Below are 134,306 nucleotides of genomic sequence, written 5' to 3' on the forward strand. Positions count from 1 at the left end.
GACTGAGCAGGGGCAGGAGGGCTCTGGTTTGGCATCACTTTGGGCTTCATTACCACTAGTGTCCACTGATGACCCCTCCAGGGAGGGAGATACCTTTGCTGGAGAATCACCAGCCCTGGCATGTTGCTTGCCATGCTCTGGGAGGGCCATGGCATGGAGGTGGCCTTCCACCATCCCCCTGCCAGTGCTCAGGGACCAACGTCCCCTTTCCTGTCCCCCAGCAACGCCACCTCCACTGGACCAGGGATGACACCAGCTCAGTGGCTCCACAGCCAGCCCTCAGCTCCAGTGCTCATGGCCTCAGCCCCCTTGGGAAGGGGACAGGTCTCCCCTCACCTTCTGGGCAGCCCCCAGCTCCTGGCACCGGCAGGCACAAACACAGCTGGTGTTTTGGCATCACCAGGCCCCAGCGCAGCAGGTCCAGACAACAGCGATAGCAATCTCTGCCGACGGGCGTCCCGGCTGAGCGCGCTGCTGAGCCCTGGCAAGCTGCAGCCTGCAGAGAGCTCCTGCACCAGGCCCAGCACCTCCACCGTGCCCCATGGCTGCCAAACCTCTGCATGACAGCCCAGTCTGGAGCTGCCTGTGGCACCACAAGCTCCACTCTGTGCTATAGCACCTACTGCTGTCACCGCCAGTGACAGTGTGACAGTGGCATGGATGGCTTTGTGTCACATCTGCTCTGCTCCACCAGAACACCCCCCTGTGTTCCCAGGATCACTGGTGCTCTCATTCCATGGTGCTCTCATTCATTGCTGGGGGTATGTTGGGCCCCTGGTCCCACTGGCCCAGCACACACAAGCCTGTCCTGATCTGGGAGAAGCCTCGGCACTGCCAGCACATCCTGGTCCTGAATCCAGCTGCGATGGCCACGCCATGTGCCAGATGAAGGTCCCTGGTGGTGGTGGCACCCAGGACCCAACCAGCACGAGGGGCTCCTCCCAGTGCAAACAGCCCCGAAACAGCTCAGAGCCGTGTGCTTGGCACCCCGTGGCCACCGTGTGCCACCGGCCCGGCTGGAGACACCCGGGTCCCACCCCGGGGTGGGATGGAGGAGGTGACAGGGGCACAGGGGCAGGACCTGGGGGCTTCTCTCCGCTGTCCTGCGGCACAGCCGCCCCCAGTGCTGACTGCTGTGCTGAGGACCCTCCGGCTCTCCCGGTCCCACCAGACTCGCTCGGGCGGCAGGGCTGGTTCCTCTGGTTTTGGGGTGATTTGGGACAATTCCTGGGCTCGGAGGATCGGGGTGGGGGGAGGGGAGGAACAACACATACACATTGCTACGGGGCAGGAGCAACGCGTGGTGTGGGGGTGTCCCCTCACAGAGTCGGAGTCGTGCCGGGCCCTCCCCGGAGGCGTACGATGCTGCTGGTCCTCGCTCCGCCGCCCCCCGCCCTCCCCGGGCGGAGCCGCCGCAAGGCCGGGGTGACGGGCGCGGGCGGGCGCCGGTGCGTCAGCTAGGCGGGAGGGGCCGGGCGGGGCCGGCGGGACGCGGCGCGGCAGCGGCTCGGGCAGGTCAGCGCCAGGGGGCCACGCTGCGGGCAAGGGGGGACCGGGGAGCCCCAGGGAGGGGAGGGAGAAGCGGGGCCAGGGACACCCTCTGCGTCCTGGAAGGGACCGGCCCCGCGGCGGCCCCGGCCCAGCCTCACTGGTGCAGGAACCATCACGGACACACGCGGGACCCGCCAGGTCAGGATGCGCCGGGGGAGACGAGGGCCGGGGCTGGGACCGGGACCGGGACCGCAACCAACTGCCGGGGCGGGCCCACCGCAGGGATGGGCGGCTCGGGCGGGTTCGGCGGCGCTCGGCTGGGCTGGGTTCGGCCGGGTTCGGCTGCACTCGGCTCAGCTCGGCCGGGTTCGGCTCTGCTCGGCCCGGCTCGGGCGAGTTCGGCTGATTTCGGCTCGGCCCGGCCCGGCCCGGCCGGCGCACTGCGGCGGCTCCTGGTCGGTTCGCGGCCCCTGTCTCCCCGGTGCCGGGTTTGAAGCGCCCGCCCCCTCCAGCCGGGTCCGGCCCCTCCAGTCAAAGCCCTCCGGCCCCCGGAGAGCTGCCTCAGCCTGCCGCAGGGCTCGGCCTACCCCGCGGTCCCGCTCCAGCCGAGGCCGGGCCCTGTCACCTTCTTCCTCAGGGCTCCTCACACCGGGCTGCCACAGCCCCGCACCGGGGCATTAGGGCCAGCGGCCGGAGCTGCAGCCCTCCCTGTCTGCACTCTCCAGGGCAGCGGGTGCCCATGACGGATCTGGCGTCGCCGGCGGGTGAGAAGCCCTTCGCCTTCCCGGGGGGCGAGGAGGGCCTGGGCGACGAGAAGGCGCTGGTGATCCACAGCCAAGCGGAGGAGGAGGTGGAGAAGGAGTTCAAGTGCATCCTCTGCGGGGAATGCTTCGGCCAGCAGCCCAGCCTCGCCCGGCACCAGAAGCACCACGCCGGGGAGCGCGCCTTCATCTGTGCCGAGTGCGGCAAAGCCTTCAGCCTCAAGCACAACCTCATCATCCACCAGCGCATCCACACTGGGGAGCGTCCCTACCAGTGCGGCGTGTGCCAGAAGAGCTTCAGCCTCAAGCAGAACCTGCTCACCCACCAGCGCATCCACAGCGGCGAGAAGCCCTTCTCCTGCCAGCGCTGCGGGAAGTGCTTCCGTGAGCAGCGCTTCCTCCTCAACCATCAGCGCACCCACGCTGAAGACCGGCCTGGCACCACTGCCGCCGAGGTCCAGCCCGGCAGCAGCCGCTCGCCGCAGCCATATGAGGCAGCCACCGGTGGCCCGTTTGCCTGTGCCCGCTGCGGGAAGGGCTTCAGCTGCAGGAGCAGCCTGGCCACGCACCAGCGCAGCCACGGTGCCGAGCGGCCCTTCGCCTGCCCCGACTGTGGCAAGGCCTTCAGCCAGAAGGGCTCCCTGAGGATCCACCGGCGCACCCACGCTGCCAGGACACCCTTCTCCTGCACCCAGTGCGGCCAGAGCTTTGCCCAGGAGGTTGACCTCACCGCGCACCAGTGTGCCCCTAGGGCTGAGGCCGCCCTCACGTGAGCCCCCTCCCTCCCGGCGTGTCCCCCTGCAGCCGATTCCCCTCCTGAGGCCTGTGGGAGCACTGGCACTCCGCTCACACTCCCTTCTGCAGCAGGGAATTCTGTCCCAGTGGGAGTTGGGGGGCACTAGACTCTCCCCAGGGTTTGGGGGCCTGTGACGGTCCTGTCAGCAGACACAGGAGCCGCTGGCACGCCTGCTTGGGGCTGCACATGCAGCCCTGCCTGGTGTGTCAGTGGGTCAGCAGCCGCAGGTTGGCCGTGGAACCACCCGGCCATGCTCCTTGCCCATTTCCCACCCCTTGTCCTTCTGCTGGGGTTTTCCTGCTGACAGGCACAAGGCTGGTGCTGTCAGCACCCGGAGCCTCAGCCCTCCTGTCCTTGAGCAGTCCACGTGGTTCACCAGAAGCCCTTCCTCCCTTCCCCATTGCCACAGCTTAACTTCCCCCAGCCATGGAGGAGGAGGAGGGAGGTTTCCACAGGGCATTCCCCAGGGTCCCCCTGCCCTACCCTGCCTGGCGTGGCTGGTGGTGACCCCGCTCACCACCCACAGCACAGGTGTGCCAGGTGCCGGCGCGGGGTAACCTCTGCTGTGCTTGCTCGCCCAGGGAATGACGGCGGCGAGTGCCAGCGCGGAGCCGGATCTCAGCAGCCGCCAGCTGCATCCCTGTGCCGTGCTATGCCGGGAAGGAGCTGCAGCACCGCGTTGCTGCGGGTGTGAAAAAGAGGAGGAGGAGGAGGAGGAAGAGGAGGCTCGTCCCGGCTGCGCCGAGAGCCTCCAGTGAGGCAGAAAGCACGCAAAATAAAAATGAAATCAAACACAAAGCCCGAGGGTGGAGGCTGCTTCCCCACTGGCAGCAGCGCAGCACGAAGGAGGGGCTGCACCGAGGCAGGGCCCCGGCCCCAGCAGCGCTGAGGCCCCGGTGTGGTGCTGGTGGTGAGGAGCTGAAGGATGACCTGGAAGCATCTGGGAGCACCAGGCCAGGAAGGTGCGGGGCTGGGGCACTGGGAGAACCGCGGGCATGCGGATGGTGGGAAGGCTCCTCTCTGGAGATGTGCTGACACCAAACAGCATCGGAGTTTGACTGGGAGCCTGGCTGGGAGATGGGAAAATTGCACTTCACTGCTGTGCTGGGCACAGGTGGCTGCAGGTGGGGATCGGTGCATGGCACAGCTCCGGCTCCCCGTGGTAGCAGTGTCCCAGTCCTGCTAGTGATGCCATCGCCGGCGGGATGCTCCATGTGGGTCACAACCAGCTGGAGCAGCAGAACTGCCTTTTCCAAACCCAAGGATGTTTCCCCCCAGGATGTGTCACCCTCCACAGGGACATCTCGGCGCCGGCCGGGCTCAGCCGCGGTGGCTGTGGGTTGCCGGCCGGCGCCGTGCTGCCCATGAGCTTCCCCTCGGCTCCAGCACCTCCACCATGAAGCAAAGCCCCGTGAGGTGCCTGCACAGGCCCCCCCTGCGCTGCCCCGTCCCCCCGCTGCTTCCTGTGCTGCTGCCAGTACTTTGATATGTATCATGACATGAATTAAAGCCTGGAACCCCCGTCTCCATCTCACTGGGAGCCCAATGGGTCCACGTGCCCCAGTCAGCCCGGCCCCAGGGTGGGCATGAGGAGGAAGCTCCTTGATGAGGGCACCGGTGTGCCCAGATCTGCACCACTGTGCATGGCACTGGTTCCACAGAGCTCCTTCCTTTCTGGCACAGGTTTGGGGGGGTTCTCTCTCTTGGGTGGAAATTTGCACCATGTGGGGCCCCAGCAGGGTTTGTTCCCCTGTGTCCCCAAGTCCCAATGTCCCCACGTCCCAGGTCCTGATGTCCCTGACACCCGTGATGTCCCAGTGTACTGTGTCCCAGTGGCTTCAGGTTCCTAATGCTCTGTGTCCTGATACTCCCAACACACAGTGTCCCCATGTCCCCATTGCCCCGGCCCTTCTGCTCCGTGTGCTGACACTGTGTGTTGCAGCTGTGCTCCAGGAAGTTGGTAGCCGGTACTGGGGCTGTTGGGTACCAGAATCAAGCAGGGATGGGGTCAGCATGTCTTGGCACCTTGGAGCAGCTGGACACAGCCTCATCCCAGCAACCGGTGGGGGGAGGGGAGGCACAGAGAAGTGGGATGTGAGCTGTGGATGGGAATGGGGAACGTCCCCAGCAGCAGAAGTCACAAACACCTGAGACCCAGGGAGGTTTCAGGGAAAACACCAGTGTCACAGGACAAACACCTCCCCTGGCAGTGGGTGGCGTGGGTAAGGTTTCCTTTCCCCCGCTTCAATTCCAGTAACAGGGTGAAGCTCAGCCTCTTCCCCATTCTGGTGCTGTTCGGTGCTTTTGGTGCAGCTGGCCGAGGCAACCCCATCCTGACAGGCTCCTGTCACAGGTGGCTGGAAGTCCCTGGAGGCAGGGAAAGCCCAGGACATGTGAGAGCTGGTTATCCCGGCGCACCAGTGCTGCTGGAGGGGAACTGGGTCCCCTGAGGAGATACCAGCCTGGCAGAGCTGCACTGGAGTACCACAGCCCCAAGGGGCTGCAGAGCTCCCACAGCAGCACTGCTCATACCAGGGATGTTCCAGACCCCCTTCCCATGGGGAAGTTGGGCCAGGCAGACCCATGGGAGCACTATCATGGGCTGCTGGTTCCAGCCATCCTGCTTTGTGTGGACCCAAATGGCTCCCAAAGCAAAGGTGGGGGCCTGGGAGCAGCAGCTCACCCATGCAGGCTCCAGGGCATGGTGCAGAGCATCCCTCAGGGCAGCATCCCAGAGCAGCCCCACTGGGATAAGGCTCAGATGACAGCGCGGCTGTGGTGGATTCAGCCTGGGAGCTGCTGCAGCCTGTGCTGGGCCACGGTTGTGGCTGTAGCTGCAGCATGACACAGGCACCAACAGCAGCATGCACAGGTAACGGGAGTGATCCAGGGCTCCAGAACATAGAATCCCAGACTGGTTTGGGTTGGAAGGGACCTTAAAGCTCATCCAGTTCCAACCCCCTGCCACAGGCAGGGACACCTTCCACTAGACCAGGTTGCTCCAAGCCCTGTCCAACCTGGCCTTGAACACTGCCAGGGATGGGGCAGCCACAGCTTCTCTGGGCAACCTGTGCCAGGGCCTCACCACCCTCACAGGGAAGAACTTCTTCCTCAGATCTCATCTCAATCTCCCTTCTGTCAGTTTAAAGCCATTCCCCCTTGTCCTGTCCCTTCCTGCCCTTGTCAAAAGCCCCTCTCCAGCTTTCTTGTTGGCCCTTTTAGGCACTGGAAGCTGCTCTAAGGTGTCCCCAGAACCTTCTCTTCTCCAGGCTGAACAAGCCCAGCTCTCTCAGCCTGTCCCCATAACAGAGGTGCTTCAGTCCTCAGAGCATCTTTGTGGCCTCCTCTGGACTCGCTCCAACAGCTCCACATCCCTCGTGTGCTGGAGCCCCAGAGCTAGATGCAGGACTGTGGGGGGGGGGGGTCTCACCAGAGTGGAGCAGAGTAGAAGGGGAGAATCCCCTCCCTCAGCCTGCTGGTCACACTGCTGGTGATGCAGCCCAGGACATGGTTGGTTTCTGGGCTGCAAGCGCACACTGTTGAGTCATGGGGAGCTTCTCATGGAGCAACACCCCCAGGTCCTTCTCCTCAGGGCTGCTCTCCTCAATCCAGTCTCCCCCAGCCTGTATTTGAGTTTGGGATTGCCCCGACCCATGTTCAGGACCTTGCACATGGCCTTGTTGAACCTCATGAGGTTGGCACTGTCCCACCTCTGCAGCCTGTCCAGGTTCCTCTGGATCCCATCCCTTCCCTCCAGTTTGTTGACTGCACCACACAGCTCAGTGCCGTCAGCAAACTTGCTGAGGGTGCTCAGTCCCAGGGTCCATGTCAGTGACACAGCTGTTGAACAGTGCCAGCCCCATGGCACAGGGTATGTGGCAACCACCAGCTCCCTGTCTGCTTGTGCAGGAAGGCACCGGAGCTGGGGAGGGTCTCCTGGGGGACACTCCAGGGACATGGTGCAGGCAGCACTGTGGCACCAACAGGAGTCATGTACGTCTGCTTGTGTCCGTTGCAGCCATGGATGTCCAGCATGGAGGGGGCTGGGGATGAGCCTCCTCCTGGTTGGGAAGAGTGGGGCAGGGAAAGGCACCACTGAGACCAACCTCATCAGGGAACACCTGTTCAAGTCCAAGCTTGCAATCAAGCCAGTGATAATGGGCTGGTGGCAGAGACATCATGGTCATTGACATGGCCAGTATTTCTGACCTGTGGCTGCCCCATCCCTGGCAGTGTTCAAGACCAGGTTGGATGGGGCTTGGAGCAACCTGGTCTAGTGGAAGGTGTCCCTGCCCCTGGCTGGGGGTTGGAACTGGATGGGCTTTAAGGTCCCTTCCAACCCAACCAGTCTGGGATCCTGTGCAGATTAATTTCTCATGTTACTGGTGTGCACATCCCCTCTCGGCCTGGCAGTGGGCAGCATTTAGTCTCCATCAGGTGAGGAGAGGATCTCCTGCAGCCTCGTCTTCTCAATCTTGAATAGCCCCAACTCTCCCAGCTTTTCCCCATGTAGGAATGAGGCCTGAGGCCATGAGATATGTGATGAAGAGATTAACAGCAACAACCTGACAGGGGTGATCGGGTGAAGGCTGGGCGGCCCTTCATGCTGCCTTAGCCAGGTGGAAGGTGCTAAGGATATTTCATGGCTCTCTTCCAGCCTTGTGCAAGACCCACAGCCCTTGAGCAGCCTTATCTACTCTCTTATCCCTCATCTACAGATAATAAATACACCAAAGGGAGAAAATGGCTGCCACCCACACCACCTATGAGGGCAGCAAAGGTAAATTGAGTCTCACCTCCATGTCTCTCAAAGTATAAATCAGGCATTTGAGCTCTCCCATGGCAGAGGATGAGAACATGATCCCACTCTGCAGGCAGCTCCATGGGTTGCTCCTCTCTCCTCCCCAAAGCACTGATGCCTCTTGGGTACAGCTTGAGCCTCTGACTATGTCGGATGACACCTGGGTGGAACCGAGCTTCATGAAACACCAGCTGGTTTGTTTTTCCATAGGAGCTCAATTACTCATTGCCCAGCTCTGGATTTGAGTGCTAATGCAGGAAGTGGATTTATCAACAGCAATTCCCAACCCGTGTTTTTGTCCCTTCAACAGACCCGTTATCCCTGAATCCGTAACCATGGAAGTTCCTGTTAAACATGACTGGATGTAGAGTGTTGGATTGGTTATAACCAAGAATGAAGCTGAGCTGCCCCCAGCCCCTGTCACCTCTGAGGATGGGCTGGAACACAACAGGGGCAACTTGCTGGCAAATTTCTACACTCTTAATGTGACACCCCATCTGTCAGACACTTAGATTTCCTGATTGGATTTGCTGGACCCACTCTAGTGTTTCCATGCCTGCTGGGCACACGGAGCACTCTGCTCCAGGGCCATGTGCTGCCCTCCAGCCCAGGGGGTCCTCATGTACTTACAACATATTTCCAAGACAAACTGTAAACTAAACCACCCCAAACCCAGCACACCTGACCTGGTACGATCCCACTGTGGTGCCAAGTGCAGCCCAGGCACCATGATTAATCGCAGCTGCCAGCACTCCTCGAGAAGCGACCCAATGCTTATCCTGTGTGATGAGACAAGAGGGATGGTTTGGAAGGAACCAAGATGGGAAAAGCCCTCCTCTGCCAGGCCACCAGGTTCAGGCCAGAGCAGGACCTGCCCTGGGCATGGTGTCAGGACCAGTCACCCTTCCCCTGCTGCTGGTGTCCATGAGGAAGCTGCCGCTGGTCTCAGGGGCAGGGGACTTTTGTGTCACCCTGATGAAAGTTCCCAGTGGCTCAGCAGGAAACCAGCCCAGGGGCTGATGCCTCTGACAGAGGTCCCGCAGACTGGGTACCCCATGGAGGTACATAGCTCCAGGCGCCACAAGTGCCGAAGCTCAGGGCAGGCAAAGAGAAAGACCTCAACCTTGGCTTCTGCACAAAGGGCAGCTCCATTTAGACTGGAACTACTCTACCCTCTCCTCCCCTGCCCTCCCCTACGCTGTCCTACGCTACCCGACCCTACTCTATCCTACCCTACTCTATCCTACCCTACCCTACCCTAATCTACCCTACCCTAGTCTATCCTACCCTGCTCTACCCTACCCTATCCTACTCTACCCTACCTGGATCTATCCTACTCTACCCTGCCCTACTCTACCCTGCCCTACTCTATCCTACTGTGCTCTATCCTACACTACCCTGCCCTACCCTACTGTACCCCAGCCTACCCTACTCTATCCAGACCTACCCTACCCTGCCCTACCATACCCTACCCTACTGTACCCTAGCCTACCCAACCCTACCCTACTCTACCCTGACCTACCCTACCATACCCTGCCCTACTGTACTCTACCCTACCCCAATCTACTGTACACTACTCTACTCTACCTACCCTACCATACTCTACCCTACCCTGCTGTACCCTACACTACCCTGCCCTACCCTACCCTACCCTATCCTACTTACCCTACCTTGCTCTACCTTACACTACCCTGCCCTACACTACTCTAGGCTACCCTACTCTGCCCTACTCTACCCTACACTTCCCTACCCTACCCTACTCTACCCTACTCCAGTCTACCCTACCCAACCCTACTCTCCCCTACCCTACCCGGTCTTAACCTACGCTGCCCTACCATACTCTACCCTACCATACTCCACCCTAGCCTACTCTACCCTACCCTACCCTATCCTACTCTACCCTGACCTACCCTACCCTACTCTACTGCACTCTACACTACCCTACCCTACTCTACCCCACCCTACCCTACTCTACTGCACTCTACACTACCCTACCCTACTCTACCCCACCCTACCCTGCCCTACCGAACCGTACCCTGCCTTAACCTACCTTGCCTTACCCTACCCTACCCTGCCCTACCCTACATTTCCTTACCCTACACTACTCTACCCTACCTACCCTGCCCTACCCTGCCTTAACCTACCTTGCCGTACCCTACCCTACCCTGCTCTACCTACCCTGCCCTACCCTACACTTACTTACCCTACACTACCCTACTCTAACCTACTCTGCCCTACCCTACTCTACCCAACCCTGCCCTACCCTACCCTGTCCTACTCTACCCTACTCCACTCTATCCTACCCTGCTCTACCCTACACTACCCTGCCCTACTCTACCCTACCCTATCCTATTCTACCCTACCCAGATCTACCCTACCCCACCCTGTCCTACCCTACCCTACTCTAACCTACCCTACTCTATCCTACCCTGGTCTACCCTACACTACCCTGCCCTACCCTACCCTATCCTACTCTACCCTACCCGGATCTATCCTAGCCTACCCTGCCCTACTCTACCCTACCCCACCCTATCCTACTCTACCCTACCCGGATCTATCCTAGCCTACCCTGCCCTACTCTACCCTACCCCACCCTGTCCTACCCTACCCTACTCTAACCTACCCTACACTACCCTGCACTACCCTACTGTACCCTACTCTACCCTACCCTACCCTGCCCTACCCTACTGTATCCTAGCCTACCCTACCCTACTCTAACCTACCCTATCCTATCCTGCCCTACCCTACTCTATCCTACTCTGCTCTACCCTACACTACCCTGCCCTACCCTACTGTACCCTACCCTACCCTACTGTACCCTACCCTACTGTACCCTACCCTACTATACCCTGCCCTACCCTACCCTGCCCTACCATACCCTGCCCTACAATACTCTACCCTACTCTACCCTATCCTACCCTACACTACTCTACCCTGACCTACCATACCCTGGCCTACCATAGTCTACCTACCCAACCCTACTCTACCCTACCCCAGTCTAGCCTACCCAACCCTACTCTACCCTACCCTACCCTGAGTTAACCTACGCTGCTCTACCATACTCTACCCTACCCTATCCTACTCTACCTTGACCTACCCTACCTTACCCTACTGTACTCTACACTACCCTACCCTACCCTGCCCTACCCTACTGTACTCTACACTACCCTACCCTACCCTGCCCTACCCAACCCTACTCTACCCCACCCTGCCCTACCCAACCCTACTCTACCCCACCCTACCCTACCCTGCCTTAACCTACCTTGCCGTACCCTACCCTACCCTGCCCTACCCCACCCTATACTTCCTTACCCTACACTACTCTACCCTACCCTTCCCTACTCTACCCTACACTTCCTTACCCTACCCTACTCTACCCTGCCCTACCCTACACTAACCTGCCCTACCCTATTCTACCCTACCCTACCCTGCCCTACTCTACCCTACCTTACCCTACTGTACTCTACACTACCCTACCCTGCCCTACCCAACCCTACTCTACCCTACCTTACCCTACTGTACTCTACACTACCCTACCCCACCCTACCCAACCCTACTCGACCCTACCCTACCCTACCCTGCCTTAACCTATCTTGCTGTACCCTACCCTACCCTGCCCTACCCTGCCTTAACCTACCCAGCCCTACCCTACTCTACCCTACCCTACCCTGCCTTAACCTACCCAGCCCTACCCTACTCTACCCTACCCTGCCTACCCTACTCTACCCTGCTCTACCCACCCTGCCTACCCTACTCTACCCTACCCTAATCTACCCTATCCTACTCTACCCTATACTACCCTACCCTGCTCTAACCTACCCTACCCTAACCTACTCTACCCTAACCTGCCCTACCCTACTCTACCCTACCCTAATCTACCCTACCCTACTCTACCCTACCCTACCCTACTCTACCCTAACCTGCCCTACCCTACTCTACCCTACCCTAATCTACCCTACCCTACACTACCCTACCCTACTCTACTCTACCCTACCCTAATCTACCCTACCCTACTCTACCGTACACTACCCTACCCTACCCTAACCTACCCTAACCTGCCCTACCCTACTCTACCCTACCCTAATCTACCCTACCCTACACTACTCTACCCTACCCTAATCTACCCTACCCTACTCTACCCTACACTACCCTACCCTACTCTACCCTAACCTGCCCTACCCTACTCTTCACTGGAGTTAAAATTAAGCAGGGAACTGCCTTTTCCTTTCTTCAATCCACATATTTGTAGGGCACAGACAACCATGAGACAATAACGTTCCGTAAGGACCTGGCTTGTGATAGCAGTACAAGCAAACATGAAAACAAAGGGTTGTTAAACTGCTGCTGTGGAAATGCAGCTGGAATGTCCATCTCTGTTGACTTTCAGTTCTTATTTGGAGAGAAATCTTGTCCAACATGGTATTCCTGATCCATGAGAATCACAAAAAGCAGGTGTAACCATCTCTTCTTTTTTTCCTGTGGAATTGCAGAAGCAGGGTTTAAAACACTTCACCAAAGAACCTGTGCTCTTTGTCCTGGGCTTTGAGTTCAGTTCCTTCTGCAGGGTGTGGGTTTCCTTCTCTGGACATATGGCTGGGGTTAAACCAGCGCTACTATGTGTTGGAGAGGATGTGCGTGGGGAGGGAAATCTCTGCACTGCACATCCCCTGAGCTGAGCCCACAGCCCTGAACCAGCCATCACTGAGGGGCTGGTGCTGCCCCACAACAGCAGAAACCGCCCCATCACCATGGAAACAGGCAGGTATGGTAAAATCATTCACAGAGTGGCTTGGGTTGGAAGGAACCTTAAAGCCCACCCCGCTCCAACCCCCTGCCATGGAGCAACCTTCCACAGACCAGGTTGCTCCAAGCCCCGTCCAACCTGGCCTTGAACACTGCCAGGGATGGGGCAGCCACAGCTTCTCTGGGCAACCTGTGCCAGGGCCTCACCACCCTCACGAGAGCTCCTCCGCACCCCCCAGCCCACACCAATCACTGCTGCTGCTGACAACCGACTCAATGGCGGAGGTCGCCCCGCACCACCACCACACACCCCCCCCCCCACCGTCGGACCAATGGCGGCGCCCCTTCCTATCATGTGACCGCGACGGGGGTCGACGAGCAGTTCTCAAAATGGCGGCGGCGGCGCTGACATCCTCTCGCGATCATCCCCCTCCCCACAGCGGCGGATCACGTGCTCGCAGGCTACTTCCGGGAGTGGGAGTGGCTCCGGGCCGGAAACACGTGAGGGCGTGACTGCAGGAGAAGATGTCATGCGGCCTACTTCCGGCTCGCAGCCTGCGGGTGTGGGGGGCTCTGGGGCCTAGCGGGGACCGGAGCCCCCCCTGCAGGGCCCTCACATCCCCCGCTATGGCAGGGTGGACACAGGTAGGAGCCAGGCCTAGGGGCAGGGGGAGCCCACACTGCCTCCCTCGATGCCCTGTGCCACACTCCCCTCTCTAGGGTGGTTCTTGCTGTCCCCCCTGCTGGCAGCCACTGTGATGGCGCTTCCAACCGTGGGGGTTCTCCATGGGGATGAGCTATGAGGCCACCCTGAACACATCCCTGGGGCTCTGGGCAGTGTCTTGAAGTTGGTCCCCAATGACGCATAGCCCCGCATGGCACACAAGCAGCCCTGGGTGTGTGCGCTCTGTTGGCATTCCCAATAGTGGGAGGCTTCCTAGGGGTGAGAATGGCACCTGGAAGAGAAAACCTATCCGAAACCCTCCCCCCGCCCTGTGGGAATGGGCCCCAGCACGTGAGGGACGAGGGTGCCAAGAGTGTGTGTGACAGGAACCACTGACCTTCGAGGACATCGCTGTCTACCTGAGCCGCACGGAGTGGGACACCATCACGGCAGGGCAGAGGGAGCTCTACCGCAGCGTCATGATGGACAACTACGGGCTCCTGACATCCCTGGGTAACTCCACTTGGAACATCTGGGGTTGGGGGGTCCTGCATGCTAGACCGCATCAGGACCATGCTGCTTCCAGCAACTTGAGGCACTGATGGGCGCGTGTGGAACTACATCTAGGATAACTATTCTGAGCACTGGAGCGCTGGGGGGGTTATTGCTGGAAAATGTGGATGTAGATCTGTTGGGGTGAGTCCAGAGGGGGCCATGAAGATGCTCCGAGGGCTGGAGCACCTCTGCTATGGGGACAGGCTGAGAGCGCTGGGCTTGTTCAACCTGGAGAAGAGAAGGTTCTGGGGACACCTTAAGAGCAGCTTCCAGTGCCTAAAGGGGCCAACAAGAAACGTGGAGAGGGGCTTTTGACAAGGGCAGGAAGGGATAGGACAAGGGGAATGGCTTTAAACTGACAGAGGGGAGATTGAGATGAGATCTGAGGAAGAAGTTCTTCTTTGTGAGGGTGGTGAGGCCCTGGTACAGGTTGTCCAGAGAAGCTGTGGCTGCCACATCTCTTGCAGCGTTCAGCACCAGGTTGGATAGGGCTTGGAGCAACCTGGTCTAGTGGAAGGTATTCCAGGGGCTTGGAACTAGACAAGCTTTAAGGTCCCTTCCAACTCCAACCAGTCTGGGAGTCTGTGAAATGTGCAGGGTTTGGGGCCCTTTGAGCTACCAGCCCTGGGGTTGGGTGGTTCTTGCCCAGTGACTCTGTCCCCTCCCATGGGCGCTCAGGATGCAGCAGGGCAGGGGTAGCACCCACCAGGCATGGTACAGGGGAGCCAACACCTCATTGCACAGCAAGGTCCTTTTGGATAACGTGCCTGCTGTCACTCACTGGCAGCAGCTCTGACATCCCTCTTGCTGTTTCTCCCCCTTTTCATGGTGTTTCTGCTTGGGCTCTTCCTGTCACAGTGAAGCACAGTGTCCCAGGGAACATCTTTATTTTCTCATGGTAACATTTTATTCTGACAGTCTGTGTTGGAACAACACACTCTGTTCCACCCCACAGGTTACACAGGCCCCAAACCTGATATTTTATACCGGATGGAGCGTGGGGAAGAGCCATGGGTCTGCTCGCTGCAGAGCCCGTCGAGGTGGAAAGGCCCTGACTGCCCCTCTCCAGGTGAGCAGGAACAACCCAGGTCCTGTAGGACCACTCCTGGGTGCTGGCAGTGGACAGGGCTTCCTCCTTTGCCTGACAGCTGCTGCGTGAAGGGGCACTTTCCCTGCCAGGAAAGTGACATCCATCCGTCTGCTTTCTCTGCAGGATGTGCTGGGGCCATGAGGTTGCTGAAGGCACCTCCATGGGGCTGGTGGCCTGGGGCTGGTGCGCCAGAGGAGAGGGCACAGTCACCCTGCCAAGGTGAGTCCTGGTCCCTCTTTTTCCTTGCTACTGGGCTGTGGAGCAGGAAGCTGGCAGCAGGATCTGGCTGTGCCTGGTCAGTGCCACTGGTGCTTCTCCAGACCCATGGCCAGACTGGCCATGCAGAGTCTGGAGAAGCAGAGCCCTGGTGGCCCCAAACTGGGGAGGATGGAGGTTTCTTACCTCCCCATCCCCTCAGCATGGCCCCTTTCTCTAGAGCCCCAGCCAGCCAGAAGTGAAACTCCCACCAGCACATGCTCAGAAGGAGGGCAGAGCCTGCAGTGCCATCTCCAGCCTGGAACACTCCTGAACAAGCTAAGATGTCTCATGGGTCACAGCAAGGCGCAGGTGGAGGTGCCCAGTAGAGGACTGGCACCAGCGCAAAGCGAAAACCATGCACAGACTGTTGTCTGGCCCAAGAAGGAAGAAGCAGCAGAAAATAAACACGGGGTGACAGCAAACATAGCACAGGGCAGAGAACTCGCACTTAATTCCTGGATGGAACAGCAGAACCATAAGTCAAATCCTCAGGAGCACCTTTACAGTGACCCAAAGGAGCAGTGTCAGAGGAGCACCTATGAAAGCTTCTGCCCCTCAGGAGAAGCTCCATTCCTCCTGAGACCCAGGGAACTGTGTGCCAAGGATGTGAAGGAGGCTATTTGGAAGGACCACTGCTACTGTAGGGAGAGCATGATGCAGATCTGGCACTGTGGCACCGGGCCCTGTCCTCCCACAGACCACAGCTACTGCCAGCTGCAAGCGTCAAGCAGCACCGTGCTCAAGGACCACGCGTACTGCTGCCCGCAGAGGACTTGTTTCAGGGCCAGGGTTGGTAACATGGCTCGTCTGGGTGGCAAAGCTCGGTCCGTGCTGCACAGGCTGGCCACACAGAGAGCCCAGATCAGGCAGATCATCAGGAAAGCCAAGCGGATTATGTGGCGCTGCAATTCCCACATCAGCAGGAGTCTGAGGGTTCCTCGGTGTGCCTCCAGCACCGGCAGTCCTGTGCCTGCTGTCCCTGATAGCAAGGTGGAGTCAGTCCCCATGGAGGGAAGGTGTGAAGCACTTGTTTCTCCTGCAGAGCGTGAGGCCACTCTGCCCCTGTCTGAGAGCAGAGTCAGCTCCCAAGAAGCAATTTGCACCCCTGTGGCATCCCCTGCACCGCTGCCTGTGCCCCCACCCTCCGAGGCGGCTGTGGTGGGGAGTAGCAAAGTGCTGCACCCTGGGGTGTCTGCATGTAGCAAGGAGCAGCCCATCTGCAGCTCTCATGTTAACCAGAGCACCAAAGGACAGGAACCTCCTCACTCAGATCAGATACCACTGCACACTGCCTATAAAACATTGATGTGGACGGTGGACCATGTATTTGGATCCGTGTGCCACAAGCTCGAGCTCAACAGCTATGGCTGGCATGCAGATACCCAGCCCTTCATTATCCGCATGGACAGCTGACAGCACCCTGCAGCCAAACTGCCCCACAAGTGGTGTGGGAAAGGAAATGCCGTGAGACACATGCAGAGGAGGGATCAGTGGGAGAAGAACTGTGCAGTGCCTGTGGCAGAAACAGGGATTGTTCAGAGGAAAAGGCCCAGGGAAGGATGAGTGGGACAGAGAGAATGGAGACGGGCAGTGTGGGTGGGCCAGCTGCAGGGGCAGGAGGTTTTCTGACCACGGGGATCTTTGCTGTCTTCTCATTAAAGTATCTGAAGTTACTGTCCACTGGTCTGTCTATCCGTGTGCAGGAACAATTCCCCGTTGTGTTCATGGCGCTGAGCTTGGCTGCTCTGCTCTGCTCTGCCCGGCTCTCTTGAGCTTCCCGTGTTTAACTGAAGTGAATGAGTGCTGGCACTGCCAAGCCACAGGCACACTTTCACTTTAACAGGCTCCATTGACTGTGATCCCAAACTTGTCATCACAGAATGGTACAGGTTGGAAAAGACCGGCACTGCAAAGTCCACCACTAAACCATGTTCCTCAGTGCCATGTCTACATGTTTTCAGTCCCTCCAGGGATGGTGCCTCCACCATGTCCCTTGGCAGCCTGTTCCTCAGTGCCATGTCTACATGTTTTCAGTCCCTCCAGGGATGGTGCCTCCACCATGTCCCTTGACAGCCCCTTTGGTGAAGAAATCTTTCCTAAACGTCCCTTGGTGCAGCTTGAGGCCGTTTCATCTTGTCCTACAACTTGTTACTTGGGAGAAGAGACCAACTCCCACCTCACTATAACCTCCTGTCACGCAGGGAGCAATCAAGTCCCCCCTGAGCCCCCTTTTCCTCAGGCCAAAGCACCCATCTCCTGCAGCCGCTCCTCACGTTGCCGGGACGCGGTGGTTTTGCTGCCCTGTCCATCGAGAGCAGGAGCTCAGAGCAAACACGTGCCCTGCGGCACCACACGGGAGGAGGTTACCTCTCACCCTGATGCTGTGCCGGCCGTGGGGGGGAGCCCCCATTGGGCTCCTCACCGGAGCCGCCCAATGGCAGAGCTCCGCGTGGGTCACATGCGGCGCTGAGCCAATCACAGCAGTCCTCTCGGGTAGGCCCAGGCCTGGGGCCCACGGCCGGGAGCGGCGGGCAGCAGCCACAAGATGGTGCCGCCGGTGGGAACAGCCAATGGAGGAGCCGGTGGCTGTCACGTGGGAGGCGGGGTGGCGCGGGGGGTTCTGGGACATCGTAAGAACGTCCGGGTCAGGAGATCGGCACGTGTTGCAAGGAGGAGGAAAGGCGGGCTCCTTGCCGGAAGGGCGTCAGCGGATGTTTACATGTGCGGGCGCGCCCCTGTGCCGCGGTTGCCGTGGTAACGAGGGACGCGGCTGTCGGAAGCCCCGGGCGCCTCTCGAGGCCGGGGTTCGAGTCGTCCCGTGCCCCTCCCCTCCTCCACCCTGCCCCACCGGGGCCGAGCAGAGACCGGGCCGGGCGGGCAGCAGTGCCCGCTGCGGAGCAGCCAGCGCCCGCCTTACCCGGTGCCTCTCAACCGGAGCCCCAAGCGCGGGTCAGCCCCAAACACGTTCCCGCCGCTGCCCCGCCCCGCTGCTTGCTGCCCGTGCTGCGGCTCCCTCACAGAACCCTTTGGGTGCGGGCCGGGCAACCTCGGGGGTCCCGGCGGTGCACCGGGGCGGTGCTGTTACAGGGGGAGCGGCGACCCCCCCCCGCCCCGAGGAGGTTCGTGCAGGGAAACTGCGGGTCTGGGGTGCGTGGAGCTGCCGCCAGAGCTGAAAACGTGGCTGGGGCTCGATGGGGCCTGGCGGGGGCCTGGATGTCCCCTCCCGGGCACCCGTGTTCCAGGGCTGGGGGGGTCTTCTCCTCCACCTGAGTTAGGAATGTAAGGAGTGAATGAGTTTCGGTACAGGGGAGCCACCCATGGGGAAATGGGAAGAAACGGGTAGAAGCATCAGCGTAAATCCTGTGGTTCTCTGCACATGCAACAAACAGGCACGCACCGGGGTGTCGACCTGAGCTGTTCACGCTTCACCTGCCTGGTCTGTGGTCTTTATTCACTTGTGATTCCCTCTTTTTCCCATCCTGCTTCCTCTCACGTGCAATGGAACCTCTTTCAGACAACATCTCCACTTGTAACTGTATCTCAAGCTGCAGGAGCCTCCCAGAGTTAAAAACTAACACTGACCCTTTATTTCCTGTGTACATTGTGGAGTTTCGAGCCCTCGTGGCGCCTGTTGCTCCTGCTTTTGGACTTTTTAGCATGAAGTCTTATAGGTTTTTATGTTTTTAGCCAGGTGTTGCATGAAAAGCATGGAAATTTGTCAGGAGATTCCCCCCCCCCTTGTGTTCCAGCCAGTCCTTGGACATGAGAGGGGCTGGGGGCAGCTCTGCTTCCTTCCTGGTTATAACCAATCCAACACTTATGTTCAGCCACGTTCAACTTCCATGGTTACGGATTCAGGGATAACGGGTCTGTTGAAGGGACAGAAACATGGGTTGGGAATTGCTGTTGATAAATCCACTTCCTGCATTAGCACTCAAATCCAGAACTGGGCAATGAGTAATTGAGCTCCTATGGAAAAACAAACCAACTGGTGTTTCATGAAGCTCGGTTCCACCCAGGTGTCATCCGACATAGTCAGAGGCTCAAGCTGTACCCAAGAGGCATCAGTGCTTTGGGGAGGAGAGAGGAGCAACCCATGGAGCTGCCTGCAGAGCGGGGTCATGGTCAGAGTGGGGAGAGATGTTTTCTGCATCCTAATTTTCATGGTAGTGGATCTGCCCCATCTTTGCCCCGCAGTGACAGCACTGCCCACGTCTTCCCCTCCCCAGCGGGTTCCTTCCCTTCCCCTCCCCAGTGTCCTGCAGGGGCAGCTCACTCCCATCACCCGCAGTGGGCAGCCAGGGGCCGGCCCAGGCGCTGCACTGACATCAGGGGCCAAGGTCCAGCTTGGAGACTGCACGGCAGGAGCGGGACAGCTGGAGCCGGGCCCCCGCAGCACCATGAGGCTGGGGCTGCTCTGTGGTCTCACTGCCGCCGCAGCCCTCATGGTGGTGGGCAGAGCTGACCATGGAGACACAAAGGTCACACAGCGGAGAGAGGTTGGTTGTGTACGAAGGGGGAGGTTAAAGCCAGGGAATAATGGGGGAAACTGCAGGGAGAGGAATGCTGTGCACAGCACCCCAGAGGACACCGGCTGCTCCGGCACCAGCGCCCTGTGCCAAAACCCCATATGGGGCAGCCCAAATGCCAGGCCAGCAGCTTTGCCAGACTCCCTGTGCAGCTCCAGGTGCTGGTGGGGCTGAGGATGGGCTTGGCACGCTGAGGGTTGATGCCACAGGGCTCCTCATGCAGCCCCAGGGCTTGCGCAACCAGCAAACGTTTGGTATGGGGAGGTAGTGGGGGGGGAACAGGGCCTTCATTGCACCAAGGGAGAGCAGGGAAAGGGTTTGGAATAGGGCTGGGACTGGGAGCACATCACCTCCAAACACCCAAAGCGTGGTCAGGGGATGGGTGTCTGATGGGAGGGACCAGGAGGAACTGGGGAGGGCCTGGGCACCACGGTCCTTCCCCATTCCAGCTCTAGCCGCCATTCCCGCTTGTGCTCCCTGCCTGCACCTCCCTGCCTGTGCTCCCATTGCCCAGCACAGGCTCAGGCTGTTTATGGAAAGGCCAAAGTGACCCCGAGCAGCATCAGGCTCCAGCAGAGCTGGTAAACAGCCCTTCCCTCACAGGGGATGAGCGGCGTTGGCCGGCGCCGGCCCCACAGACCCTGCTCCGGGTGCTTCTCCGTCCTGAGCGAGGTGAGCCGGGCTGTGGTTGTGCCACGCCACACCATGGGGCTGCGGGACGTGGCTGTGATTTGTCACTGTCACCCCAATGGTGCCTGTCTCTCCCATAGGAGTCGCGGTCAATGTCATGGCGTGCCAGCGAGGATGATGAGGGTCAGCCGCGCAGGCGGGTGCGTATGGAGCCAGTGGAGGAGGATGGTGAAAGGTCCGGAGGTGCCACAGGCAGCCCCCAGCCATGTCCCCCCCCCACCCTATCAGTCTGGCCCCAGAGCTGGTGTGACACTGTGCTTGCTCCCACAGGAGAGGGACAGGAGGGAGGACAAGGAACCGCCACAGCCTGAGACACCTCAGCACCGTCCTGCTGCCGCGACAGGTAACACCAGAGCTGCGTCAGGGCCCCCGACAGGACCCGTTGGTGAGCCTGTGGATGGGGACACAGGGGTCACGGGTACCCCTGGCAGCCCCCACTGTGTCTTGCAGGAGGTACTGAGTGCCCAGACGGCCTGGCAAATAGCAAAGATGGTGCCTTGGCACAGCCCCACGCCAGGAGAGAACCGAGGGCCCAACCAACCCCAGGCCATGCCCTGAGGCAGTCTGGGGGCGCACCCCCACCATCCACAGGGTATAAGTGAGCCTGTGCCTGGGGAAGACCAGCCCCACTGACCACCCTGTGCACCCCCAAAGTGCTTCTGGGGTCAGCCCCCAGGCCCTGCATTGCCAAGACGCTGAATAAAGCCAGCGAGCCAGAGCATGAGGGTGCATCTGTCCCTGTGTCCTGTCTGTGTACGTCTGGAACATGACCTTAGCTTGGCTGAACCCGCATGGTGAAGGCAGCAGCTGTGTCCTCCAGCCAGGGCAGACACCCTGGGCACCAGGCTGGGCTCCAGCGGGCTGGGATTGAGGGTCCTGGGCAGGGACTGCAACTGCTGACTCCTCCTCTGCTCTGGTGAGACCTCCCCTGCAGTTCTGCATCCAGATCTGGGGCAAAAACATAAGAAGGCACATGGAGCTGCTGGAGCAAGTCCAGAGTAGGCCACAAAGATGCTCCAAGGGCTGGAGCACCTCTGCTCTGGAGACAGGCTGAGAGAGCTGGGCTTGTTCAGACTGGAGAAGAGAAGGCTCCAGGGACACCTTAGAGCAGCTTCCAGTGCCTAAAGGGGCCAACAAGATAGCTGGAGAGGGGCTTTTGACAAGGACAAGTAGGGACAGGACAAGGGGGAATGGCTTTAAACTGACAGAGGGGAGATTGAGATGAGATGCGAGGAAGAAGTTCTTCCCTGTGAGGGTGGTGAGGCCCTGGCACAGGTTGCCCAGAGAAGCTGTGGGTGCCCCATCCCTGGCAATGTTCAAGGCCAGGTTGGGCAGGGCTTGGAGCAGCCTGGTCTGGTGGAAGGTGTCCCTGCCCATGGCAGTGGGTTGGAACTGGATGGGCTTCAAGGTCCCTTCCCACCCAAATGGTGCCATGATTCTGTGATTAATGGCAACCACAGGACGGTTGGCTCTGACTGGTCCATGCCCAGGAGCTGTTGCTGGAGCCGTGGGGTGTAGCACAGTGGTGACAGTGACAGGGACACACGCACACACGCCACCGTCAGCCCCAGGGGACACACACAAAGGTCACCACGTCACTGAGCAGAGAGGGCTTGGCGCTGATGTGCCAGGCGGTGACGCAGCCCTTCGGTGGGCTCGGCGTTGGCACAGGGGCAGAAGCAGCTCTGCAGCTCTTGCAGCCCCTCTCCTGCCTGGGCACCCAGGTCAAGAAACTGCCTGGCACGGGAGGTGGGACACGTTGCGGTCCCTCAGCTCCAATGAGCGCCATGTGCCAGGGGGAGCACAGCATGGGCAGAGACACTGGAATCAGGGGGGCCGAGCTGCAGGACCCCCATGGTCGCAGGCAGCAGCGTGCCCCTGCCTGTCCCCTGCACCCCAGGGGATGAGACGTGCAACACTTCCCAGTCCTCCCCAGCACCCTCCAGGGCCGCTGGACACAGGAGCTGCAGAGGAGCCGGCGGCTCATTGTTCAATCACTGTTTAATTCAGGGAGCGGGGGGGACGACGACACGGACGGACCACAGACACCCACGGGGGTAGCAGAATGGCAGGGCCAAGCCCCACAGCAGTGAGTACCAGGTGCAGGAGGAGCCTGCCTGGAATCCAAGTGTCTGGGAGTGGGGCTACCCCTCTGGTGTGGCCCAGATACCCCATCCTGACTCAGGGCTGGGTCTGCCATGAGCAGCCCCTGGGCTGCAGGACAGTGCCACAGGGGCTCAGCACCGCTGCAGCGGGGGAGGATCTGGCACCCCCCAGAACTCACTCACAGCCCCACAGGGCCTTGGCCATGGCCGGCAGGCGCCCTCCAGGCAAACCGGCCGGCAGCAGGGCAGGCCCGGCATGGTGGGGACCGGCAATGGAAACAATGGCGAGATGGGCACTGGCCCAGCTGCAGGGCTGGGGCCACCCATGGGCTGCCCGCATTAGCATCATCGTGTCGGCGAAGCGGAGCAGGCCGTGGAGCTGCGGCTGTGCCAGGGCTGGCAGCAGCTCGGTCTGCAGGGAGCTGATGGCGATGGCACCCCCTGCTCCATGAGGGAGCCGGGAGCTGGTCTCCAGTGCCCAGCACCAGCTCTGCAGGCCCCGGGCGGCACGGTGGAGGTGCCGGTGGCCGCGGGTGAGAGCAGGCAGCTCCCGCGCCTGGCCCCGTTCCAGCCGCGCCAGGCGGCTCCGCACACCGCAGAGCTCCCGGCGCACTGAGCCCAGCTCCCGGTGCAGCTGCTCCAGCTCCTCCACCACCATGGGCGCGTGGACACTGCCAACCGCAGCCTCACCGAGGGGCTGCCGTGGGGCTGGGGGGCTCCCTCTGGGGTCACTCTTCTTGGGCGAGCTCACCCTGGTGCAGGCGCTGGGACATGTGCTGGAGCTGTGTCACCCATGCCACCCCCAGCATGGCCTCAGCCCCCCGTTACCTTTGGCCAAGGGTCTCTTGGTCACTGTCCCCATGGTGGCAGGTGGCCGTGTGCCGCTGGCGTGGTTGGGGTCCCTGCGCATGGTGGTGCTGGATGCACGCAATGCTTGGGTCTCAGTGGGGCTCTGGGGGGACACTGCTGGTGCTGTCACCTCTGGGAGGTGGCACAGCCCCCAAAACCTGCCCATCCTGTCAGGCTGCCTGTTCCCAGCGCTGGCACAAGGCCCCATGTGTGTCCCAGCCCCAGGGGATAAGGGGCCACCAGGTCAGGGCAATGCTGAGACCTGGCCATTGCCTTGCTCTGCACCACGGGGCACACAGTAGAGGGGACATGGGGCCATGGCGTCATCCCTGCATGGCACCACAGCCCTGAACCACCATCACCATGTACCCAGCACGGCTGTTCCGTCCCCCCCGGTGTTCCAGCCCCTTCTCCCACCGGGGCCCTGGCCCCTCAAACCAGCAAGCACCACTGAGACCCTGCCACTGCCCCCTGCCACTGACCTGCTGCGGTGGGGCTGTGGCCCCTGGTGCCTGTCCCCACAGCCCCTCTGGTGCCACTGGAAGCCGCTGGCCAGGCTCGGATGGGGTCGGGGATGCCGATGCCCCACAGGCACTCCTGAAGCTGTCACAGGGGGCTCTGCCCCACACTCCCAGCTGGTGAGCCCCCTGCGGCATCACCCCAAGGTGAGAAGGGTGGAGGGGCCCTCAAGCATCCCCCTCCCAGCACAAGGGGATCCCCAGGGAACAGACACCAAGGGGATGCAGGGGTGCTCCTTGGGGACCTGACCCCCCGTGTGCTCTCCCAAAGCTCAGACCCCACATGGGTGTCCCTCTCCTGGGAGGACCCCACCAGGGATCAGCCCCCCAGAGCCCAGACTCACAGGGAAGCCCCTGCTCCCCAGGGGCAGCATTCCTCACCCAGGACACTGGGACTCAGCACTCCCCTCCCCATCCTTACATGCCCCACAGGGACTGAATCCTGCCCCACGTCCCACTGTGGGACCCCAGCCCCAGCACTGCCTCCTCCAGGGCTGCCCAGGACCCACTGGGACTCCTTGAGACCCTCTAGGACCTAACTGAGACCTCCCAGGACACCTGAGATGCCCCAAGATTCCCTCCAGACCCCTTTGAGAGGGTCCCCCCTTGACCCACAGGGCCGCCCCCCCCAAGCCCTCACCAGCCATCAGCACGGGGCTGCGGCAGAGCCCCCTGTTCCAGCCCATGTCGCAGGGAGCTGCCTCCCCAGAAGTGGTGCTGGTAGAGGAGATGCTGGACGCGGTGACGGGGCACCCGGCACCATCCCCAGCCTGCGGACAGCAGCGGGCAGCAGCTGCCGGTGCCAGGGCTCATGAGGGGCCTGCGGGACACGCTCAGGGCAGGACCTATGGGACTGGCTGACCATGGCTGAGCCCTCCCTGCAGCCCAAGGCATGCCATCACTCCCGGGCGCAGAGCACATCCCTGCCGCTCACCCATGAGGGACACCCAGTGGTACCTGAACCCCCGAGCACGGGGTCCAGGCAGCTCCATCCCACTGCCACTGCAGATGCTGGAAACCAGCACCGAGCCCTGTCACGCCATGCTGTGCCACGCTGTGCCATGCCAGGCCATACCGCAAAGTGCCGTGCCATGCTATGCCACATACCATGCTGTGCACATTGTACCGTGCCATGCTGTGCTGTGGTGTGCGCTCAGTGCCATGCCATGCTGCATGGTACAACACCATGCCATGCCAAAGCATGGGCACAATGCCATGTCGTGCCACACCTCTGAGTGAGCGCCTCTCACACAGAGGCTGGTGGCCGCCGGGCTCTTCCTGATGCCTCTCAGTGGGGCCATAGAGGCTGCTTGCTGGGGGAACAGAGGGGCCAGACCCTCTCCCCAGCAGCTCCTCCAGGCACCTCTCCAGGCTGCGGAGCGGGCAGCTCTCAGATGGCATCTCCATTGTAACTGTGAAAGCAAATTCCAGCCCCTGGCATCCCCAGCAGTGGGAGGACAGCCCTGGACACACCACACTGGGGCTTGTAGGATGCCCAGACCCTCAGTACCAGACGTCTGCAGCCCCTCATCCCCATGCTGGCGTCCTTGGTTCCACCACACGGCCCAGCTGTGGTGATCGGGCCTGGTGAGGGGCTACTCCAAGGGAGACGCCTGCTCTGCAGCAATGCCAGTGCCAGCATCAGGAGAAAGCCCTGCTCAGGGCTGGATGCTCCTGGGAATCCAATGCCAGGACCTTCCGCCCAGGGCACAGCCAGGGGTGCAGCTTAGCACTTGGCTCCCTGGAACCCCAGTGGTGGAGCCAGCGCTGGTGGGGTCTGTGAGGTAGCTTCACCTCCAGCACCCTCACACCTTCACCCTCACACCCTGCCAGGCACCAGGGCAGAGCCCCTGTGTCCCTGGTACCCACTGGGGCAGGACTAGCCTGTCACCCACCTGCACAGCCCCAGTGCTCACCATTGACGCCCATCCGCTCAGTGGCCCCGCTGGTGGTGGCACCCGGCTCCACATCAGCCCTGGGGCCACCGAAGAGAAACTCGGGGATCTCCTTCAGCAGCCGCACCAGGGCAGCGAGGGCCGGGCTGCTGGGGGGCCCTGGGGACAGGGCAGGGGGGGGTCAAGCAAGGCAGCCCCCACACTGAGCTCTCCTTGGCCAGATGAGTGGGACCCGCACACTGTCCCTGCTCTGGCTGGGACCAGCGCTGGGCAGGGCCCTACCGAGGGATGCCAGCAGCTGGGATGTCCCCTCTGTCACCTCCCGGTGCAGCTCCCGCTGCCATTCCTCCAGCAGCTCCCACTCCTCTGCTGAGAGCCGCACTGCCACGTCCTCGAATGTCACCGGTGCCTGCGCGGATGCGACTGGGGGGTCCCAGCCCTCTTCCTGCCAGGGGGGCAGAGCAGGGAATAAACCACAGAGCCACACCGAGCAGCAGCAGGACCCCAAATGTGTCTGGGTGTGCAGGGATGGTGAGTGCGAGCAGCCACACTGCGCTCCGGGGCTGGCATATGCCTGGGAAAGGGCTCTTGCACCCATCCCACTTGGGCACGGAGGCAAGGGCTTCCCAGCACGCTCCTGGCACGTTCCCAGCACACTTCCCATCATGCTGGCTGACAGGTCCCTGCGCGCTTTCCACTTGTCAGGGAGCCCATGGGATAACCTGCCCTGACACCCTGGTATTTGCAGCAGGGATCACTTTGTCCAACCTTTCCCTCCCTGCACCGGCTGGGCAGGGGCCCAACACATGCAATGGTTGTTGCCAGCTCCGTGTCACTGTACCTGTCCCGCTGGAACCAGATGTGTGAGGATTTGCCAAGACAAGGATCCCCTGGAGCTCCATGGATGTGTGGGGAGCAGCCTTGGCACTGACCAGCCCCTGAATCCCACCCGGCATCACCAAGCCCACAGATTAGCCCCATTTGCCCACAACAGCAGCCAGACCAGCAGTACCCCATGACCCTTGGCCCTACTTCTGCTGTGCCTGCAACCACCTTGGTGGGACAGTGACCTCCAGGATGGGATGGGACAGGACACGGCAGGGCAGGACAGGGCAGGACAGGCAGCACCCCAGCCCTGTGCTGCCAGCTGGATCCTCTCCAAAAACTGTTCCAGTGGTGTTCCCACATCCCGCTGCTCCTCATCCCAGTGCTCCTCCCCATCCCACTGCTCCCCATCCCACTGCTCCCCACCCTGTTGCTCCCTGCATAGTGCTGCTACCCATCCCGCTGCTCCCCATTCCTGTGCTCTCCACCATCCTGCTGCTCCTCATCCTGTTACTACCCCCATCCCACTACTCCCACATCCTGCTGCTGCCCATTCAGCTCCTCCCCATCCCACTGTTCCCCATCCTGTTGCTCCCCTCATTGCGCTGCTCCCCATCCAGCTCCTCCCCATTCCACTGCTCCCCATCCCTCTGCTCTTCACTATCCTCCTGCTCCCCATCCCCCTGCTCCTCATCCTGTTGCTCCCCATCCCCCTGCTCCTCATCCTGTTGCTCCCCATCCCTACTGCTCCCACATCCTGCTGCTCCCCACCCAGCTCCTCCTCATCCCTCTGCTCTTCACTGTCCCCTTGCTTCCCATCCCCCTGCTCCTCATCCTGTTGCTCCCCCTCCCACTGCTCCCCATCTTGCTGCTCCACACCATCTTGTTGCTCCCCACCATCCTGCTGCTCCCCACCATCCCACTGCTCCCCAGCTGGAGCTCTCCCCATCCTCTTGCTCCCCATCCTGGTGCTCCCCTTATACCGGTGTTACCCTTATACCAGTGCTCTTCCCATCCCAGTGATCTCCCAGTCCTGATCTCCCAATTTTCCAGTGATCTCCCCGTCTCCCAGTGCTCCCCTCCCTAGTGCTCCCTATGTAGGATCCTCTGCCAATCCCAGTGTTCCCCCATCCTGCTGTTCTCCCCATGTCAGTGCCCTCCCCTTCCCGGTGCTGTCCTCTCCCTGGTGCTCTCCCCATCCCTATTCTCCCCATCCCGATGCTCCCCGCACGGTGCTCTCCCGGTCCTACCTGCCGAGGCGCGGCCATGGCTCGGGGGGCTGCTCCGGTGCCCGCTCCCGGACGGCAACCAGCGGCGGAGCAGCCCCGCTTCCCACTCCCCGCTCCCGGCTTTCCCCTCCCGGCTCCTCCCCCGGCCCGGCTCGGAGCGGGACCGCGGTGCAGAAGCCCCGGGCAGGTGCCTCCGCTCCCTCCCTCCCCCTCCAACCCCCCCCCCAGGTGGGGCAGCGCCGGTGCCGGTGCCGGGGCTCATCCTGTCCCCGGAGCAGGGGGTGCGGTGGCACCGAGGGACCGGCTTGGCACGGGACGTCCGGAGGGAGGTGTGGGGCTGGGCTCGGTGACACTGGGACAGCTAATGGGGTCCGGGGCTCGGTGGCACCGGCGGGTGCGGGGCAGACCGTGGCGTGTGGGATGGGTGGCACCGGGGGACCGGGAGAGTCTATAGGGTCCTGGGGCCGGTGATACCGGGCGTGCCGGGGGAGCCTGTGGAGTGCGGGGCGTCGGTGGCACCGGCGGTCCATGGCACCGGGACAGTCAATGAGGTGCGGGGTTCGGTGGCACCGAGAGTTTCGGGGTTCAGGGGCACCGGGGGATTGGCACAGCCTGTGGGGTCGACGGTGCTGGGGGTCCTGAACATCCTATAGGGTGCGTGAGGTCTGTTGCACCGGGTCCCGGTGGCACGGGGAGTGCCGGGGAGCCCGTGGAGCGCAGGGGACCGGTGGCACCGGGGCACAGGGACAGTGAGTGCGGTCCGTGCCTCGGTGGCACTGGGGTCGCCCCCTTCGTCCCACCGCCCCCCGGAGTCACAGCCCGCCCCCTCCATCCCTCCGCCTCCTTCTCCTCCCGGCCGCAAGGGGGCGCTCTCACGCCGCGGGGCCCCGCCCCTTCAGGCGGTGCTTCCTGGCGGCCAGCCGCTGCCGCAGGGCGCGCGGGTCCGGTCCGGAGCGCCATGTCCCGCCGGGGCTCCGCTCAGGTGAGGGCCGCGCCGCGCCGGGCCGGGCCGGGCCGGGCCGGGCCGGGCCGGGCCGGGGTCGGGCGCCGGGAACGCGGGGTACCGCGGGACGGGTCTGCCCGGGCCCAGCGCCAGGCCGGACCCGCGGCCACACAGCGTGGGGCCAGGGGCCGGTCCCAGGGGAGGGGGGCTGGAAGGGTGGTCCCTCAGGGATGCTGGTCCTGGGATGAGGGAGGGGTCCCAGGGGAGGCAGTTCATGGGGAGGTGGGGCTGGGGATCCCCCAGGGGTGCCAGTACTGCGGGATTTGGGGCTGGGGAGGTCCTGTTGGGGTTGTCCCTCAGGGGTACTGGGCCTGGGAGTGTGTGGGGGCGCAGTCAGGGGATGACAGGTCCCCCGGGGGAGGTGGGGATGAGGGAGTCCCTTGAGGGGGGTCACCACCGGTGGGTTTCCAGGCCCTCACTGCCCTTTGGCCAGGGCAGGGCCTCCCCTTTCAGTTCCCATTTCTCCCTTGGGACCTGGGTGCCCAGCAGCAGAAGGCAGTGCAGGCCATGGGGCCACGGGCTGCGGCAGGGCAGGCGGGGGCCCAGCAGCTGCAGGAGCTGTGGAGCCGGACGGAGAGGGCAGAACGGAGGCTGCTGGCCTGCGAGAACCTGGTCGGGGAGATGCGCAGCAACCTGGCAGCCCTGGGCAGCCTCCTGCAGGACTATGGGCAGCTCCAGCAGCGGCTCGACAATGTGGAGAACCTCCTTAAGAACAGGAACTTCTGGATCCTGCGGCTGCCCCCCGGTTCCCGGGGTGAGATCCCAAAGGTAACAGCGTCCAGCCTGGCCCCTGGGAGTACCTGCTGAGCTTGCGCAGGGGGGTTAGGAAACACTGGAGTGATCCAGGCTGAGCGCCTGGGAGTCCTGGACTCGGGGAGCAGCAGCCCTGATGTGGTTGGGCACGCTGAGCTCCAGCAGCCAAAGCCAAGCCAGCCACACAGGGGTTTCCAGTGCGGTTGTGGGTTTCCAGTTATTTAACGACATTGGAAGTCACTGAGTGTGTGATCCTTGTGATTCCAGGTGCCACTGACGTTCGATGACATTTCAGTGTACTTCAACGAGCAGGAGTGGGAGCGACTGGACTGTTGGCAGAAGGATCTGTACAGGGCTGTGATGAGGGGCAACTACGAGACACTGATCTCCTTGGGTAAGGTACACGGGATGGGCTGGATGTTGCTTGCCACAGCCTGTAGGGAGCAGAGCTTGTCCTGAGCTGTCAAACCCACCTGTTTCCCCTCCCTCCTGCTTTTCAAGAATGGACGGGGTCCAGAGTCTTGGGCGACATGGCCTCGTGTGAGACATTCTTGCAGATGGCATGGGGTTTGGAACTGAATGATCTTAACATCCTTTCAAACCCAAACCATTCTATCAGGAATTGTCTGTCAGAAATAATAGTAGCAATAATAATACAAACAATATCTACTGAAAAAAAATAATCTATGTGAGATGATGTTTCCAATGGAAACCCAATGCAAATGGGTTTCCAGGGTCAAGGAAGCATTGTGAGCTTCCAGCACAGTGCAGGAATTATTTGGGTGAAATCTCATAATTGCATCTTGAACCAGTTCGTGTGTTCAGTGTGTTCAGCCCCGCTGTAAAGTGGCAGGGAGGTTTCCATCTGCCTTCGTGAAGAACCAGCCTAACGGTGCTCGGTCTTTGTAAGGACATCCAGCATGTTCTTGGATGACTTGGGCTGAGAGATTTTCTGTCCTGACACCAGATGGGTAGCTCAAGAATTGCTCTTGAAGTCACTGTTAAGAGTTGGAATGGGAGGAAATGTTCAAGACAAAGCCTTTCCCACTACTTGAGATTTTAGTTCATGTTCTGTACTTAAGAGCTTCTCTGTAGCTGAGCTCCAGCTGTGCTCAAAGGTGGGTCCTGCCACAGGGCAAGAACACAGCACTTCCTTTCTGCATCATCTGGTGTTAGGGAGAGAAGGATTGCCTGGAAATGGTTGGGAGCTTGATGGAATAGAGGTGCAGGCAGTTCCCAACAAAACACACTATCCTCTGCCCCTTGAGCAGACTATGCCGTGTCCAAGCCTGACATCCTCTGCCGGATCGAGAGGGGTGAAGAGCTCTGCACCAAAGACAGCCAGGAGTCCCCACAGACATGTATCAGAGAGGATCAGGAGCCCCCACAGGCACCAGAGGAGGATGACCAGGTGGAAGAGGCTTTGGAAGAAGATGAAGTTCCCATGGAAGCTAACAAAAGTGAGTGAGGTGGTGCCAGGAAGACATGGAGCTTCCTGTCTCAGCTTTATGAGGAATATTTATGCTCAGTCAGATGAATCCCATGAGAAAAACAGACAAAGCCTGTTGGGAGAGGCTGGGATGGAGCTTGGAGTGGAGGGACCTGGGTCTTGTGATCCCTTCCAGTCCTGTTTTCGTGCAGTTCAGAAATCCTCCTTCACATGATTGCACGCATGAACCTTAGGCTTCCAAAAATGCTCCTCCTTGCCTCGGTGAGGGAGGAGACACAATTGGAAGGGAGGAGTCTGGGAACCTGCAGTGTCCTGGGTTCAGCAGTAGCAGTCATTTTTCTCCTTAGTAGCTGGTGCAGTGCTGCGTTTTTGACTTTCAGCCTGGGAACAGCGCTGATAACACTGATGTTTTTAGCTGTTGCTCAGTAATGTTTACTCTGACCAAGGACTTTCTGATTCTCATGCTCTGCCAGGGAGGAGGGGAAGCCGGGAGGAAGCAGAGACAGGGCACCTGACCCAAACTAGCCAAAGAGGTATTCCATACCACATCACGTCATGCCCAGGATGTAGAACTGGGGGCAGTTACCCGGAAGGGACAGAACACTGCTCAGTCAGGCTGGGTATTGGTCGGTGGGTGGTGAGCGGTTGTATTCTCTTCCCTTGTTATTTCCCGTATCATTATTATTATTGGTGGCAGCAGCAGTGGTTTGTGTTATACCTTAGTTACTGGACTGCTCTTATCTCAACCCATGGGAGTTACATTCTTTCGATTCTCCTCCCCATCCCTTCAGGAACAGGGAGAGGAAGAATGTTGGGGAGGGGGAGGGGGGGGAGTGAGCGAGCGGTTGTGTGGTTCTGAGTTACCAGCTGGGCTTAAACCACGACAGAGGAAGAGGCTGGAGCAGCCCTGCTAGTGCTGTTGGGGAGCAGAAGTGAGGAGAGCTGGGTGGCATGGCATGGGAGAGCCGGAAAATCAATTGTTCAGTGTGAAGGCTGGAAAGGGATGGGCAGGCTCTGGCAGAGCCAGAAGAGGAGACGTGGGTAGAGCTGTGATTGATGGAGAGCTCATTCCTGCAGGACTGATGAGCTGGGAGTGAAAGAAGCCCCAGGAGAGGCCAGGTGAGTGCTGATGAGGGACAAAGGGCAGGCTCCATCCTTTGGAGAGCACTACCAGAAGCGATACGAGCCCCAGGTGTGTCTTTGGGGGTTGGTTTGTCAAGTGCTCCCAGGAAGAGAGAAAAAAGATGTTGCCTAGAGAGAGGCTTCCCCTCTCCTTGGAGATTTTCATGTTCTCTTACTGAAGATCTTCTCAGTAACTCTGCTCAGTCACCTGCACTTCCTGCCAGCTCCAGGGGTAGGGAGAGAAGCATTGCTTCTGGAATTTGACAGGATAAAAGTGCAGCCAGTTCCTAATAAGACACACTGTCCTTTGCCCCCTGAGCAGAGAATATGGTGTCCAAGCCTGACGTCCCCTCCCAGATCGAGAGGAATGAAGAGGTCCCTGCCAAAGATGTCCCAAAGCTCCCACGTAGACGTGCCAAGGTGGGTGATGAGCCCCGACAGACACGCAGTAAAGCCAGGCAGAAGGCTCCTCAGACAGGCATTACAGATGGTCAGAAGCCCCGGCAGACACCAGAAGAGATGAACCAGGTGAAAAAGGCTTTGGGAAAAGATAAAGACCCCGTGGAAGGTAACAGAGGTGAGTTTGGTGGGTGCCAGTGGGATGTGTTTCCCTGGGCTGTTCCTGTCCCAGCTTTCAGGAGGGCTCCCAGCAGGTCTGTTGGAGAGGACACATCAGGTCATTGTGCTTAAAAAGAGCATCAGCAGGGAAAGCGAGAAGCCTTGGGGTGTGTTGTCAAGGTGCTGCCATGGAAAGCAGAAAGGATTCAAGGCACTGAACCCAAGGGAATGTGGGAATGCTGCCCGTGGAATTGATGAGGAAGGGTTTAGGAGGGATGAAGCTGCCCTCCAGAGGTGACAGCACATAGCGCCTCGGTTTCCCTCCTCCCAGTCCTCCCTCTGCTTCTGGTCCTTGTGTGTGGCTTCACTCCTGTTCCTTCCAACACCTCACGTGCTTTCCATAGAATCACAGAATTGTTTGGATTGGAAAAGCCCTTTAAGATCATTGAGTCCAACCGTTAACCCAGCACTGCTGAGTCTACTGCAAACCCATGTCCCTAAAGCACTATGTTTACAAGTCCTGTAAATACCACCAGGGATGTTGATTCCCCCACATCCTTGGCAGTTTGTTCCAATGCTAGATAAACCTTTGATGAAGAAAATGTTCCTAATATCCAACCTAAACCTCCCCTGCTAAAACGTGTCATGGCTTCTCGAGCTGCAGCTTTCTGTCTCTTCTCCATGCTCCCAACACAGTGTCCCACCAAAGCAGAAAGATGGGAGCTCTCCATGGGTCTTTACAATTTCTCTTTTCTGCAGCAGAACTCCCCATCCTGGTGATGAACGTTATGTCCCTGAGTGCACAGAAAAAACAGCTGCGGAGTGAGAATCGGCCAGAACCGGAGATGGGAGAGAACCCGGCTGAGCCCAGCACCAGTGAGTAACTCTAGGCTGGGGAGACAGGGTGATGTGGGCAGGAAGTAGCTCCCAACTCACTAATGTGCTGGAAATGGGGAGGGAAAAGAACGTTTCAAGCCTCCCTTTGATCACTGAGCAATGCAGGCGACTGGCGTTCGCCATTTCAGCCCCATCATGTGTGTAGAAAGAGCTACGGACTGGTTGCAGTTCCTTCTATCAGAAACTGAGGGAGAGCTGGCACTGGTAGCACACTTCCTTCCTCCAGCTCTGCTGTGCTGTCTTAGAGTTGGCCTTGAGCTTCCTGTGGCATGGCCCAGTTCTCCATGCTGGGAGCAGGGGGTGCAGGAAGCAGGGTGGCTGTGTGCAGACACCCTCTGTTCTGGTCCTGAAGCTTTGCCAAGCTAATACACAGAGCACTTCCCTTGTCACGGGCTCGGAACCTGTTTCTGACACTAGTTCTGGGAATGGCTCATGCCAGCTCAATGGCTGGGCTGCTGGGGAGGTGGATAGTTTGCCATAGCCCTCACAAGGAGGGCTGGTTTGGCCACAACATTTGGGGTTTGCTGGCAGACCCAAGCTCCACAGAAGTGAAGATCTCATAGTACTGCAGGCTGTCAATTCTTCAGTGACCTTCTTTCCTGCTACATCTTGTGGCTGTCACTGGTGTTATGATTTTGGAGGCAGATGCCTCTGTGCTGGCATGGCAGCAGACCACTGCCTGGTTCTTCCTGGGACCCCCTGAGACCACACTGAGTGGCTCAGAACGTTGTGGTGGCACCACTTGTGCCCTTACAAACTCTGTTCTCACAGTTGGTGGTAGCTCCCGGATATCTAAAAGCCTGCTCAGTGCTTTGGAACTTAACCTGGGTTTGTCTGGGGAGTGTGAATCACCAATGCGTGTGTTCTGTTTCAGAGGAAGGTTTATTAACAGAAAAAGAACCGGCACGGGACAAAGCTTCTCCTAAAAACGTCAAGGTGAAGGAAGAGGAGCCTGCGGTGCTACAAGGGGTTTCTGCAGCCTCTTCCAGCACGGCTTTCCCCAACGGCCCCAAAAGTGAGCAGGGCAAGGCCAGGAGCAAGAAGAAGCCGAGCCGGTGCGAGAGAAGCAGCCTGCTGATGGGCAACTGCCGGCGCGGCTACGTGCGCGAGTGGTCACACCCCTGCACTGAGTGTGGGAAGCGCTTCCGCCTGAAGATCAACCTCATCATTCACCAGCGGAGCCACGCCAAAGAGGGGCCCTACGAGTGCGCCGTGTGTGAGATCAGCTTCACGGACAAACGCCATCTCGACCTTCACCAGAGCATCCACATAAAAGACAGGGCCTTTGGTGCCAAGGTCTGGGGGAATGTCCACCCCGAGCTGAGGATCCGGCCCAGGGGGAAGTTCTGCGGGGCTCTCTGCAGAGATGCCCGCAGCCTGGCCAGTAGGACCTATGCAGGGGGAGGGCCCTGGCTGGCCCAGCCCAAGGAGGAGGTGGACAGCCCGAGCCTGTCCAGCACATGTTTCTCCCGGCAGCAGACCCCTAAGGCTCAGAAGAAGCCTGTAATGAAATGCAACCTTTGCAAAAGGATCTTCTCTTGCACCTATAACCTCCATCGGCACCTGCAGACCCACACACAGGAGAGGCCGTACTGCTGCTCCACCTGCAAGAAGTGTTTCACCCGCAAAACCCACCTCTTGCGCCACGAGAAGATACACAAGCGCCAGAAGGCTGTGGTTGTGGTCCAGCAGAGCGTGCCAGTGTTCCAGCAGCCCCAGCCGCAAGAAGCCCCAGAGGTGCCCATGAGCAGGAGTGTTCCTCACTCGCTAGCTGAGGCATCCAAGAGGAACATGAGCCCTCCAGCCAAAGCTGTACCAGCAAACGTGCTCCCGCTCGGCCTGGCAGACCTCAGGCTGGACGTGAGCTCCCATGGCTGGGCTGGGCAAGGCGTCCAGCCTGTGGTTAGGCTGGGGAACAGGGCAGTAGTTTCAAAGCTGATGGAGAAATGATAATGGGCAGAGCCAAACTGCTCGTGACCTCAGAGAGGAACTGCATGAGCACTGATATTGCACATGGCGAGACACTGGGATTGTGAACCATCTGTCCATTGGATTTTAGGAGCTTTCCTGAATTGCAGAAGGAACCATAAGCTTGGAGGTACCATAAGCAGCAAATTACAGAAGCCTCCAGTGATCCAAACCACTTTGCCATTCCTCAGACTCTTGTGTCTACTGGCTTTTGCCCCAAGTTTTCCCAAGCAGACCTTTCTGGGGAATCATCAGCTACATCTACTGCAGCCAGAGAGAGGAACTGCAAACAGCAGCTGATCACCCGTTACTTGATGGCCCCTTGTGTGTGGAAACGCAATGACGTGGTGAAGAGGACAGAGGGAAGGGAATCAAGCCAGTGAGCCAGGCAAGATTCCCAAAGAATGCTTCACTGACAAAGTGTGTTGACCAGGACACTGGATGAAGAGAGTGTGGCATCTCCAAGACCCCAGTGTATACTGGCCGTACTTGGCTGATACCCCACCCTGGTGACGAAATCTGCATTGGAAGATCCATAGAACAAATCAAACCATAACATTTTCCGCCTGTGAGGGTGCTGCAGGTGATTTCAAGGTCCCAGCAACACCCCTTCTGGCAACAATGCCAGCCCGCAGGAGCCTGTGAGTGTCAGTCCTCTCAGGACGAGCCTGCATATGTGCACTTCACAGGTAAGGTGACTCCTGCAGCACTACAGCACTCCATGCAAGGAACCCTCGCCTCGTGGCAGCTGCCACACATCAGCACTGGCTGTTGCCTAGTCCCACTGCAGAAAGAAGGAAGCCCTTGCTCTCCAAACTGCACGTTGTCTCCTTTAGTCACGTGCAAAATCCCACTGTAACTAATCCCATGGAGGACTAGTTCTGCTACCTCAAATGGCTTATGGAGCGAGGCCTGCCCTGAGGCAGGCAGGTGATGGAAGCCAGGCCCAGCAGCCACAGAATCGTGGAATCATAGAATGGTTTGGGTTGGAAAGGACCATAAGATCATCTAGTTCCAATCCCTTGCCATGGGCAGGGACACCTCACACTAGACCATGTACAGAGCAAGGTAGCACCATGCAGCCCAGAGGAGCTGCTGAGACTCTTTAGTTTTTCTGTTCAGGATTGTTTTCTTTCTTCGTTGGTTGATGTAATTATTTGACACCCCCAAGTCTGCGTACTCCTCCATGCAGGTTGCATGGAAAAGCACTCTGCTTTTATCCCATTTCTCATTCCTGGCGACTCCTGCGGGAGACGTGGCAGTGTCATTGCTGCTCCCTGGGGACACACAAGACTTCCCACTGCTCCTCTGGGATGGTTTCTCACTCAGTTCCTGTCTCCTGCGATTGCAGTGCCTGGATGCAGTGTTTGCCATTAGGGGGTGACGGTGCCACACACACTGGCCTCGAAGGGCTGGGGCTTCCTGCAGCAGAGCACTGCAGGATACCAGGGCCATTGATGATTCATGGTAGTGTGGTGATGAGTCTGGAGCAGTGGTGTGTGTGGTAGTGACAGCACTGGTTATCCCTTCCTGGGTAGAGCTCCCATGTAGGTTCCAATGACATGTGTCATGGTTTTGCTGGTGGGTGATGCCTCCGAGGCCCGCACAAGCGGCATGGAGGGGCCGGCCTCTCCCTCTGGCCAACTGCCCTGGCTAGCGCTTTTCCTTTGAAGCCGTCATGATTGGGACCAGCATTTCCTATGAAATCCCAGACCCTTTTCTCAGGCTATGGAATCAATAAAGTATTTGTCTGTATGTCTGCCTGATGTGCATGGCACCCCTGTGCATGGCTGGTGCAGGAGTAACCTGGCTTGGCCTGGGCAGAGTGAGGCAAAAGGGAGCCTGGGAGTCATCACTAGAGCTCCATCACCCGCTTTTGTGTATGGTGGCTGGCCAAGATCCCAGGCAATGTCCCAAGGGTGAATGTATGGGGAAGGCACAGGGCTGTCATCTGCCACTGCAGCTGTGCAGTGGGGCTGGGAGAGCCCAGAAAGCAGGGCTGTGCCTAGGGCAGCAGGATCATAAAGGATCACAGCCTCTGCTCCCTTCTCATCACACTGAGGAGCCCGTGAGCCACCACTGCAGGGGACACTGGTCCTTTGCCACTGTCCCAGTCCTTGCTGGACACTCCTCGGTTTACCCCCGTCCCTTGTGCTGGACCCAGCAACCTGGTTTGTGCCCCAGGGCCCAGCAGAGGGGCAGGATCCTGCCCCCTGGCAGCCCAGGCCCTCCCCCCAAGCTCCAGGGCTCTGCTAGTACTTGAAATGGCCACCAAAGCCATGGGGATGCCCTCAGTGGATGTAGGTGCCATGCTGTGTGGGGGCCAAAGCAAGGGGACACAAGCACTGCCTCAGGACTCTGACCAGGAAGGTTGAGCCTTTGGAATGTGGGAGATTGAGTACCCAAAGGGACTGGGAAAGGACAGGCAATGGAGTGGCCCTGACTGCCACAGGCAGGGCTGCAGGCAGGACAGAGGTATCCCTCAGTACTCCAGGAATTGCCATGGGGCCCATATCCCCAGAACAGGCTGTGACTGGCAACTCCACATTCCCATCAGGCAGCTCTGCATTAACATGGGGCAGCTTCAGATTCCTCCCTTCCTGTCTAAGAAGGAAGCAGCTGCCCAGGTCCTGACGTGGAGCCCAGGGCACAGTTGCACTTGGGCTACTGGTTTGTATGAATTGCAGAGAACCATCCTCAGGGTGCCTGACACCAGGGTGACAGCCAGGGTCTTCCCCCCACCAGAGCAAGCAATTGGAAGTGGCAGGGTGGCAGAGCAGGAGCCGTACACCCGACTGCAACCATGGTCAAGGTGTGAGTTACAACTCATGGGCCATGTACCCACAGGTGCCCTCTCCCTGCCCCAGCAGCCCAGAGTGCACCAGGAGACCACCACATCAGCCCAGTCTTTTATCCGTGTCTCCTCCCCAGCTGCTGACCAGCCTCCACCCTGCACCCCCGCCACGCTGGTGGTGTTCAATAGCTGAGTTCAACCACCTCGCAGTGCCCAACATGGCTCCTTCTCAGAGAGATCCCTCATCACAGGGCAGCGGCACAACCCAGCTCAGCTCCGGATCCCAGAACCTCCTCCACTGCTTCAGGCCAGTCTCTTTATCCCCTGCATGTTTTGCTGCCTGCAGAGCACTTCAGCCTTCCTCCTTCCTCCTCCTCCTGGAGTCCCACGCAGTGCAGAGCCCCCTGGTGGTACCACCAGCCCCACAGTGTTGCGGACAGCCCGACAGTGGTGTGACACCAGCCACCTCGTGGGTTCCATTGCCGGAGGCTGCCGCACCTCTGCGGAGCAGCCCGGAGAAACAAAACGCTGCCCCTTCCCTTGTGCACCCCTCACGCTACCGATTATCCTGGGTCAAAGTGGCACAGGGGCTGGTCTCCAGCTCCTTGTTGTGGCTTGGCAAGCTGACGGCAGGAGAGCTGGCCACGGCATGGATCTTCTGGTGGTGGTTCAGAGACTGCCGGTGCCGGAAACTCTTGGTGCAGCCGCTGCACTGGAAGGGCCGCTGCTGCGTGTGCCGGCGCTGGTGCTCCTCCAGTGAGACTTTCTGGGGGAAGCTCTCGGCACACTCGATGCAGCGGTAGAGCCGCTCCCCGGCAGCGCTGGCCCGTGGGGCCCGGCCTGCCCAGCCACCCCGCAGCTGCACCCCATGGATGCGCTGGTGCTTCTGGAGGTGGTGCTTCTGGATGAAGCCCTTGCCGCAGGCAGGGCAGCGGTAGGGGCGCTCCCCAGTGTGGATGCGGTAGTGCTTGTTGAGGTTGGACTTCTCGTTGAAGCTCTTCCCACAGGCTGGGCACTGGAAGGGGCGCTCACCCGTGTGCAGGCGCTGATGCCTCAGCAGTGCAGCGTGATGGGCCAGGCTCTTCCCACAGGCTGTGCAGATGAAGGAGCCATTGCTCTTCCTCGCCTTGCTCTGCTGCCGTGCCAGGAGGTTGCGCTTCAGCCGGGCGCTCTTCCAGCCCAGCGGAAGCGCGCAGGGCTCTTCCCCCTCGGCGCAAGGACGATGCTCTTCCGAGCTGAGCTGCGATGAAGCCACCTCTGCGCTGCTTTCTGCTCCCAGCGGCATGCCCTGGGACAGGGCAAATGGCTGCTCATTCCCCACACCAAGCACATGCTCTGTTGGGAAGGGCAAGCCTGGGGCAGGGTGAGCTTCTACCGGCACCACCACAGGCTTAAATTCAAGCTGGGTGGTGGTTTCGTGTGTGCAGAAGTCCCCTAAGCCTGATCCTTCTGCCTTCTGCCCATCCATGGCAGCATGGTGCTCCCAGGGCACCGGCTGCTCCTGGCTCAGGGGAACCTCCTCTTCCAGCCTCAGTGAGGGTGCCTCTGGCAGAGCCAGGACTTGTGGTCCTTCCTCCTGGGGCTGCTGCTCTTCTGTCTTGATCACGATGTTCTCACCTGCCAAGAGACAGCAATTCATTCCTGGCAAGGAAAGCTCTCCCATGCTCACAGTTCCAGGAGCAGGAGCTGCGCCTCCCTGCAAGCACATCACCAAGATGAACCAGCAAGGGTGCCATGAGAAGTGTAATGGGAAGGTTTTACCAAGAGCAAAGTCGGAGAAGGACATATGAGGTGGTGGAGAGGGTGCTGGCACCTCTTAGGGGTTATCAGGGTATCCCATTGAACTTCAGGGACGTTTGGTGGACTGACAAAGCAATAAATAAATAAACCAAAACAGGAAATGGGAAGGCAAAGTGGAGGCTGCAGAGTACTCTGTCCTGGAAGGAGTTTTGTCAGGAATGGCAGAGTTCAGGTGGGTGAATCTGGGGAAAAGGGGCAAAGCAAAACCTTTCAGGAGCAGCAGGGAGAGTCCATCTGCAGGCAAACAGCCACAGAGACACCCTCACACCAAGCCTTGCCCAGGTCTCCCTATTTTCATGGAATCGTAGAATCATAGAATGGTTTTGGTTGGAAAGGACCTTAAAGCTTACCCAGTTCCAACCCCTGCCACAGGCAGGGACACCTTCCACTAGACCAGGTTGCTCCAAGCCCTGTCCAACCTGGACTTGAACACTGCCACAGATGAGGCATCACTTCCTGGGATGTGGCATCATTTTCTATTCATTCTGGCAAGGGGGCTCTTCTGGGCTTAAACATTTGGTCTTAAAAGTGTTAAGGAAGCCCCAGTCACATGACTTAAATTCCCAGCACCTTCTGACCCCATGCAAAACTGGAAACGCTCCCTGAAGGGACATGCCGGGCTTGGCTGGCCCCATCCCTAGTGGGAGCAACAGGCAGGCCCCATGCCCCTCACTTTGTAGGCAGCCAGTGGCAGTGTGCGGGCAGCACTGGAGCAGTGTACCCAGTGCCAACCCTGCCTAGCCCTGCTGTGTCCCTGTTGCGCGCTCTCAGCCTTCGTGGCTGTAACTCACTGCAGCCGAGGTGCCCCAGCATTGATCCCTCATCCGGCAGCCCCTGGGTCCTCGCACCTGGATCCTCCCTATCCTCAGCTGGCAGCAGCAGAGTGGGTTTGGAGCTGTCATCTGCAGGCCCTGGAAGGAGGAGTTGGTGGTATGAACCACTGATGGTGGTGACCAGCACCAGTTCCCCTCAATAAAAGGCTGTTCTCACACACTGGGAGCTGTGGGGTGCCTGGAGGGGTCCTGGATTCCCAGAGCAGCTGCTCTGACTTCCCAATGCCATCTGAACAAGCAGGCTGGTGTCAGCCCAACCATGCAAGTGATTTCAGTTGCCCCAAGAAGAGGTGACTGTCGGGCGCATAGCCTTTAAAATTTCAGTCAAAAGTAGTAAGTGTTAAAATCTAGGACTGGCTGCAGCAAAACCCTACAGGGTGGCAGATGTACAGCCCTTGTCCTGGCAAAAAATGGTGCATGAACGGAGGCTGCACAACACAGCATGGGCACATCACCCAAAATCCCCACCACACACTGCCCTGAGCACGTGAGGAGGGCTCTCCTCTGCGCTCACAGGTAAGCTGGGGCTGACAGAGGACCATCTCCTGGTGTCTGAACAGCCCCAGACAGCACTGCTGGTGTCCTTTGGATGTGCAGGGTGAGCACAAGGCACGGCTGTCACCCACAACCAAGGAGCACCTGAAAAGTGTAAAGTCGTCACCCCACGCTGCCTGCTCTCCTCTGAACACTTGGACAACACAGCAGCCTACACACAGCCGTAAACTGGAGCCAGCGCAGGGGATGACAACATGTCTGACACATGAGAAGAGACCAATCCTCACCAAGGAAGACTCCAGCCTCATCGTAATTCCCCTTCATCGCCATCCTGGAGATCTCCTTCTGCTGGCTGTCCATGCTCCCCCATTCCTGCTCTGGCAAACCTGCCACCTCATCCTCGCATGCCGTTGGCATCTGAAATCACATATGGCACCATCTTGGTGCTTCCCACCTCAGACACTCGCCAATCTCCACCACTCCCCCCACAGCTCTGATGGAAAGGAGCTGGGTGAGCAGCAACCCCCTCACACAGGCACTGTCCCACTGGCAAGGTGACCAGTAGGAGTCAACAGGCTGAAAATGCGCAGGGAGGTTGTGTCCTGCTTCCCGTCTTCACTGAGGACAGGGAATAGCAAGAATTCTCTGCCTCCTGCTTGTGTGCTGGAGCACCAGCGGGACCATGACCAAGCTGCTCTGTGCAGGTCCCCACGAGAGCCAGTGTCACATCTCACTGGCCATATGGTCACCTGGGGTACATCTCTATTGCCTTAAGCATGTCCCTGTTACCTGGGTCTCGTTCCCATTTGTCACCTTGGGCACATCCTTGTTATTTGGTGCTCAACCCTGTTACCTTGGGCACGTCTCCATTAGCTGGGAGCTTGTCCCTGTTTGTCACTGTGGGCATGTCCTCACAGGCTGGGGCTTGTCCCTCCTACCTTGGGCTCATCCCCAATGCCTGGGCTCATGGTGGGCTCGTCCCTGTTACTCAGGACTCATTGCTACTGTTACCTTAGGCTCACCCCTGTCACTATGGGTTCATCCCCATCACCGTAGGCATGTCCCCACCACCTTGGGCTCATCCATGTGCCTGGTGTTCATCCCCAGTTACCCTGGTCTCGTCCCCATCACCTGGAGCCCATCCCTGTCACCGCGGGCTCATCCCCGTCAACCAAAGCTCATCCCTATCATTACCTTGGGCTCGTCCCCTGCAAGGACCGTACCGGCTCCGGGCCCACCGCGGTGCTGGAGCTGGCGCTCGACGTGGTCGAGGCGCCGGGAGCTCTCCTGCAGCAGGGTGGCCAGGGCGGCCCAGCGGCGCTCCAGCCGGCTGCCGAAGTCCAGCACCGCCTTCTCCAGCCCGGTCACCTTCTGCTCGGCTGTCTCTGCTCTGCCTTCCAGGCTCAGCAGCCTCAGCGCCTGCGACTCCACCTTCCGCTCCACCGCCTGCACCGCCGCCACCACCGTCCACAGCGACACCTCGGGCACCGCCGACGGCTTCGCCCCCTCGGGGCCGGCGCTCGGGAGCTGCTGCCAGGCCTCTGGCCCCCACTCGGGCTCCTGCTGCGGGGCGGGAGGGGCGGTGAGGGGCTGCCCAGGGCGGGGTCGGGACGGGGCCGGGGCGGCCGCGGTACCGGCGGACCCGGCCCCTCCCGCCCCTCACAGCGGCTCCGGGCCCGGTCGGGCCTGCCGGTAGGTACCGCGGGCTGACACCCCGGCGGGCCGGCATCCGGACATGGCCGGTGCCCTCCGCCCGGTGCCCGCAGCGGTGGGGAGGGAAGGTGAGGAGGGGGGGGTGAAGGTGTGAGGAGCCGCCGCCGCCGCCAGCCCCCCCGTACCTGAGCGGGGCCCCAACGGGACATGGCCGCACGCACTGCAGCCAACGCCGCGCCACAGCGCCCCCTAGTGGCCCGCTCGCAGCACCGCCCCTCGCCCTGCCCACACTGGGACGGGCCCCCCATCCCATCCCATCCCATCCCATCCCATCCCATCCCATCCCATCCCATCCTCATCCCATCCTCATCCCCATTCCATCTCTATTTCATCCCTTTTCTGTCCCCATCCCGTCCCGGTCCCGTCTCCATCTCCATACAGGGGCCAGAGCTCCTGCCCATTAATCCAGGTCACAACCCCTCCTTGCCCCCACTGCTCCCCCAGCCTCACTCCATCACACCCCACCAGCATTCCCAAGGCTCCCTCCCCAGGTGTAGCAGCTCCCTCTCCCCTACAGCTGAATGAAGCCACGTTCTGCCAGAGGGAGTATCCTGGTTTCTACAGCATCTATTGGCACTCTCCAGAAAAGGCACATGTCCACAGCCATGGCAGCTCCCACTCCCAGCTGTCCCACCAGGGCTCAAGCATGAGGCGCAACTCATGCACACACACTGCAACGTTGGGTTGTCCTCAATCCCCATGGAGGAGCCAGGTGATGGCACCCATGCTCCACCCTTCACCCAATATGCTTGCATCCACAGTCAGGGGAAGAGGAGAAAGTCCAACCACAGCTTCTTATTCCCAGGAGATCTCCCAGCTTCCCACCCCTTTTTCTACTCCACTTCCCGCTTCCACCTCCGCACCTAAACGGGTGCTGCCGGCACAGGCAGCGGCTCTGCGCAGGGGTAGGGCCTGTTCTGCTGCTCGTGGACCCGCTGGTGCATGGCCAGGTGCTGGTAGCGCTTGAAAGCCTTCTGGCAGACACCACACTGGTAGGGCCGCTCGCCTATGTGGGGCTGGTGGCAGCGGACAAAGTCTGAGGCCCAGCTGAAGCTCCGGTTGCAGCAGGGGCAGAGGATGAGGTGCTCCTGGCCGTGTTGCCACTGGTGCACGATCAGGAAGCTCTCGCTGGAGAAGTTCTCCATGCACTCCTTGCATGTATACATCACGTTCCCTGGTGGCAGTGGGAATTCGCTGCTGCTCGGCTTCCTCCTGGCAGTGCTGCAGCCCCGGTGCTGGGACACAGAGTATTCCACCTCCGAGGGCTGGCACAGCCCCAGCACCTGCCGGGCCCGCATGTGATGGCGGATTTTCCTCTTGGACATGAAGCTGCGGCCGCAGTGGACACAGATGTAGGGCACCCAGTTGCTGTGGCTGCACTGGTGGATGATGAGGTTGATCTCAAGCAGGAAATTCTTCCTGCACACAGAGCAGGAGTAGGTTTTCTCCCGGGTGGAATTCCGCTGGCCTACACAGGAGCCCTCCACGGGCTCTCCCACAGTGGTGGCTGTGCAGCTGGAATCTGCCTGGGCCACTGCTCCACAGTCATCTGGCATTGCCCCCTTCCCGGGGTCTGCAGGAAGCTCTGCCTCCAAGTTTTGGCCACTGCACTCCACATCCTTCACTTTCTCCTCCTCCAGACCTATCGAGGGTGTTTCAGGCACTGCCAGCTCCTCCACAGTGACATCCTCCTGTGGTACCTCCGTTGGGATCTCCATCTCAGCATCTGCCAGAAAATATTCAGAGCGCAGATATCACACTTATGTAGATTTGAGGCCAAGGCATCAAAAGTAAAGGGCTTTCCTCCCACCCCACCCTCCACAGCCAGCACAAATCTCAACCCTGCTCCCCTCTTCCAGCTCAGTGTCTTCCAATCCAGACTCCATAAAGACTGAGCACAGCTACAGCTCATCCCCCTAGGCACCCCAGGGACAGCGTGAGATGACACATGTCACCAAGGTAGGATGGGGGGAGTCCAACAAAACCACCAGGGCTTGTCCTCTGAGGCAAATCTACTGGGTTGGCTGGTTGACACCAAGCCATGCCTTGGCCTCTACGATGTCAAGGCTGGCAGCACGAGTTGCTGCCCAAGCCCTTTCGTGGCCCCTCTGAATCATGTAAAACCCTGCCCCAAAAGCCCCAGGCCAAGAACAAGCCCTGCAGGAAGCTCCTCCTGCTCTCAGAGTGTGCCGGCACTGCTCAAGGAGGGATGAAGGACTCTGCCCCTGTACCTGCTGCAGGGGGAGGCGACAGAGACTCATTCGGATTCCCTACTTCCAGGCAGCACATGGAGAGAGGGCAGGAAGGGGACAGCACTGGCTGGCCGAGGGCTGTTGGGACAGCAGCAGCTTCATGAGGGACGTGCACTGCGAAGGCAAGAGGAGCGGTGAAGGCACTGGGCGAAACAGAGCCGGGCAGGGGCGCAGAGTCCCTGGTGCCAGCGGGGGTTGCAGCTACTCACGTGTGCTGCACTTGCCTGAGACCACAGGAGTACTGCTTTCTTCTGGGTTCCCATAGGTCCCCTCACAAGACTCTGTTTTTATCTCCAGCACAGCACCATCACTTGTGCAGCTCAGGCTGTCTGGCTCTGGGGAGGATAAGGGCACTCAGCATCAGGAGCAGCCAGGTTGGATGGGGCTTGGAGCAACCTGGTCTAGTGGAACGTGTTCCTGCCTACAGCAGGGGGGTGGAACTGGATGAGGTCTCCAGGGCTGAAGGCAGCAACCACAATCACTCTGGTAAGCAGCCAGGAGCCTGGCACAGGGAAAGCCCAGTGTCACACACCTGCAGCTTGCTCCAGGGACATGTCAGTTCCTTCCAGGCCTCCCGCCGTCGCCAGCATGTGGAGCTCCTCTTCCCTTTCGATCTGAAGTAAGAACTCGGGCTTGGACACGGTACAGTCTGCTCAAGAGCAAGACACGCATCAGAGCAACATCCACAGTCAACACAAAGTCAGCCCCAGCCCAGAAAAGCTTCATCACCAACTGGGGTAGCACCACTGCCAGCACACAGGGACTTACAGATGCAGACAGCACTTCTAAGGGAGGATATAAAAACTAAGTGAGCTAAGCGGGGTGTCACAGAGTCATAGTATCAGTTAGGATGGAAAAGATCCCTAAGATCAAGTCTAACAGGACTTTCTGGAAAGCTCACTTCCAGCTGTGAGGGCCATGCATTGAGAAATCCAGCCAGAAACACCCAAAAGGCTGCCCCAGATTTGCTCCCCTGCAGCAAGGGAGCCTTACCAGCCCCACTACCCATTCCAGGATGGACAGACACATCTACCACACTGATGGGAAACCACATGAGGATCTAGACAAGACGTGGGAGAGGGAATTTCTGTGATGGCAATGGAGGGACATCAGTGAACCCGTTCTCCACGAGGAGAAGACACAGAGCACTTACTATCCCCCTCCTGAGGGCTGCCAGAGGGGGCAGGGAATTGAGAGGATCGTTTGAGGGCTGGAGATGCCAGTGAAACACAAAGAGGTAGGAAAGTAACCCCAAGAGAGAGCCCTGCAGGCAGTGGCGGTGGCTGCCAAGCCGGCGCAAATGGAGCCTACACAGGGACACCAGCATCTCGTAGTTGTCCTCCATCACAGTCCGGTACAGCTCCCTCTGCCCATCATCCAGGCTTGCCCATTCCGCCCTGCTGAAGTGCACCATGATGTCCTCGAACGTCACTGGAACCTGGGAGCACAGGGCTGGGCTGTAGAAGGGAGGAAGGTCCCTCCCCCAGCCAACTCCCAGCCCCTAGAACTGCTCCCCAGCCCTTCAACAGCCCCCAGAGTAGCTCCCCACAAGCCTCCCGGCGTCACACAAGACCCACCCCATGCAGCTGCCAGCCCCCCAGCAGCCCCACTGGATTCACCCAGTCTCCTAAAGGCCACCTCAGCAGCCTCACAACCAGCTCCCAGCCCCACAATCAACCCCCACGCTCATTCTCAGCCCAGTCATTCTCACAACAGCCCCAAAGTGGCCACACAGGCTCACCCCTGCGACCCCATCACCTCCCAACAGCACACCAAGTGGCTACACAGGCTCACCCCCAGCTTCCATGACCTCCCGGCAGCCTCCTAAGTGGCCACACACTCTCCCCTAGCCCACATCACGCAACAGCACCCCAAGTGGCCTCATGGCTCGTTACCAGCCCCACAAGCCACCGCTCAGCCCCACAATGACCCCCTGAGTGACCCTCCTAGGCCACTTCCAGCCCCCAAGAGTCCCTTACATGCCTCCAGGGCTCGTTGCCAGCCCTCAGACCGCCCTTAAGCCCCCACCGGCTCCACAAGCGCGTCCCACCCCCTCAAACCGGTTCCCCCCGCTCCCCGGGCCGGTCCGTACGATGGGCTGCAGCAGCCCCCAGGGGGGCCCGTCGCTCAGCACCGCCTCGGTCCGCTGCAGCCGCTGCTCCAGCGCCTCGAGCATGGCGCGCACGTCCGCCATGACCCCACCGCGGCACTGGGGACGATCAGCATCGGGTCTCCCGCGGGGCCGACCCCGACCCCGGGCACGGCCCCCGCTCGCCCTCCCACCTCCTGATAGAGCACCGCCCCTTGTCCACCGCGCCGCGCCTCCTGCCGGCCGGCCGCCACCGCCCACTGCCTCCCCCTCAGTGCCCGACGGGACGGGACGGGCCTGGCGGGGATGGGGTGGCCGATGTCACCTCGTTCCCCGGGGCCGGGGCTGTGTGGGAACGGCGGAGGAGGGTTTCAGCACAGGTGTGCACCTCCCCTCTTCAAATCAACCTCTTCTCGGTGACTGACAGCTGCCAATCACTGCAGCCGTGCAGCCAGCCTCCGCCCGGCAGGGAAGCGCTGCGGCGAGAGGCGGCCGGACGGTGCCCCCTGGCGGTACGGTAAAGCGGCAGCACCCGGTGCGGCTCAAGGAGGTGGTTCCGGCTGCGGCGGGTTAGGTGCGGAGCGGCGGCGGGACGGGGTCCAGGCTCCGAGGTCGGCGCGTTGGATGCGGGGAGGGTCTGGTCCTGGCGAGCCGCGGCTCCTTGTAGAAAGGTGAGAAATCCAGCCGTGGTGCCCCGTGGTGGTGGTCCTAACGCGGCTCCTGCTGCTCCCCCAGCAGCGCGCAGCCCCTGAGGACCCGTGTGGGCGGCGGGAGCCGCGCTGCAGCCCCGCGAGGCGCTGGTTCGGCCCGCTTGTCTGCCGGCGGAGGGCGGGAATGGAACCCCCGCACCTGGCGAGCTGCGGCTTCCCCGCGGAGCCGCCGGCGGCGGGTGGGTGTCCGACGCTCGGCGGCAGCCTCGTCTCGCTAAAGACGGCGGCGGCGATGCAGACGATGGAGCAGAGCGTGGACGCTTCACGGTTCGCGGTTGCTGAACTTGGAGAGCCGGGTGGCCGCCACCGAGAAGAACCACTTGGAACGCGGGAAAACGGCGGTGGATTTTGGGAACCAGCTGGAGAGCAAGTGCACGGCGCTAGGCACTCTCATCCAGGAGTATGAGCAGCTCCAGCGGCGCCTGAAGAGCATAGAGAACTTCCTGAAGAGTGGGAACTTATGGATCCTGCAGCTGCCCCCGAGGTCAACGTCACCAGGGTAGGAGTGAAGGGTGCTTGGGGGGGGACACCTGGGGGACTTCACTGGGCTCCATCACACTTTAACTCTACCTGCCATTATCTCCCCCCATGGCCTGAAGCATCAAGCAGGCAGTGTTTGCTCATAGATGTGTTTAGATTCTGCAGTATTATCTCACCAAAGAGCGTGTTGTCATGTTTTTAACATAAATAGTAGGCTCTTCCTCCCCACTGAGGTCTGTAAAATGCCTATGGGATGGGCTCGGGCTCCACACAGGTGGACATGTGGATATTGAGGCATCCAGAGTTTGAGTGTTGTGGGATTTGCAGGTTGAATCACAGAATCACAGAAAAGTTGGAAAACACCTTCCAACCGTTACCCCAGGACTGCCAAGACCGCCACTAAACCATGTCACTAAGGACGCCATCTAGGTGGTTTTGAACGCTTCCTGGAGCAGTGATTCCGCATCTTAGGAAGCCTGCTGTGAAATTTGCAAGTCAAATGCCTTGAAACTCACAGTCCTTAAAGTGATCATTGTTCTCTGTGAGGTGCCCCAGGGCAGGGATTTTTTTCTCATTTCTTGATGCCTGGTGGTGGCATAGGATTCAGGTAGAGAATTCCTCTGGAGGATTTCTCCAGGCCTGGTGGTGAGTGCATTCCCTTTGTGATTGTAAGACCCATCAGTGGTGTTCCAAAGTGAGACCGTGTGCTTTTCTGCTCAAGAGTGGGCAGACCTGCAGGAGCAGCAGAGGGAGCTGCACATAAAGGAGCTGGGGGGAAATAATGAGCCTCAAATCTATCTAGGTAAGTGTCTCTGTTTTGGTCAGTTCCTGGTTCTTCCAATTGGCTCTGTTCTGGGGACTTCTTCCCCACCTGGGAAGCAGGCTTGTAGGCACATGGAGAAGTCGATGAGTGCCTGTTGTGGTCAGCAGCATATGGCACATCCAGTCCCACCGTCTCTAGGTGTGGGCATTGGTTGTGGTCACCTCAGTATCCCAGCCCACTCCGGAAGCCTCTGACTCCAGGTGGACAGTGCAGAGGGTTCTCATTCTGCCATGTGGTGTGTTGTGGCCAATGGATCCAGTTTTGGGAGTGCAGCTGAGTGTGTTCCTCCCTGAGGACACTGTTAGTCTCTCTGTTCCTCAACAGACTATGCAATCTCCAAACATGACCTCCTGTCCCAGCACCAGAGAGGGGAAGCATCCTGCAATGGGGATGAGGCAGCTTCAAAGAGGTTTCAGCAGAGCCGAGTGCAGGCAAGAGATGAAATACAGTTTTTGTCTCAGGTGTAATGTTTCCATGGTGTCACTAGAGGGTGTTGCAAGGTGATAGTCCCAGTTTGCTGCAGAAGGAACTTCTTGGATCTCAGGAGGAACAGGTTCAGGGGTAGTAACAGTGTTAGGAAAAAACAGAATCATAGAATGGTTTGGGTTGGAAGGGAACTCAAAGATCACCTGGTTCCAACCCCCTGCCACGTGCAGAGAGTTTGGGTAACAGCTGTGATCTTTCTTGTTAGCAGAGGCTCTGCTGTTTAAGGTTGATGTAAACAGCCAGGATGGCAGTGCAGGAGTGCAGGAAGGCCTGGAGGGAAGAGCAGTGCTGGCTGAGCCTGGACCTTGTGAATGTTGCTCTGTAAGGGCAAGCTTGGACTCTGGGGCAGGGAGGACAAGCCTCTGAAACAGGGAGTGAGGTGGAACCACTTCTCTGCTGCATTGCTCTGGGGAAAAAGCTTCCAGAAATAGGGATGGGGGATGCTGGAGTGAGGTTTTACATGAAAAAGCAGGGTAGCCAGGAGCAAAGCCCTGGGGAACAGCGAGGGAGGAGCCAAGCAGTGCCACAACAACCACTGAAGAAGTTTCCTCTTTACTGCAGCACACTGGTATTCCAGAGCCGAGCTTTGCAGGTGTTGGGAAGCAGGAAGAAGAGAGGTGTATGGAGGAGCAGGGAACCATGAAGGATGTGGAGTTTACCAAGCTCAGTGTGGGTGAGTTCCAAGCAATCCCACAGTGTGTTATGTAGCTGGAAATGCTGGGAGTCCCTAGCATTCCTGCTGTGGGACAGCATATGCCAAGACACGGGGACTGAGGAGAGGCTGGTGGGGCAGTGGGGAAAGGAGCAAGAGTCACAGTGAGGTTAGGAACGTGAGCAGAAAGGGTACGGGCAGTTTTACTGGTAGGAAGATTAAAGTGCTGGGTAGACAAGGTGCTGGATGTGAGGAGATGGGAATCCCTGAAATAAATCATAGAATCAGCTGGGTTGGAAAAGACCTTCAAGATCAAGTCCAACCGTTACCCCAGGACTGCCAAGTCCAGCACTAAACCATGTCACTGAGGGCCTCACCTACATGGTTTCTGAATGCTTCCAGGGATGATGATTCCACCACTTTCCTGGGCAGCCTGTTCCAATACCTGATCACCCTTTTGGTGAAGAAATGTTTCCTAATATCCAGTCTAAACCTCCCCTAGGAGTAGCTTGAGGCCGTTACCTCTTGTGCTATCACTTGTTACTTGGGAGAAGAAACCAGCAACCTCCTCTCTACAACTTCCTTTCAACTTCCTCAGTTGTAGAGAGTGACAGGGGCCCCCCTGAGCCTCCTCCAGTCAGAATACAGGGAGACGCTAGGAATGAAACAGAACAATTCTCAAGATCTTCTCCAAAGACAGTGTTATGCCAAAGTACGCGGGGAGCTGAGCTAAGTTCTGCTCATTCTCTCTTGAAAGGAATGCAGTAGTCAGGGATGCTGTCCAGAGCAGAGAAGCTAGGTGGAAAGCTTCCATATGAGGAGAGATGGAACGCAGTGGGATTCCTTAGCCCGAGGAAGGCGTGGCAGGGAGTGGGATACAATGGGGGTCAGTGCCTGGGTGAGTGGTGCACTGCATGAGCCAAAGGAACAAACTTTTGTGCTTCCTGACTGTCAGAGATCCAGGGAGCAGGCGCTTGCAGAGCAAACTGCTGTTACCGTATGTGTGCAAGCTGTAGGACATGCTGCAACAGGACACAGCAAAGGCTGGAAGCAAAGCCAGCTTGGAAGGGGCCTGGGCAAATGCCTGGATGGAACATCACCTCCAGCTCCCCTCCGGCTGCAGGGAGGCTGACCTCCGCGTTTGGTAAGGTCGTGACTGGTGCAGAGCTCAGCTCTTCCCTCCAGTCCCCCAGCTTCTCAGCACTCTTCTCTCCTGTGGGTCCTGTCTCTTGTCCTCCAGAGCATATCTGTAGCTCTTCTCCTTGAATTTCTTCTGTTTGGTGGCTGCATCCTCAGAGGAGGGAGCTGTGCTCCAGAGTGATGCTTTGATGGCTACATGGAGGGAAGTCACTGGCAAGCTGGGATGTCTCTGCTATTCCAAATAATAATGACTTGATATTTACTTGATTAATAGACCAGCCCAGCTCACCAGTTGTTTCTTCACACTCAGTCCTGGTCTCTGTTTATCCTCCTTGTGCCACATCAGAAGTGTCAGTGGGACTTGCTCAGTTTTTGGTGGTATTTGCCCTGCTTTGGCTAACTCATACATGCTTTTTCTCATCACCCTTGTGCCATGCTGTCACCCCTCTGCTGTCAGGTGCTGCACAGCACGAGTGAACTGGGGAGTGAAGTTCTCCAGACAGGAGGCTGAGCCCTGCTTAGATTTTGACCTCACATTGTTGACAGCATTTGAGATGGCTGTGTGTTGGCAGTTTCTGTCCCTGCTTTTGATTGGTTTTCCACCAATGGGTTATATTCACATCCAGGTCAACTCAGATGAAATGTTCATGTAGGAATGAGAGTCAGGCGAAAGTCTGAGACATGTTTAGTGTGATTAGAAAACCCCAGGCACCTAATTTGGTGAAGAAAAGCAATGAACTCTCAGAAAAAATTTGTACTGCCTCAGTGACATCTACAGAGGAGGCTTCCTCTCATCCTGAGCAGTAGCAGGCATCTCTCAAGTCAAAACCAGTGTTTGTGTGCCCACTTTCAAGAAGAGTGCTGCGCAGGCAAGTCACCATGTTCCGGGTGTGGAGGGAAGGTGGATCTTAGAAGTCTGGTGCTCGGAAGAGTGAGAGGGAGCAGAGTGAAGAGTGGGGAGGGAGGCAGATGGGCTTATGACGGAAGCAAAGGGCTGTCCCAGATCCATGAGTTCTTGGTGCTGAGGGAGGTGATTTTGGAAGCTGCTGAACTCTGCTATCCTGGAAGGTAGCACTTCCTTCTGCCCCCTCCCTCATGGCTGAGGCTTCTCAAGCAGCTCAGCCAGCTGAAAGGGAAGTGTTCCTTGTGCTTTTCATTTGTATTCTCTATCAGTCTTTCAGCTGGCTGCTGTTGTGTGAGCACAGCTGCCTTTATGCTTCCTGTGTGAGATGGGCCTGTTTGCTTCCCAGGTGGTGGGGTAAGGAGTGTGGGAGATTTTGGAAGGTATCTCACACCAGTGAATGTCCCTTTTATTGTTCTTGTCAGTCCCAGCGAATGAGGCAATGACGTTCAAAGTAGAGCAGCTGGACTTGGAGGAATGCTCCCAAAGGTCCAAGCCTCCTGTGACTTTAACCAGGGAGCCAAAGGAGCTGCTTTCCCAGGGTCCCAGCAAGGTGCTGTCCTTTGATAGTCAGTACAGCTGTCCTGTAGAGCAGGGAAACCAGAGCATGAGCAGCCTGGTGCCATCCACCCCAGAGGGAGAGGGTCTCAGTGAAAGCAACGCTATCAACTTCCATGGGCAAAACTGTCCCAGAAAGAGACCTCACTCATGTACAGCGTGTGGAAAGGGCTTCTGTCTGAAGAAGATGCTGACACCTCACCAGGAGGGCCACAGCACAGAGGATAGCAGTGAGCACACTGGAGGCGAGGACGGCTTCCTCTATCCGCTGTGCCACCAGACTCATGTGGAAGAGGATGGGACCCATGTGGCCACAGAGAGGTTCAAGCAGAACCAGAATGCCAAAGCCCGCACCAGTGTCCCAGCCGTGGACAAGGTGTCCAGCAGTCCCAGGTGCCTGAAAAGCAATGACGCCAATGCTATCTGTAAGCTAAATCCGAGTGCCCACCCAAAAGGAAGGCCCTACAAGTGCAATCAATGCAAGGCATGTTTCTCCCAGAAGAAAACTCTCGGCAGCCACAAACATACGCACTTGCACCAAAGAAGAAAGATCCTTAGGTGCTTGTACTGTGGGAAGAGGTTCACCTGCTCCTCCAGTGTGGTCCAGCATCAGAGGATCCACACAGATGAGAGGCCATACACATGCAATGAGTGCCCAAAATGCTTCACCCAGAAGGAGCACCTCCTCCAGCATGGGAGGATCCACCTGCACAAGAGGGACTCTGTGCCTGGCGTGGGGAAGAAACAGCTACACTGATTCTAGGCTGTGCAGGCTCACACAGCCTTGCAGCTCTTGGAGGGGAGGAGAGGATCTCTGCTGTTCAGTGTTAAAGGCTCTCTGATAACTTATCCCAAAGATCCAAGCAAAGTAGAATTAGGATCTGCTGTGGCACCAGTGCCCTTTCCTTCATGGTGGTGATGGTACACCACAGTACCTCATAATCTGCTCAGAATTCAAGAATGAAAGTGGTTTGGGCCTCTCTGAATTTGAATCAGTTGTTTGAACTCGTTCCAGCAAAGTTGAGTGTTTTGAAGTTCTTCACCTGGACTTGTCCTGGCTGCTCCTCTTGACAAAGTTCTGCTGTTCTCAGTTCGGTGGGTGAGTTTGAGTTCTGTGTTTGCAAAAGACTCGTGGTGACTGCACACATGCACAGGGTGAGACCTCACCAATGGCTTGCATGGGTGCTGCCTTCACCAAGAAGGGGCAACCAGTCTGTTCCCAACTCTGTCTGTGCCTTGGCACAGGCTGAATGATATTTTTGCTGCTGTTTCTGCTTAGGAAGCTGGCTGGTAAAACACAGGTTCAGCTCTGTCTTTAGAGCTTGAAAACAGAGCTAGTTTTCTGTAAATTATGATAACCAGGCCACTTGTGCTTGGAGTTCTGATGTGGGGTGCAAGGCACTGGGTTTACACTTCAGTAGCTGTGGGGACTTTGCTCCAAGTTCAGAAAAAACTCCCAGTATCTGATGTGTTTAGCAAATTGCCCAAATATGTAGTGCAGCTTCAGGGGTGGTGATGCTGCTTGACTTGTTTTAAACCTGCTGCTCTTTTTCTTGACATGAATTGGGCTTTAGAAACCTTTCCGTCACTTCTGGTCCCAAAGTGTCTGCTGATTCAGAGAAAACTCCAGGAGCTCGCCAACAAAGTTTTAAGTTGACAAGCAGGTATTCTTTATTGTGGCGCTGGGAGACACGGGGGATAGCTCCTCCTAGCGTGTGTCTCCCAGGCATCAACCAGGCTGTGATTATATTGTCCTTAAACATACATGTTCATTAGATGACATACATTACATCATACTTCTTAGACAATGCCTCCTGTATGCATACAAAAATGATGTAGTGGGTTTTTGGACCCCTGGTGGTTATTTCTTCATCACTTCGTTTTAGGATCATTGTCATATCAGTAACCCCCAGGGGGTTCTGGCAAAGCTTATCTTAGTAATTTTGTTTTCTCTATAGCTGCTAACAAAGCCTAAGGTTCTTGAGGTTACTTATTTACAACCCTGTTCTTCAATCAACCCCATTCTTCAATCCACCTTATTCTTCAATCGACCGCACTCTTCACTGTGAAGGGGGAGGATACTGGTGTCTGGCTCATCCCCCCAGGCAGAGGTGTTCTTCCCGCTCCATTTGGCTGCTGTGGCAGGTGTTCTAGTCTGGAAACTACTTTGGCCAAGAGACGTGAGGTCTTCTTTTTCCAGGTTCGTTGCTGCTTGCCCTGCCAGCAGAGTGTGAGACAAGAACTCCTGTGCCCACTTTGGCTCAGCAGCTCAGAGCTCTGGGCTGTTCAAGCTGACTTGATTCTTGCCCAGAGCAGATCAGGGTGAGCCTGTGTGACCCTCTCTGAGCCTGCACTGTGGGAGCTGGCACAGAGCTGTGCCTGCCAGGGTGTCTTCAGTCACTGCAGGTGTTTGCCTGGTGACCTGTCTGCACCTTTTCTCATCCCTAGTGCTGCTGAGGTCTTTGATTTCTCAGCTCCTGACATGTTTGAATAGGTCTGTCTGTGGTGAGCCCCTCTCTGTGCACATATCCGTATATTTTACTCCAAATGAGAAATCTGTGAGGACAGAGGGGTTTGTATTTGCCACTTCCCAGGGTTCGGGGACTGCTTGCTACCATGAAGCAGTGAACATGAACTGTTTTTTCTCTGCTGTTTGATGTGCTGAAGGGAGAATCTCTTGGCAGTTGACAGTACGGGGCATCTGATACCTAGAGAAGCGGTTTGGGTTTTGTCCAATAAGCACGTGAACTAATTGCTTCTCCAGTGGTTTCCTGCCGTCTCCAGTTAAACTACTTCTTCATGTTTTACACTTTTGTTACCTAGAGTGTGAGCCATCAAGGCAGGGAACTTGTTTTTATCAGTTTGTAAAATGCCAGTTAAATTTGTAGCCATTGATTTTTAATAACAATAAACTGGATCAGCTTAAAGCTGTGAAGTTTGAAATGCTGCTTTTTTGATTTATGTTTTTTTTTGTTTGTTTGTTTGGGTTCTTCATCATTTTACCTGACCTGGTAAATGGCAGTTTATGGTATCGTACCTTACTGATGGAGAGACAATAGTCTCCCTTGAACCAGAAAAAAGGAAGAAGGGGGGTTTATTGTGTTTTCTTTTTTTAATGTTGCAGTGGAACCTGAGCAGGAATTGTTTTCCACATGTATACTGAGATCCATACAGGGCCTGAATGGTAAGGATAGCTAAAAATAGGACTTAAATAAGCTCACTGTACAATTCTCACCCTGCAGGAAGATCACATTGATCCTGCTGCCAGCAAAAAGTTTCCAGCAACTTCAGCGTTGCAGTTTGTTATCACTTGAAAAGCAAGATGAGTTGTGGGATAAAGACACAAAGGGGAAGTCCTGCCTGACCAATTTGGTGGCCTTCTATGATGGGGCTACAGAACTGTTGGACAGGGGTAGAGCAATTGATGTCATCTACCTGGACTTGTGCAAAGCGTTCGACACTGTCCCACACGACATCCTTGTCTCTAAATTGGAGAGACATCAATTTGATGGATGGACCACTCGGTGGATAAAGAACTGGCTGGATGGCTGCACCCAAAGAGTTGTGGTCAATGGCTCAATGTCCGGCTGGAGACCAGTAACGAGTGGTGTCCCTCAGGGATCAGCGTTGGGACCGGTCTTGTTCAACGTCTTTGTCGCTGACATGGACAGTGGGATTGAGTGTGCCCTCAGCAAGTTTGCCGATGACACCAAGCTGTGTGGTTCAGTTGATACCCTGGAGGGAAGGAATGCCATCCAGAGGGACCTCGACACGCTTGTGAGGTGGGCTGATGCCAACCTCATGAAGTTTAACCATGCCAAGTGCAAGGTCCTACGCCTGGGTTGGAGCAATCCCAGACACAGCTGCAGGTTGGGCAGAGAAGAGATTCAGAGCAGCCCTGTGGGTGTTGGTTGATGAGAAAATGAACATGAGCCGGCTTCAGTGTGTGAAGCTGGGGCTGTTCAGCCTGGAGAAGAGAAGGCTGCATGGAGAACTCATAGCAGCCTTCCAGTATCTGAAGGGGAGCTATAAGGATGCTGGGGAGGGACACTTCATTAGGGATGGTAGTGATAGGACCAGGGGTAACGGGTTAAAACTTAAACAGGGGAAGTTTAGATTGGATATAAGGAGGAAGTTCTTTACTGTAAGGGTGGTGAGGCACTGGAATGGGTTGCCCAGGGAAGTTGTGAATGCTCCATCTCTGGCAGTGTTCAAGGCCAGGTTGGACAGAGCCTTGGGTGAGATGGTTTAGTGTGAGGTGTCCCTGCCCATGGCAGGGAGGGTGGAACTAGATGATCTTAAGGTCTTTTCCAACTCTTCTGTGATTCTATGATTCTAACTCTGATTTTTGTTGCTTTATGACTTCAGGTTTTTGTTTATAAAAGCCTTTCTGTGTGTTTCAGAGAGGTACCCGCCATCTCCTGCATCCAGCTCCTTACATGATGATTACATGCAAGGCAAGAAGAATACACCAAAGTACCAAGAAGCACCACCACCCTCAGGCAGCCGGGCTTTCACCACAGTTCTGTCCCTCACCAAAGGCAGCAGAACAATTCCACTACTGATATCACCAACGCTGTTCCCCAGCTCCCCTTTGTGGGGTGGGCCTGGGACTGGTCCCTCACAGCTGTGAGAGGACACGACACCATCCACAGCTCTGAGGGAACTCCAGTCCTTCATGGCTCTCAGGGGAGCCTGAGCCCCCATAACTCTGAGGGGGCCCCTACGATTCAGGGCTCTGAGGGGATCCTGTACTCCCATGACTCTGAATGGGACCCCGAACCCTCACAGCTCCGAGGGAACCCTGCACATTCATGGCTCTTAGAGGATCTTGAATCATTACAGCTCTGACCCCTCTGGTCCTTCATGGCTCTGAGGGGATCCTAAGCCCACGTAACTCTGAGGGGACCCTGTTCCCTCATCACTCGGAAGGGAGCCCCAGTCCGCCACAGCTCTGAGGGGACCCTGCATGCTCATGGCTCTGACCTCTCATGGCTTTGAGGGGACCCTGAGCACCCCCAGCTCTGAGGGCATGCTGCACTGAGAGGATCCTGTTCCCTCTTGGCTCCAAAGGGACTCTGTTCCATCACAGCTCTGACGGGACCCTGATCCTTCATGGCCCTGAGGATCCTGCTCTGTCACGGCCTTGAGGGAAACATCCCTCATAGTTCTGAGAGGATCCTGAACCCTCATGTCTCTGAGAGGACCCCAATCCCCCACAGTTCTGAGGGGATCCCCAGTCCTTCATAGCTCACAGAGGATCCCCGATTCCTCTTGGCTCTGAAGGGATCCCAGTCCCTTTCAGCTCATTGAGGATCCCTGATCCCTCACAGGTCACGGAGAAACCTGAGTCCATTTCGGCTCTGTCGGGATCCCGATCCCTCGTGGTTCATGGAGAATCCCGGATCCCTCTCGACTCGGCGGTGCCGCGCGCCGCATCGAGCCCTCCCGCCGGGGGGCGCCGCAGTGCTCGTGGCAGGGCGGCGGCAGGGGGCGCTGCGGTGCCGGCAGCGGAAGCGGCAGCGGCCGGTGTCGGTGGTGCCGGTGGTGCCGGTGGGGCGGCCATGGCCGGTCCGGAGGCCGAGCGAGCAGAGGCGCAGGCCGTGGCGGCGCGGCTGCTCCGCCTGGAGGCCCGCCTGGCGCGGGCGGAGCGGCAGCTGAGGGCCGCGCTGGCTCTGCGCGGCCGCCTCCAGGCGCTGGAGCGGCGGCTGGAGACCGGCGGCGGTTGCAGCGGCTGCTGCGGCGGGGCCCCTCGAATGTCAGCGAAGCGCTGGGCTGCCGGCGGCGGCCGGCGGGCAGCACGGCCCCAGATAGGGCAGGGCCCGGTGAGCCTGGAGGACGTGTGGGTGCAGTTCAGCGAGCAGGAGTGGCGGGCGCTGCGTGGCTGGCAGCAGGCCCTGCACCGAGCCGTTATGAGGAGCAACTACCACATGCTGCTCTCCCTCGGTAAGGGCCTGACCTCGACCTCCACCTCGAGCCGGGTGTGTGTGAGGAGGGTCGGAGCGGGAGGTGGGCAGGAAGAGGGTCCCTGCCGTGTCCCCACTAGCCCTGTGCAAGCAGGACCTGTGGCTGTGCCTCAGTTCACCCCTCCTGCAGAGCCGGATGCTCCCAGATGTGATACCCAGGCCCAGTCGGAAGATGAGGTCCAGCCGTGTGTTCAGAACTGCATGGATGGGGATGGGAGAAATGATCCTGCGGAGAGCGGTGAGTGGCTTTGGGGTGCGTGGGCTGTTGGGACATGGAGTGCCAAAACCTCCCCAGGTCGGCCAGTTCTGGGACATCAGTCTCTCCGAGGCACTCGCTGTGTTGAGTGTGGTCTTACAAATGTAGCTGTTGGGCACCTCATCCCTACCAGCCTTACCAGGAGGCTACATTGAAGCATTTCTTTGCCCTCTCCTGGTTGCTGTACTACCATGTCTGAATTGCCAGAGCAGGGTGGAGGCCAGTTCTTGACCACTGGGTGTCAAGAAGCCTTTCCATTCCGTGTGCACAGACATGCCACATGTAGTTGGTTTTACCCATGCATGAAGTGTTCTTCCAGTTCACTGTGTTCAATGAACTTTCAGGGAAAGTTTAGATTGGATATAAGGAGGAAATTCTTTCCTGTTAGGGTGGTGAGGCACTGGAATGGGTTGCCCAAGGAAGTTGTGAATGCTCCATCTCTGGCAGTGTTCAAGGCCAGGTTGGACAGAGCCTTGGGTGATACGGTTTAGTGTGAGGTGTCCCTGCCCATGGCAGGGGGGTTGGAACTTGATGATCTTAAGGTCCTTCCAACCCTGACTAGTCTATGATTCTATGATTGTGTTATGGAGGTGACATGTAGAGCAGTAGCCCATCTGCTTTTCCTTATTTCATAGCATTTTTTGGATATATGAAATTCATAATTCTCACTAGAGGTTTTTTGATGGGCTGGAAGCAGTGTGTGTTTTACTGAGAGTGACTGCAAAGGGATTGACACAACTCTAGCAGAGCCAAAAGAGAAGTAAACCTCAAGAACAGGAATTCAGGTGGCACTGCCCTTTCCCAGGGTGGCATAGGCCGGGTTTTCAGCTGCTGGTGGGCAACACCACAAAATGGACATTCCACCTGCGTGAAATTTTTATGGGTTTCTGAGGCTCAGAATGTCTGCTGAGGGTTTTGTGGTAAATACTTGAGGTCTCTTTGAGAGACCTTTCTCAGCAAGAACTGATGTGAGGGTTCTGTCTAGATTGCGAGCTACGACAGAGCTGCTGGGGTGAGAATTGGAATTAATTTTGTGTATGGAATTAAAATAACATTGTTTCCTATTAACAGAAGACAGCATAATCCATATTAAGCAAGAGGAAGAGTTGGCCTCTGCAGATCAGCAGGAGGTGGAGGCTCGAAAGGCTGCTGAAGAGCCCTGCCCAGGTGAGTAACTGCATACCTCGGAGGGAAAATGAAACACAAGGATTAAATTCCAAGGCTGGGGTTTTTTTTCCACCTCTTCTCATGTATTCCAGGTGTTTTATGAAAAACTCACAGGTTTTGAACAGACTTGCCCCCAGTCCTGACGGGTAAAGGCTGGTATTCTGTCTTGCCCTTCTCACAGCTGCTTTGGAGTTTGCAAAGCACGTGTCTGGTTCCCATCCAGACAGTGCAGTGAGGAATAGGAAATGTTTTGTTCTCCCTTAATTTCTTCACTTTTCTTACCTCACATCGACAGTTCTGGTTAAATATATCATCACAGTTGGTCACTTTTTGGGGCCAATAGGTTAACTTGGAAGAAGCAAAACTCTGCCAGAATGATGTGTAGGGTTGGTGCCATTCACTGCATGGGTGTCTGCGGGGAGTCAGAGCAGCTGCGGCAGCTCTGCAGCTCCCCAGCCTCTGCAGCTTTCTCTCACAGGGCTGTGGTGCCTCTCCTCCTGCACATCCAGAGGCTTCAGGTTGCCTTTTCCCTCCTCTCCTGTGCTTTTTCTGCGTACACAAGCAAGTGCATGGGCTCCTGGGGGTGCTGGTGCTGTACAGCGAGCCTGAACAGGCCAGGGACCTGTTTCTTGCCTTCTCACTTGGTGGTACCTCTTTGTAGTACAGATAAACTGTCCTGCTTTGGAGCTCGGCTGTCCTTACCCTTTACAAAGGGCAGCAGCTCTGCCTGCTGGCTCCATCATCACTGTACTTGGCATCCAGTATGTGGCAAACTGGGATTTTTAGACCTTTAAGAAACAGGGATTCTGGGAGCTTGGCTTATGTGAAAATGAAAATCAAGAGCAGAGCAGGTTCCACCCTTGTGAAATCCTGAGCTTATGCAGTTACAATATACTCGTCTTCAATTTTCTCCTTTAGCAGAGCAAGCATTTTGCGAGCCTGAGTCTTCAAATCAGCCCAAGAAAGGCAAAGAGGTGCATGCCAGGGAGCTACCAGGAGTGGAGGGTGAGGACCTCCCAGGAGACCTTGATGGTGAGGATTCCCTGGCAAAAACTCCCACTGAGGGAATTGCCCCTCCTGCCAAGTCTTCCCTGAGGCTTTGTTAGTGCTTTCCTTGTCTTTGTGCATTCCCAAATATTTTGTCATTTGCATCTGTGTTCAGTGTTTCTCAACTGTGTACATTCTCCCTCATGAGCAGGATTTCAAACTTATGCAACTGATGTTTTCTCATGGATTAAACAAGAAGAGGAGCCACGCTGCCCTGAACAACAAGACTTGGAGAAAGAAGTCTCTGCAGATCCAAGCACAGGTTAGTAGTGGATTTCAGCTGAGATTTCTGGGACAGTAAATCTAAATTAGGTTGTTTGTTTATGCTATATTTGATGTCATGAGCTAGTAATTTAGGATACGAAAGAACTAGAGCAAACCTCAGTCTGCTAGTTAGTGTTTGTTCTCAAAAACTGGAGGTTCGGTCAGCTGAAGGGGCTCTGGTGAGACTCTTCTCTGCAGTCCTGCATCCAGCTCTGGGGTTCCCAACATGCAAAGGAGCTGTTGGTGAGAGTCCAGAGGAGGACACAAAGATGATCCCAAGGGCTGGAGCACCTCCCCTGTGGAGACAGGCTGAGAGTTGGGCTTGTTCAGTGAGGAGAAGGCTCCAGGAGACCTTAGAACAGCTTCCAGTGCCTAAAGGGGCCAACAAGAAACATGGAGAGGGGCTTTTGACAAGGGCAGGTAGGGACAGGACAAGGGGGAATGGCTTTAAATTGACAGAGGGGAGGCTGAGATGAGATCTGAGGAAGTTGTTCCCTGTGAGGGTGGTGAGGCCCTGGCAAAGGTTGCCCAGAGAAGCTGTGGCTGCCCCATCCCTGGCAGTGTTCAAGGCCAGGTTGGATGGGGCTTGGAGCAACCTGGTCTGGTGGAAGGTCCCTGCCCATAGCAAGGGGTTGGAACTGGGTGGTCCTTAAGGTCCTTTCCAACTCAAACTATTCAAGGGTTCCCTCTGGCTTAGAAGCTTTTAAAAGTAGTACCAATGAATAAGGAGCCCTGAGTTTGCATTCCCAAGCAGGAGAGCTGTCCTGCAGCTAAAGGTAAGGTGACTTTAATGCAAAACAATTTTGGGATGTGCTGTTTGGAGATGTGCATGCTGACGTTCATTCATTTGGAGTGCAGAGCACACTTGGAGTATGGATCACGCCTGATTCCTTCACCTAAGTTAGTTAAACATTTATAGCACATGGTGAAGTCACTATAGAGTAAGTCAAGGGGTAAACTCTTGGTATGCAGGTAACTGCTTTGAAACTACCAGTGTGCCTGAGTTTGCCTCACCAGAAAAGGTCATGCAGAATATCACCCTGGTGTAAGGCTGGATTTGCTCCACCTCACCCCTTCCCATGGGAAGCCTGTTACAACTGCTCCAAGAGCTCACAGGGTGGGCTTCCCAGCCAACTCTGCCTGTGCCAGACCTTCCAGCCTGTGCGTACGCATAACCTGGAGTTACTGGGGTGGGAGGACATGCTTAGGCAACTACTGTAGAGCAACCGGTGCCTTCTGCATTCATGCTTTAGCTCAGCCTGTGGTAACATGCTTATGTGCTGCTGTCCCGATACACCACTGGAGAAATAGGGGCTGGAGATGTTTTTGCAGTGCAGGTAACTTTGAATTCAACTGGGTGACACTGCTGAGAGGCTCATGGTCCTTCATGATACTCAGTGGAGTCTTTCTCTAGTAACTGGCAGATGTTGGAAGAGTCACAGGTCTTAGGGGACAGGAAAATTATGGAGCATTAGAAAGCTGGGCTGAAGAGTATTGTTGGAAATAAGCTGGAAAACAAAACACTGGAAACAATCACGGTCAGGGGGAATTTGTAGGTCAGCAGGACAGTTTTGTCCAGTGGCAGAGTGAGAGCTGTGCCAGGTGCCTTTTGGGGTTGGATTGTTAGGAGTCATAAATGTTTTCTGAGAAAAGCAGGAGAGGCATCTAGGTGAGAGGCAGCTCTCCATCAGGGCGTGCCTCTGCATCAGTCCAGAGCTGTGCACCTGTCTGGGGATCACTTGTAATGTGCAAGAGCTTCCTCCACTCAGCTGCTTGAGCTTTCTCCAAGGAGAAAGACCCAGCCAGAGAGCATCTCCCTGTAGAAGCCTAGCCAGGGATCCCAGAAAGGGATCCAGCCCCAGGGACACGCCGAGCTGGCAGTGGTGCCTTGGCTTGGGCTCTTCCTGCTCTAGATGCTTGCTGGAGTGCCTGGAGAGCAGCAGAGAGCACCAACGGGTGGCCATGTCCACTCTGTCAAGGAATTTAGACCTCACATTTCAGATATCTATGTGAGAGGGGGAAGATAAGATATTGCATTAGTGATTTGTTGTGTAGATTTGAAAGAAAAAAAGTAATTGGAAAAAATAAATCTTCTGTTTTCCTGAAGATTTTCTCTCAGTGGAACTCTGGTACTTGCTCCCCCATCGGTACTGAAACCTCCTACCTTATTTACTTTGTCCCTTAGTGTGGCTGTAGGCTTGAAGAGACTCTGAGAGGCTTCTTTAATTAGAATCATAGAATTGTAGAATGGTTTGGGTTGGAAAGGACCTTATGATCATCCAATTCTAACCCCCTGCCATGGTCAGGGACACCTTCCACTAGACCAGGTTGTTCAAGGCTCTGTCCAGTCTGGCCTTGAGCACTGCCAGGCGTGGAGCATTTACCACTTCTCTGGGCAACCTGTTCCCGTGCCTCACCACCGTCACAGTGAAGAACAACTTCCTTACATCTAACCTGAACTTCCCCTATTTTAGTTAAAGACTCTGAAATGTATCTGTTTCAGTGCATGATGAAAACACAAAGAGGGACCCTCCAGCAGATTGCTTTGAAAGCACAGCACATGACTCAGAGGTGCCAGGAAGACCTGGAGAGCAGTTTTCCAAGGATCCTAGCCCCAGGGTGACGTGGGACAGTCAGTGGAATTCAGAAATGATGGAAACAAACAGTGCTGGAAACAGTCTTGGGGATGATGCTCAGCACACCCGAGGATTTGGTGAATACTTGGATTTCTTCAGCACTCAGGAAAACAGCGATGGAAAGAGACTGTGCTCATACAACAAACGGGAGAAAAATTCCACCCAGCAGGAACATCTCCAGGCTCCCCAGGGAGCCCGAGAAGGGGACACGTCTCCAGGCCTCACGTGTGAGAGGAGTCTCAACGAAAGGGCATTCCGTGTGCTGCACTCACAGCCATGTGCTGCAGGTGAGAAAAGAGACGGGCAGGGGCCTGCTTCTGCCTCCTATGAGGGGCTACCCATGGGGCCACAGCTTGCCACCCATCCCTACTGCAGACAAAACCCTGCAGGTGAACCGGGGCTTCATGAGCACCATGGCCTGGGTGGAGAGGAGCAGCCGCCAGCAGAAAGCGAGGAGAACTTCCCTGCCGAAAACCCTTTGGCCAGCCCCTGCTGGGATCACCCACAGGACAAGGCAGAGGCCTGCAGTAGGTGCCAGCAGCACTTGGCACCACGGAGCAGCCCCGCGGGACAGCAGCAGAGCCAAGGCAGGGGCAAGTCCTACATTTGCAGTGACTGTGGGAAAGGCTTTGTGTGCCATTCGTGGCTTGTCAGGCACCAGATGACTCACACGGGAGAGAGGCCATACAAGTGCTCCAAGTGTGACAAAACCTACCGGAGAAAGGATTACCTTCTAAACCACCTGCGCCGGCACTCAGGAGAGGGGCTCTTCCAGTGCTCCATCTGCAGGAAGAGGTTTGTGCTCAGGAGGAGTTTGGTGAAGCATCAGGAAAGTCACTTGAAAGAAACACACCTGGCCTTGGCCAGTTGGCCCTGCACAGAGATCAGGGGGGCTGTAATGCACTCCATATAGAAAATCCCTCCCAGCTAGGATAGTCTGCATCACCCTCAGCTGCCACCTTTGCTGGGCAGGGCCATGGCAAGATCCCCCTGCCCTTTGCTGGGCTGTGGCAGGAGGAGGCAGCTGTGGAACAGCCATCTTGAGCCTGCTCCAAGGCAAAGGGAGAAGGTTGGGGAGTTATTTTCCACAGATGGCATTGAAATGGTGTGTGGAGCCCGTTCACCACCTTCACCAGTGCCTGTTGCTGCTGGGCACATGCTGGAGCTGTGCTGGAAGTCTGCGGTGCTCAGAGTTACTGCTAGCTGTCAATCCACACTGGAGAGAAAGCTCATTGACACACAGAACATTCTGTAACACTTCAGGCTGGAGAAAGTCTGCAGTGTTACTCCTAGGCTGTGGAGAGTCTGAAGAGTCCAGGGACTGGACTGGAAATGAAGTTGCTAACACTAGTTTTCCAGGTGAAACAGTATCAGGAAAGACCCACTTTTCTGAAATGCTGTGAGGAAGGAAGCACTGAACCTGTGGATCTTTGGAAGAAGCCTCTTCAAGAGTGGCAACTGGGACAGAGGGGTGCAGAGTGCAAGAAGCAGCTTGTTCCTGCAGTTAATCATGGGGTTCATGGGGCTCTGTGCTGCTGAACCCTGACTGTGAATTCCTGAAGGCTGAGATCCTCACCTGGAATAGGGTTTTGATTTTGCATTGCCTTAAAAGTTATGTGGCAGTTACTTTCCCTCCTTGTTGCGGGTCTTGCGTGTGTTCAGTTTGCCAAATCCTGTGAAAGCAGACCCCTTAGATGCTTGTTAAACATTCTCCTACAGAAAAATGTATTTTTGTTTGGTGCCTCTTAACAGGGCTGTGAGGCTCTGACGTGCCATGGCACTGCAAGGACATGATTTATTCTTTTCCATGATCCAGGGCTGGATGTACCCAATGTCACCCTGTCGATGGTATCAGAAGGAAAACGCAGAAGCAGCAGCACTGGCTGGATTCGGAAGAGCCTGTTTTGGTTCAGGGCTCCAACGTTGCCAGACAGACTTTGTTCATCAGCCTTTTTTTACATGCATGTTTCTGCTTCAGTTCTGTGAGGATGGGTTCGCGTCTGCTGGAAAGGTCACGGGCCTTTTTAATTAAAATTGTTAAGAGAAATTTCACTGCTTGTTCCACAAGGGAAGGAGGGAGAATGGGCAAGCTTGAAGCCAGGGGAGAAGCTCTGCGGCTTCCGTCCCACGTCACAGCTTTGCTGCAGTGACCCACCCGTGACGAGGGGGAGCAGCCGGTCCCCCTTCCGTTGCTGAGTGAGGCCTCCCCGGCTGGAACGGGGCCCCACCCCGGGCCGGGAACAGGCAGAGCCAGGCCCGTTCCCCTGGACACCGCATCCCCCTCGGGCTCTTGGCGCCGTTTCGGTCCCGCCCGAGCCGCCGCGGGTCCGCGTTGCTATGACAACAAGTAAACGCGGGCTCGTCATCCCCGCCCTGTGAGGACGCGCTTACTATCCTCCAATCAGCGTCCCACTTCTTCGTTCGCTGGCCAATGGGAATGAATGTGTCTGCCCGACCTTCCTCGTGGAGGACGCGTCGCACGTGCCCGCGGTGATTGGTTGTGGGGACGCCGGTTCGCCAATGGGAGGGCGGAGGCTAGGAGTGACAGGCCAATGGCGAGGAAAAGCGGGCTGCGGCGGCCCAGCCCAGGGCTGGCTGCGCGTGGAGGACGGCGCAGCGCCCGATTGGCTGCAGCGCTGGCGGGGGGCGTGGCGTGGTGCCGCGGAGGGGTTGCGGCATGAGGGGCTTCGTACCGCGGCCGGGGAGGGCGAGACGGGGCCGTGAGCGGAGGCGTCCGTCGGCACCAGTGCAGTGTGGCAGCGAGGCGGGAATGGCCGCCTTTTGGGGTCCCGAGCCCCTGCGAGGCTTGTGCCTGCTGCGGGGGAGGGTGGCCTGCAGGGCCCGGGGTTCGCAGCTTGTGGGAAGGCGCAGACACTGCCGGGGCACGCAGGGGAAGGCAGCAGCGGCTGCTAGAGAAGCGAGGGTGCCGTGTTTTCCTCTAGTGTCAGTTTAACAGAGCTCAGATGTCGGCCCTCGGGGGGTAATGGTCTCCTCCTGACTCGCTGGGCGCTGGTGCACAGGAATGGGTGGTGAGTAGGGTCCACAGCAGGGCTTCGGTTTGTCCCAATGCCCTGGCACAGGGCTGCATGATTTCCTTCTACATCTGATACCAGAATGTGTCGTGGAGCATCCCATCCGTGTTCCCAGAAACACTCCCCCGTGTGCTCTGCCAGGGCCCTGTTGTCTTCCTGGTTCTTTTGCAGGTGCATGCTCTGATGATTTCTATTCTCTCCCTTTTCTAGCAGTGCCTCTGTGTGGTTTTCTCCTCTTTTCAATGTGCCTCTCCAAGGATCTCCTCTCTGACCGACATCCCAATATTGCCTCCTGCAGCCCATGCAATGGGAAAATCCTTTTTCAGACCCCACCTATAAATCCAAGCCTTCCTTTTTTTTTGATGTTACTGGGCTATTGCCCTTTTGTTGTTACATTCTGAATAACTACAACGAGCTTTGTTGTGGCACATGGGAGTGTTCCTCATGGATATGCAGATTAAGGAAGCATATCCATATGGGTCTTCATAGCAGAAGTTGCGTTAAATGTAAATCTGCATCATAATAGTCTGTTATGCTGATTTTAAAGATTTTTGCCTTTCAGATTCTACACATGGCTTTGAAGAAGGAAAGCGGCATGTGAAAGAGACCTGGCTCCTGCTCTCCATGTGCCGCAGGCATTGGCTCCATGTCTCCAGCAACGAAGTTCAGCGCCATGTTTCACATCTCAATGACCTCAACTCTTTGTGTCTTTTAAACCCACATGTTTTCTTGAGAAGTTTTATCCTGTTTAATACCGAAGTTCATTAGGAACTCTTTAAACTCTCTTCCTGGCTTGTTATTTAGGGATTTGTTCCTGTTTCCCATTTTACAATGGTTTATTGCTCGGTGCTGAACTGTCAGAATGCCACCACGTACAAGAAGAGCACCATTGCTGCCTATGGTTTTCCTCCTCAAAATAAGCCTCCCCTGAAGCAGTGGATTCACAACATGGGCTGGGATGTGGGAACACCATCCAAGCACCAGCAGTTATGTCTGAAGCACTTTGAGGACAGCTCTTTTGAAACTGAGCCCTTAAAAATGAGAAAAAACTGACTGCTGAAAGAAGCCATTCCCAAAAAATTCCTTTTGGGGGAACATGGGAATTGGCTCGTCAGCAATGCTGCAGAGTTTCTGTGGTAGGATAAGTAATATATCTTGGAAACAAATCTGGAATCCTGAGCCTTTAAGGGTAATTAAGATGTTTGCTGTTGTCCTTATTTCCCTTGAATAAAAAGATTTGCATTTGGAGCCCTTCAGGGGAGCAGCAGTATGGATACGGGTGGTTAGGGTTAGAATGCAGAATGCAGAGGTGGCACTGGGAATTAAAAGGTATCTTGGTGCTCTTTGCACTCAAATTCCAATTTTATGCCTCAATCATAGAACTGCAGAATGGTTTGGTTTGGAAACAACCTTAAGATTAGCCAGTTCCAACCCCCCTGCCATGGGCTGGGACACTTCACACTAGACCATGCTGGCCATGGCTCTGTCCAGCCTGGCCTTGAGCACTGCCAGGGATGGAGCATTCACAACTTCTTTGGGAAGCCCGTTCCAGTGCCTCACCACCCTCACAGTAAAGAACTTCTTCCTTACATCTAACATGAACTTCCCCTGTTTAAGTTTGAACCTGTTACCCCTTGTCCCATCACTACAGTCCCTGATGAAGAGCCCTTCTCCAGCATCCTGGGGAGCAAATCTGCTGTTTGCTGGAAATGTAGTCCCACTTCACACTGCAGAACAAGCTCCCTCCCCACAGTCCTGTATTTGTACATGACGCTCCTCAGGCTTGGAAAAGCTTCCTTTGGAGTCACTGAGGTGACCTGTTGATGCCCACAGTGTGGGTGTCTGAGGCTGAGCCGAGGGCTGAACTTCAGCTCAGCCTTCTCCCCTGTGTATGTAACTGGGGCTGTGATCCCATCTAGCGACAAATTGCTGGAACTTAATTATTTCCCTTGGCAGCAGATGCGTACGATTGAGTTTATACGTGACGTGAGCTGCAAAATGTCTCAGCCAGCAAGATGGGTGTTAGATTGGAAGGCAAATTAAAACAGACTCAAAGGCAAGCACGCACAAACACAGTACTTGGATATAAAGTGCAGCTACAACATATGTATACCCCATGTAAGACATCGCAGAAAATTCATTGCTGCAGAAAATCCCACAGTATTAATCTCTTGATATTCATAGAGCTTAATTTGTCACCTGTGTTAACATTTATTATTAGGGAAGAGCCCTGACAGCCTGTGGCACTGCCTCAGGGCTTGTTTAAAATACCCTCTGGAGTATTTTCTGGTTTTCAGTGAAAGGAAGAGCTACATTCCCTGCTGGCACTGAGTATCAGTGGCAACCACAGGTATTTATTGGCTTAAGACTAATTTTTGACCCAGTCATTACAGAAAGCCATTGCTTCAGTTGAGTCACGTTCTAAAGTCATTTTACTCATTCTGAGCTATGTGCAGGGAGATTCGTATATGAAGGCCTTAATTATATAAAGTCCTTAATTAGTCTGCTGGTTGTACGCAGTTTGGTACCTAACGGTACAACAGTGCTAGAAACAGTTGGCTGGGGACTGCTTCCTTACTGCTGTTTGAAGAAAAGGGCTTTTGAGGATGGTGGCCGTAGCTACTGATTGATTTGGTTTAGGTCCCTGGGACGTTTGGTGGTGCTGCAGCACATGAGGGGAAGATTGGCGGAAAGAGCTTTAGCAGCAGGTGATAAAGGAGAATTACAAGTCTTTAACCACACTGGGTTAAACAACAAAGGTTAACTTTCCATTTCTCGCTGCAGGCCAACAGCTCCATGCTGTTCCTGACCTGGCTCTTGTCTAACAGTCACTCTTCAAATCCCTTGATTTCTCATGAATTAAACTTTAGATACTTCTGAACCTTTGTGAGAGGTGATAATCTCCACAGTCTTTAAAGACTGAAGGACAGTCACTTTCCTGACTGCTCCAAGATCACTGCCTCACTACACACTGTGGGTGTATCATAGAATCATCCCAGAATGGTTTGGGTTGGAAAGGATCTTAAGATCATCCAGTTCCAACCCCATGCCACAGGCAGGGACACCTTCCACTAGACCAGGTTGCTCCAAGCCCCATCCAACCTGGCCTTGAACACTGCCAGGGATGGGGCAGGCACGGCTTCTCTGGGCAACCTGTGCCAGGGCCTCACCACCCTCACAGGGAAGAACTTCTTCCTCAGATCTCATCTGAATCTCCCCTCTGTCAGTTTAAAGCCATTCCCATTGTCCTGTCCATACCTGCCCTTGTCAAAAGCCCCTCTCCAGCTTTCTTGTGGGCCCCTTTAGGCACTGGAAGCTGCTCTGAGGTCTCCCCTGGGGCCTTCTCTTCTCCAGGCTGAACAAGCCCAGCTCTCTCAGCCTGTCTCCGTAGCAGAGGTGCTCCAGCCCTCGGAGCATCTTTGTGGCCTCCTCTGGACTTGCTCCAACAGCTCCACATCCTTCATATGTTGGGGTCCCCAGAGCTGGATGCAGGGCTGTAGGGGGGTTTATGATGATACTATGATGATGATGCCCTAGAAAATGAAGAAGTCTTACCAGTCAGTACAGCCCAGCTGTACACTTGTTTGAAGTCATGATTTGTTTCTTAAATTTGAAGTTGTGAGCCCCCACTGGGTCCTCAGCATTCAGGTAATTCCTTGGATAAATAGAAGAACCTGCTGTAATTAAGGGCTAAAAGTGCTTTTACATGTCTTCTGGACCAGAGGAACAGAAGTGCTGTGAACCCCAGGAGCCTGTGTTATCACATACTCTAGTTTGTGCTTTGTGATGCTCTTCAGTAGGGTTTAAGAATTGCTGATAGAGCTATCCCTATTCTTTTGCCATATCTGCACTTCCAAATTTGAAATGACATGGAATAACAAGACAATTTAATCCCTTTCTTTCCAATTCTTTACATACCCTCTGGATTTTTTACAGTAGAAAAGCTAGAGGCTGCAGAAAACTGCCTCTGTTTTTTCTACAGCTCTGCTCTGCTAAAAGAATATGTGCTGTGCATTGCAGGAGGAGGAATTAGCTGGTGGAAAATAAGTTCACATATCAGAAAGACAGCTAGAACAAATCAGAACATACACCAACAGGGAGCTGAATTAGGTTTTGAGGCTGGAATCAATCTGGGACCTTCCACCTTTGAACTTTCACATTCCAACCTTTTGGATTTCTGGAATATCTAAAGAAAATCTAAAGAAAATCATTCACAAGAGGAATTAGAGATGTGTGCATGTCTAAGGGGGTATGATATAATAGGCATCACAGAAACATGGTGGGATGGCTCCTATGACTGGAGTGTTGGAATGGAAGGTTACAGGCTCTTTAGGAAAGGCAGGCCTGGCAGGCGGGGAGGGGGAGTTGCCCTTTATGTTAGGGATAGGCTGGAGAGTATGGAACTCTGTCTGGGGACAGGTGAGCAGTCCACAGAGAGTTTGTGGGTCAGGGTTAAAGGGAATATAGCTATGGGAGACATTACTGTGGGGATCTGTTACAGACCGCCTGCTCAAGGAGAACCTGCGGATGAAGCACTCCATAGACAGATAGGAAAAGCCTCACGCTCACACGGCCTTGTTCTCATGGGTGACTTCAACCACCCTGACATCTGTTGGAAGGACAGTACGGCCCGGCACAAGCAGTCCAGGAGGTTCCTCAATTGTGCAGAAGACAACTTCCTTCTGCAAGTAACAGAGGAGCCGACAAGGAGAGGTGCCGTGCTTGACCTCGTGCTCACCAACAGGGAGGGGCTCGTTGGAAATGTGACTCTCCAGGGCAGCCTTGGATGCAGGGATCATGAGATGCTCAAATTTGAGATCCTCAGGACAGTGAGAAGAGCGTGCAGCAGGCTCACTGCCCTGGACCAAGAGAGCAGACTTTGGCCTCTTCAGGAACCTGCTTAGTAAGGTTCCATGGGATACAGCCCTAGAAGGCAGAGGGGCCCAAGACTGTTGGTTGATATTCAAGGATCACCTGCTGCAAGCTCAGGAGTGTTGCATCCCAACCAGAAGGAAGTGCAGCAGGAGGGCCAGGAGACCTCCTTGGATGGATAAGGGTCTCCTGAGGAAAATTCAATTGCAAAAAGAGGCTTATAAAAGGTGGAAGCAAGGACAGGTGGCCTGGGAAGAGTACAGGGATGTTGTCTGGGAAGCTAGGGACCAGGTTAGGAAAGCTAAGACCCAGCTAGAATGAAACTTGGCTAGGGATGTTAAGTATAACAGGAAGGGATTCTATAGGTACGTAGTGAATAAAAGACAGACTAGGGACAATGTGGGCACTCTCTGGAAGCTATCAGGAGAACTGGCTACACAGGATTTAGAGAAGGCTGAGGTTCTGAATGACTTCTTTGCCTCGGTTTTCACTGGCAAAGGCTCTGACCAAACCACCCAAGTCTTGGAAGGCAGACCCAGGGACTGCGAGAATGAAGACCTTAGGCCCACTGTAGGAGAGGAACTGGTTTGAGACCATCTTAAGAACCTGAATGTGCACAAGTCCATGGGGCCTGATGAGATCCATCCGCGGGTCCTGAAGGAGCTGGCAAATGAAGTTGCTAAGCCCCTGTCCATCATATTTGAGAAATCATGGCAGTCAGGTGAAGTGCCCGCCAACTGGAAAAAGGGAAATACAACCCCCATTTTCAAGAAGGGGAAAATGGATGACCCAGGGAATTACAGACCAGTCAGTCTCATCTCTGTGCCTGGCAAAACCTTGGAGCACATTCTCCTGGATGTCATGGTAAGGCACATGAACAACAACAAGGTGCTTGGTGACAGCCAGCATGGCTTCACTAAGGAGAAATGCTGCCTGACCAATTTGGTGGCCTTCTATGATGGGGCTACAGAACTGATGGACGGGGTAGAGCAGTTGATGTCATCTACCTGGACTTGTGCAAAGCGTTCGACACTGTCCCACACGACATCCTTGTCTCTAAATTGGAGAGACATCAATTTGATGGATGGAACACTCGGTGGATAAAGAACTGGCTGGATGGCTGCACACAAAGAGTTGTGGTCAATGGCTCAGTGTCCGGCTGGAGACCAGTAACGAGTGGTGTCCCTCAGGGATCAGCGCTGGGACCGGTCTTGTTCAACATCTTTGTCGCTGACATGGACAGTGGGACTGAGTGCGCCCTCAGCAAGTTTGCCGATGACACCAAGCTGTGTGGTTCGGTTGATGCCCTGGAGGGAAGGAATGCCATCCAGAGGGACCTTGACACGCTTGTGAGGTGGGCTGATGCCAACCTCATGAAGTTTAACCATGCCAAGTACAAGGTCCTACACCTGGGTCAGAGCAATCCCAGGCACAGCTGCAGGTTGGGCAGAGAAGAGATTCAGAGCAGCCCTGTGGAGAAGGACTTGGGGGTGCTGGTCAGTGAGAAAATGAACATGAGCTGGCTTCAGAGTGCGCTTGCGGCCCAGAAAGCCAACTGTATCCTGGGCTGCATCAAAAGGAGTGTGACCAGCAGGTCGAAGGAGGTGATCCTGCCCCTCTACTCTGCTCTTGTGAGAGCTCACCTGGAGTATTGTGTGCAGTTCTGGTGTCCTCAACATAAAAAGGACATGGAACTGTTGGAACAAGTCCAGAGAAGGGCCACGAGGATGATCAGGGGACTGGAGCACCTCCTGTATGGAGACAGGCTGAGAAAGTTGGGGCTGTTCAGCCTGGAGAAGAGAAGGCTGCGTGGAGACCTCATAGCAGCCTTCCAGTATCTGAAGGGGGCCTATAGGGATGCTGGGGAGGGACTCTTCATTAGAGACTGTAGTGACAGGACAAGGGGCAATGGGTTCAAACTTAAGCAGGGGAAGTTTAGATTGGATATAAGGAGGAAGTTCTTTACTGTGAGGGTGGTGAGGCACTGGAATGGGTTGCCCAAGGAAGTTGTGAATGCTCCATCCCTGGCAGTGTTCAAGGCCAGGTTGGACAGAGCCTTGGGTGAGATGGTTTAGTGTGAGGTGTCCCTGCCCATGGCAGAGGGGTTGGAACTTGATGATCTTAAGGTCCTTTCCAACCCTAACTGTTCTATGGTTCTACGATTCTAAAATGGAAGACGAATGCTTCTCACTTGCTTCCCAGCCACCCTCTTAGATGCCAGAGCGGCTGCACATGCCCTTTTATTGGACCTTTCCCCAGTATAAGAGATGTGCTGTTAGACAGTGGGTTATGCAGGTGTGTGCTGGAAAACAGCATAATGGAGTCTTTTGGTACAGTTCTAGGAACAAGAAGGAAAATGTTGTTCTTTGAGAAAGGAAAAGGCAGTATTTCTCATGTAAATGAATAAAAATGGCTCATGTTACAAAGCAAGGGCTTAAGTACAGGGCACAGAGACTTGAAGGGAACAGGGTGACAGCAAGCTGTCTTCAGGGCTGCTTGTTGCACAATATACCCTTTGACTACATCTTTGTAGTCAAATATCTTTGTAATAATAGGGAAAAAAGCAGAGGAGAATAATCACCATCATTTGGGGGTTGGAACTGGATGAGCTTTAATGTCCCTTCTAACCCAACCCATTCTACGATTCTATGATTCTAGTCATGGCGTCTATTCTATGTTTTCTGTGCTTTCTTGTACAGACCATCCTCCTTCCAAAAGCAGCATCCAGGCACACAAGGTGCCGCACATCAAGGATCAATGAGATTTGGGGGAAAGGGAAATTCCTGCAGGTTTTAGTGCAGGTGTGGGTGAGACCCATCAGAAATTAAACAGAAAACGCATTGAAATCGTACAGGCTGGTAGGATTAGAGGAAGAGGGATTGTGGCTCATGCCTGCTTTTTTATCCCAAACTTGTCTTCTTTGTATGGACATAGCCATGGAGAAGCAGGAGTTGTTCTTTGGAGATTTATGTTATAACACATAGGGTAAAGGGAACATTTGGAATCTTCTTGTTCCAGGCTTCGCTGTGATCAGATCCAAGTTGCAGCGTCATGCAGAGTGTGGGAAGTACAGAACTGTGTGTGCCATTCCCAGGAGGATCCCAAGACCTCAGCTGCCCAATTTCATTCAAGGGGGTAACATCTGAGAGTCATCAGAATTCAGCATCAGTCAGGCAAATCCAACAGGAAACTGACGAGGTGACAGCTCTCTTGAGGAAGGAGATCCCAGTGAATTCAAGGAGATCCTTTGTTATCGGCAAACCCATGCAGGAGAACACCTGTTTCTGTGCATGGAATGTCATTAAGACTCGTAAATTGAAAATTGGGCTCAAAAACATAAGCAAATTCACACCAAAAGGGCTTGAGTGTCCTCGTACATGTGCACAAACTTCAGTAAAAGCTTTGGTCGCCACATAGACCTGATGTGACACCAGAGAACTCACATAGGAGAGAGGATATGAAAGTGTATGGAATGTGAAAAAAGTTTTGTGGGAAAACCCAGACTCACTAATCACTTGCAATCACAGAATGGTTTGGGTTGGAAAGAACTTTAAGATCATCCAGTTCCAACCCGTGCCACAAGCAGGGACACCTTCCACCAGACCACGTTGCTCCAAGCCCCGTCCAGCCTGGCCTTGAACACTGCCAGGGATGGGGCAGCCACAGCTTCTCTGGGCAACCTGTGCCAGGGCCTCACCACCCTCACAGGGAAGAACTTCTTCCTCACATCTCATCGCAGTCTCCCCTCTGTCAGTTTAAAGCCATTCCCCCATGTCCTGTCCCCACCTCCCCTTGTCAAAAGCCCCTCTCCAGCTTTCTTGTGGGCCCCTTTAGGTGCTGGAAGCTGCTCTAAGGTTTCCCTGGAGCCTTCTCTTTTCCCCAGGCTGAACAAGCCCAGCTCTCTCAGCCTGTTGGGATGGTGTTTTATAGTTTTACAGCGATTATAGGGGAAGTTTTAGGATAAAACAGTTTTCCTAAACTGCATCAAGTTCAAGCATGAAAGGTGGCTGGTTGGTGCCAGCCTGGCATTCATTGATTAGGAGCTGTTTTTAATTAGCAGCTAGATGATTCATATCTGAAAGGAGGATGTAGAGCAGTCTGGACTGTACCAAAAGCATTACTAAATATATCTGGTGCACCCACCACCACGTGCTAGAGAATGTCCATATTAATGCAAAAAAATGCTGGAAGTTCTTCAGGTACGAGAAGACTGAGGAAAATGTCATGGTCAGAACGGGATTGCAGAGCTGTGAGCAGGAAGTGGAGCCCCTGAGAGCTGAGGTTAAGATGAGTGGTCATGGTTGATGTAAAAATAGCAACCAAAGGAAAAAAGCTCAGCAGCTGGAGTTGCAGGAGAGCAGCAGTTAAAGTGCTGTCACATGGAAATAATGACCAGAATCAGTTGCTTCAAACATCTATTTACAAGGGGAGAGGTGTCAGTTCGATCACTGAGGTTCTGGAACAGACCACGGGTGTATTCTTAACGTGTGTGCAAAGTGTAGGTAATGTTATGTTGTAAACCAAAGGAAGTGGTGGCTTCAGCTCCAAGGCAAAGATTGACAGATGGTGTTTGTTTAAAGACTATGTGTCTCCTGCCCCCAGGCTGCTGATACTCCACATTTTCACTTATTCCAGTTGAGGGCAAAGAATGAAAAAGTGTCTTAGCAGCCACTTTGAGTCCAGGAGCAAAGTCAATGCTTCCCTTGAGGAGCAGTAGAGCAACAAACAGCTGGTTCTGTGGTGGGGTTCAATATGTTCTGAAGGGGATTGAGGGAATACACTTGGCCCCAAGGGATCCCTGACTACTCCATTACAGGAGAAATCTCCAGAAAACCCTTTATTGTTGCCTTCTTATTATTTCTTTCTCTTAACTGCCCTTGGGACAGCTTTTCTTTTATTCTTCACAGAATCACAGCCTGGTTTGGGTGGGAAGGAACCTTAAAGATCATCCGGTTCTAACACCTTGCCTTGGTCAGGGACACCTTCCACTTATAGCCCCGTCCAGCCTGGCCTTGAACACTGCCAGGGATGGGGCAGCCACAGCCTCTCTGGGCAACCTGTGCCAGGGCCTCATCACCCTCATGCTGAATATCTTCCTAAGAGCTCACTGAAAAGAAATAATCACCTTGTTTAGAGGTTTAAGTGGAAATTGGGATTAAATGGAGGTGGAAAGCCACGAAGGCAGTGTACTAGCCAACATGATGGCAGTGTGTAGAGTTTTACTTGCACAAAGTACAGAGCAAATCTTAAACCACAAAATGAAGCAAAAAATGTCAAAAAGATTCAGCAGTAAAGCAAGGTGTCTCCCCTGTGAGAAGCATTGAGAGGTTGGCTCCTTGTGTTAGCCGTGGACATGACAACGGGGAACAGCTACAGGAGTTGTGCTTGTGTAAAGCATGTTTGATGCTCATTTAACTGGTAAACATTCAGTTGTGCTGGGGAAATCCAGAGTCAAACCATCCTAACACGACCTGTGTACCAAGAAAGGAGCAGCAGCAGAACTGGGAAGAGATGCGTTGTCTATGATTTGGAAACAGTAGCACCAGTTTTCTCTCACCTTAAGTAGAAGGGCTCTGGTGTGGCGGCCAGGGATGGCGATTCCACCACTTCCCTGGAAGCCTATTCCATGCAGATACCCAGCTTAAAAAAAAAGATAAGTCCTTTTGGGTTTGTTTCTCATATAGAACCCTCTTTTCCATTCCACTGCTGCTGGTGGGAATTTTGCCCTTCATGAGCCTTTGTATAGCTCAGAATGATTAAACAAATAGTTTATGTGGAAGAGTCATTGTTCCCTTCACAAGATGTTGCTATGAACTTCAAAACCCATTCTTTCTGAAGCTGTATTTAAACACTGCGTTTCCAGTCCTCATGGAAAAATACCACTAAAGCAAGGCAGCATGTTTTCAAGAAGTGGTAGCAATTGGGTAGTCCTTCAGTGCAGTGTCTGCTGAGGTCCTTGGGAAGTTGAGGTTTGAAGGGCTGCAGAAACTTGACCTTCCTTACCTGAGTCTTTTCCCAGAAACACTTCTGGAAATCATGAGATTCTCTGAATTCCTTATTGGGAAACTGTCTGAATTCCCTTATGGAAGGAAGAGGTTTTTTGTAGTCTTTGTTATTTAGTAAGACGCCTAAGCTGAGACTCTGTGTCCTTGCCTTGAGAAATAGCCTTCATGCATAGGGAAGTACAAGAAACTGTGTAGACTCTTCCATTTGTGCAGAGGGGAAAAAAATGCCAGATCCTTGGCAAGAGAGGATTTCCTTAAAGAGAGTTGCCAACACCATTTATTTTTAAAAAGCCTTAGGTGATGTTTAATGTGCAAATTAACAATAAAACACACATTAAGGAATGTGTAAAGCTCACCCTGCTGTGTAGCACCTCGTCAGGAGTAGCAGTGACAGGAACACACCTGAGAATAGAACAGTTTGAGTCTGAAGAGCCCTAAATGGTACAAACAAGGTCCGGAAGTCGCACGTGAGGCTTTTCTGCCCTTCCTGGTTTAACTAGGATGAATTGCCCTCTGAAGCATCCTCTCCCATTCCCTTCTCCAGTTTGCAGACTGAGAGGTCTGGCATTTTGTGATTAATGCCGATAAAAGATGATTTCTCCTCAAAGTTTCTCTGAGCTTCTCCCTCTCTCCACCGGATGCAGATAAAGGGTCTCATCCTGTGTGTTCACTTGGTGCCTCATGGGCTGTGGGTGCTGCCATCACACAAATAAAGACAAAACTACAGAAAGAGAGGCCTGGTACAAGTACTTTTTGCAAAGGGATCATCTTCCCTTCTTTGTCTGGATTTTTAGTCAAAGCAACCAAAAAAAGAGCCCTTTCCCAGAAAGCTCCACCTGCCGTTGGGGAGGTTTGGTTTTATCGTGTTTATTGTGTGTAGTTTCCACTCTACCCCGTTACATCCCATCCTGAGCAGATCCAGGCCCTGCCCACACATTCCATACCCCAGGTGCTTCCCACTGCCCCAGTTTGGAGCAGAACTGGAACCGAGTGTGTAGCAGGTGCCTGGGAGACACGGAGCAAATCTGGTGAGCAGCAGGTTCCAAGTGAAGGGAGGGCAGGGATCCCTAATGTGGCGGTTCCTTATGCTGGAGCCACCCGTGGAGGAAGATGCTGCAGGTGCAGGGATTTTACACTGGTTCAGAATTGGCTGGATAAATTCCCAGAAGGAAAAAAGAAAAAATTATAGGAAATATTCATTAGGGAAAAAATCATCCCTGTGAGGGTGCTGAGGCCCTGGCACAGGTTGCCCAGAGAAGCTGTGGCTGCCCCACTGCCTTGACAGCGTTCAAGGCCAGGTTGGACGGGTCTTGGAGCAACTTGGTCTAGTGGAAGGGGGATTGGAATGAGATGAGCTTTAAGGTCTCTTCCAACCCAAACCATTCTAGGATTCCCTCTGACTTGATGGCATCTAAAGCTGGTACCAATGAACATGGAGCCCTGACTTTACGTTCCCAAGCAGGAGAGCTGTCCCTGGGATGCACCTGCTCCCCACAAGCAAGAACCTGCTACCCAGATCCAGAGGGAAGGTGGGAGAGCAGCTGGTCCCCATCCCTCCACAGTAGGGACAGCAGTGACTGTTGTCAGGAGCTGGCTCCTTCCCATCGAGATCTACTGGTTGCCAGGTGTGGTGTGAAAAAAAACAGTGAACTGCCTTGATTTGGTGGTTTCCCAAAGGAACAAGGCTTCCATGACTGTGCTGTGCCTGTCTGCTGGTCCCCATCACCAAACACTGTCCCCTGCAGCCCTCCTGGTGCCAGGGGTGCTGTGTGCTAAAGTCCTGGTGAGGGGGTACAGCCAAATCCTGGAATCTTTGGGACCAGGGTGGAGAGGGCAGTTCAGGACAGCAGCACCTCTATGTGCTCTTTGGTGTTCTGTTTCACCAAAGACCATTGTTTCCCACTCTTACTTTTAATTGCACCAAGAGACTGAGCTCCCTGAATGCTGCTTTTAGGCATTCCCTTTGGGGTCCCCATCCCACCTCAACCAGCGCTGGGAGCTCCCCAGGCCCTGTGGGGCACCACCAGCTTGTACCCTCAGTCCCAGGAGACACGCTTGCCACCCCCAGTGCTTCTCCTGCTTCAGGCTCTGGCGGGTGCCAGCGGCTGTGGCTCAGCCCTGGAAGCCAGGATGGTGTTGGGCCATGGGAAAGAGGCACAGGGGTTTTAGGGACCCTCAGGTGCCTGAGCTGGAGGAGACGCAGCACTGGAAGAGACGCAGGAGCCATCCCATCTTCAAGTGAAATGGCTGCTCGGGCTCCTGTGATGCCTGCTCAGCCCGTTAACCCTTCTCGGCCCACCGCCCTCTCTGCTCAGAGGCCGGGATGAGCCTCTCCGTGTCCTGTGGAGGGGAGCCCCCTCTGTGCCAGCCCCTATGCCCCTGAAACATGAGCTTTCCCTGGGAGGTTTCCATGAAAGCAGGACCCTAACGCTTTTCCCTGATCTGACACTGACACCAGCCCCTGGAACTTAGTCTGAAAAGTCCCAAGGTTGGGGTGAGCTGGGGGGGGTCCCCAAAACCAGAACATCCCCACACATGGGTCCCACATCCATCTCTGGCCAGGGCAGGGGTCCTGCCTGCGTTGGCTGTGTTCCTCTGCTCACACCAGGCCCTCATCCTGCAGCCCTCCGTGTGTCACTGGGTGTTTGCTGGATGGAGAAGGGGGGTCCCAGCAGCACAGTGTCCCCAGGGGTTAGAGGGACACCACCTTGCCCAACCTGCCACCTGCAGGCTGTCACCCTGGGGTGCTGGCAGGGATGCTGTGCCCAGCTGCATCCAGAGGAGGGTAGCCCGGGGATTTTGGACTCAGGACACCCACCAGGCCACCGTGCTGGTGCTGATACCAGAGCTGCAGCTGGTGCTGGTGTCAGGGCAGAGGCTTGGTGCCAGTACCTGGGCTGGGGCTTGGTGCTGGTGTTGATGCCAGCAGCAGCACCAACATTTGGCACCAATGCCAGTGCCAAGGCTTGTTGCCAATGCTGGTAACAGTGCTGAAACTGGTGCTGATGCTGATACTGGTGCTGGGGCTTGGTGTCAGTGCTGGTGCTCATGCCGATGCTGCTGCCAACACTGATGCCTGTGCCAGCACTGGTGCCAATGCCTTCCCCATGCTAGCGCTGATACTAATGCCAGTGGTATTGCCAGTGGTGGGGCGGTGGCTGCAGTGGTGCCAATGAATGCTGTGCCCGTGCTAACGCCGATGCAGATGCCCATGCCACTGCCGATCCCAACGCTGATGCTTCCACAGGTGCCAATGCTGAATCCGTGCTAGTGTCAATACTGATGCTGGTGCTGGTGCCAGTGGCAGTAATGGTGCCGACGCATGCCCGTGCTAGTGCCGACGCTGCCTTCGGTGCCAGCGCTGCCTTCGGTGCCTGTGGCAGTGCTGGTGCCGGTGCCAGGGTGCCCGTAGCGCCGGTAGCAGTAGCGGTGTCGGGGCTGCCGGGTGTCGGTGCCGGTAGGCGGCAGTGCTCCGCGCTCGGCGCCGCTCCCCCGCCCGCTGCCGCGAAGCCCGGCGGAGGCGGATGCAATTCCCCGGCTGCCCCTGGCTCCTCGGCGGGGCGGCGGGGCCCGGCCCGCAGCGCGCAGGCACCGACAGCGGCTCCAGTCCCGGCCCCGCTACCGGCCCCGGCGCGGAGGCGGGCGGCAGTGCGGCCCCGCTCCGCTCCGCGCTCTCCCCGCCGCGGCCCGGGCCCAGCCGCCGGGGCCCGGCCCAGCACCGCGGGGCCATGGCCGAGTGGGCGCCCGCCCAGGTAAGCGCGGCCCGGACCGGACCGGGGCATCGGCACCGGCACCGAAGGCGGAGCCGCTCTCCCCCCGCGCCGCTCCCCGCCGCCGCCACGGGCCTGACCGGCCGGGACCCCCCGGCACTCCCGGCCCGCGAAGCCCCGGCCACCCCGTTCGCTCTCCAGCCCCGGGCCGCTCGCGGAGACCTGTCCCGGGATGCTCCGGTGCCCCCGCGATGTCCCCGGGACCGGCCCCAGGATGTGGCTGGGCGTCTCCGACCCGGGATGTCCCCGTGCCCGCGGGATGCCCCGATGCCCCGGGGATACTTCACACAGGCTCCAGCCCCGGGATGCCCTCAGCACCCCTGACCCGGGATGTCCCCGTGTGTCCCCAGGATGTCCCCGGGCATCCGCGGTCCAGGCTGCCCCGAGCCCCCGGCCCCATCCCGAGGGGATTCTGCCTGATGGGAGTCAGCAAGGGGTGGGGGCTGGGGGTTGCTGGGGTGGGAGCCTCTGCCCTCATAGGATGGTGATGGTGCTGGCCAGTGTCCCACGGGGACAGTTACCGGTGCTGACCCCGTGGTCACTCTGCAATCTCTCCCTCACCTACTGGTCGAGCAGAGCCCAGCCTTGTCTGCCCCTCACCATCCCAGTGCTGCTCCATCCATCTGCCCTGTCGCCTTCTGGTGCATAGACTGGGTCTCAGCAGCTCCTTCCTTGCCTGGGCAGCACCAACCAACCACTCTAAGGGGTCAAATCCTGCTCAGTCAAATAGCTGATTTGGGATACACAGCGGTGCCTGCAGGGAGGTGCCTAGGGTGGCCGGGGCTGGGGGAGATGGGGGCGGACCCTTCCAGCAGCCAAGGAGGGCAGGGTGAGGATAGTGCTGCCGGCTTTGGGCAGTGGGTGGCCCAAATCAGCCCGAAATCAGGCACAACCTGGTGAGGGGGTGACCATGGGCCCCCTCCCACCTGCGCCCTCCCCACATCCCAGGTGCAGGAATGGAATGTGGAGGCCCCCCACCTGATGCCCCTGCAGCCACCGCTGCTGCCGGAGCGGGCACACGTACGAGAGGCGCAGCTCCACTCTGCCGAGGCCTCCCTCTGGACCGTGGTGGCCACGGTGCAGGCGATGGAGAGGAAGATCGACCTCCTCGCCACCCGCCTGCTCAGCCTGGAGGGTCGGTCCGGCACAGCCGAGAAGAAGCTCCTGGACTGCGAGAAGACAGCCATGGAGTTTGGGAACCAGCTGGAGAGCAAGTGGGCTGTGCTGGGCACCCTCATCCAGGAGTACGGGCTGCTCCAGCGGCGCCTGGAGAACGTGGAGAACCTCCTCAAGAATAGGAACTTCTGGGTGCTGCGGCTGCCCCCTGGCCCCCGGGGCGAGGTCCCCAAGGTAATGGCTCTTGGGGGGGTTGTGGGATGGGTACACTCAGAGCCCCAGGGGAGTGGGTGCTGCTGAGCTGCCGGGGGCTTATCCCTGCAGGTGCCGGTGACGTTTGTTGACATTGCTGTCTACTTCTCCGCGGAGGAGTGGAAGAATTTGGAGGAGTGGCAGAAAGAGCTGTACAATAACCTGGTGAAGGAGAACTATGAGTCTTTGATCTCCCTGGGTAAATATCCCTTCTCACCCCTTTCCCAGCTGCATCAACACAAAAGGTTCCGGATGCGGGTGCACGAGGATGGGATGATGTGCTGTGCTATGCCGGGGCCGCCACGTGGGGCAGCCTGTGCTGCCTGTCCCGAGGGTGCTGCAGTGGGTTTTCTTCCCCCAGAATCAGTGCTACCCAGGCCTCCAGCATGGAGGTCCTGCTGAATGCGGGCAGGTTCTCTGCCCGTCGGCATGGGGAGGGTGGGTTGGGTGCAGCCCCTCTGCTGCTGCCATCCGTGCTCTCCCTTTGTGCAGATGGTGCCCTCTCCAGAAGTGAGGCACAGCCCCGCAGCGAGCGCCCAGAGGGACCTTGCGTCCCTGAGCAGAGGGACCTGGAGCAGAGGGAGCTGCCAACAGATGCCTGCGCGGGTGAGACACCAGCCCCTGGCCTTGCTGCCTCCCAGCTTATGTTTCCCTCTTCCCACTGCTTGCGTCCTTCCCCTTTTCCCGGTGGTCCCAGCCCTTCAGGCCCAGTTTCCAAGCTGTGGCCAGACTCTGCTCCCTGCTGTGTGACCGGGGGCCACCAAGAGTAACTGGAAAATCCCCTGTGACTGATGTGCCGGGGGTCTTGGGCATCCATCACTGGGAGATCCATGTGTTCCCCACTGCCACCACATCATGTCAGAGCCCATGGGCTGCATCGCAGTCACCTGTCCTTGTTGGCTGTGCTGTAGTCACCCATCCCCAAGGGCTGTCCCACAGTCGCCCATCCCCATTTGCTGTGCCATCATCACCCATCCCTATGGGCTGTCCTGAGGTCACCCATCCCCACAAATCCCCCAGGGGTACTTGGTGCCAAATAACTGCTGTGGGATAGGGATATCCGACTTGGCCAGAGACCAGGATCCCACATCCATGGTGTATTGGTCATGGGTCACGCTGGGTGGCTGCATCTTGGCACTGGCCAAGTCTCTCCTTGTGAGCAGAGTCGCTGATCTCCACCTCCGACATCCTGTCCCGGATCAAACAGGAGGTGGCCTTCGTTGGGGAGCAGCAGTTCACAGAGGAGCGGGCCATGCCGGCAGACCCCTGTGCAGGTGAGGCCGGGGCTGTGCCACACACCTACCAGCTGTCCAGCGCCAGCAGCAGCCAGTGCTTTTTGGAGCCGCTGCCTCTCTCAGCCTGCCCGGTGCAGGATGTGTCTGAGTCCCTGTCCCTGTACTTCCCTGCAGGTGCAGACGCCCTGATCACTGCCCATGACTTCTTGTCATGGATCAAGCAGGAGGAAGAGCCTTGCGTCCGCGAGCCCTGGGAGCTGCCAGAGAGGGAGATGCTGACAGGCCCTGGTCCTGGTGAGTGATGCTGAGTCCAACTCCATGGGGCTGGGATGGGGCTGGGAACGTCCCTGGTGTCCCCAGCAGCCACTGACTAGGGTGTTCCCCCCTGCAGCTGGTGATGGGCTGCTGGTGAAGACAGAGGAGCGGTGCCCCCACGCCGAGCCCCCCGATGACGTGGGTTTGCCGGGCAGCTCTGGGGAACTGCTCTTCCCCAGCACGGGCTTTGGGAACCCTGAGGGACAGGCAACGGTGACACCAGCTCCAGCAGTGGCTCTGCCAGCACAGCACAGACTGGGCAAAGCTCCGGGCTCAGAGCCGGGGCCGGGAGCCGAGGCAGCGGGTCCCACTGCGACACCGGGACCTGCCGAGGAGCGGCCGCACGGCTGCACCGAGTGTGGGAAGAGCTTCAGCGGGAAGAAGAGCCTGCGGATCCACCAGCGGAGCCATGCGGCCGAGCGCCCCTACCCCTGCGCTGAGTGTGGCAAGAGCTTCAACTGCCACTCAGGGCTGGTGCGGCACCAGATGATCCACCGCGGCGAGCGGCCCTACAAGTGCACCGAGTGTGGCAAGTGCTACAGCCGCAAGGAGCACCTGCAGAACCACCAGCGCCTGCACACGGGCGAGCGGCCCTTTGCCTGTGCCGCCTGCGGCAAGAGCTTCATCCGCAAGCAGAACCTGCTCAAGCACCAGCGCATCCACACCGGAGAACGGCCCTACCAGTGCCCGGCCTGCGGACGCAGCTTCCGCTACAAGGAATCCCTCAAGGATCACCAGCGGGTCCATGGGGCCGAGGCGGGGGCCCCCCCGCTGCCACCCTCTGGCATCATGCCCCCTGGGGACTAGGGGCTGCTCTGCCACGGACTGACACCCCCCGGGATGGGGCAGGCGCTGGCCACGCAGCTTCCTACCAAATAGAGGTGCCCGGCCGGAGCGGGGGCACATGGGGATCCCCGGGGCCAGCCCCTGCTATGGACGGACGCTCTTTGGCCCCCACTGCTCCCCGCACTGGACAATCCTGCTGCACAGGATGGGGAGCAGCCCCCTGCTGTGCCCCCCCACTGCCAGCCCCCCGCCTGCTGCTCTGCTCCCTCGGCCCCTGCTGCTTATTTTTACTGCCCCCCGCCCCGTGCCATCCTGCTCTGTACAGTGCTTGGGGTGTAGTTTTGTATGGACAATGCGCTATGGAATAAAGTCATGCTGGGCTGCAGCACCTTGGCCCCCGGCCCCACGGGGTTCCCCATGTCCCTCAGGCCTTGTGGCCACGCTCCTGCCACATCCCCGTGGTCCTGCATCCTGGGCAGGCAGTGGCAGTGCCTGCAAGCTCGGTGATAAGGAATGGGAGGAAATCATGGCTCAGCACGGGGCATAGGGCAGTGGGAATGGCAGCACCACAGAGCCAAGGGGCATGGTGGCTTCCTGATGCTCCTGTGTCTCCAGCCACTGTGGCCTGGTGCTGGCAGAGCGGGAAGTGCCTGCACCCACGGGTGAACCTGCAGGGAGAGGGAAGGACAGGCAACTGTGCTGCAGGGTGCCTCTGTGTGTGTCTGCACACACCAGCCATGGCTGTGCAAAGGCTGCTGGATGCAGCCGTGCGCTCTGGGGCCATGGGTCCTGGGTCTCCCCAGTGGCTGCAGCCCCAAACCCTTGCTCCACACCCCTGCCTCATCAGACCCTTCTCAGCATGTCCAGTTCCCAACATCTCTCGTTTTTCCTGCCTTTCTGTGAAATCTATGGGCCTGTGGCCCACGACCCAGCATCTCCTCCCTGTGCCTCCACACCCTGCTGCAAATCATTTCATTAATTAGTAAAACAACCAGGTAGCAATGTCCTGCTCATTCATGCCAGCTGCAGCACAGGCAGCACCTCTGCCTTCATTTTAACCAGCTGAATCCCAGCCCTGGGGTCCTGCCCACCATCAGTAAACTGCTCCCAGGTCCCCCCTGTCCATGATTTGGGTCACCCTGGGGAGTCCCAGCCAGAGCCTGGTGACCCAGCAAGTGCTATGGCTTTGGTCAGTACCCACAGTGCCACCCTCCCTGTGTGGCTGCACCCCCTGCTCTGTCCTACTTGGGTGGCAAAGGAGCTGCCACCAAGCAGGGATGTGGCTGTGGGTCCCCACATACTGTAGATGGGTGGGAGCATTAGCCCAGGGTGGCCTTTCAGCTGTGCTGACACTCTGATATGGGCTGCAGCCAGAGCAGGAGAGAGGGTGTGAGGGGCTGGAGCTCCTGGGGGACTCTACACGCTCTTAGGGGACACTGCTCGCCCCCTGGGGACACATGCCAAAGGGGCCATGCATGATGCCAGGGACCCTGCAAACTCCCTGGAGACCATGCACACTCCCTGCAACCTTGCACATTCCCTAGGGACCCTGTGCACTGCTTCATACCCTGCACATAGCAGGGGACCTTGCATGCTGCCCCTGAGCCATACATGCTGTCACCCCACCCCAGAGCCACGCAGGCAGCGGAGGTTGCCATGTCCAAGCCCAGGTAGCACAGGTCCTGTTCTCAGCCCTCATCTGGGGTGCTGGCTTCCCCTGAAGGTGCCACTGAGCCCAGAATTGCTTGCCCCACTGTATGTCCCAGTACTGGCTGTGCACGTTAGGGTGATGGAGCAAACTATTCCGTATCACTGCAACGCACTGTGCCCAGCTCACCAGCCAGGGCAGCCGAGGCAGCAGAGTGCCGGCAGCACCAGGGACTGGAGCAGGGAGAAACCTCAGGCAGGCAGTGCATTAGCAGCATGACACAGCAGCCGAGCAGCACCAGCACAAGGGAGCAACAACCGGGGTAATGGAGGAGGCTCTGGAAGCTACACAGGGAGCCGGGATGGGACAGGAACCACATTGGGTGCTGTGGGGAGGGCAGGTAGGGGTGCCCCCATTGGCAGCAGCAGCTGCTCCCACAGGGATCAGGATGGGCTGGGGTGGAGGACAGGGGGAGCATGTGGCCCCTCACCCCTGCGAAGGGCTACCTTCACAAAGGCAGGATTAATCCTCAGGTGTCCCTCACTGCAGCTCAGCACCCACCGCAGCTCCTGGGCTGAGATGGGAGCACAAAGGCTTGTGGAGGGGGGCAGCAGGTCCTGCTCACCAGGCCCCTCCTCACCACACCACCCCTGCCCTGAGCTCACACAGAGACAGCTTTTCTGTTTTTTTGGGGCTTTTTTTTTTTAACAGAAGTTTATGGTTATATGCAAATTAGGTCATTAAATGATTTGCATAAAATGTTCGCACATCAGCGACTAAGTGTTCCTAACTCCCCACCCCCCGAAGGTAGTAATCCTACTCGACTAGCGCTGTCACACGCGTGGCCCCGCTGACCCCTGTGCGTGTCTCCCTGCTCGCTCACACATGCCCCGTGCTCAGCGGCCCTGCTCTGGGCCGCTCACGCAGGCAGAGCCATGGTCGCAGGCACAGGCCGGGCACACACACACCCGTTTACCACGCACGCGTGTATCCACACTTCCCTCCCCGGGCACCGGCCGCCTGTGCCCCCTTGTGCCTTCCCCATGCTCACAGGGAGGACCCAGGCGCCCTGCACGCCTCCTGTGAGCCAGGCAGGTCCCTCGCACACCGCTCCCCACGCGCACGCCCCACTGTCCGTGGCTGGGCACCCGCCGCGCAGCCAGAGCCCCGCAGGCACAACCATGTCCTTGGTGGAACGGCGTCCCCGCCCGTCCCTAGCTGTTGGTGAGGAAGAGCCGTCTGTGTCTGGAGGCAGAGCCGCGTGGCCGGCCCCGACGCCGGCCCCGGCCCCGGTTCCCAAAAGGGCTTCTGCTGGGCACGGTGGTCTCTCCCCAGCTCGTGCTCCCGGCCTGCGGCTCAGGGAAGCTGGGCTCAGCTTTGGGCTGCTCGAGGAGAGGGCTGGGGTCCGGACGGGGCTCGGGTGGCGGCGCCTGGTTCTGCCGGGCGCTGGCCCTCTCCTGGCGCAGGTAGCGCAGCTCGTCGCGGATGTCCGTGAGGACGCCCAGCAGGCGGAATTGGAGCTCGCGGTCGCGGGCCCTCTCCTCTCGCTGGGTGGCCCGCTCCTCCTGCCACATGGCCAGCTCCTGGTGGTACAGCTGGTCCCACTGCTCCTCCAGGTCCAGCAGGTGATGGATGTTAGTCCTCCAGCTCTCCCGGCGGTCCTCCCGCAGGCGGGAGCACCCCAGGCCACGGGGTGGGCCAGGGGCAGCAGGAGCATCCCCTGGCGGGGAGGCGGAGGAGGGCAGCGACTCCTCGGTCAAGGCGCCGTGCAGCGGGGAGCGGGCCGGGGGCTCCTCCTCTGCCGCTGCCTTCTCCCAGGTAGGCCCCATCAGTACCCTGGGCAAAGCGCCCATCTCCGGTCCCGGGCCCCCCGCCTGCTCCTCAGGGTGTGAGGAGTCGAGCCCGCGGCCCAGGGGGGGGAGGTCGGAAACCCCCTCATGGCCCCAGTCTGAGTGAGCATCTACGGGGTTGAGAGGGTCCTCAGGCAGGGAAGTGACAGAGCCCTGGGAGCTGCACCTGCGGATCAGCATGGCCTGGCGGGACAGTTTCATGTCTTCCTCTGCAGACATGGGGGCCTCAGGCCCCGACTGCATCCCCACGGCCCCGCCGTGGACTCTCTCCACCTCCCGGCCTTCCCGTTCCTCCTCCTCTGACATGGAGGCGTAGGAGACCAGGGACTCGTTTCGCAGGGACGGGGAAATGGCTGACACGTCTGGAGTCCGCAGCTCTGGTCCCGACTCGGCTGGAAGAGAAGCCTTACGGTGAGCCCCAGCTGCTGTCCTGGCCCCCTGCCCCTCCCTAACGCACGGACACCCTCCTCATGGACATCCCTGATGGACACAGCAGGCCAATGTGCCCCATCTGCACAGCTCTCACCCTCCAGCTTTGCTCACCCCTGCCCTGAGTTCCCCAGGTCGCTGTGTGACACAAGGATGGCCATTGCCTTTGCCTTCCCTGGGATTTGTCACCTTCTGCCACTGAAAAAACACTGGCGGTTACAAAACCATGCTTCAGGTTCCCCGTTATGCATCCACAGCCCTTTGGGACTCACAGACCAACCACACAGGCTGGGCAGGCATAGGGAAGTGTCTCCAATCGGAGTGTACCCCACTACGACACCACCAGTGCCACACCGAGGGCTGCATCCAGCCCCACGAGCAGCACTCTGCCACACCAGGACCCAGCAAACCACCACCAGAGCCTTTTACCTCCCATCCAGACAGACCCAGTGCCCTCCCTCCACCGCAGCAGCCCATCTCCACTGCAGCCTTACCCGAACTGCTCTGTCCCTCCCCTCGGCTGTACTCGCAGATGACGGAGGGGTCGGGGCTCTGCACCGCCAGCCGGGGCACAGCAGAGCCCTCCACGTCCGGCAGGGATGAGGGCTGCCCGTTGGTGTCAATGTAGATGCTGGGATGGCTGATGCCAGGCTGCAGGTGCATGAAGGACTGCTTGGTCGCGCCGGGGAAGAACAGATCTACGCGACAGAGAGAATCCAGCCTCAGCCACTGTGCTGATGGCACTGCCAGTTCAAGTGCCCCCACAGAAAGGCGGATGGGGCTCCCCAGGAAAGGGTCCCATGGGAATCTGCACGGGAATGATGCTGTATGGGGGACACGGTCGCACTGAGGCACAAACGCTCCTCCTGTGAGGCTGGCCCACTCTATCGCTCACTCTCACCTCTCTCAAGACTGTCCTAAACTTGCCCAGCTCTGAGGGTGTTGGCATCCGCTAATGTCCTGCAGGACTTCTGCCTCCAGCCCAGAACCCTTCTGCTCTGCAGCAAAACAGGCATCTGGTTCAGACACAATCTGAGCCTGAACCGAGTGGAATGAGACCCACACTGCCCACTCTGCCCCCAGTGAAACCTGTTGGGCCAAGATGAAATCGAAGAGCAGAGGAAGAAGCAGGGTGGTGAGACACTGGAATAAGTTGCTTCAAGAAGCTGTGGCTGACCCACCTCTGCAGTGTCCAGAGCCAGGTTGGACAGGGCTTGGAACAACCTGGTCTAGTGGAAGGTGTCCCTGCCAATGGCAGGGGACTGGAACTGGATGAGCTTTACGGTCCCTTCCAACACAAACCACTCCAATTCTATGATTCTATGACAGCTAATCCTGGTGTCCTCTGGGGACACAAGTCAGACATGTCCCCTCTGTGGAAATGAAAGGGCATGGGTGGGTTTGGCCTCCTGGCCAGTAACAAAGCCCAGCTGGGGTGTAACCATGGGCCCAGCTCAGCACTACTGCAAGACCAGTGTTGGGTCTTGGATAAACATTTCCCCCCCCCAAATACCTCTCAGGCATTTGAGCTAAACAGGCATTACCCAAGAGCAGAACCAGCAAGAAGGTTCTGTGCTAGGCTGAGATGCTTGCTCTGCCAGTGACAGAGGGGTCAAGGGCATGGCCCCAGTAGGAAGGCATAGCCCTCCCAGCGACCCACCACTCCCCCCAGCCATGCATGGCATCTGGGTGCAAGATGCTGTGGGAGGACAGAGGGACTCTGCACTGAAGCAAATGCTCCCACTCCCTCTGACCTCAGCTACTGATGGGGGACACCGACCCTGACAGGAAAACAGGAAATAAAATCCCATCCCATCTTTTACCAGCTGCCTTTAGATGGTGACCAGCAAGGCCAGGCACTGCATCAAAGAAATAAAAAAAGACAGCCAAAAAAGACCCACTCCCACAAAGTTTGAGGTGTTCCCGTTGATCCCAGGTTATTTCCACAGTGGATTTTGAATTCCAGCACACACAGTTTTTAGCCTTGGTAGTTTGCTACGCAGACATGATAGGACCACAGCCTTGCAGATGATGTGATCACAATATAAACCACATAGGAGGGCAAACCCCAAAAGACTCCTTCCACAGAAGGGAGCACAGAATGCAAACACCCAGCAGACCCCAGAGTTGAAGATGACTGTGCCCTGGTGACATTACCAGACCAGATGTCACTCAGAGGGACACAGCACAAGACTCTTCCTACTCCAACTCTCCTCTCCCCAAAGAACCATCACGACTGACCTGGGTCCAAGATGATTTCGGGCTCCGAGTCGTGGCTGGCCTGCAAGAAGGTAGAAGCCACCATCTTCTCCAGGGGCGTGAGACGTGGCTTGTGGAGTGGCCCACCAGCACGGTTCATGGGCAGGTGCTTCTTGGAGGTGATCTTCTTCTTGACGTCCAGCCGCAGGTCACGCCACTTGTGCTTGAGGTCGTCAATGGAGCGCTCGGTATAGCCCAGGAAGTTGACGCGGCTTTGGATTTGGGTCCAGAGCTGCTTCCGCCGCACCGGGTGAGCCCGCAGGGCTTCAGACCCATACAGGGCGCTGAAATGCCGGACCACATTCCAGACCAGCGTCTCAGTCTCGTCATTGGAGAAGTTGGCCTTCCTCTTCCGGCCAGACGCTGGCATCGCCTGCGAGGCTGCGGCAGAGGTGGAAGGGGCACAATTGAACCTCGGTCCCCACTCCTCTCTGTCAGCTCCTGGGGGGAACATGGGGCTGCGGGAGCCCGAGGGAGCCGCGGAGGAGGGAGCCGAAGCAAGAGCCCCCGAGGCATCCATGGCAGGGGAGGCTTGGGCCAGGGAGGATCTAAAGAGCCGCTTCGACACACCACGCGGCACAGGGGCACCTCATCCCCTTGCCCCGGCTCGAGAGCACCTGGGAGGGGAGAAAAGGAAAGGGCAGCGGTGGGTGGTGGCAGCGTGGGGTGATGGCAAGGGCCCCCAGCCCTCTCCAACCAGAGGCACCCAGGGACCCCCAGCCAGCTACCATGGGAGCCACAGAGAGGGTCATAGTCATGACACAGGCCATGGCAAGCACCTCAGCCACAGGTGCCCCATGTGCTTTGGGGCCATGGCAGGTGGCTCAGGGCCACAGAGAGGGTGCTGAGGAGCACCTCGTGGCCAGGCTTAGGGTGATGGGGAGTGCCTCGAGGCCACAGTGAGGGGCATGTGGCCATGCTGACAGCGATGGGGAGCGCCTCTGGTTGCATGGTGAGTGTCTTCAGGACAGGGTGAACACCCCAGGACCACGGCAGGAGCCACAGCAACAACTTCAGGGCCATGGCTATCGCCTCTGGGCTGCAGTGAGCCTTGGTCATGGTCAGCACCTCAGGTCTACAGCAAGCACCTCGGCACCATGGCAAGGGCTATAGCTATGGTGGAAGCACTAGGGCTGCAGCATGAGACCTCAGGGCAATGGTGAAAGCTTTGGCCATGATGAGCACTTTGGGTTTCCAGCTACGGCTTTGGGACCATGGCACAGACCTTGGCAACAGGATAGGTCTAGGGGCCATGGCAAAAGCCTTTGCCATGGTGAGCATCCCAAAGGCACGATCAAGACTTTGGCCACGATGCAGGCCTTGGCAAAGGTCTTGGCCATGGTGAGAATCTCAAGACCCCATTGAAAACCTCAGGCTCCTGGTGAGGACCTTGGAGTCTTGGTGAAGTTGCTGGCCGTGGTGAGCACCTCAAGGCCATGGCAAAGATACTACAGAAAGCCTTGGTCATGGTGAACACCTCAAGCTTCCACTGAGGCTCTTTGTCCCATGGAAAAAAAACCTTGACTACAGCAAGTGTTTCAAGGCCATGGTGAAACCCTGGGCCATGGCAAATAACTCAAGCTCTCACAAGGACTGTGGGACCACAGCAAAGCCCAAGGCCACATCAAGTGCTCCAAGGCTATAGCAAAGACCTTGGCCATTGTGAACACCTCAAGCTCCAAGAGCTTCAAGATGCTGGCAAAGGCCGTGGTGACCACAGTGCATGTACTGGGCTCACAGCAAAGCCCCCAGCAATGGTGACCACCTGGACACCATGTCACAAGGCTCCTGACCATGGCTCACCGCAGTCCTGGCCCCACTGCTCCCCTCATCCCCCAGCACCATGGCAAACTCCTCAACCACCCTCAGCATCTCCAGGCCGCACGGACAGCCCTCCATCAGCCACCTCGGGGCCCTGGCTGAATACCTCAGAACCGCAATCACCCTCCCCTCAGAGCAGAGGCCTCTCCCCAATCAGACGCGGGATGCCCGGAGTGTGGGGGGGGGCAACCGGTACCGGCTGCACCCCCGGGGCAGGGCCGGGCCCTTCGGCGGGTGGCTTTTGTTCGCGCTTCCGCCGGGCACCGGGGACAAAGGGGCCGGGGCCTGCCCTCCGGGGAGGAGGTGGGGGGAGCCGGGGGGCAGGCACCGGCCCTGGCCACAGGCCTTCCACCCCCCTCCCTCAGCACCCCGCGGGGCAGGACGGCTGCGCCTACCTGTGCCGGGACGGGCGTGCGAAAGGGGGGAAGGGGGGGTGGGGAGCGGGGAGGGGAGCCGGCGGCGGCGGGGCCGGGCTCGGCGGGGGGCTCAGCTCCGGCGGCGGCGGCGGGTAATGGCTCCCGCCTCGGCGGAACTCGCCTTCATTTCCTCCGCCTCCGAGCGGCGCGGCGCGGCGCGGCGCGGGCCCTGCGCGCCACCGCCCTTGGGCGCCGCCTGGCGGCACCGCGGCGCGAAGCGGAGGGCCGGCGAGTTACGCGGGGTTGCGGGGGGAAGGCGGGAACACCACACAGAAACACCCGCGCATCCACACGCATCCCCGCGGGTGCTGCATCCCGGTGGGGATCCCCCCGTGCACCCCGTGCACCCACACGCCTCCCCTTGGGTGCTGCACGCTCCCCCCCTCCGTGACTATGCATCCTCCTGGGGTTCCCCCCTTGCACCCCATCCCTGCACCCTGCAACCCGCCTCGAGTGCTGCGTGTCCCCGTCCCCCCCCGCCCCGTGATTGTGCATCCCCGTGGCATGTCCAGGTGTGTCCCAACAGGCACCTCCTGCCCTACCACGGTGCACCGCGTCCCCGCATGCACGCCCACCCGGGGTGTGTCGCCCTGCGATTGTGCATCCTTGTAGGTACTTCCCTGTGCATCCCTGCGCGTCTCTTGCATCCCGATGCTCTCAACCGTGGGACACTCTCTTCCCTTGTACCCCCGTGACTCTGTATCCCCATGGGCACTCCTCGTGCAACCTGTGCCTGCATCCCCCGACTGCTGTTTGCACCCCCGTGACCATGCAATCCCCTAGGCACATCCCTACATGCACCCCTTCCTTTGCACCCCTGCGTATCCCTTGCAGGATCCCTTGCACATGCGTTGCATGTGTTGTGCGTTTCCACAGGCAACTTCACACACAGCGAGTGCCTGAACCCTCCCATGCGCTCCCTGAATCTCCAGTTGCACATCCCCATGGGCACTTCCCGGTGCATCCCATCCCCTGCTCCCCTGAGGGGAACTGCTGTACTCCTGTGCATCCCAGTGGGCATCGCTCAGTGCACCCTGCCCTGTACACCCCAGGAGCACCCATTGCACTGTCCCTGTTCCGCTCACTCTGGCAGGCATCCAGGTGTCCCCTGCACCTCATGCACCCAGATGGACACATTCCAATACCCCCTGCATGCTCTGTCCTGTGCACCCTGATGCTGCTCAGTACCCAGAGTCACTGCATCCCAATGGGCCTCCCACCACAGACACCCCAATGGGCACCTCTTGTGTGTCCTGCCCAGGCGTGTCCCAACAGGTGCCTCCTGCCCAAACCCTCCCACGTGTCCTCACCCACCCTCCCCGAGGTCCTGGCCAAGGTGAGGCAGGTGAAGGGGAGGTTTAGAGTGGCCCTCAGGGATAGTGGGGTCTCTGTCCCGGTTAAAATATTACAATCACCACCTGTGCTGTGCTTTGCTGATTTCTGCCTTTTTAATGCCTGTCGCAAGCCCTCGGGCACCAAGGTGGTGACAGCAGCTGGTGGCACCCGATCACCCCAAAACCCCCATGGGAAGTGGGAGGAGCCCCTAGCATGGGGGATACCAGAGCACCACCCCATTTCCCCCTCCCCCCCAGTAAACACAACCACCCCACTCAGGGCAAATTGTCCCCAGGGGCAGCTCCATGACAGCTCCTGCTGCTGCAGAAACCACACTCTGGGAGAAAGTTCTGGCAGCAGGTTCATGCCCCCAGTGCTGCCACAGCCAGTCCCTGAGCATTGCAGTTTCACAGCCTCCATGCACCCCACTGGGCACTCCCTTTGTCCCTGAGCCACACAGACCCACAGCAAACCCCACAGCACAACTCGGCTGACACTGCTGCAGGAGACAATGGCCAGGCCAAGCTGGTGAACACCAGTTCCCATGACAGGCACGAGCGGGTCTGGCGCTCACAGTCTGGGAGGGTTGTCCCCGGTGAGGGCTTGCCCGGTACCAGCTGACAGCATGTGCACAGCATCCTCCAGCTCGTAGAAGGCCTGGAACAGGTCTGGCGAGGTGGCCTGGCACTCCAGGTACCGCCGCAGCGTGGCCAGGCTCCGCCACACCTCCCGCTCCGAGGGGCAGGGCTGCACCGCTGCCAGCTCTCCACCATCTTCAGCATCCGCAGTCCCCTCACCCCCGTCCACCAGCTCTCCATCACGCTCCAACTCCTTGTCCGTCAGCGTGCGGCGCTCCAGCTGCTCCTGGCTGAGCAAGCCACGCGCTGGGGCCTCGGTACTGGCGTCGGGGAAGAAGCTGGCAGCACGGAAGCAGCTGGCAATGAGCCCAGGGTGCACGTCACCCCACGCCTGCGCCAGCATGTGCAGAACATCCAGGAGGTTCGGCTGCCCCACACCACGCTCTGCCGGCAGCCACCTAAGCAGTCGGCGCCGGTAGTGGCCCTTGAGGTCACTGGTGATGCCGCGGTCGAGGGGCTGGACCAGGGTGGCAGCTGGTGGGACAAAGACAATTCTGACATTAGAAAGCTGAAGGTAGGGGTGAGCCTCGTGCTTGTTGAGGAGGAGAAGGATGTTCTTCCCTTGCCGCCGCATCCCCTCATTGAACTCCCGCAGCCACTCAGCGAAGAGGGGAGCGGTCATAGTGGCCAGGCTGCTGGCACGGTAGCTCCAGGGCATCTGCCCCAGGTTGACACCCCGCAGGCAGCGGGGCTGGGTGCTCTCCCCCACTGCCCTCAGTGGGGCCTTCTCTGAGCCGCTGGCATTGGTGCAGAGCAGGAGTGTCAGCCGGTCACCGGTGCTCTCACCGGGGGAGCTGGCTGGGTTGAGGACGGCCGTCTCCCCGCAGGCATAGATTTCAGAAGGCGCATAGCTGCGGAGGAGGCCAGGAAGCACCGCACTGGCCCAATGCTCAGCTGTGGGCTGCTCTGAGTCTCCTTTCTCCACCAGTGGCTTTTTGAAGGTGAGGCTGTGGCGCATCCCAAAGCGAGCCAGTCTGCCACTGCTGGGCTCCGGGTCGGGCTGGCCCAGTGTCTCGGAAAGGTGTTTGGCCTTGAGCTGGAGGAGCGGGCGACTGACAGGCAGGTCGGTGGCACAGGCACCCTTCACCCAGCGCAGCAGAGCAGTCTCCAGGGCTACGTCCTTCCCTTCCCGCTTGCGTTTGCGCTCAGGGTCGCCACTGCGGTGCCACTCACTCAGGATCCGCTCCTTGTTCTTGATGATGCGGCAGATCTGGGGCTGTGACACCCCAAAGCGCTTGGCCAGCTCATTCTGTGACACCTTGGGGCCCTCCAGCATCTCCAGCACCCGTACCTTCTCTGTCAGTGACAACTCCTTCCGCTCCTTCCGGGGTGCTGCCGTTGTCCCCTCTGCCGTCCCCGAGGAGCGGCTGGCACAGGGGGCTGGGCGGCAGGGGCCGCTTGTGGTCCCCAGCACCACCACCTCGGTGAACCCTCTTCCACAGCGGCCACAGGCATAGGCACGTTCTCCACTGTGCACCAGCCGGTGCCGCACCAGGTCTGGCTTTTGTCCAAAGCCTCGGCCGCACTCAGCACACTCGAGCAGCGGCTCCCCTGGCTGGCACCGGCGGCTCTCGAAGGCAGGGGGTGAGGTGATGAACCCCCCGTTACCAACACTGGGATTTAGCTCTGGCTCAGAGACGCCGCAATAGCTGCAGCCCCGTTCCTGCAGCGGGACGGGGAAGTCGCTGGAGGCAGTGCGGTGGGATGGGGGGGAGCCAGGCGGCGGGGACACCCCTTCCTCACTCTTCACCTCCTTCCCCAGCCAGTCCCCTGCAGAGACAGAAACCTGTTTGAGGGTGATCCCCTCACTGGGCATCCCGTGGGATCAAGCCCTCCCGCCCAGCAGGATCTGGCCTACCACCCGAGCCCCAGCTCCTTTGTCCCACTCACCCTGGGAGGGGCCAGCGGGTGCCATACGTGGCCCAGGGCTCCGGTGCTCTCTGTAGTGCCCTGCTGCTGCCGCTGCCTCCTCTCCTCGCTCCACCTCAGCCAGGATGTCGGGTTTGGTGACGGTGTAACCTGTTGTGGAAACAAGAGGAGGGCCGGACGGTGGTGCTACCGGTGATGCCGCTGCACGGCGGCTGGTCACAACTGGCCTGCGCTGGCGTCCCCGCGCCACAGAAATCCCGCGGTAAGAGACGCGGTCCAGCGGTGACCCCGGAACCGCCCCACGGCCGCCCTCTGCCACCACCCACCAGGCCGGTGCTGCCGCCACCGTGCCGCGGGCCCCGCTCCCGGCCAGGCCATGACCTGCAGCGCCAGGGCTGGCGGCGGACAGGACCCGCGAGCCTCACCCAAGGCGACGGGGCGCTCGGGGTCCTCCTTCATGGCACCGGCACCGTCCCGGTCGGTCCCTGGGGAGACACGGCAGCTGCTCCCCGTGCTGCTCCTGGCAGGGCCTCACCTGCGGGGGGGACAACAGCGATTGAAAGATTCGCTGCACCGGGATGACGGCGCAGGGACGGCCGGCACGGGCACGGGGAGTCGGCGGCGCCCGCAGGGCCGACCAGGGAGGGGATGGGAGCGCGGCCAGCGAGCCTCGTGGGCCGCAGGACCACCGCCGGTGCTGTACCTGGGCCAGGCCGCGTCCCGCCCGGTGTGTCCCGGTGCAGCCCCGAACACGCCGCTCCCGCCCCGCGCGGTCCCGCTGCCAAAGGCGGGAGCGCGCTCCCCGGCACGCCCGAAGCCCCGCCCCCCCGCTCCGCTGTACTCTGCCATTGGCCAGCCGCCCGCGGGCGCCTCACGGATTGGCTGGGCCGCAGCCCAATCAATCAGCGCGGGGTCAGGGATGCGGCGTTGGGTGTTCTGGTGCGTGGTCTCTCCCGTCGCTGGTGTTGCGTGGTCCGCCCGCCACTAGGTGTCACTGCGGCGCCACCTGCCGCCGGCACCGCCGCCACTCCCAGTGTTCACTGCGCTCTCGGCATGGCTGCTGAGTCCCGTCTCTGTTGAGGAGGCGCCGGGCCCGCGCAGCCGTCTGCTCCGCTCCGCCCCGTCCCGCTCCGCCCCGTTCCGCCGCTGCCGCCCGCCGCCCTTCGCCGCCCTCCGCAGGGCCATGGCCGAGTGGGCCCCCGCTCAGGTAAGCGCTGCTGCCGATCTCCCACCCTCTCCGCTAGCCGCCGCCCCTCGTCCCCCGTCGGCGGCCGCGCCCGAGGGTTGTCGGCGCCGGTGTGGGCCCAGCGCTGCTCCGTTCGCCCCGCGATCGCCTTGAGGTCAGCCGCGGTGCCCTTTAGCTGTGGCGGCGGAGCCCACGGCCGTGTCTGTGTTCCTGCAGGACCTGGAGTGGGACATGGAGTCCCAGGAGCTGGCCCTGGAGCAGCCGCTGCCCGTTCCGGAGCAGGGCCCTGCTGCCGAGACCGAGCTGCCGGCCGCTGAGATCTCCCTAACGCTGGTCGCTGAGATCCAGGCCGTGGACAGGAAGGTGGATGCCCAGGCAGCCCAGCTGATGAACCTGGAGGGGAGGATGAGGATGGCAGAAACCAAGCTGATTGGTTGCGAGAAGACGGCAGTGGAGTTTGGGAACCAGCTGGAGAGCAAGTGGACAGCCTTGGGCACCCTCATCCAGGAGTATGGGCAGCTGCAGAAGAGGCTAGAGAATATGGAGAACTTGCTGAAGAACAGGAACTTCTGGATCTTGCGGCTGCCCCCAGGGGCGAAGGGGGAGGTCCCCAAGGTAACGGTCCTCTGCTCCATCTTTGGAATGGGGTTGTTTGGCACGTAGTCTGTGCTCACAGCCCTGTTTAAGTGACTGCGGTGCTGAGTGGGACTCAGCTTCCCTGTAGTAATGTCTTGTCTTTAGTGCTCAGGCAGAAGCACCAGCACAGATCCTTATGTGTTAATTATGCACCACTTGTTATGTACATGTGAGCCTTGCCAAAACACACAGTCTGCTCTGTATGGGATCACAAACCCCTTAGCGTGACTGGAGCTGTGTTTGAGTTGGGCAGAACTGTGTGGTTCAGCCCTGTGTACCTGTCAGGTTACTGGTATCCCCAGTGCCTGTTCAGAGGCAATTAACAACAGAACCATGTCAAAAACGAAGTGGGGAAAGAGCCTGTGTCAGGTGCTGTGCCCACAACAGGGCCCGCAGGAGGAGGCTGAGCAAGGAGTCAAGGTGCAGGCACGTGATAAGGGAAAACCCCATTGTGTCCCTTGTGGGCAGGAGTGAAGCTACCTGAGCTTGGCATGGAGGCTGAGCGAGGTGTTTGGAAAGGAGTAGATGTTGCTGCATGGGACTGTCTTGCACTGTGCTTGAAGAATTTGAATGAAGAAACATCCCTGGGTGTTTTCTTCATGTCCTGGGTTCAGGTGTAACAGTTATTTTTCTTCCTAGTAGCTGATGCAGTGCTGTGTTTCGGCTTTAGTCTGAGAACAATGCTGGTAACACACTGATGTTTTAGTTATTGCTCAGTAGCACTTACCCTGACCAAAGACTTTTCAGTCTCTCATGCTCTGCCAATGAGGAAAGGCAGAAGATGCCAGAAGGAAGCAGAGACAGGACACCTAACCCAAACTAGCCAAAGGGGTATTCTGTACCACAGCAAGTCATGTCCAGTGTAGAAACTGGGGGCAATTAGCCAGAAGGGATCAATTGCTGCTTGGGTCGGGCAGGTTATCAGTCAGTGGGTGGTGAGCAATTGAGTTGTGCATCACTGCTGTTTAGTTGGGAGGTGTTTTTTGTTGTTGTTGTTTTTTTTTCTTTTAGTTTTATATTCTCCCTCCTTGTTATTTCCCTTTTTATTAGTAGTAGTTTTATATTATACTTTAGTTGTATGACTGTTCTTATTGCAACCTGTAGGATTTACATTCTCTTGATCCTCCTCCCCATCCTGCCTGGAGTGGGGAAGCGGGGTGGTGAGTGAACAGCTGCATGGTGCCGAGGTACCAGCTGGGTCTAAACCATGACACTTCAACAAGAGACACAACATCCAAACATACAGTGCATCTCATTACAGGTCCCTGTGTCATTCAACGATGCTTCCTTTAACTTTTCTGAGGAGGAGTGGAAGAGCTTGAATGAGTGGCAGAAGGAGCTTTACAGGCATATCATGAAAGGCAACTACGAGGCCGTCATCTCAATGGGTAAAGATGGGCTGGGGTTTGCCCTGAGCCTTCTGCTGCACCAGGTTTTCCCAGGTCCTGGTGGATGGAAGCACCGCTGTGCCTGGCAGGGCTGGGGAGGGTGGGCAGTGTACTGCTCTGGGAACACGTTGTGCCAGCTTTCACCAGCAGCCCTGGCAGGTAGTTCAGTCCTCACCAGTTCAGTTTAACGGTGGACGGACGTCACGAGCATCGCTGCGGTGACTGCGTTTCCCTGACAGTCTCTGTGGCCAGTAGGAGCCGAGCGAGCTGCTGGGTCGTGAGGAGGAGGGGAAGCGAGAGGACCCTCCAGCCACGGAAAGGTGGGGGAGAGGGGAGTTTCTTTGTCACGCAAAGGTCCACAGATCCACTGCGCTGGGTGTGTCAGCCCGCTCGCCGCTTAGGGCAGCAGAGGGGTGCCCTGCCTCTGAGGTTCCTTCCAGCCCTTTCCCTGGTGATAGTCTTTCAGCTTCCGTAAGGGAGGAGAGTGAGGTTTGTCTGTTGCCTGCTTTGGTGCTATCTCTGACCGCGGCCTCATCCCAGGGAACGCTTCTTGCTCAAGCTGTTGTGGTTTCTGCTGCGGTAGGGCTGCGTGTTCACAGTGAAATGAACTCAGTGCTCTGCTCGCTCCTTCCAGTCCTGGCTGCGGGAATTCCCTCTGGGGGATGTGGTGCCTTCATGAGCACCTATGTGTGTTCTCAAAAGTGACCTCCCCTTGGCTGGATGTCTGTGTGCAGTGCGTGGCAGCGCAGCCACAGTTCCTGGTAGACCGGCATCTCTTCCCTGTGCTGAGGCCACTAGTGTGCAGGCTCACCCACCACCCTGCTGTTCAACACTGGTCCAGCCAGGCCTTTCATCATTTTTTCCCCCTTTCTTTCTTTATTTTTTTTGGACAGAGGTCTTCCGTGAGCAGGGGAAAAAGGGGAAGGGTAAATACCGCCCCCCGTTATGTTAAAATCCAACCCTGTGTCCCACTCTAGAGGTGCGGGAACGTAACAGTCCTGCTGAGGAGGATCTGTGGATCTGAGCCTGGAGCTTACAAAAACGTATCTGTGCTTCGTCTGAAGGTTTCCTTTGATAATGAGGTTCAGGGGTTTGGCCCTCGCATAAGGCAAATGGATCCACCAGAGCAGCGGTGGAAATTAATGCCCAGAGACTCACGCTAGTTTGGGAATGAAGTTTTCGGCTCTCCACCCTAGGAGAGATTGTGATTGTCCCCTTTCCCCCACCAAAATCCGCAAGCAGCCTGTGACTCGGACGAGTAGGATGGAGGGAACCGCATGGGGAGGGCACTTCCCCTGCTGCTGCTGGCTGACAGCTCTGGTGCTGTCCCCGAGCTGAAGTCCCCATTGTAATGGATCCGCGGACCTTAGCAGAGAGGAGAAGAAAGGAAGCCTGGAGGTAAGCACAGATGCATTTTCTTATTCTCCTCCTCGCGCTGCAGGCTGGGAGGTGCTCCTCACCTGAGCAGAGTGTGCTCCTGCAGTCCGCTCATGTTCCCAGGGCCCAGACAAGGTGAGCGGTGCAGATGTGTGAGAGCATCATAAGCCTCTCTTTCCATTACCCGTCACCCCCAGCAGCGAAGGAAGGTTGGTGGGCAAAGGTTTGAGAGTCTCACTCCCGTGAGGGCGAAGGAAATGTTTTGATCCTCTTTTCATATGCAGATGCGGCCATTTCGAAGCCAGACCTTCTGTCACGGATTGAGCAAGGAGAGGATCCCAACGCGGAGGATCCGGAGGACTCTGAGGGAGGAGAAACCCCTACAGACCCCAGCACTGGTGAGCCATAAGATTCCTAGGACACAGTGGGGAGGTAGAAAGCAGGTGTGTGGAAGAAGCAGAAGCAGAAGTGGAAGAGCACCTGCCTGCACTCTTCCACTTGCCTCTGCCAATGAGTTTGTCCAGCTCTGCCCTTGGGTGCACCGGTGGCTTAGTTTTTCTCGCTGGCTCCTACCCGGTGCGGCCATCTCCTGAAATCCTCTGTAAAGCAGCTGGGAGGCCTCAGCATAAACTCCTCTTCTTGTGCGCAGAGTTTTCCTTTCCTGGTCCTGATGATTGCTCGTGGAGTAAATATGAAGAGGCTCTGGCTGAAAGCCACGATGGCTCTGAAGAAGAAGAAGAAGAAGAAGGCATGGAAGTTCCTTGTACATGTGAGTTAGAAGTGCAGAGCTTCACTGAGCACTGCAGAAAGAGGGAGACAGAAGCAGGCTCAGGCTCTTGGCGCATGCTGGGGATTGCCCGGGGTGAGATCCTGCCTTAACCACAGTCTTTGCCAGGCTTGCCTCAAGGGTCACTGTGGGAGCTGAACAGCAGCCGAGGCAGATGGATAGCACACATGCAGAAGCTGCGATACATAAGCAGCAGGCTCTAAAAGCAGCTGTGGGCTGGCTAGGGCATGCAGACCACCTGTACAGTGTCTCATCACTTGGTGAGAGTGTGTATTTGGTCAGCCTTGAAGTGTAGCACAGGCAGGCTTTTGATGGTGTTAGCTCTGAAGCACAGGGACACGTGAGCTGCTTTGGGAAGCATGCCGTGCTAGGACGTGCTTTTGGCTTCCCAGCGTTGTTCTCAGAAGCAGATCAGTGGTTCTGGCTGGTGCTTTTCCAGAGCATCAGCCTGAGGAAGAGAAGGCAGCCTGTTTTCAAGCCCACGTTTTGATGTCACAAGTGACAAGCAGATGAAGAGCCTGCGACAGGGAGTGCCGAGGTCTTCCCTGGGCATGCAAATTCTCAGTACAGCTTTGCCTTCTTGCACCCTGCAGAAACCTGTGGGTTTCCAGCTCTCCTCCCCACATCTCCAGAATCTCTGGATTCTTTTCATCCTCCTTTTGCCAGGGTCCTTAGTGGCTGCTTTTAGTTCCCATTCATACTACAGGAGATCCTTCGGCCCCAGGCCTTGTGCAAGCTCCAAAGGAAAAGCGATTTTATTCCGCTTCCCTTAATTTTTATTATTTTTTGCCTTTACCCTAAACCACAGGTTCTTAAAGACCTGTTCTGCTTCACCTCCTGCTGAGGAATCCACTTCTGCTTCCCTTTGTCTAGTTACATGTAGAGATCTTATCATTGTGCTGTCTCAGCTTTTCCAAGAAGTCTTTATGAATGATCTGGACAAGGGGATCAAATGACCCCTCAGTCTGTTTGCAGATGATAGCAAGTTGGCTGGGAGTGTTGATCTGCTGGAGGGTAGGAAGCATCTGGACAGGCCAGATCAATGGGCTGTGGACAATGGTGTGAGGTTCAACAAGGCAAAGTGCCAGGTCCTGTACTTGGTCACGACAACCCCATGCAATGCTCCAGGCTTGGGGAAGAGTGGCTGGAAAGCTGCTCAATGGAAATGGACCTGGGGTGTTGGTCAACAGTTGAACATGAGCAGCTTGTGCCCAGGCAGCCAAGAAGGCCAATGTCATCCTGGCCTGTATCAGCAGTAGTGTAGCCAGCAGGGCCAGGTGATGCTGTGCCTCAAATCCTGTGTTCAGTTCTGGGCCCGTCACTACAAGAGAGATGTTGAGGTACTGGAGTGGGTGCAGAGAAGGGCAACAAAGCTGCTGAAGGGCCAGGAGCACAAGTTCTGTGAGGGGTGGCTGAGGAGAGGTGGTTTAGCCTGGAGAAAATTAAGATTGGGGGAGATGATCTCACTCTCCACAGCTGCCTGAAAGGAGGTTGTAGTGAGGTGGGGATCAGGCTCTTCTCCCAAGTAACAAGTGATAGGGCAAGAGGAAATGGCCTCGTGTTGTGCCAAGGAGGTTTAGGTTGGATATTAGGGAAAATTGTTCAATGGAAGTGTCAGGCACTGGAACAAGGCTGCCTCAGGGCAGTGGTGGAGTCGCCAGTCCTTGAAGGATTAAAAAGACATGTAGATGTGGTGCTGAGGGACATGGTTTAGTAGTGGACTTGGCAGTGCCAGGTTAACGGTTGCACCTGATGATCTTAAGGGTCTTTTCCAACCAAAACGATTCTGTGATTCTAAGTCAGAATACTTTGGCTTTGTTCATACTCCCACACCGCTGAGGTAGCTCCCAGGTGGGACTTGTAACGCTGTAGTACCAGGTGCTGTCCTGAATGTGCAAGCAGAGACCACCTTTGACCTGAGAGAACTGGGGTCTAAATAATGGGACAGTTCCTATCTCAAAGAAATGACATGACTATCTCTGCTCTGGCAGATGAACAGCAGTGTGATGAGGAAGGTTCCGAAATCCTTGAGCTTCCTAGCTCCTTGGCAGGAAAGTGGGAAGAGGTTTTCTCAAGCCCAGAGGAGGAGATAAAGCCAAGCAGCAAGAGCCGGAGCGGATCAACCTCGCAGCAGAGAACAGGCAACGGGCTGAGGCGCTCCTCTCGCCGCGGGAGAGACTTGGCCAAGAAGGATGCTCCTGAGGATGTGGCTTCAGTAGAGGGGCCATACATCTGCTGTGAGTGTGGGGAGAGCTTCCTGGACAAGGAGCTGTTTGCCACCCATCAGAAAGCGCACGCCAGCGAGGAAGCCTGCACTTCCCTGGAGCACGGAGAAGGCTTGAGGCAGAAACCCAAAACAAAAGGCCAGGGGTCTTCCCGCTCCAAACAGTCCAAACGCTCTGATGGGGAAAAGAGCTCTGGTTTCAAGTACGGCTTTGTCAGGCACCAGGTGAACAACATGGTGGAGAGACCCTACACCTGCTCCCAGTGCAAGGAGAGCTTCAGCCTGGAAGTGAGCCTGATCTTGCACCAGAAGCTCCACACAGGGAAGGGTGACGGGCCGCTGACATGCACCTACTGCGGGAAGGACTTCCGCGACCTCTCCAAAGCCATCCGCCACCAGCGCATCCACACAGGGGAGAGGCCATACCAGTGCACTGAGTGCGGGAAGAGCTTCATCCGGCGGGACCACCTGCTCAAGCACTGGCGGGTGCACACCGGGGAGACCCCCTACCAGTGCCCTGTCTGTGGGAAGCACTTCCGCTACAAAGAGTCTCTGAATTGCCACCAGAAAATCCACTCCCGCACCCCCCGACCCATGGAGGATTCGCAGCTCAGGCTGGAGTCAGGCACTCAGACCAGCCTCTTGTGTGTGAAAAAAGAAACTAAGCAGTAGCGCTGGCACACGGGGGGCAGGGCGGAAGGGCTCACGGTTATTGTGAACGGCCTCGCAGGTGGACGTGCAGCATGATGGGAGGCAAGCTTGTGTCGCAGCTAATCCATGTGGTCATGCTACAGAGCCCACTTTGTTGAAGCATCAAAGGAATTCCTCTTAAAAAAACAAACTCTTGACCAGATGGCCCAGGCACTTCTGCGACCCTGCGAGGTGATGGGGGACTTCCACAGGCCTTGTGCTAGTTGTCCTCTACACTGGTTTGGATTTTGCCTGTGGCGAATAATCCCGAGCGGTTCTCCGGGGTCTTTATTTAGCAGGTGTTCCCCCACCTATCTTTGTGCATATTCAGGAGTGACAAGCTTTCGCTTTCTTTTTTCCACTCTTTTCACTGCAAGGCTGGAAGCACGAGGGAGGGAGGGAAGGAAAAAGGGAGGGAAGGTGCCATTCCCAGACAACTGGCCGCCTGCTCCTGTTGCATTGCTGTGCCTGGAATGGCAGCCCCGTGCTGCAAGGCCGGGGCTGGAATGAAGGGAAGAGAGGCAAAGCAGAGGCACGGTGAGAGGCACAACACAGGATTTGTTGAAGGCAGAAAAGTGGAGGGGAGAGAGAGGCAAAGAGCAAGGTGAGAATGAGTAAGTGCTGGAGGAAAGGACAGGCAGGAGAAGGGGCTGTGAACATCGGAGTAGGAGGAGTCGGGAAGGGCAGCGTGTGGAAGCAGTCAAGTGACTCACCCAAGGAGCACACATCTCTGTTCTTTCAAAGGATGTTACTGGCACCAGGCGGGCTGTTGATTCCCTGTGGCCTGAGGGAACGGAGCCACTGGTCTGTCACACAGACTCCTGTCAATGAAGGCGATTTTAGTCTTATTTTTTACTGAGTTTGGTCTCACATTCAGGTAAGTCAGATGAGTGAAAGCAACTTCTCCTAACCCCTGTAAAGAGCTGTTTGGTTTTTAGTTATGCTAGACGTAGAATATTATTATTATGCGATATATTATTATATTATTATTGTTATTAATTATTATTATTATACTACAAGGAAATGTGGCACTATATTTCACAGTCGATCTAAAACATTTAAATGTATGGGATAACAGAGTTTTTTCAGATGTCTGTGTAAATATTGGTTGACTTCTCGGAGCTAATTGGTGTTGTTCTGAGGTGGCTCTAAGTGGTGTCTCTTCCGCTGTGTATTGTCAGTTGCTGGTTCGTGGTTGTGTTTTGTAATAACTTTTGTAAAGTCCGTCAATACAGTGTTTCCATTCTGAAGCTGGTGTTGGGTGAGTGCTGGCAGCCCTGGTCCCCTCACCGCCTATGTTTTGTCCTTGCTCGCCACGCTGCAGCACCCATGCCCAGCCCTTGGCTGTTATCTGTCAGCTTTTTCCAGGTAACTTGCAGAACTGATAAACCACACAAGCCAAGCTGGGGAGCCAGAGCCAGCAGATGAGGCTGCTTGGTGCAGCTCTGGAGCTGCTGCGGTCGGTGTCTGGCATTTGGGCTTTGTGTTTTTAAGCTTTTTCTCTGCTGCCGCTATGGCTGGAAGCAGACTTTGGTTTTATGCGAGAAGCTGGCCTGTGCCACACACAGACAGGGCTACAGCAGTGGCTGAGGAGTCGTTGGATGCAGCCAGGCTCTGCTGACAGGTAGAGCCGGACAGTCCCATGCTGGGAGAAGCGCCAGCGTACGCGGCTGCAGCACTGCCCTGCGCCTCAGAGCTGGGATGTGGTGGACTGACCCTCTGGCACTGAGGCAAGAACAGCCCAGGAGCGCGCTGCTGAGCACCTAGCTGCCAACACTGCGGGTTCATCTCTCACCAGACGTGGCAGCCTGGCCCTGCGGTGCTGTGTGGTGTCCCAGTGGAACTGGTGGGACCTTGGCATGCGGGGAGGGCAGCCGCCGAGCCGGGCCATGCTGGGTTTGCATTGCTACTTCCTTGCTCGCATATACCCAAGCTCTTTGTAAGGGGCTGCCAATAAACCGTTCCTGTCAGGCCTGGCCCCACGGGGCCGCATGCCGTTTTGTCTCACCGCGCCGGGGCCTGGTGCATCCTGGGGAACAGGGTGCGGAGCTGCATGGCCTTGGGGATGTGGGGCTGGCCAGGGCCCCATGATGTTCCAGGAGGGTCCAGCTCTTCCCCTGCAGCATATCCCCTAGTGCTGTGCTGCATCTTCATTCCCTCATCCCACTGGGGGAGTGTTTGTGCCAGGGGCATCCCCTCTCTCTTTAGGTGTTTGTGGAGGGGAGACTGGTGCAGCCTCACACCCCCCAGCCCTGGGGCCAGCATCCTGGGCTGCTGCTGGCTGTCAACACCTAGTCTTTGGATGTCCCTATGTCACTGTGGGGTGCTAGGGGGGACATGCTGCCCCTTCAGGAGTTCCCCCCAGCCCAGCATCCCTTATGTTATTCCCTTACAGAGCCCAGCACAGGGGGCTGGTACCTCTCCTAGGGCAGGCCTCCCTGTGGGGGCTTCTACCAGAGCCCCCCCCAGAACTTAGACAAGGGCTCAAGGGGTTGTTCTGGCTTGGGGCCAAACATGGAGTGTGGGCAGGGTGGCCCATGGGGCCTGTCCATGGGTCAGAGCCAGCACAAGGACCTGGCACTCACATCCCACAGGCTCCCAGCAGCTGACACTGGAGGGTGCCGGGGATCCTCCACCTGTCCCAGCCATGCCCAGTGCCTGTGGGGCCAGGGTGGGTGACCCCCGCCAAATCTCTGGTTCACTATGGAGCAACCAGGCAGGATAGGGCTGTCCCATGTAGGGAGGGTGCAGGGATTCTGGATGTGGTGGAGAGAGGGAGGAGGAGGAAAGAAAAGACTCATAAGAGGTGAAAACGCACCATGCAGATCAGGCACAGGGCAGTGGCAGTGATGAGACTGAACACGTACGAGCACATGGAGACACCGTAAATGCACACTTGTACTTTTATGGTGTATTCACATGCTCTTGGCATGTGCCTGTGAATATACACACACACATACGTGGCTGGCAGCTTGGACCATGGGCACACTGCACTCACATGAACACAGGAACAGCGGCTGCTTCCCGATCCCTCTGGCTGGTCACGGCGAAGAGCTGCTCCTGGTTTCCATCGCTCCCAACGGGAGGGGCTGTGGCTCCCTCAGACAGCCTGGAGGGGGTCAAACAGGAGTGCCCCAATCCGGGTCCCTGCCTTGTCCTCCCCTGGGTGGATGGAATGGGTGTTGTACCCCAAAGCCCACGTTCCTGGCCCTAGCACCACAGTGGTGATGGGATGCAGCCTCATCCCTTTGCTCCCTTTTCCTGCAAACCAAAGGGTTCCCTGCCCTTGTCTGGGATTGGTGTCATCGACTTCAGTGTCACCCTGTGCCAGGTATCCCCGAGGTCGGGAGAGAGACCATGTGCCAGGGGCTGCATACCAGGTCCTGCCTGGGGCAGTGTGCAGGCACATGGACACACTAGGGCGGGAGGGGATGGGACTGGGTGGGACATGACAGGGGGGGATGGGATGGGATGTGAATGAGATGGGATAGGATGCGATGCGGATATGACGGGATGAGGATGAGATGGTGATGGGATGAGGATGGGATGTGATGGGATGGGGATGTGACAGGATGAGATGGTGATAGGATGCGATGGGATGGGGATATAACGGGATGAGGAGGGGAGGGGACGGGGACAGGATGGGGATGTAATGGGATAGGATATGATGGAACTGGATGAGACAGATGAGATAGATATTGTATAAGGTGGAACAGGATGGGACATGGCAAGACTGGACAGGACACAACCGAGTAGAAGGAAATGGGATGGGGATGCAATGGGACATGATGGACCTGGATGAGACATGGCACAGGTGGGCCAGGATGCAGTGGGATGGATAAGGTGAAACAGGGTGAGATATAGCAAGACTGGACAGGACACAACAGGGTGGAAAGAAATGTGATGGGACAGGACAGGATGGGGTTGGGATGGGATGGGACAGGCTAGGCATGGGGACGGGAACGGTACAGGAGCAAACAGGCCGACCAGGACCGGGCGACACAAACGGGATGGGGTAGGACGGGACTGGACGGGGCAGAGGCGGACAAGCGGGGAGGCGCGGGAGCTGCACGGAGGCCGCGGGGGCGGGTGGCTGTTAACGGTCGGCCGGTTGCCATGGCGACACCGCCCTCCGGCCGCCATTTCACAGGCCCGCGGGGCGCGAGGCCGCAAGGCGGGGGGGCGGGGCCGTGCCGCGGAGAGAAGGGGCCGCCAGGGGGCGCCCGAGCCAGCCCCGGCCATGGCGGCGCCCGACGGTGCGGGCCGGGCCCTCCCCCCCTCCCTACGTGCGCGGTGTCCTCCCCCGGTCCCCGCGGCATCCGCAGTAACCCCCCCGCAGTGACCGCAGTCCTCCCCCAGTTCCCCAAGGGGAACGCTAGGGCCCTCGGCTCCCCTGGCTGCCCCGTCACACCGATCTGCCCCCCGTTCCCCACAGTCTCTCCCATTCCCTTCTCAACCCCCACCCCGCAGTCAGATCAGTCCCCTGGGACCCCCAGGGGCCCCGGGTTACCCCAGCCCCCCCCCCCCCATATTCTCTTAGGGCCTTCCCAGTTACCCCTCACCCCCCACCCCAGCTTCCCCAGCCCCTCCTCAATCCTCCCCAGTTCCCACACCAGCCACCCTCAGATCTCCCTCAGTTCTCTCCCTTAGCCCAGTTATTCCAGGAACAGCCCTTGTGCCCCCAGTCCTGTCATCCCAGTTATTCGTGGGGCTCCCGTTAACCCCAGTGCTTCCAGTTGCCGCCAGTCCCTCCCCAGTTCTCCTCAGTCCCTTCCCAGTCACCCTAAGGCCCTCCCCAGTCCTCTCCCCGACCCTCTCCAGGTCCCCCGACACCTCCAGGCACATCAATTCGCCTCTAGTGTCCGTCGTCCCCCCCCCCCCCCCCCCCCCCAGTTCACTTCCCTCATTCCCTAGTTCTCTGAGCACCTCCAGTCACCCAGTCCGTCCCTGGTTCCCCGCAGCCTTGCCCCAGTTGCCCCCACTGCTTCCCCTGTTCTCCCAGCCCCTACAGTTAACCCCAGTCTCTCTCCAGTCACACACGATCTCATTGCATCTCCTCCCCAGTCGCCTCCTATACTTCCCCACTTTTCCCAGCCCCTCCAGTCACCCCAGTCCCTCTCCAGTCCTCCCCAGTCTCGTCTCCATCCCCCGCCCCCCGTGCAGCCTTCCCTGCGTCACCCCCGTTCTCCCATTCTCCCCCGTTCCTCTCCCAGCCGCGGCCGGCGCGGAGAACCCACAGACCCGATCCCGGGGCACCCCCCACGTCCCCTTGGCCCCTTCCCCGCGTCGCGGAGTCGATGGCTGGGCCGGGCCGGCCGGGCCAGTGTAGGCGGGGGGGGCCCCGACGGTGCGCGGCTGCCCGCGCGCGGTGATGCCGTCGATGCGACAGGGGGCGCTGCGGTGGCAGCGGGCGCCCCGCTCCGCCCCGCCAGGCGCGGCCCCCGGCGCGGCCCGCGCGCGACGGCGGCGGCCTGCCCGCCCCCTGCCGGCTCGGCGGGGCAGCGGCGGGGCCGGAGCGCCCAGCGCGGAGCGGCGGAGCCGGGACGCGGAGCCGCTGCTCGGTCTCACGTCGCCGCCCCTTCGCCCCCCCCCGACCTTCGCCCCCGCCTTCCCCGGTCGGGTCGGGCCGGGCCGCGCCCCGCCCCCGCCGCGCCGCCCCGCCGCGCCCCCGCCCCGCCACCGCCCCACCGCGCCGCGCCGCCCCGGGCCCAGCCCGATGCCCGGCGGCGGGCGGAGGTGAAGGAGCTGAGCGGCTGCTGGAACCTCCCGGCCGCGGCCCCCGGGGCCCCGGGCAGGGAACAAAGGGCCATGGCCGAGGGGGCTCCCGCTCAGGTAAGGGCGCCCGCCGCTCCCTGCCGTCTGCCTAGAGAGCGTCGCGGCCCGGCCCGGCGCCCGCGGGCCGCACGTCGGGGAGGGCCGCGCCGTCGGGGCCGCGGCGGGAGGCGGCGGGGCGGGCGGCAGGACGGACGGGCGGCGGGGGCTGTTAGCGTGCGGCACCGCGGCCGCCCCCCCGGGGGGACGGGGCGGGCAGGGCCGGCGGCGGCTGCGGCAGCCTAGGCAGCCCCGGGGGGGCGGTGCAACCGGGCCGGGCCGGGCCGGGCCTCCGCGGCCGGCGGCGCCCGAGCTGCCGTCGGGGGCCGGGCCTGCACCTTCTGCCCTCCCCAACCCTGGCGGCCGGGCCCTGCGGGTCGGGAGTTGCCTCCCTGTGACAGACCCTCCGTCCCCCGGTGATAGGCCGCCTCCCCCTCCCCCCCCCCCCCCCCCCGCCGTGTCACTGCTCGGTCCCCATGGTGATAGGGTGCCCTTGCCCCGACAGCGCCCGACATCCCTCCCGGGGTGTCCCTTCTCCGTGCCCATGGCAACGGGGCTCAGCTGTCCCCTGTCATCCCCTTCCCCCAGTGTCACCACCCGGCCCTGCGGTGTCGGGGCGCTCTCTCCTCTCCCTGTGGCTGGTGCTGCCCATCCTTTGGGACCGACGTAAGCAGCTTATCAGGGTCAGCGCCCTGCAGGGTCGCGGGTACTTCCCCACTGCCCTAGGCTCTGAAATGCTCCTCCCCGGGGGTCCCTGTCACCCTGAGGATGCACACACACACCCCCCCCACACCCCCCCCCCCGTGACACCTGCACACCTCTTCCTGCAGGCGCCGGAGCCGGTGCAGCAGCCGTGCTATTCCTCACCCTTCCGGCCGGTGTCTGGGCATGAACGCACCTCGGAGCAGGAGACGCAAACAGCTGAGGTGTCCTTGATGGTGGTGGCGGCGGTGCAGGCGGTGGAGAGGAAGGTGGACTCCCATTCCACCCGCCTACTTGACCTGGAGGGTCGGACGGGGATGGCAGAGAAGAAACTGATTGACTGTGAGAAGACGGCAGCAGAACTGGGGAACCAGCTGGAGAGCAAGTGTGCGGCACTGGGCACCCTCATCCAGGAGTACGGGCTGCTCCAGCGGCGCCTGGAGAACATGGAGAACCTCCTGAAGAACAGGAATTTCTGGATCCTGCGGCTGCCCCCAGGCAGAAAGGGGGAAGTCCCCAAGGTAACGGTGTTCTGGGGTGCAGGGTCTGCACCCAAAATGCTCCCAAAACCCTAATGGAGGGCAGGACAGGGGGAAGAAGTGGTGGGTGAGCAGGGACAGCCCTAGCACAGGTGAGTCACTCACAGCGGAGCTGCTGCTCTCGGTTTCCTGGCATCTCTCCCATGGGACCTGCCTGCAATGGGAGATGGACCTGAAGGCAAGATCCCCTGCACTCAAGCTGGAGGTTTCACTTCTTCACCGCACTGCACAGCCCAGCAGCAATTCACTTTTTTTTTTTTCCCCTTTCTTTTTTTACCAACATTTGAGAGAAACCCTGCAGATTTGGTGGCTCTTTTACTACCTTGGCGCTGCTCTGGGGGCCTCCTGGGTCAGGAATGGAGCAAGCAGGGGACCTCTGGGGTTCAGGGGAAGGCAAGTGAGCTTTCTGCGTTTGCAGTTGGGCTTAGCTGAGCTTCAGAGGGAGCCCACAATCAGTATTCAGTTCCCTGTATTTCATGATCATCTCAGTAAAAGCAACTTTGCAGATGGGACCATGTCGAACATGGCAAAGGGGACATCACTGGAGAGAGTGGAGGGGCTACGGAAAAGGGGGATTCAGCCCCAAACACTCCGTTAGTGCAGTCAGGGAGTTAAAGCTGAGTGTTGCGTCTCCTTCTGAAGAGCTCCATTCAGACATGGTGCAGCTTGCACATCCCAGATTTATCCTTAGAAATTATTTCTTGGCACACAGACTTGAAAGCTGCAGTCTGCTCCTAGCCCATGTGCACACACTAACTCATGATAGCTGGAGCCCTTCAGGCCCAGGTAGAGCTTTCCCTCGAGTTCTGGGGTTTTACATCAGCTCATCAATAGAGATGAGGTCCAGCTCTAGCACCCAGTTTTTATCTCCTTGACTGTCCCTCCAGGTGGGCACAAGCCCTATCACCTCTGCAGGTCATCCCCACTGGTTTAGGGACCAAGAGGAAGATGTTGGTGTCGGTGCTGGAAATCATGATCTGGGTTCGTGACCGGGACTGGCCATTTGACTGGGACCTTTGATCTCATAGAAATATCTCTCCAGGAGCTGTTTTAAATACGAAAACCAATTCGTTGATGGCCATGAGGTAGCTGAATCCTGGCCATGTCCAAGCGGGAAGGAGCTGCTGCTGCCACAGACTGGAGATAAGGTGTAGGGCTCCTGGGGAGGGAGGTGGCTGCTTGAACCCGTGCTGCTGTGATTGCAGGTGCCAGTGACATTTGACGACGTGTCTGTCTATTTCAACAACAAGGAATGGGAGAAGCTGGAGGAGTGGCAGAAGGAGCTGTACAAGAATGTGATGAAAGGGAACTATGAGTCGCTGATCTCCCTGGGTAAATATGTGTTCTCCAGGGCTTCTGGCTGCCTGCAGGCTTGAGCACCTTCTGAGTCCTCCTTGGAGATCCCTTTGGATCTCCTTGAGACCCAAATATCCTGTTAAAAGGAGACCTAAAATCACAGGAGGAGGTTTCTGGTCTGGGTAAGGGAATCCCTCCGGCAATGTTCACTCCCAGCTTGGGTTACAGTGTTGTCCCAGCTTGGTGGTGGGTATGCCCACAAAACGAGATGGGCTAGAGACCTCCCAAGGCTCCTTCCAGCCAGTGTTACTTGGTGAAAACCCAGCACCTTCCCCATGGCTGTTGTAAGGGATTCCCTTTGTCTTTTGGGTCTGCAGTGGGTACCAGCCCATGCACCCCATCAGAGAAAACTTTTCCAGAGGGAAAAATTGTCTGAGATGGTCTTAGCTGTGCTCTGTTGAGGTGTTTCCTGCTGAAGCTGGCAGGAGAAATCCTGGCTCTGCTGCATCCAGAATGGAAATGCTTTTGGCTTCAGGAGAGCCAGGAATTTACCTGAGAAGTTCTAAAAGCCCACAGAAAAACACACAGGTTGGATTTCTTCTCAAAGGGAGTTCCTCTGTGTGTGGCTCCTCAGCTTCTGCCTCTGTGACTCCCTTCTGCCCACCTGGGGAGCCTGGCCTGCCCACAGCACCACGCTCTCCTGTCTGCAGACCCTGTGTGGATGTTTCTGAATGTCTTCCTCTGTCCCGTCCGTGTCCCCCCCCCCCGGGAATGAGGAAAGGTGGAAGCCAATATTAGGACTTCCCTGTGCAGTAATCCCTCTCTTCATCCCTTTCTCAACAGACTATGCAATTTCCAAACCCGGTGTCTTGTCTCAGATTGAGCAAGGAGAGGAATCGCGGGTCAGGAATGAGCCAGACTTGGAGGAGAGTGAGATCATTACTGATGCCACTGCAGGTGAGGCAGCAGCTTAGCACAAAGGGGAACAGAGATTTAGAGGAGGTGCTCACCCCGCGGCTAAAGCAAGTGTTGCTGAGAGCTGTTCCTGCTTAGGAGGAGCCTTGCTTAGGAGTGGGAAAGATTTGGCTAATGGGTGGTTGGATCTGCAGGTACAGCTCAACATATAAACCAGGGCAGGTGGAGCCCAGACAGTTGGACACTAAGAGCCATCAGCAAGGGAAGCATCTGTATCCAGACCAGGTCATCAGGGAGCCAGTGTGTTTGGCAGAACAGGGAATTGGGTCCTGGTGGGTAAACCCATCCACCAAAAGAAGCCTCTGTGCCCTCTGACTGTGTGGATGGTGCTTGGGTTTATCCCAGGAGCAACCCCCAGGCAGGGAAGCCTGCTCCATCCTGCGCACGGGTACTGGGGTGCTGAGGGGTTTCTCTGAGGTCAGGGCTGGGCTGAGAGCAGGGAACCAGGGACCCCGAGTCCTGCAGTGACTCCTGCTCTGAGATAAGGGGGGGAGGATAAGGAGATAAGAAGAGATGGTGTCAGCTCCGCTTGCCCCAGGCTGCAAACTTGGGGTCGTTCCAGCCCCCTGCTGTGATCTTGGTCACAACGATCTTTAAGTTAGATCAAGGCCAACAGGAAAAAAACAACAGGAAGCCAGCATGGCAGCCAGATAGCCAGCATGGCAGCCAGGGATGTAGGGTGGTGGAGGGGTGCTGAGCTGCAGGTGTTGAGTCCCCAGGCCAGGCAGAGCCAGTCCCCTCTGCGTGCAGAAGATCCCAGGTGAGAGGCAGGAGCATGGCAGGGGTGGTTGAAGGGAGAGCAGCTGAAACCCCTCTGCGGGATCAGCAGCCAGAGCTGGTGGGGATTGTTGCAAGTGGTTTCTTTGTCCCGGCTCCCTGGAATGATGGTGGGTGGGAATCTCTCTTCACTGCAGCTGGCATAAGGGTTGTGATCAAAACGGAGGAGCTCCTTCCTGAAGACAGCCCTGAAAACCCTGAGCTGCATGGGATGTCGGGGCAGTCAGAGGGGAGCTTCCAGAGTCCAGATGAGGAGGCAGCCTGTGAGAGTCCCTATGGCTCCGTCTCACCTCCGAGGGACCTCCCGGGAACCAGCCTGGGTGACTCGTCTGAATACGTATCTGACTTCAATGAGATCCAGAGAGTCATCGTTCACCATGGGAGCTGCGCAGGTGAGATGCTCGGCTCATGGCTCTGCATGGCATGGCGAGGGGGTAGGAGGCCCAGGAGGAGCTGTAGTGTGTTGGGGGAAGGTGAGGAATGGGTGAGATAGAAGAAGGGATAAATCCTCCCAGAACCAGCAACAGAAGGAAAGTTTCTGGCTGCAGCAACCTCAAGAGCAGCTGTGGTCATAACTCAGGCTAGGAGGAGGAGGCAGCACACACGTGGTGGACATCAGAGCATTGTCTCTAAGGGCACCTGACCCACTCCAGAGCAGAGCAAGCACCCCTGAAGGTGGGAAAAGCCCTTGTTACACACAGAGACCAAGGGAAGATGTGTCTCAGGCAGCATTTTAATGAGTCCCAGCGAGCTCCCGCTGCCAAAATCCTACCGTTGCAGAGGGCAGGACATCAGTTGAGGACTCCTGCCCTGGTGTTAGTTGCGCAGAGGAATGGTGTAAGCCACTCAGGTGCTAACACACCAGAATCTGCTGGAGAAACATAGGAGGTCCAGCATGTTGGCCAGTATGGTGATTGCTTAGGAGAGGTCTGGAAGACAGAGAAGAGAGTGGCCAGAGGTCCCTGGTGTGGGAGGGGAAGGCTGAGGTTATTTACTGGGGGTATGAGAAGATAGCAGCAGGTGCTTCATGTGTACAAGTCTGGTATGGGCCAGATCCTACAGAGATGCTTTGTGGGTGGAGATGGGAAGGCAGAGAGGTGGGCTGTTGGGAACAGCAGGTTCCCTGCCTTCTGATGGCTTTGCAATGGTGTAGCACAAACCAAGAAAGATAAAGTTGGGTTCTTGAGGTTCTCCTCCACTCTGTCTCATGTATCCTGTGGTCTCCTCATGGTTTTCTAAAGGAAACCAGCCAAGCCACCAGTGCAGCTGAAGCTGATCCTCATCCAAGAGCTAGCACCTCTGCCAATGCTTGGGGCCCCCACTGGTGGGGTTGAGCAGGAGCTGCAGCAATGCTCTGACCGTGGTGCAGGTGCCAGCTCCAGCAGTGTCAGCCCCTGGTCCACATAGGGGAGGCTTCTTGCTGCGAGGAGGAGGAGAGGAGGATCTGGGAATGTGGGTTTTCCCCACAGACACCTCTGTTGGAGGGGAGAGCTTTGATACACTCTGCTCCCATCAGCTGCCTCTTCTTGGGAAAGCATGGCTGCTCTTCCTAGAAAAGTACATAGGCCTGGCTCAAAGTCCAGTGCAGGATGACATGCGAGGGATCCACCATGGGCCTTTCCTCAGGACATGCTGGCTGTGTGTCCTGCTGTGTGTGTCCCCACAGCCAGTCTCACCAAACAGAAACAACCAGGTCACCTCTGGCATTGGTGACCCAAGGGGGGGGCCTGAGCTGTAGCCATCCATTGCACCACTGGTTGTCTTGGGGAAGGAGGGGGTCTCTCCCAGTGCCCTGTCCTGGTGAAGCTGAAAGAGGTTGACAGTCCCGGGCTGTGTTCATGGATTCAGGAGTGGAGCTGGAGGCCAGCAACCCTGTGTGGTGGTTCTGTGGAGCAGTGCTGTGCAGGTGTGGTGGTGTAGCCCAGAAAAATGGTAGCAGATGTAGCTGCTCCAAAACCACTTGGCCACCTGATTCCTTGCAAACCGATGGTGCTTTTACCCCCTCTGTCTTCTAGCATCATGAAATTGCAAAACCTTTTGGCAGACAGGGCTCACCGCACCCTCCGAAGGAGCCTGTCTGGGAGACGGTTTTTCTGTCTTCCCTGTTGCAGGGTGTGCAGACTTGCCTTGCTACTGCAGGAGGACATGGCCTGTCCCAAAGCTGGAGCCTTTTCATGTCCGGGTGGTTGGGCAAAGTGGACAGGCAGGCACAAACAGCGGCAGATGTTTGAAAAAGATGTTTGATGGGCCGCAAAGAAGCCTATGCAGATGTTTCTGTAGTAGCCCCCAGGTGCATAAAAGGCTACCTATCCTACCGAATGACCCTAACACTGTTCTGGTTTTCCCCCTCAGAGGACGGGATCGTGATCAAGACGGAGGAAGAAGAGGAGGAGGAGGAGGACCCCGACACTCTGGAGCCATGTGACATGTTCTCAGGCAGGAGTGATCCGCCGGCATTCCCCAGCCACGAGGCTGGGCTGGGCTGTGAGGCACAGTGCAGTTCCAAAACACAGCCCAGGAGCCTGGTGGCCACCCGCGTGAGGAAACCGCCAACGTGCGAGAGGGACTCTGGAGACATGAAGCCAGCTGTCGCCCAGCAGCGGAACCGGACAAGGGAGAGACCCTACATTTGCCCCGAGTGTGGGAAGAGTTTCATGCTCAAGATCAACTTCATGATCCACCAGCGCAACCACCTCAAGGAAGGCTCCTATGAGTGCCACGAGTGCGACCTCAGCTTCCGCAACAAACAGCAGTTCCTGCTGCACCAGCGCAGCCACACGCGCCGGGGTGTGGAGGTCCCCCGGCGCCCTGAGCACGGTCTCAAGCCTCAGCCACGGGCCCCACCTCCAGGGAAGCCCTACAAGTGCTCTGAGTGCGAGAGCAGCTTCAGCCACAAGTCGAGCCTCAGCAAACACCAGATCACCCATGTCGGGGAGCGGCCTTTCACCTGTGGCGAGTGCCGGCGGAGCTTCCGCTTGCAGATTAGCCTCATCATGCACCAGAGGATCCATGCCGGCAAGAATGAGATGGCCTTCCTCTGTCCCCAGTGCGGGAAGAATTTCACCCGGCCCTCCCACCTCCTGCGGCACCAGCGGACTCACACCGGCGAGCGGCCCTACCAGTGCAGCCAGTGCGAGAAGACCTTCAGCGAGAAGTCCAAGCTCACCAACCATTACCGCATCCACACCCGGGAGCGCCCACACGCCTGTGCCGTCTGCGGGAAGGGCTTCATCCGCAAGCACCACCTCCTGGAGCACCAACGCATCCACACGGGCGAGCGGCCCTACCACTGCACCGAGTGCGGCAAGAACTTCACCCAGAAGCATCACCTCCTGGAGCACCAGCGGGCGCACACCGGCGAGCGGCCCTACCCCTGCACCGAGTGCACCAAGTGCTTCCGCTACAAGCAGTCTCTCAAATACCACCTGAGGACGCACATGGGAGAGTGAGGGGCTGCTGACGGCTTCCTCTCCCTCCCTTTCTTCCCTCCCTGCCTACTTCCCTCCCTCCAGCCTTCCCCTTCCTTCTCCATTCATCTCTCCCTCCTTCCCTCCATCTCCCTTCCCCCAGCTCAGGGCATGGACATCAAGGAAGCTTTGTGTGGTAGCGCCGCTGCTCTGGTGGAGACGGCTAGGCTGATTGGAAATAAATTAATTAATTAAAGCAAGCGATGTGCGGCAAAGTGAAAAGATTAAATGTATGTATACAATTAACAGAAGCAGTTGGTTTAGGGGGAATCCTCACCATCAGAAAAAAACACAAAGGCAAGCAAACCACCAACAAAAAGAAACCTGTACAGGGTGTTTTGCCGGAGTAGGACTCTTTAACTGCTTTTTAAATCTACTGTTTGGTTTTCTAATAAATGTGGAGGAACTGTTTTTTTTTTTTTTTGATAAGCAAACTTAGGATGGCCAAGAGGATTTTTTGGTTTTCCTTTTTTTTGTTTTTTTTGTTTTTGTTTTTTTTCAATGCTCTATAGGCTAATTCTGGCACAGTCACTTTTTGTCCAGGAGATCTGCAGAGATGTTGCCTCGTCCCAGCTTTCCAGGCTGGACGTGACAGCCGCTCAGCAGCATGTGGAGACAAGGAGCTCCCAGCCAGGGGAAGGTGAGTAATAATAGATCCAGATGATGAGGAAGTTCTCCGTGTGTCTAGATTGGAAGCACTGATTGGTGCCTGCCCAGCTCTTGAGGCTGTGATGCACTCCTGAGTTATACAGTAGAATAAAATACTAGTTGCAGTAAAAGAACCTTTTTCTGGTAGGACCCCATCAAGCCAGGCTCCTCCAAACTGTCATTTGTAGCACTTAATCCTTCCACAGCGGCAGATGTCTCGATGAGTGGTGATCCAGGTGCCCAGTTCTCCTGCTGCCATGGAAGCTGCGCCGAAGGCATCTTGATGCTGGAGCTGTGGGTCTTGCCGCGGGGTGCTGTGGGGTCACGATGTACCTGGCCACGAGACCTTGACATGTTTAACCTCTCTTCTGCTCTCTTTGACATACGCTGTGGCAAGCAGGCTGCCCTTGCCCATGCCAGTGACATTGTCCACACACTCCTCAGTGGCAGGAGCAGTGGGACTCTTGCCCCAGGCAGAGGAGCAAGTCCCATGCTGGCTTCAAGAAAAGCCGTGGCCAGCTTGGGGCTGCCTGTGGGAGACCTCCCAGCTCCCAGGCACTTGCTGCCAGGGTTCCTTGCCATGCAGCTGTGGCTGTAGTCACAGTGGCAGGGACATGGGTCAGCCTCCTGGCTGTTGGTCTGAGTGCCCGTCTCCAGCAGCTCAGTTCTCCATGGCCCTGGTTTATCCTCATCACAGCTCCTGTAGCTGGGTGAGATGCACCCCAAGGGCAGGGCCATGGCTGAGGCAGTGACACCAGCTCCCTGGTGCACACTGGGCACACTGGGCCAACGGGTGCTGTGGGGAGAGCGGTGTCGGATCTCATGTTGGACAGTGGCATCAATAAACAGAGCGATGATGGGATAAGTTGTTGGGACCTGTTAATGCCTTTGTAGAATCAGAGTCCTCACTCCTGGGCTTTCCGTGTGTATGAACCCCTCCTAAATGTGTAATTTACAGCCTCTTCCATGCTGGGAAGTGTCTGAGGGCAGTGCAGCCACATAGAGTGCACCGGATGGTCACCATTGTGGAAAGGAGCATTTTGGGGCTGCCAGGGCAGGATCCAGCTGAAGTTTCTGCATTCCCTTTGCTAAAGTTGTCCCTGAGGCTCCCTGAGAGCAGTTTGGAGTTTCAGTTCATGGCGTGTGGTCTGACATGGGTTAAATGTGTGCTGCAGTGGGGCTGGATGTCCCAGAAGGAGGTGCTGGTGCAGGACTGGAGAGCCTGGCTGCCGCTCCTGGACCCTCAGCAGCTGCCCGCATCCCCCTCATCAGGACTAAATGCAATTAGAGGGAACAGAGAAATTAAAAGCAGAACTGACTCTGTTTCACAGCAGCTCATGTTCATCCCACTGGCAGTGTCCAACACCCACAGTTGTGTCCTTTTTTCTTCCTAAAAATGGATGGATTCAGCTCTTTCTGCCAAAGCAGGCACTTGGGTGTTACGGCCAGCCTGGGCAGCCTTGGGGATGGGCAGCCCCCTCCTTGCCCCGACATGGCAGGGCTAGCAGTGCCTGTGCACTGCTCTGTGTCACTGGTCCCTCACACAGCAACTGCTCTCCCCCTGGTGCTGCTCCTTGCCTGTCACACACAGCATCAGTTGCTGGACATTGCCAGGATTTAAGAACATCCAGGTGACCTTCAGCAGCTCAAATGTCAACAGCCCATCTGCAGGCACAGCTCCCACACTGGGGGGGGAACAGCACACCCGTTGCAAGCCCTTGGGGTGGCAGCAGCACTGGAAAAAACACAGAGGTGGCAGTGCTGCAGGGCACAAACCTGGGGGTGGCATGAGCCACAAGCAGCCTCACCACTACACAAATCTTTGTAGAATCATAGAACAAAGGATTGGGTTGGGTTGGGACTTTAAAGCTCATCCAGTTCCAACCCCCTGCCACAGGCAGGGACACCTTCCACTGGACCAGGTTGCTCCAAGCCCCATCCAACCTGGCCTTGAACACTGCCAGGGATGGGGCAGGCACGGCTTCTCTGGGCAACCTGTGCCAGGGCCTCACCACCCTCACAGGGAAGAACTTCTTCCTCAGATCTCATCTCAATCTCCCTTCTGTCAGTTTAAAGCCATTCTCCCTTGTCCTGTCCCTTCCTGCCCTTGTCAAAAGCCCCTCTCCAGCTTTCTTGTTGGCCCTTTCAGGCACTGGAAGCTGCTCTCAGGTCTCCCCTGGGGCCTTCTCTTCTCCAGGCTGAACAAGCCCAGCTCTCTCAGCCCGTCTCCATAGCAGAGGTGCTTCAGCCCTTGAAACATCTTCATGGGTTGATCAGTCAGAGCCATCTGCAGGTTACTGGCACCCTCTGTGTAATTGCAGTTGAGTTAATTTGGGCAGTGCTGGATGCTGCACAGTCCTCTGCTAAACCACCACTCCACTATGGGGGTTAATGGCACCATCCTGTAGGAGGACCAGTTATTCAAGGGCTCATGTCCCCATAGGTTTGGCCTGGTCATGGTTGCCTAGCCCTTCCTGACACAGGGTGCTAGAGGGAGCTGGATGCTGCTGCACTGAGAAGGCTGCAGCCCTGGGGACAGGGGACAAGCAGGGTGCACCCAGCACACCACAGCCCAAAGGCTGTCACCCTGGGATGCTGCAAGGATGGATGGTGAACAGAGGGATGAAAGCACCATGCGGAGCCCACCACAGCTGCCAGGATGGAGTGTGGGACCTGCTGTAGTGGGGAAGCAGGCAGCTGGGTGGCAAACAGGCTTTTGTCAGGGCAGGAGACATGTGGGGAGGGGGCTGCTTGACCACTTCATTGCCCAGCTGCCATCAGCACATCAGGGACAAGTGGTGAAGGGCTCAAGGGGCTCTCAAGGGAGAAGCTAAGCACCTGTTTCAGATGTTTTGGGGTGAGAGCAGAGACATTAGGAGCGCTGGTGGTGGCCATAGGGTGCAGGGACAGAAGCTGGAGCATGAATTCACCCCCACCCCAGGGCAGCAGCTCAGTGTGGTGGGATTTCACGCCTGCAGCACACAGCGAGGCAGCCAGTGCAGGGATGTGGCTCATGGGCCGGATTGCACCCGGCTCCTTCACGTTACCGCTGCTGCGCTGCAACAATCCCTTCAACTGCATTAAACCCCCAACCCTGGCAGGCGGGAAGCAGCTCCTGCAAGCATGAGGCCTCCTCAGGAAGGACCCTGCTCGGCACCTCCAATCGGCGCTTATAAATGACTACATTTATTGACACAGCCAGAGCAGCTGTGCTGGCCGGTAGCACAGTGCCAAATGTGCCGGCTTGCAGCCCTGTGTGCCCAGGAGGGCTCCAACTGCTCCCAGGAACTCCAGTGAGTGGTTCTTAAATGATTTATGTGCATGCATATACACACACATGGATGCACATGCCCATGTATGCACACACACATGCAGACACAAATACATGCACATGCACGCTCACACACGTACATGTACACACGCATGCAGAGCTATACACATAGAATCAACTAGGTTGGAAAAGACCTTTAAGATCATTGGATCCAACCGTTACCCCAGGACTGTCAGGACCTCCACTAAATCATGTCACTGAGGGCCTCGTCTACACGGTTTATGAACTCTTCCAGGGATGGCGATTCCACCACTTCCCTGGGCAGCCTGTTCCAATGCCTGATTACCCTGTCTGTGAACAAATCTTTCCAATATCCAACCTGAACCTCCCTTGGAGCAGCTTGAGGCCGTTTCCTCTTGTCCTATGTCTTGTTAGTTCGGAGAACAGACTGATTCCCAGCTCACTATAACCTCCTTTCATGCAGTTGTAGAGAGCGGTGAGACTTCTGCAATTGAGCCTTTTCCTCTCCTAAACAACCCCAGGTCCCTCAGCCGCTCTGCACAAGACTTGTGCTCCAGACCCTTCACCAGCTTCGCTGCCTCTCTCTGGACCCGCTCCAGCACCTCAAAGTCTTTCTTGTGGTGAGAGGCCCAACACGTACACACATACACGTATGCACACAGACATGCATGCACAGACACACAGGTGCATGTACACAGACCCATGCAGACACACACATACGTATGTACACACACGTCCAGGCACCGATGCGCGTACACACACACACACACACACGCGCACACACACACACGTGAACACGCACGCACGCCTCACCGCTCCCCATCCCCTCCCGGGGCCCCGTTAGCTTTCGGCACCGCCCGCGCCCCGCCCTCTCCCTTCCCTCTTCCCCCCTCCGGCGCGTCCTTCCCGGAGACCGCAGAATGGCGCGGGCCGTGCTGGCGGTGAGCGAGAACTTGGTGGAGGAGGCCACCTGCCCGCTGTGCCTGGAGCTCTTCCAGGAGCCCGTCATCACCGACTGCGGGCACAGCTATTGCGGGGCCTGCCTGGCGGCGCTCATGGGGGTCCCGCCGCGCCCCGTCGACTGTCCGCAGTGCCGCGCCGCCGTGTCACCGGCCTCGCTGCGGCCCAACCGCTCGCTGCGCTCCATGGCGCAGCTGACGGAGGCTCTGGACCAGGCGCGGCGGGCCCACTGCCCGCAGCACGGCGAGCTGCTCGGCCTCTTCTGCGAGACCTGCCGCTGCCTGCTCTGCCTGCTGTGCCAAGACGAGCCCCAGCACCGCGGCCACCCTGCCCGACTCGCCGAGGAGGCCGCCCGGCAGCTCCGGGTACGGGAGGGCGGTGGGGAGGGAGGGTGTGTTGGGGTTCCTGGCGGGGGCTGGGTTCTCCTGGGGAGCCGGCTGGGCCCCTTCCTTGGCACAGCTTGGTGTCCTTTCGGGTACAGACTGGGGTCCCTCCAGGCACAGGCTGGGGTACCCACCAGGCACGGGCTAGGACGCACTAGGCAGGGATCTGGGTACTCCCCATACGCGGGCTGGGGTGCTCTCTGAGCACAGTTCAGGGTCCCGTTGGGGCATGGGCTGGGGTCCCTTCCAGGAACGGATCAGGGTTCCCTCTGAGCACGAGCTGGGATCCCCTTTAGGCATGGGTCTGGGGCCCCCCATGCTTGGGCTGGGGTCACTCAGCTTAGAGTCACCTCAGGGCACAGGCTGGGGTCCACTCCCAGGCATCAGTCTGGAATGTCCTCCCACGCACAGGTTGCGATTCCTTCTAAGCATAGATCCGGATCCCTTTTGCACATGGGCTGGGTTTTTCTCTGGGCACAGGTTAGGGTCTCTGTCCAGCTACAGCTTTGGGTCCTCATCCAGCTGTTGGCTGGTGTCCCCATTTCAGTATGGGTTTGGGGTCCCTGTCTGGTGGCAAGGCTGGTGTCCTTGTATCTCCACTACCCTGCTTGGGCTGCTGGTCCTCCCACTGCCCATTGCCTCCCCCAGACCACCCAGGGGTGCAGGTCTCACTGCTCCCTGCTCTGTGTCCCCACAAGGTCCTGAGTGCCCCATATGTCCCCAGCCGGGCACGGGGCTGGGGCTAAAGGGGACAGGCTCTGCTCCCACCACGTGGGCTGGGGTTCCCCAGGCCAGCACCCTATTCTGCTGCAGGGCATGGCTTGGAGGAGCACAAGGGGATATATTTAACACTGTTGAATTTATGGAGCGTGCCTCACACGCAGGGCTGCTGTCACTGCAGACCTCTTCCACAAATCCCACTTCCAACACCAAAAGTTGGTTTTCCTAATTAAAGAAAAAAGCCTCGACAAACCAAAACCGAAACCAAAAAACCCAACAAAACCACAAACTTCAGGCTTTCCACATGAAGCTATTCCAGAAATGTTTCTGGGACAGCTGTGCATGGGGATCTCCCTAGCCTGGCATAACACATGTTGGGAGAGAGGTCGGTGCTGGCTCTGAGTGCAGCTGAGCTTGGAGCCTCACAGGGGCTGTTTGGCGACATTATCTCACTACTGTGTATGTAACCCCCAAATATCCCTATTTTCCCTTTTTTTTTTTTTTTTTGGTGTTTTTAACCCAGGAGACACTCCAGAGCAACCTGGTTCTTCTACAAAAAGAGAAAGAAGAATTTAGGCCCATGGGACAAAAGAAAAGTGATAGCCTGCTGGTAGGTATTTCTCTCCATGTGCACAGTGTGCCCCTTCCTGTCTTCACGGCCACATCCTGTCTTCCCTGTTGCCATAAATATTTATCTCCTTTTCCATAACCACACCACTTTCCCTCTCTGTCCATCCCATATATTATTTGTCCCTCCTGCTCTCTCAGATTCTGCTGTCCTTTTGGGGCCACCAGCATCCATCTTTGCCTCCCCTTTTCCCCTCTACCAGCTTTTCATCTCCAAAACTTCTTTTCCCCATGATCCTGCCCCATTCTCTGCAGCCCCCTTCCCATGCTGTGATGTGGCAGCTGGAGGATGGGATGGCTCAGGGGCCTCTGCATGGGTGCCTTGCAGGGCAAGGTGGCCTCAGAGCAGCAGAGCCTGCGAGATGCTTTCACGCAGCTGCAGGAGTTCCTGCAGGAGCAGGAGGATGTCCTGCTAGTCCAGCTTGACCAGGTGCATGAGGAGCTCAACCAGGAGCGCTGCAGATACATCTCCAGCATTTCAGAGAGGGAAACACTGCTGGACACGCTGATTGCGGAGATAGACAGGAAATGTGACCAGCCGATGGCTGAGTTCCTTACGGTGAGGCTGCATTACCCACCTGGGCCCTGCAACCATCCCTGGTGAGACTGGGGGCACACTGCATCCTGGGGCCCATGTAGCCTGGCAGTGAAGAGCAGTGCGGTGCTGGCTGGGCTGTGACACCGCAGTGTGTGCGGTGTGAGGTTGGGCCTGCAGTGTGATCTGAGGATTTGGGCAAGTGACTCACTGGAGAGTGCCCAGGAGATTGGTGTGACTCCCCCAATCCCATCTTCATGCAGCAAGGGAGCTGCTGTAACTCACTGCTGCAGGGACCATGGTCCTTCCTGGCAGTGCCAGAGCTGACCTAGTGTCTCCTCTCTTCCAGAATGTTGGCGAAATCCTGGACAGGTATGAAATGGGCTCTGCATCACTCTCTTCCCACATGGCTCTTTTGGGCAGAGGTTTGGGAACACTGCAGCCAGCTGCAGCAGCCAGGAGAGAGGTAGCTTTGCCCTGCTGGGCATTTGGGATTTAACAGGATGTTATATGGAACCAGAGACCATGGCACCCCTGTTGAAGACAGGGTTCTCATGCCAGTAGCTGGAGCACAGCTCCCTGGAGTTCAGGGCTGTAGGGGATTTTCCCCTGTTTCTCTCCTAGCCCACGTGCTGACTGACTGCTGGGGTCAGAGCTCCTCTCCATGTTTTTTCCCCCTCAGGTGTGAGGCAGTGAAGACCCCGATCCCTGATCCGGTTTCCCCGGGGCTGGAGAGGACCCTTGAGAGACTCTTTCAGAGTACCCAGATGCTCATAGCTGTGATGGCCGAATTCAAAGGTAAAGCAAAGCAGCAGCAAGCAATGCCTTGATGTGTAGCTGGTGTCCAGGCCCCAGGCGGGCGTGCTGCTGTCTCTGCTGTGCTTCCCTGGGGTCAGCTGCAGAAGTTGATCCTCACCACCATGGTTTGGGAGCAGAACACGTCTGCTCCAGATGGGACCCTCCTTGATGGGCTTTGCTGGAGCCTGGGGCTGTGGGAGCTGGGGAGCAAGCTCCACATCTGTGGCTTGCTGTCCTTATGGGGAGCAGAACTGCTGCAAGAATCTCATGCATCTTCCTTTCCCTCCTCCAGTGAGCCTGCTGAGTAAGATTGACAGAGAAAGGGGTGAGTTTCTGGAGCTCTTGGGCATAAATGAGGGAGAAAAGCTTTCCAGGATGAGTTTCCTTGTGTCCTTGGGTGCAGAGCTGGACTCACACCACAACTTTTAACTCCAGGGTCTGTCTAAAACCAGGTCCCTTCATTTTGACTATAAAAATCCAGGTCTGTCCCTATGCCAGGCAACACCCAGACACCAGCCGAGAGCCGGGATAGTATGAGTCCCTCAGCTTCCCTGTTGCTGGAGACTTTATTGTTCTGTTATGTGTAAGACTGTGAATAGTTAAGCAGAGGAGCTCAGTGCATTTTGAGCTGGCTTTCAGGCACAGATTTGAAATGCTTTTGCAGGTGCTTTGGGTCCACATGGTCCTGGCAGCATTGCAGAGCTTGGTCTCTGCCCTCTCAGGTTTTGGGATGAGAGATGTGACACACAGTGCAGTGCAGCCTGTGTCAAAATCTGGGGCTACAGAGGAGAGGGTTTGGCAGAAGTTCTGGGGTGGCATTGTGCGGTGACACCTCTGTTGCCTTGTGGGATGGCCGCGGGATGGCAGCAGAACATTCCACATGAACGGGCATTTCCGGCTCTGCAGTGAGACTGCCTGGCTACTTGGTGGAGCAGGGTTAGAAGCTGTTGAGTCACTGGATCGGGGACTGCCATGGCACCACTGCTGCCTTGCAGGCAATGCTTCCTTACACCCGTGGAGGTGTATAACTCCCCCACACTCAGCCTTACTGTAGCCCCACAAACTCAGGGCCAGCAGTATTCTGGAATCAGGTTTATCAAGGCCCATCATGTCTGTCCCCTGCGTGTGGGGACCCTGCCTGTCTCAGTCCCGCTTCAGAAAGCATTGCTTCTCCAATGGGTCCCACTGGGGAGGGCATCAAGCGTCCTGTGTCACATGCCACCAAAGGGGGCTGCGGGTGCTGTATGTGTGTACTTATGGGGCATGTGTGCCCGCTGTGCTCATGGGGCATGTCCCAGCCCCAGGGCAGAGAAGGGAGAGGTGCTGGTTCACTCCTCAGCAGGCAATAGACTGATGGTCTTCTCTGTTGTGCATTAGAGAAGGTATGGCTGGACCCAGAGACAGCAAGCCCATACCTGAACCTCTCAAAGGACTGCAAGACCATGTGGCTGGCAAGTGGAGAGCAAGAACTCCATGACAACCCTAAGAGATTCACGGGCAGCCCCAGCGTCCTGGGCTCCAAGGGCTTCACGGATGGGAGGCATTACTGGGAGCTAGAGGTAGGGCATGGGGACAGCTGGGCCGTTGGTGTGGCCCTGGAATCCGTTCAGAGGAAGGACTCGCTCAGCCGGGCCCTGGGGAAGATCTGGGCCCTGCGGCTGGACTGGAATCGCCAGTACACGGCACTACACATGCCCCCCACTCCGCTGGAACTGAACCAAGAGATCCGGAAAATCAGGGTCCACCTGGACTATGAAGGGGGCCAAGTGACCTTTTATAATGCAGAGAACATGATGCAGATCTTACAGTTCAAGGCCACCTTCACTGAGAAGGTCTTCCCATACTTTTGGCTCTGGTCACAAGAAACCTACATCCAGCTGTGTGCCTGATGGGGTCGCATGCCTCCTGGTCCCTTGCCTGTGCCCTTGCCTAGCTGAGCAGGCAAGAGGTATGAAAATGATACACCATCGATTTGCAAACTCCCTGCAGTTGGATCTCCTCTGTGTGTTGTTGCACCTCCCCCCCGCCAAGTACTTTGGAACATTAAAGCAGTGCTGTCCTGCCTGGGGGTGTCTGCATGCTGGTATCCTGGTCAGATCTTGCAGTGGCAGTGGTCCACCTGTCCCTGTGATCACTGAGGACACAGATAAGCAGGAGGGAGGCAGGGAGGATGTTCTGATTGCCCATGGTGGTCTTTGGCAGGGCTGCATGGCTTGCTTGGTTCAGTATGGGGTGCAATCACTTTGCAGGCAGGAACAGGTTGGAGCCATGGAGGTGCTAATTGTGGTGGTAACTGCTGATGAGAAACTGTAAAAACCTGCTTGAAAGGAAAACATTGAGGGAGGGGACAGGGTTGAGTGGAGTGCTGGAGAGAGGGCACAGTTCAAGCCTCTCCATGCTAGAACGACAGGGCAGTGGGGATGTGATGGGAATCTCTGGGATCCTGGGTGGTCAGAGAGAAAGCACACCAGAAACCAGGAGCATTGTGTGGATGTGGATGGCAGGGCCTGGGCAGAAGGACATGGGTTGTATCCTGGAGGTGTGGGATCCCCTGACAGTAAGTTATTTTTCTTCTTCCCTAGTAGCTGGTGCAGTGCTGTGTTTTGCCTTCAGTCTGAGAACAATGCTGATAACGCACCTATGTTTAGTTGTTGCTCAGTAGCACTCAGCCTGACTAAGGACTTTTCAGTCTCTCACGCTTTGCCAGTGAGGAGGGGCACAAGAAACCGTGAGGAAGAAGAGACAGGACACCTGACCCAAACTAACCAAAGGGGTATTCCATACCACAGCACGTCATGGCCAGTGTATAAACCGGGGGCAGTTACCTGGAAGAGACAATCACTGCTTGGGTCGGGCTGGGTATCGGTCAGTGGGTGTGGGTGGTGAGCGACTGAGTTGTGCATCACTGCTGTTTATTGTTTTTTTTTCCCCTTTCAGTTTTGCATTCTCTTCCCTTGTTACTTCCATTATTATTATTATATTATTAATGTTATACTTCAGCTATTGGACTGTTCTTATCTCAACCCTGGTTAGGGTTGGAAAGGACCTTAAGATCATCCAGTTCACTGTGTTTCTACACTTGTGGGACTGTGTTTTTGGAGCTGGCGCTGCTCCCCCTGCACCCCTAGTGTCCACAATCTGAGGCCTGAGGGATGACCCATGCAAAGACTCCCTTCCCCACAGCACAACCATTGCGGCCTCCATCCTGCTCAGTGACGGGGGGCAGGGGACAGAGAAGGGATTAGGCAACGCAGGCAATAAGCCCTCTGAAAAGTTGGGCTTGTTTCCATTTTTAAGGCAAATAGCAGTGCCTGCGTAAATGCCAGAGTCTCTTGAAGGTAGTGGTTGAGAGCAAGGTCTGTCGCGGTCAGAGCGTGACCGTTTTCCCTCATCGTTCCCAGGTTTACCCCCTTCCCCTCAGGCCCGGGGCGGTTGGAGGCACGGTTAAACGGACAGGGTCAGAGACGTAGCGGATAAGCTGGGGTCTGCGTGAGGCGGGGACTACATTTCCCAGCATGCACGGCCGAGGAGGGGAACGGCGCTGCATGCTGGGAAATGTAGTCTCCACCTTGGCAGTAACGCTGCCTAGCTGCACCCTATTGTCTGGCTTCTCTATTGGTCAGGAGTGGCATCAATCAACAGCTGGAGGCGGGGAGTGGGCCACCCGCCTCTCTTCTTATTGGCCAGAACGAGGGCGGTGGGCGGGAGGATTTGAGCGAACTTCTTCGCCCACTTTAAACGTCATTTAGGGACCGGTTTTGATTGGTGGAGGGGACGTTTGGCGCCAGCTTCGGAGCGAGCGACGGGTAGCGGCTGCAGTCAAAGCAGTGCTGGCCGCGCTGACAGTAGGACGGTTCGGCTCTGCTCGGTTCGGCTCATTCGCTTCCATGGATTCCGCACTGCGCGGTAGCTTCCGCCGCCGCCTCCTACTTTTCTCTCCAGTCTCCTCCGCTTCACCCGCCGTGGTCAAGGTTCTGTTTCCTGACAATTTCTCGCCGGTCTCCAACCTCCGCCTCACCATGGAGCAGCTGGGACGCGGGTCAGTCAAAGCCCGGGCCCTTTCTGCTGTCCCTGGGGATCCCCCTCTGCCCCCTCTTTTTTTTTTTTTTTTTTTTTTTTTTTTTTCTGGCTGAGAGGCTCTACCATGCTCCCCCCTAACAACCCCCCCAAACGGGCCCTTCAGGGCCTCTTCCTCCCCCGTCTTCCCTCCCTAACCCGAAGCGAAGCCTGAGGGAGCTCCCCCTTTACCCCCCCGACCGCCATACTAGGTCTCAAGGGTTCCATCTCCTCTATCCCACACCAAAAACAAGGCCTAGGAGAGCTCTTCCTCCTCCCCCCCCATTTCAAAGCCAGGACTCGCGCCGTTGTTCTTCGTCCGTTCCTCACGCGCCCCCCCCCAACTGCCTCAACCGCACTAAGATCTTGTGGACCTTTTCTTCCACCCCCAAATTTAAGGCCTCGAGAAACATTTCTCTCCCCTTTTCCACCCCAAGCAATGCGCCGGGGACCTCGTCTACCCTCACCCCCTAAAAAAAGTGAGGCCTCGTGCATCTCTTCTTCCTCCCTAATGGAGGCCTTGAAGATCTCTTAATCTCCTTCTCCCTTCAGACGTGAGGCCTCGAGGACCTCATCTCTTATTCTCTCATTCCAAGCACCCCCCATCCTTAACACTAAAATCTGGAGCACCTTTTCCCCTCTCCCCCCAAATGAGGCCTCGAGGAGCTGTTTCTCCCTGTCTTTAGACCTCCCACTCCCCCGCACTCCCCCAATTAGGCCTCCAGGAGTTCTTCCTATGTACCCCCATGCCATCCTTGCAAACCCAGGCTTTCCATTACTCCCTTAACCCCCACCTTTTCTGATGCCTTCACCCCTGCTGAGCTCCACTCCCCCTCCCGCCCCTCCTTCCACCAAATAGCCCCCTCTCTGCTTAAGCAGCACAGAGACTGCCAGCCCCCCCAGTCATTCCCGCGGGAGCTCCTGCCCACATGTGGCTGTGGTCCCGATGCTGTGGGCCATCTTCTCCCTGAGTGTCCCTCCACGTGCCACCGTCTTCCCCTGGTTCTGCTCTGGGTGTCTGCCTCGCTTCTGAGCTCCATGTTGGGTGCTTTCCCTTATCCCGCAAATTACTGCTGGTACGTTTGTGTCTGTCCTTCCTGCCTTCTGTACCGCATTAGCTGCAGTATCTCAGCTCTGTTCTTGCTTCCCTTTGCCTGGCTCCCGTGCACCCACTCCTCTCTTTGCCATTTCACATATGGGAAGTGCTGCAGTCTCTGAGCTCTGCAGCTCCTCTCCACAGAGCTGCAGCCATGCAGTTGCTCAATCCCATTTTGCTGTTATTGGTTGTAACTCGTTTAATCTCATTATTCCTGCAGTAACCTCTGCAGTTTGCCTCTTGTATAGTTTCTGTTTTGCCCTGGCCTGCTCTGGTCTTGTTTGTTCTCCTAGTATTTGTCCTTTATTTTCTGATTTTCTATCATTCTTGTTTCTGTAATCACCTGCTTTCTTTATGATCCTTCCCTCCTTCAGATTCCTGAAATTCCTGCAAACAATTTGCACAAGTCCCCTCTGTTTCATTCTTGTGTCCTCTGAGTTTGTAGCCCTGGCTTATGCCCTGGTGCATTTTTTTTCATTAACCTATGTGATGGAGGAGCAACACTCGAGTAGCTTTTCCTTTCTTTAAGGTAATCTGGAATAAGGCTACATGAGATACATACATCTCTGTACTGAAGCTGCTGTGACCCCTGCCCGTGTATGAAATGACTCTGTGTTTGATGCTTGGTCAGGCAGGAGATGCCTCAAGCCTCTTCACCTACGGAATTATTTAGACTGGTCTGATGGTTATGTGAGCAGAGAAGACCTTGCATAGTTGATAAAACAAAATTTGAGAGCTAACTACTTATAAAAATGAGTTTGAGTTAGAATAGTGTTAATTTTTCTGTGCAGCATTAATTAAATGAGTGACTGCCAAAGAGAGGGCTGCAGTCCTGAGAAGGATAATGGGACTCTGGAGACTGGTGTGGGAGGTGCAAATGTGATTCCAGGCATCAGTAACCTATGACATACTTAAACTGGTTTTAGTCCTAAAGTTCTATTGCAAAGTTTGCCACTTAGTTATATTAGAACCTTCATTGTGAAGGCACCAGCTCAGGACAGGCTCTAAAATGTTCAAAACACCCCTCATAGCACCTGATGGAGAAAAGCTTGGCGCGAGGTGACCAGAAAGGTAAC

General features: G+C 57.3%; 12 protein-coding genes and 1 long non-coding RNA gene across 19 annotated transcripts in view; 9 read left to right on the plus strand and 4 right to left on the minus strand.

Moving 5' to 3' along the window:
- The first annotated feature begins 1,328 nt into the window (after positions 1–1,328).
- LOC133280094 (oocyte zinc finger protein XlCOF26) lies at positions 1,329–3,846 on the plus strand. Of its 2 annotated transcripts, none has more exons than XR_009747064.1 (3): positions 1,329–1,515; positions 2,217–3,493; positions 3,750–3,846. XR_009747064.1 is itself a non-coding variant. In XM_061474482.1 (3 exons), exons 2-3 carry the CDS (start codon positions 2,231–2,233, stop codon positions 3,634–3,636), a joined length of 798 nt encoding a protein of 265 aa, XP_061330466.1. In that variant the 5' UTR covers positions 1,329–1,515; positions 2,217–2,230; the 3' UTR covers positions 3,637–3,846. The 2 variants fall into 2 exon arrangements, 1 of the variants encoding a protein (XP_061330466.1); XM_061474482.1 differs by having other exon boundaries at positions 2,217–3,021; positions 3,630–3,846.
- Positions 3,847–12,868: 9,022 nt separating this feature from the next.
- Positions 12,869–16,837, plus strand: LOC133280010 (uncharacterized). Its single transcript, XM_061474293.1, is given in 5 exon segments — positions 12,869–13,093; positions 13,643–13,769; positions 14,767–14,880; positions 15,025–15,228; positions 15,230–16,837. Coding segments are annotated over 5 exon segments (2,013 nt in total). The 3' UTR covers positions 16,573–16,837.
- Positions 16,838–19,265: 2,428 nt separating this feature from the next.
- Positions 19,266–21,096, plus strand: LOC133280091 (uncharacterized). 3 transcript variants are annotated; one of them, XM_061474476.1, is made up of 5 exons: positions 19,266–19,658; positions 20,292–20,360; positions 20,459–20,553; positions 20,649–20,721; positions 20,829–21,096. In XM_061474476.1, exons 1-5 carry the CDS (start codon positions 19,281–19,283, stop codon positions 20,934–20,936), a joined length of 723 nt encoding a protein of 240 aa, XP_061330460.1. In that variant the 5' UTR covers positions 19,266–19,280; the 3' UTR covers positions 20,937–21,096. The 3 variants fall into 3 exon arrangements, with proteins under 3 accessions (XP_061330460.1, XP_061330461.1, XP_061330458.1); XM_061474477.1 differs by having other exon boundaries at positions 20,652–20,721; XM_061474474.1 differs by having other exon boundaries at positions 20,459–20,518.
- A 3,063-nt stretch (positions 21,097–24,159) lies between these two features.
- Positions 24,160–28,000, minus strand: KRBA1 (KRAB-A domain containing 1). Of its 2 annotated transcripts, XM_061474471.1 has the most exons (5): positions 27,821–28,000; positions 26,028–26,190; positions 25,767–25,904; positions 24,785–25,262; positions 24,160–24,567 (listed from the first exon to the last, which is right to left on the minus strand). In XM_061474471.1, the coding sequence occupies exons 1-5, from the start codon at positions 27,836–27,838 to the stop codon at positions 24,228–24,230; spliced, it is 1,137 nt and encodes a 378-aa protein (XP_061330455.1). In that variant the 5' UTR covers positions 27,839–28,000; the 3' UTR covers positions 24,160–24,227. The 2 variants fall into 2 exon arrangements, with proteins under 2 accessions (XP_061330455.1, XP_061330456.1); XM_061474472.1 differs by having other exon boundaries at positions 24,480–25,262.
- Positions 28,001–28,666: 666 nt separating this feature from the next.
- LOC133280079 (zinc finger protein 777-like) lies at positions 28,667–37,305 on the plus strand. Of its 2 annotated transcripts, none has more exons than XM_061474456.1 (7): positions 28,667–28,781; positions 29,289–29,570; positions 29,823–29,949; positions 30,827–31,015; positions 32,450–32,704; positions 33,445–33,561; positions 34,457–37,305. In XM_061474456.1, exons 1-7 carry the CDS (start codon positions 28,758–28,760, stop codon positions 35,530–35,532), a joined length of 2,070 nt encoding a protein of 689 aa, XP_061330440.1. In that variant the 5' UTR covers positions 28,667–28,757; the 3' UTR covers positions 35,533–37,305. The 2 variants fall into 2 exon arrangements, with proteins under 2 accessions (XP_061330440.1, XP_061330441.1); XM_061474457.1 differs by having other exon boundaries at positions 33,448–33,561.
- Positions 37,306–37,415: 110 nt separating this feature from the next.
- Positions 37,416–47,700, minus strand: LOC133280011 (zinc finger protein 777-like). The gene is made up of 11 exons (XM_061474295.1): positions 47,530–47,700; positions 46,749–46,875; positions 45,970–46,086; positions 45,647–45,766; positions 45,390–45,551; positions 44,070–44,911; positions 43,311–43,433; positions 42,667–43,035; positions 41,760–41,889; positions 40,936–41,055; positions 37,416–39,961 (listed from the first exon to the last, which is right to left on the minus strand). Exons 1-11 carry the CDS (start codon positions 47,629–47,631, stop codon positions 38,901–38,903), a joined length of 3,273 nt encoding a protein of 1,090 aa, XP_061330279.1. The 5' UTR covers positions 47,632–47,700; the 3' UTR covers positions 37,416–38,900.
- Positions 47,701–48,360: 660 nt separating this feature from the next.
- On the plus strand, positions 48,361–66,625 carry LOC133280012 (uncharacterized). Its single transcript, XM_061474296.1, is given in 15 exon segments — positions 48,361–48,498; positions 48,500–48,735; positions 48,991–48,998; positions 49,390–49,518; positions 49,864–50,000; positions 50,224–50,383; positions 50,507–50,698; positions 53,144–54,023; positions 54,368–54,431; positions 58,610–59,222; positions 59,373–59,480; positions 60,570–60,665; positions 61,584–61,697; positions 61,861–61,974; positions 64,480–66,625. Coding segments are annotated over 15 exon segments (4,035 nt in total). The 3' UTR covers positions 65,526–66,625.
- Positions 66,626–67,489: 864 nt separating this feature from the next.
- Positions 67,490–68,429, plus strand: LOC133280099 (uncharacterized). Its single transcript, XR_009747068.1, has 2 exons — positions 67,490–67,641; positions 67,855–68,429. It is a non-coding gene; the product is annotated as an uncharacterized LOC133280099 (long non-coding RNA).
- Positions 68,430–82,026: 13,597 nt separating this feature from the next.
- On the plus strand, positions 82,027–120,315 carry LOC133280013 (uncharacterized). The gene is made up of 32 exons (XM_061474297.1): positions 82,027–82,273; positions 83,240–83,641; positions 83,732–83,858; positions 84,152–84,265; positions 84,823–84,933; positions 85,069–85,188; positions 85,286–86,011; positions 88,697–89,461; positions 92,148–92,431; positions 92,490–92,827; positions 94,021–94,305; positions 95,694–95,754; positions 96,447–97,034; positions 97,320–97,454; positions 97,600–97,815; positions 97,906–97,975; positions 98,427–98,522; positions 98,590–98,987; positions 99,249–99,467; positions 99,663–100,061; positions 101,344–101,470; positions 103,132–103,245; positions 103,497–103,616; positions 105,626–106,529; positions 111,762–111,873; positions 111,981–112,380; positions 112,948–113,042; positions 113,190–113,582; positions 114,806–114,932; positions 115,740–115,853; positions 116,786–117,040; positions 119,001–120,315. The coding sequence occupies exons 1-32, from the start codon at positions 82,046–82,048 to the stop codon at positions 120,095–120,097; spliced, it is 9,540 nt and encodes a 3,179-aa protein (XP_061330281.1). The 5' UTR covers positions 82,027–82,045; the 3' UTR covers positions 120,098–120,315.
- Positions 88,318–94,589, minus strand: LOC133280083 (uncharacterized). Of its 2 annotated transcripts, none has more exons than XM_061474460.1 (4): positions 94,398–94,589; positions 92,164–92,798; positions 90,417–90,620; positions 88,318–89,885 (listed from the first exon to the last, which is right to left on the minus strand). In XM_061474460.1, exons 2-4 carry the CDS (start codon positions 92,699–92,701, stop codon positions 88,858–88,860), a joined length of 1,770 nt encoding a protein of 589 aa, XP_061330444.1. In that variant the 5' UTR covers positions 92,702–92,798; positions 94,398–94,589; the 3' UTR covers positions 88,318–88,857. The 2 variants fall into 2 exon arrangements, with proteins under 2 accessions (XP_061330444.1, XP_061330445.1); XM_061474461.1 differs by having other exon boundaries at positions 88,319–89,885; positions 92,164–92,562.
- On the minus strand, positions 96,016–98,812 carry LOC133280080 (tigger transposable element-derived protein 3-like). The gene is made up of 3 exons (XM_061474458.1): positions 98,686–98,812; positions 98,282–98,410; positions 96,016–98,161 (listed from the first exon to the last, which is right to left on the minus strand). The coding sequence occupies exons 1-3, from the start codon at positions 98,717–98,719 to the stop codon at positions 96,324–96,326; spliced, it is 2,001 nt and encodes a 666-aa protein (XP_061330442.1). The 5' UTR covers positions 98,720–98,812; the 3' UTR covers positions 96,016–96,323.
- Positions 120,316–124,924: 4,609 nt separating the features above from the next.
- Positions 124,925–130,142, plus strand: LOC133280086 (E3 ubiquitin-protein ligase TRIM7-like). Its single transcript, XM_061474468.1, has 7 exons — positions 124,925–125,380; positions 126,642–126,728; positions 127,074–127,304; positions 127,630–127,652; positions 127,963–128,078; positions 128,371–128,403; positions 129,456–130,142. Exons 1-7 carry the CDS (start codon positions 124,976–124,978, stop codon positions 129,965–129,967), a joined length of 1,407 nt encoding a protein of 468 aa, XP_061330452.1. The 5' UTR covers positions 124,925–124,975; the 3' UTR covers positions 129,968–130,142.
- Positions 130,143–131,950: 1,808 nt separating this feature from the next.
- The window catches only part of CDC25A (cell division cycle 25A), a 13,301-nt gene continuing 10,945 nt past the window's right edge, over positions 131,951–134,306 (plus strand). The window contains exon 1 of the mRNA XM_061474340.1: positions 131,951–132,117. Within this exon, the coding sequence (XP_061330324.1) occupies positions 131,966–132,117 (152 nt within the window). The 5' untranslated portion in view covers positions 131,951–131,965. The remainder of the gene's footprint in view (positions 132,118–134,306) is intronic.

This window comes from Pezoporus flaviventris, unplaced genomic scaffold (assembly GCF_033815535.1).
Source record: "Pezoporus flaviventris isolate CSIRO_AGI_PZ_B2104156 unplaced genomic scaffold, CSIRO_AGI_Pfla_v1 ptg000079l, whole genome shotgun sequence".
NCBI classification, from domain to species: Eukaryota; Metazoa; Chordata; class Aves; order Psittaciformes; family Psittacidae; genus Pezoporus; species Pezoporus flaviventris.

Bases quoted from the DNA above. Each gene is read 5' to 3' on its own strand.
- LOC133280094 (XM_061474482.1), top strand. From the start codon at position 2,231: ATGACGGATCTGGCGTCGCCGGCGGGTGAGAAGCCCTTCGCCTTCCCG.
- LOC133280091 (XM_061474474.1), top strand. From the start codon at position 19,281: ATGGTCAGAGTGGGGAGAGATGTTTTCTGCATCCTAATTTTCATGGTA. The intron at 20,361-20,458 runs GTGAGCCGGGCT...TCTCTCCCATAG, and splicing joins GCTTCTCCGTCCTGAGCGAG to GAGTCGCGGTCAATGTCATG. The intron at 20,519-20,648 runs GTGCGTATGGAG...TTGCTCCCACAG, and splicing joins AGGGTCAGCCGCGCAGGCGG to GAGAGGGACAGGAGGGAGGA.
- KRBA1 (XM_061474471.1), bottom strand. The intron at 25,905-26,027 runs GTAGGGCCCTGC...CCCTGTCCCCAG, and splicing joins CCAGCTGCTGGCATCCCTCG to GGCCCCCCAGCAGCCCGGCC. The intron at 25,263-25,766 runs GTGAGCACTGGG...TTGCTTTCACAG, and splicing joins TGAGCGGATGGGCGTCAATG to TTACAATGGAGATGCCATCT.
- LOC133280079 (XM_061474456.1), top strand. From the start codon at position 28,758: ATGTCCCGCCGGGGCTCCGCTCAG. The intron at 28,782-29,288 runs GTGAGGGCCGCG...CTGGGTGCCCAG, and splicing joins CCCGCCGGGGCTCCGCTCAG to CAGCAGAAGGCAGTGCAGGC. The intron at 33,562-34,456 runs GTGAGTAACTCT...GTTCTGTTTCAG, and splicing joins CCCGGCTGAGCCCAGCACCA to AGGAAGGTTTATTAACAGAA.
- LOC133280011 (XM_061474295.1), bottom strand. From the start codon at position 47,631: ATGGCGGACGTGCGCGCCATGCTCGAGGCGCTGGAGCAGCGGCTGCAG. The intron at 46,876-47,529 runs GTACGGACCGGC...CTGTGCTCCCAG, and splicing joins GGGGGCTGCTGCAGCCCATC to GTTCCAGTGACGTTCGAGGA. The intron at 45,552-45,646 runs GTGAGTAGCTGC...TTGCCTTCGCAG, and splicing joins CTCAGGCAAGTGCAGCACAC to TGCACGTCCCTCATGAAGCT.
- LOC133280013 (XM_061474297.1), top strand. From the start codon at position 82,046: ATGCAATTCCCCGGCTGCCCCTGGCTCCTCGGCGGGGCGGCGGGGCCC. The intron at 97,455-97,599 runs GTCGGTGGCACA...ATGATGCGGCAG, and splicing joins AGCGGGCGACTGACAGGCAG to ATCTGGGGCTGTGACACCCC. The intron at 98,988-99,248 runs GTGTGTCCCGGT...GCCCGCCACTAG, and splicing joins GCCAGGCCGCGTCCCGCCCG to GTGTCACTGCGGCGCCACCT.
- LOC133280083 (XM_061474460.1), bottom strand. From the start codon at position 92,701: ATGGATGCCTCGGGGGCTCTTGCTTCGGCTCCCTCCTCCGCGGCTCCC. The intron at 90,621-92,163 runs GTCAGTCGTGAT...TCTGTCGCGTAG, and splicing joins CGAAATCATCTTGGACCCAG to ATCTGTTCTTCCCCGGCGCG. The intron at 89,886-90,416 runs GTAAGGCTGCAG...CTTCTCTTCCAG, and splicing joins GGAGGGACAGAGCAGTTCGG to CCGAGTCGGGACCAGAGCTG.
- LOC133280080 (XM_061474458.1), bottom strand. From the start codon at position 98,719: ATGAAGGAGGACCCCGAGCGCCCCGTCGCCTTGG. The intron at 98,411-98,685 runs GTGAGGCTCGCG...TTTCCACAACAG, and splicing joins CGAGCGCCCCGTCGCCTTGG to GTTACACCGTCACCAAACCC. The intron at 98,162-98,281 runs GTGAGTGGGACA...CTGTCTCTGCAG, and splicing joins ACCCGCTGGCCCCTCCCAGG to GGGACTGGCTGGGGAAGGAG.
- LOC133280086 (XM_061474468.1), top strand. From the start codon at position 124,976: ATGGCGCGGGCCGTGCTGGCGGTGAGCGAGAACTTGGTGGAGGAGGCC. The intron at 126,729-127,073 runs GTAGGTATTTCT...GGTGCCTTGCAG, and splicing joins AGAAAAGTGATAGCCTGCTG to GGCAAGGTGGCCTCAGAGCA. The intron at 127,653-127,962 runs GTATGAAATGGG...TTTCCCCCTCAG, and splicing joins GTTGGCGAAATCCTGGACAG to GTGTGAGGCAGTGAAGACCC.